This window comes from Plectropomus leopardus, chromosome 5 (genome assembly GCF_026936395.1).
Source record: "Plectropomus leopardus strain MGB_pleo_1.0 chromosome 5, ASM2693639v1, whole genome shotgun sequence".
Lineage (NCBI taxonomy): Eukaryota > Metazoa > Chordata > Actinopteri > Perciformes > Serranidae > Plectropomus > Plectropomus leopardus.
This window is the reverse complement of record NC_142180.1, coordinates 12,703,979-12,836,964: the sequence shown is the minus strand read 5'-3', so window position 1 is coordinate 12,836,964 and position 132,986 is coordinate 12,703,979. Positions and strand designations below refer to the sequence as shown.

At 38.9% G+C, this 132,986-nt stretch overlaps 3 protein-coding genes across 19 annotated transcripts; 1 reads left to right on the top strand and 2 right to left on the bottom strand.

Moving 5' to 3' along the window:
* Nucleotides 1–31,159: 31,159 nt before the first annotated feature.
* Nucleotides 31,160–44,619, bottom strand: atg4c (autophagy related 4C, cysteine peptidase). The gene is made up of 11 exons (XM_042484162.2): nt 44,401–44,619; nt 44,147–44,268; nt 43,291–43,374; nt 41,886–42,116; nt 38,378–38,717; nt 36,745–36,815; nt 35,988–36,190; nt 34,862–34,940; nt 34,006–34,082; nt 33,393–33,512; nt 31,160–32,963 (listed from the first exon to the last, which is right to left on the bottom strand). Exons 2-11 carry the CDS (start codon nt 44,220–44,222, stop codon nt 32,796–32,798), a joined length of 1,449 nt encoding a protein of 482 aa, XP_042340096.1. The 5' UTR covers nt 44,223–44,268; nt 44,401–44,619; the 3' UTR covers nt 31,160–32,795.
* A 972-nt stretch (nt 44,620–45,591) lies between these two features.
* On the top strand, nt 45,592–102,727 carry dock7 (dedicator of cytokinesis 7). 17 transcript variants are annotated; one of them, XM_088077538.1, is made up of 53 exons: nt 45,592–45,747; nt 50,193–50,292; nt 52,137–52,312; nt 53,774–53,842; nt 53,984–54,113; nt 54,261–54,473; nt 54,759–54,844; nt 54,945–55,011; nt 55,517–55,666; nt 56,683–56,763; nt 57,030–57,192; nt 57,786–57,928; nt 58,076–58,169; nt 58,365–58,527; nt 68,645–68,762; nt 69,050–69,120; nt 71,374–71,512; nt 71,625–71,726; nt 71,906–71,992; nt 72,793–73,024; nt 73,767–73,931; nt 74,152–74,172; nt 74,595–74,764; nt 75,805–75,897; nt 78,026–78,115; nt 79,958–80,053; nt 80,172–80,312; nt 80,688–80,801; nt 81,239–81,406; nt 81,681–81,820; nt 82,270–82,439; nt 83,458–83,636; nt 83,771–83,953; nt 84,844–85,003; nt 85,488–85,584; nt 86,276–86,293; nt 87,889–87,985; nt 88,145–88,279; nt 88,397–88,549; nt 89,126–89,284; nt 90,940–91,040; nt 91,153–91,345; nt 91,448–91,591; nt 92,023–92,154; nt 93,154–93,168; nt 95,783–95,908; nt 96,044–96,133; nt 96,289–96,525; nt 96,808–96,951; nt 97,092–97,198; nt 97,637–97,804; nt 101,587–101,606; nt 101,856–102,727. In XM_088077538.1, the coding sequence occupies exons 1-52, from the start codon at nt 45,710–45,712 to the stop codon at nt 101,600–101,602; spliced, it is 6,444 nt and encodes a 2,147-aa protein (XP_087933664.1). In that variant the 5' UTR covers nt 45,592–45,709; the 3' UTR covers nt 101,603–101,606; nt 101,856–102,727. The 17 variants fall into 17 exon arrangements, with proteins under 17 accessions (XP_087933664.1, XP_042370522.1, XP_042370503.1 ...); XM_042514588.2 differs by lacking the exon at nt 101,587–101,606 and having other exon boundaries at nt 84,868–85,003; XM_042514569.2 differs by lacking the exon at nt 101,587–101,606.
* angptl3 (angiopoietin like 3) lies at nt 60,173–64,847 on the bottom strand. The gene is made up of 7 exons (XM_042514687.2): nt 64,185–64,847; nt 63,407–63,517; nt 63,099–63,210; nt 62,864–62,977; nt 62,470–62,565; nt 61,366–61,638; nt 60,173–61,247 (listed from the first exon to the last, which is right to left on the bottom strand). Exons 1-7 carry the CDS (start codon nt 64,704–64,706, stop codon nt 61,063–61,065), a joined length of 1,413 nt encoding a protein of 470 aa, XP_042370621.2. The 5' UTR covers nt 64,707–64,847; the 3' UTR covers nt 60,173–61,062.
* Nucleotides 102,728–132,986: the final 30,259 nt, after the last annotated feature.

The following is a 132,986-nucleotide window of genomic DNA, read 5'->3' as shown; positions in this document are numbered from 1 at the left end:
TTGCCCAAAATACACTCAATAAATAGTAGGCTGCTGCATGACTGACGGCAATATGCAGTGTTTTTCCTTTTACAAGAGATTGGCTGAACAGAGAGACAGAAGCCACGTGTAACCATCGTAAATCATCATATTATCCACAGTATTGCACTGTAAACCTCATATTCTGCTTTGGAATACTGTAATAAATTTAACGGTAATATACTGTTGAAGTAAATTACCGAAGTACTACATAAGAATATTGGTAGGATTCTGGCAATTATAGCTGCCAGTAGTTTCCATAATTTTCGAGAACATTTGTTATAGTGTATATTTGTCCTGTCACTCTCCACTATATCCCCTCATTCTTTTTTTCCAAACTTTATTTTTATGTTTTCTCACTAAATATGGACACAAACAATCAACCTCACCCTCCCCACACACCCAAAAAATAAATGAATTAGAGAACAAATAAATAAAATGTCAATAGATTTAAAAATAAATAAATACATTTTAAAAGATGAGAATACTACGATGTAATTACACATCACACATAAATCATAACAGTTCATGTTATACATATATACATATATATAAAATCAACTATGAGAGAAGCATTCAGCTCCCAATGCAATAATATCTAATGTATCGATATACACACACACACACACACACACACACACACACACACACACACACACACACATATACACACATACATATATATATACACACACATATATGGATAGATAGATAGATACACACACACACACACATATACACACATACATATATATATACACACACATATATAGATAGATAGATAGATTACATATTATTGCACTGGGAGCTGAGTGCTTCTCTTATCTTAGTAAAAAAAAGGCACATTCTTAACTTATAAATGTAGCGCACACTGTAGCAATGATCAAAAGGCCAAAACATTGTATGATTGGAAAGAAACCTAATTGCCTTTCAAACCTCCGTGGCACGTTCTATTTATTAATCTGAAAGTGGTTCCAAATCTTGGGGATAATGAAAATCTCTTTTATAAATATGTATGCAGTGAAGTCACAACATAATAGGGGCCTGGTGAAAAACAGGAGGCAGCAAGGCGTCTGAAGGATGAGGCGCAGGCCCTGCAGAAAAGAATGTTCCCCCAGCAGAAATTGGTTTAATTAATAGGACATTTTACATAATGATTACAGTGTAATTGCACCGACTAGCAGAGTGTCATTAAATATATCCTTGCTCCTTTACAACACCCTCCAGCTAAAAATAATGAGTTACATTGGAAATCACTATGCAACAGGTTCATAAATAACATTTAAGCCCATACAAGGCAAGTACTTATAAATAATAAATATTTGCCTTTTGTAATTGAAGAAAAAATGACTGCCTCTTTTTTTCCCGCTGCTGCACGCTGCTTTGTCCTGTTGTAGCAGAGGAAAGGAGATTTTTCCCATTTTTTCCCCTCTTGTAAGTGCTGAATAATTTATTTGCCGGCTAATAGTCAACACTGTCAACACCCGGTGGTTAAAATATACCTGTGTCCAGATAAATGCAGCAGCAGGCTACAAAGCGATTATTCCCTGCTTCCAGATATTTTGTTGGATGCAGTCCCTGTATACACTGCAGTAAATCACCAACTTCCAATTACCTTCCTCCATAAAACAAGGCTCGTATTCAAATCAGGCCCCAAAAGAGAGAGACAGAGACGGGGACAACTGAACCCGTGCCTGGGGGCGCTGACTGAATGTGTGCATGCATGAGTGTGCGTCTGCATGGAGGGAGGGGAAGGGATGGAGGGGGGTGGAATTTGTTTCTTCGTTTAATGCTTATTTCATTTTACTGCAAAGTGGCACCGCTCCACTATCCCTGCAATAGCGCTTTCATGCTGGCTGGGTTTTCATTGGCTTAAAAAGTTGGCTACTGAAATATTTTCATTAGTCTTTCTTCAACTGAAGAGCCAAAAGTTTCTCTTGAATATGGTCCAAAACCGGATGAAAGAGTTAGATATGCCATGATCAAGTGCCAGGATTGTAGAATTACCAACGCGGTGGTAATTGTTCTCAGGGGATTGTTGTGCTGTAAGTGGATCTATCAATCATTTTTATGTATTGGAGCTCGAAGGCGGATATTGGAGGCCCCCGCTTGAGTCCTTGCTACTGTTGGGTGATTATCTTTCATCTTCAAAAAGTCAACCTTTCAGGAATTAAGAAAAGTGAAAAATTGCTTTGAAATATTTTTGGAATTACATTTATGTTTATAAGAGTTTTGGAGTAACAAAACATTCTCAGTACAAAAAGTTGATAAAAGAAAAACATTTGGGAGGGTTTTTTTGTATTCAGACAGTGTATAGTTTATTATATTAGAGTTCACTGTCGTCCTGAGATTTTGTGGTCATATCTCTGCATCAGTTTATCACTGGATTATAGGGATTTTGTTTGTTGTCTCTGCACCCTCTATGAACTCTCTGAGCACAGTTTAAAGACATCAAGGTACTAGTGATCACGAAGGCAGATTGTTGCGTCAACTCACATCGCCTCATGTCACCTTGTGTCACCTGTGTTGCACTCAAACATGCCACAAAGACTTATGTTTCCATCTCACTCCCTCTTGACTTGAGTTGTTTGTTGGCTTTCCTCACTTAAGAATCTCCTCTTGTGCGCTGAGCTGAACTGCTTATCAGAGTGATTTAATTCATCAATAGGCTCCACTGTCTAGGACCCTGATTCAACATGCTGAATCAACCAAAACAAAGCCGACATAGGCCGACTACTGCCAACTGTGCTGGACAACACCACAAAAAGTGGGGTAACAAACACTTACCGATGTCCCGACATTGACCGACGTTGGCCCGTCAGCTTGGTGTGTCAGGGCTCTTACATATGTGGGCGTGTGTTTGTGTGGGAAACTTTGTCACTGCGTTTTATTAAATGTAGTCGTCCATGTACTGGAACATAAGTGCTACTTGTGCGTGTACTTTGTCACGCCCCAGATCAGCTTTTTGATTCAGACTTTCAGCAGTTTATAGAAAAGACATCACATGCATATTTTTATCATATGATATCATAAACCCTCCGGTACTCTTAGATCCTCTTTTGCAGTCCATTTCTCTTCGCCATCATTTGACTACCACAGGCTTCAGCCGCTCTGCCCCCTGCCTTTGGAAACAAGACATTCGGATATTAACATCCCATCCACCTTCAAATCCTGTTTGAAAACACAGCTTTTCAAGCTCTTATATTCAGTTTAATTTTATGGTTAACACACATCTTGACTTGATGATGATTTTAGTATAATGCTTTTATACCTGTTGTTGTTGTTACCTGTTGTTATGGCAACGATTTTTTAAAAGTTATTATATTAACTTATTAGTGTTTGCCTTCATAATCTATGGATTCATTACTTCTTATTTTTAACTGTGTCTTGTGATGTGTCCTTGAGTGCTTTGAAAGGCGCCTCCAAATCAAATGTATTTTTATTTGTAAATATACAATAACATTTTCAAAAATGAGTGATTCTGATAGCAACAATGAAATGGAGACACAATACATTTATGACCTGAAGTATACAGAAGAAGAACTTTTGCAGAGGAGACTGAACGGCCCAAACAGAGAGATGTGCAGGAATGCTGAAGTTCTACAGTTGAGATAATACAGTGCCAAAGTATGGCTGTCTGACGGAAAGGTAAAGAGATGAAAATACTCCAAATATAGCTTACACTTAAGCTGACATTGATTTTTAGGCTGCTAAAATATGTTTTGCTGCAGCCTGCATTGCTTTGTGTCCCCGGCGGTACTCCTGTCTGCTTCTCCTGCCGTGCCAACCAACATCTACTGTAGTAATACACTGACTATAGATAAGTGCCCCATACAACCCCTCTCCTGCAAAAGTCTGAACTATCCCTTAAAGCTTTCAGGGAATTGATGTTAGTCAGTAGTACAGTGGTACAACTTAGCATCTATATGAGTGTGTGAAATTCATGTTGCTTCCTTACACCGCCCACATTCAACGACCTCCTTCTTGTCCTGACATCACCAATCCCTCTTGTCATTTTGGCTCTTTTCCTCCACATCCTACTATCCTTCTTGTCCCCATTAAACTAGCACAAAGTCTCTGACAAATGTCTGCCCAGGTATCATCATCACACATGCAGATTCCCCCCGAACACGATTCACTTTTGATCAGCACCTCTGTATGCCGGTGGATAAAAAACATTCAGGATGCTCTCCTTGCTGCTCGCCTCCCTGCCTCTGAGTGTATTAAATACCCCGCTTCCACTCCACACACACACACACAGGCACTCACACAACCAGCCGCCTTTCCCTCCATACCTATATTCCGGCGGCAGACACCATCAATGGATTGCATTTATGCAGAATGCATCAATAACCGGAAAAACTAAGAGGCCTTGTCAGGGACGGGGAGTTGTCACAGGCGCGGGCAAACGATTCTATGCGGTGCTCATCTGAGCTGCAATCAGCCCATAATCTGAGTATACATCAGGCCTCTGTGACATGGAAATTTCCTGCTCCTCCGCTCTCATTTTCAGAGGCAGTAATCACAGGGAGAGGCGCTCAACCTCACCGAAATGTATAAATAATTTTCATTCAAACATATTAACAGTCAAAATACCAGAATCCATCATGGAGGTGCGGGGAGCTTCTTAAGAAGCAATCAGGGCCTCTGCATGTGTTCTTTGTCTTTGGCAGCTGAGAGACAGGGTGCAGATTACTTGTGCGAGTCCTGTTTTGCATAATAGCCTACCCCCTTGGTGCTTTTAAACTTTCCTGCCGATCCATTACGTTTACCAAGCCCAGTTCCCTGCCTGTCTTTAATATCATGCTTCCTTGGGAAGAAGATCTGGACGAGGGTTTAAAGACCTTTTTATTAAGGCAGGCATGTGGGCCTCCATCCATCTTCCCCAACCGGCAGACACGTTTATGTTCCATGGACGGGTTATGTACCGCCATCTTAAAAAGCGAAAACTTGCCCTTTTTACCTCATTGGGAAAAAAGGAATTTTGGAGACGAGTTGGTGGTTTTCAAGGTTACCAGGCCAGAAAGACCCGCAGCAGTATGGGAATAAAACATCTCTTGTAGTGTATGTTGTGTGCAATCAAGCTATATTGCATCATTCTATGTTAAATTTAAATGAAAGACAGTATTGGCCCTGAATAGAGACCCCTTGTGCCTACATCGGATGGTGTCATATCCTCAACACATTTATGTATAAAGATGTAAAATGGCATAATCCAGGCATAACACCATCTCATTAAAGCACAGCAAAATATCCCTTTTTTCATGCCAGAGGAGAAAGAGGATGTTAGCGCAATTCACAGGAGGTGAAAATTAAGGCAGTTTGAGCTTGGAAGCCACCCGAGCCTGACAGGACATGGGCTGCAGTTTTATGTCACGTCGTTTATCTGCAGTTTATATTTTCTATGACCGCATTGTCTCTTTCAAGAACCTTTGGAAAATACACAGGCTGTAAAAACAGCCACCTCTTGTCTGCGGTGTACCTCACAAATGCTAATGTTTTTGTAACAGTTGCAGCCTCTTAATGATCCACAAACACTTTTTGTAAGATATTTCTTTCTAATGTCGCTTTATGTCTTTCCTAAGCAGCAGATGTGGGGTCAGTGAAGGTGGAAACCTTAGGAAAAGTAGGCGAGTAATGAAACAGTCTGAAAATGGTGTAAAGCTAGTGAGGGATGCCCTCATCGTCGACGATAAAGCACACTGAGGCAAAGCAAACACCCATGGATCACAACCCTTTTCATTACAACTGTAAGAGATCCATACTTTCCATTTCTCACCATCAGCTTTAAACGGTAAAACCCAAACTTTGATGTAAAGTTCCATAATAAAAAGAATAATAATGGCTCTCTGTGTGCTTACTGATTAATGGGTTGGATCTTAGCTGTGTGCAGACAGAGAGCAGAATATATTCTTTTCTAGCTGGAATTAAAGTGAAAAATAGGCATGTCTTATCTTTGAATCAAAAGATGTGGTTCTTGCCTGACCTCTGACAGATTGTCCTAAAAATGGAAAGATTTCAGTGTGGTATCTTCTTAAAAATGCTGCCACCCATTCTTTCCTTTTTCACCCTTTCCTTTATTATTCTTTTTATAATGAGGTAAAAAATGTTTTATTAACTCAGAGACCCAAGGCTGCTGCATAACAGCAGTTTCACAACAGTGAATACAATGTAGACAACTAGGCCACAATAATTGCCACACACTACAATAGAGCTCAGCGGACTTGAATTTTGAAATCGGAAGTGTTCACCTCACACTATTTATATGTATGTTCCTTCTTTGCATGGAACTAGAGACCCTTTAAACCAGTGGTTCCCAAACCGTCCAATCATGCGGTCCAGATTTCTCCTTAGTTATTAGTTCAAGGTCCACGCATGATAAATTACCACATATACAATTTTATTTCACAAAATGTAAACAACTTGTTGGCTTAGAACCCACAGAATTAAAGCATATTGCAACAATGAACAGCACTTCAAAATAAAAGCTTTGTGTCGGATATTCATTGTACTTCAAAACAGTGTGGTTTGATTTTTTTTCTTTTCAAATTTTACATGTTTGCAAGTCACTTGTGTTCTATTCAGAGTGGAGCCATGACCCACCGGTTGGGAACCACTGCTTTTAAACATCTCATTTTTATTTATTCCTGTGTTACCTAAACGCTGACATTTACACATTAACCATTGTGCGTTCATGAGAGCTCGACAACGCTGAATCACTGTGCAGCACTTAATCCATTACAGCAACGTGTACGCTAACATTTACATGCTATTGAAACATATTGTACAGTTCACTTGATTGTAATTCGCAGTGTACCAACATTTTTGTGAGCCACAATAGGTCGTTCTGTAAAAACACAAGCAAAAGACTCATCAAATCATCCATCTCAGAAACCACCGACAGTGAAAAGGGTGAAGTAAACGCAGTTAGGTGTGCTGCTGACTTAGCAGCTACAGGGAAGTGCAAATGAAAGACTCGATAATATTTAGAGAATTAACTCAGACTTTTATGATGTATGAAGTGGGGGGGGCAGCTTTGGCCTGAAAAAACATTGAAGACTCGTGACCTAAACACTAAGTCTTTGTAAATATATCTTAGTAAGTAATTAGTAAGTATTGTATAGGTCCAATCTCCAATCTCCAAACTTTTAACGCTGAACAACTGATGGCATATACAGACCATTATCCTTTAGAGTACTGTGGATGGTAGTACCACACATGCATGTTGTGGAAGTGTTTATTCAATTGTAAATCAGGACGGCAAAGAGAAAAATGCTGTCTCTTGTTACATCCATTTCTTGCTCCTCCCTCTCCCTTTCCTCTTGGTTGTCCCCTTTCTCTGGCCCTCTCGACTGTAAGGGCAACAAGGAATTATAGCTCACTGAAGTGCAGTGGCAAAGCCCCAGAGATTCATAGACAGTCTCAATGATAAAGTCCAATCCGAGAGAATCGCTACTAGTGCAATAACAGCGAGAGAGGGTCACAATAAAGTTTAGTTTAATGACAAGAACAAATAACTTTAACATTTGGCTGGGGCACTGAACTCCTTCCTCGGGATCGCATCTGATATATCAGCGGGCAACTGCCCGTGACTGCTGGGCGATTGTGCTCGCCACTCTGGCACTACTGATGCATGCAGGGTCCCGTGGCAGGTGTCCATTTTATAGACTTATTCAGTTCGAAATGTTGGACACTGGCTGTGGCTCAAGCTGGGGCGGAGAGGCCTGGCTAGATTATTGTTACTGCACAGCTGACATGTCCCCGGTTTCTCTCTGTGCTGCTATCTGGCCCTGACACTCTACCTAACTGTTAGCCACTGAATAGCTAACAGCCAGCGTCTGAGGTGATATCAAGGCTACTGCTGCAGAGCTTGGACAGAGTCCTGAGGACAGAGCCACTTAGCCTCTAATCGCCACACAAATGACACAGAGCAGAAGAGGAATTATAGGCGACCAGCTGTTGGTCAGTTTACGCTTCTGCGACTGCCAGCCAGTACCAGTAGAATCCCTCATTTGATTTTTCATGGTAAATAGGGTTGCAACTTATGATTATTTTTACCATCACAATTATAACAGTTTGGTCAAAATAACATCCGAAAATAGCTAAAAAAAATACCCATTACAATTTCCTTATATCCAAGGAAACGTCTTCAATTATCTTCCCAGCATGCACTAGATGTCAATTTGACTTCAGCAAGATGTCTGACTCTTACATCAGACAGATGTTAATTTTTTGTTGGTATGAAATTCAGGTTGACGATATTTTAAATGTCTAACGACATTAGAATTTCATGTTGTGTGGATGTTAACATTATGATGTTTTGCAGGTTTGGGTATTGTTTTCCATACCCATACCACTCAAAATGATCAATATCATCTGTCACCAGGATTCTACTTAAAAATTGACATTTGCATTAGATTTTGTCCTGACATTGCGACTTGTCCACCCGATGTTACAACCTCAATTCAACAAAGTATCAATGTCCAACGACATTGGAGGCCAGCTGGGTTACTTTGTCTCACCAACAGCTCAGAACCCCAAAATATTCAGTGTTGGCTCACATATGACAAAAAAAACTACAAATCTTCACATATGAAGAGGTGAAAGAAGGTAATGCGTCGTATTTTTGCCTGAAAAAGGTCTGAAACTATTAACTGATTGTCAAAATAGTTGCTGATTAATTCTTGGGTGACTGACCAATCAATTAATCAACTTATCATTTCAGTAATTATATGAAATGAGTTGAAATTTATTGAATTTAATAGCAAGTGCAGTTTTCGATCACAGCCATAATCTGCAGTGTTAATTTAACACTTTAAGAGTCAGTTTTAACACTGTGTGAGTGAACACATGGTCCTTATCCACAGAGGGTAAACATTACACTGAACTTTGTGATGATTTTTCAGAGTCCATTAAACTCTGGTAAGATTTAATATTTTGCAAAGAAGTGATTCAAGTTTTACACTGTGAGGAAAATAACATGTATAGTGTTATTTACATTTGAGACTTAAGAGTTTAAGTGTCAGTCAAAATTTACTCTTATTAACTCTTCATGAGTGTTAAATCTACTAACCGCTAACTCCCAACACAGTGTAGATTTTTGCTTGACTCCTGCCATTGTTAAACATAATTTACTTATGTATTTACTCCCAACTTCTGTCATTCTTACCCAGCACCATAAGTGTTTGATAAAATGTACTCTTCAATTACTTTAGTATTTTAAAAATGTATACTTTAGCATTTTCAGCTAACACTTAATGTTTGCAGGGGGGCAACAAACACCATTATATCCATCTCCATATCATTTTCTATCAGCTTGCAAGAGATGAAGACAAAAAAGTGTTTACTCACAAGCTGTCCTGTCTTACATCAACATGTGAACAACAAAGGCACGCGGTGCATTCATGAGAAAAAATCATAACAATATTCAATTTGCAGCCATAGCATCCTCTGACAGACTACTTAGTCCCGATGAGCGATGAGAGCCGATGGCCCCTGAGGTGTCGCTGATGGCTGCATGGGGCCACTGGGCAGCTGCTGGTCTGTGGCTGGATCAGGGGGTTCAGGCCGGCAGCCATATTGTAAAAACCAGCAGGGATGGAGGCCACTGGGAGGCAGATAATGGAAGATAGATACGATGCACAGGGCCGTTTTCTCACACCTGAAATGACCTTAAATGCTGGATATTAATTTAGTTTGAAAAAATATGACAAGTATTAGGATGGGAAGACTTTAAGAGAAAAAGGATCTTAAAGTAACTCAAACCTCTTTCAGGAGACTATTTCCTGAACTCATCTTCATGCTGAGTCTCTTCGTCTGCACTCACTCATCCCAGAAACCCTCCTGTTGGTTATTTGTTGCCACATTTCTAGTTTACACGGCCTGAAAAGAGCCATTCAGGACGGCTATTGTTGAACGCAGGCCTCATATGCAGATCCATTTGAAGGGCCATTATCCCAAAAAGAATGTGGGAGACAAAGTGAAGACAGGCTAGTGACAAATGATCAACCTGATAATAGGCTGTAAGACACACTTACCATGCTAACAACACGCCGCACAGAACGTACGCGCCCCCCGTTGAAAACAAACAATGTGCTTCCAATCTATCATCGTTGATCCGTGTCATCATTACCCCTCAATGGCCGCGCGGACATCAACATGACAATGCGACATGCAGGAGCCGCATTGAGCACGATAGATTATTATCATAGAGAATGTGGCACAAATCTCTTATGGAGCATTATAGGTGGTGTGGATGGTAACAAACAAACAGATTTATGACGTGAATCTCTCTGAGGAGGCTGAGCAGAGTGTGTGTGTGTGTGCGTGTGTGTGTGTGTGTGTGTGTGTGTGTGTGTGTGTGTGTGTGTGTGTGTTGGAAAGCTTTGCAGGTGAAATGTTGTGCTAATTCTGTACAGGTTGGGCTAATGTCGAGCCCCCGGGTCCTGTTCTGTTGGCAAGCTGATTGGTGATTAGAGATATAATTAAGAGCAGCTTTGACACAAGCGCTGTCCTCCACCTCCTCAAGCTCCTTTGTCACCCCCCCCTTTCACACACACACACACACACACCAACTGCCCCAGCCACCCAACCCGCAAAGCCCCCCAGGCCACTTCCCATCGCTGTTTATGGTGCTTCCTCCATTATCCGACAACAAAAGGAGTCCTCAACACACAAAACCCCAGCCAGCTGTGTGCCTGACATGGTGGGGAATACACAGCCCCTCTCCAGCGACAATAAAAAGAAACTTGAGTTTAAACAAAAAAAGTTACACCATATTTGCTCAGACTAACTATGATGAAAGGCAATGAAGACAAGGGCTCCTCATGTAGGTATCAATATAAATATTACTGGAAGGTCAATTAATATGTAAATTAACTCCTCCATTTAATTAGCTATTTAACTATTTTCCAAGGCATGGACATATTAAATCATGCTTAAAGACCCCTCTAACTAGCCTCCTGACAATAGTGCCAGGGAGTCGTGGGCTCATAAACTACCGGCTTGACCTATAAAGAGCCCCGAGTCTGCTAATTCCATCTCAGCCTAATTTTATGACTTGCATAAAATAACCATAGTGCAGCTTTGTAGCTGTAAAGAGGATATGGGTAATAAAACGGAGCCGGGGAAAGCATCAGAAATCTCCTCTTCACTAGTGTCCTCATTTATTATTCTATTATTCTTTGCAGGGTACCGGGCTCATGTGAAAGACAAATGACCTTATTATATTAAATAATTTGTGAGGATATTAACCGTTAATCACACATAAACAGCATTTAAAAGGTATTGATTTTCCAGCGCTCTCAACAGCTTGTTAAATTTATGTCCAATAACATGATAATAGATAATCAGGTGAATGATACTCATTTGTAGGGGACAAAGGAAAGGTAATGGGCATCAGTGACCCTAACTCCACCTTATCTCTCTATCCCACTCTTTTATGACCTTCTAACAGGTATTTGACCTTGAGCACATCTTAGCACATGTCTGCAATGATTGACAGCCACATTTCTGATATTATGTCAAGCTGGGGAATTTAGTTTCAGGTCGTAACTTGCGCTTTTCACCCAAGGTTTGTAATGTTTTAACATTGTGCTGAAATCTGAAAAAAACTTAAGACAGACTTCACTTTTATATTGAAAGCATAAGCATAAAGCATTTTTTAGAGACTAGCTTTAGCTCTAGCTGTAATATTTAGCCAAATTACCAGTTAGTCAGTTGAAAGATATTCAGCTACAGTTTAAGAGTAATTTAAGTCATTTTTCAAGCAAAAATATCAAATGTTCCCTGGTTGCACCTTTGTCAATGTTAGGATTTTTTTAAAACAATAATAATAATAATCTATTGTATTTTTCATGTTTTATTTTAGATTTTTTATAGACCAAATAATCAAATAAATCTATAAAATAATTAGCAGATTAATAGGTAATACCAATTAATCAGTTCAGCCTTAACTAGTGCTATTAGTTCTAATTGTGTATTGCAATACTGACCAAATGGCAGCCCAGTGAAGCTAAATTTCTCAGTTTTTATCAGTGTGACTGTCTGAACAATACAAAAAGACAGGAAATAGTGGCTGATAGTGGAAGATTACATATGACACAGGTTGCACTGAAACATGATCTTTTGAATACTGTGTGTAACACGTCTTAGCCTGCTGAGCCACGATGATGACCCCACTGTGCAGCTTTATCAGAGCCAGCAAACTTTGGCTGAAAAGTTGATAACCGTTCCTTTGTCTCTGAAACAGTCCAACACTTCATCAGAGGCATCACTTTTTGTTTGGCACTGTTGACAGCTGTATTCTGATCTCCATGATTACTTTTTGATGCAGCTTTTCCCCCTCCTCTTTGTGTATGTGTGTGTGAGAGAGAGAGGAACAGCGAGTGTGTGTGTGTGTGTGTGTGTGATTTCTATGTGTCTCCTGACCGCCCGCAGATACCATTTAGGTTTGAAAAGTCCTCCAAGTTGCTGTTGGGGAAGCTGACTTGCCACAATAATAAATTTGCGGCAGGTAGCAGAGAATAGCGAGTGGCATGCAAATCCGTCTTGGTGTCCCTCTGGGGCCCCGGTGCTCACTGCGGGAGAAAATGAAGCCATGCTGCTCCAAACACTGTCTCTCTTTCTCTCCTGGGCCTAAAGTTAATTTCAGTGGAGAGAGCCAAATAGGGTGTCGACTGGTCTCTTTTCTCCAGCCATGTAGACACACCGGGGCTTGTTCCAGAGATGGATATGTGAGAGGATAGACTCACACTACCTACCTGACACTGGCCCTCTTGATTCATTATGACAGGCCAATCTTTTATTAGCCTGGGCTTCGTATTCAAACCCTATCAAGAAAAAAAGTGAAGAAGCTGAATTTTCTCTAGATGAATACAGCAGATTTATTATGCGGCACCTCCGCCTCTGCCGACCCCCTGTAAAGAGGCATGTAATTATTAGCCTCATGTTTTTGACAGATCTGGTTAGCAGGCTGTTATTTGATATCCACGTTAACTGAGGCACCTAGATTGACAGATATGACTACACAAACGATTATTTTAAAAAGAGATGTACTCTGTGGGACCTTTTTTTACTGTACTGGCCGGAAAGGATGGGATCAAAAACATCCCGTTTTACTGTTACCCGCAGATTTTAGAACAATAAATGAATACAAGGCTGGACGGTAGAGTAATTCAATTACTGTGTGGCAGTGCAGGCCCAGTTTTATAGCCCGCTCTCTGCTCTGTGAGCACATCCACAGCTAAATGAACATGATAGGCAATGGTCATCTCCCCCTGTTGTTACAAGATAGCTGTTAGGCTGCCTCAGTAATGATATGTACCAGGGCCTGGATTCCCAGAGTATTTATGAGGCATAAAATAATATTTTAATTTGGTTAAAGGATTTTCATTTTGTATGAGCACATATCAGCTTATTAAAAAAACCCATCAATATTAACTGTGTCATTGTGTTTAGGAATTTTTGATACATCCTTAAAATTGGGAACTGTAATACAGATTTATTTATTTGTTTATTCATAAATTTGTTCATTTATTCATTTATTTATTTATTTATTTATTTTAGACTTTGGAACAGTCAGGAATTCAATAAATAGTCTCAAGAAAATATGTCCAAGTAATTCCCACAAGTTCACTCCATCAATCTGTATATTATTTGATACACGTAACAATTAAAGCGGCAACAGTGATTCATTAATTGTGTAGTTGATCAAAATTTAAAAGAATGAAATGTAAGAAATTCAAAGAAATTTAAGAAGCAACTATTTTCATAATCAATTAATAATTTAAGCATTTTTTCAAAATAAAATGTCAAATGTTCCCTATTTCCATCCTCTCAGTTTTGAGGAATTGCTTATTTTCGTTGTATTGTTGAACTGTAAATGGTATAGAATTTTGGCTACACAATAAACGCAATTAAGTCATCACCTTGGGCTTAAAGAAACTGTGGTGGGCAGTTTTCGCTATCTTTTTTATAGACTAAATTATTCATCTTTTTAATGAAAAAATAATTAAATAAATTTAAAAAAATCGACAATGAAAGTCTTTAGCTGCTTGTAACGATACATAGTAGCAAAGTATTGGAATATCTTTGTGTTTTATTTAGAAACGTATCAGCACTGCTGCTTATATACTTTTTTTTGTGTATTACTCAACAAAAGGCTATAAAACATAGTTTTTGAACATGTTTGTTTTCCATAATGAAATCAGTCCCTGCTATACTACCGATATGCATCACTATGAATGCACCTTTGGGAACGGCAGTGTCCAAACTGATTGGACCTCTCCACTGCTGAGGGCTGCCTAGTCACTTCAAACAAAATAAGAATTTCTCAGTCAAAGATATCCATCCACAGAAGCCAGCGCTGTGTGCAGCCAAACTCACAATAAATCTGTGAATCATCTTCGAGTCCCATCCCAGTCTTTCAAAAGTAATGCTTTTGTAAAATAAGTCCAGCCTCTGTATGACAGGGAGCTAGCTAGCCAGAGAGTCAGGTCTTGTTGTGCAGCTGATTCTGAGGCTTGTCTGTGATGGTGTTGGTGGATGGATGTGCTCTGCTGTTGGGCAAGAGGGGTAAACTGTATTGATCCTGATCTAGTCTCATTTTTGTAAGCAGACGGCATTTCACGCTGTGTTTGGGTACCTTTTTGATGGCCCCTGACAGCCTCTGCTGAACGCTGTCGGAGACTATTTGACAGGCTGGACAAGGGTGGGAGGAGGGGGGAGACAGGATGGTGGAGGAATGTAGGGAGGCAAAAGGAGGAGGAGGAAGGTAGCTGTTCAGCTCGGCGCCGGCTGGTGACAATCGCTTCAGCCTTGGAATCAATTCCCTCTGTTTACAGACCATTTCACAGCCCTTTACCTGTAACATCACTTGTGTCAGTCCCATTAATACCCCCAGATATATAATGGTTGAATTAGCATAATGGCTAAAGCAAGGCTCTGGACTGTGAACACATAGCAAATGTCAACATGTTCTCTTCACTAAGCCAATTAGAGGCCATTAACAGGCCTGCTTGGCTGCAAACATCATCAAAGTTAAAGACAATTCCACACAGCATCCCTCCGACCCCTTTTTCACTGCTGTAATAGATGGGCCATAGAAACTGAAATGTTAGTAAACAGTTGGCCAGCTTAGACTTCTGCTGGTTCATCTTCAGTCCGCTAGTGTATTAAGCCTTGGAGGTAAATTGCTGCAGCTGTACTAACTCCATCTACCTGGTGCTATTGTCCTGGTGGTTCCCAACATCTGGCTTACAGCTGCTTAACCCAACACGGATCAACATCAGTTTTCCTTTGCTGCGCTCAGACGCCTTTCACAAGCATTTGACCCCTTTGAAAGCTGAGCTATTTTTTGTTTGTTTGTTTGTTGTTGTTGTTTTGTCCTAAAACATGGGAGAAAAAGGCAATGACCAACATAACAAAAAAGTACAGGTAACAAGAAAGGTAACAAGAAAACAACCTGAAAATAAGTTTAAAAAAAAGATGGGAAGAGGATTATTCAAAAATGATTATAAAAAATAAGGAGAAATTTCTAGAAAACTATATTTAGAATAATAATAATGATGCTATATTTAAAATCATGTTACAGAAGAAATCAAATAAATAAGATAAATACATACAATATTTTCAGCATGTTTTAGGTCATTTTGTTGTTTGTTTTTTACCTCTTATATTTTGTTTATTTATTTATTGCTTATTTTCAGGTAATTTTCTTGTAACTTTTTTTTTTCTTACTGATTTCTTGCTAATTGCCTTCTCCCTATTTTTTTTTTTTTAAAGAAATCAAACTAATTTGCTCAGGATGTAAAGATTTGATACAAAGTAATGCAACCCATGTGATGATTTATAAGTTTTCACTGTATTTTGAAAGAAGCTTAATGAATCAAAATGACTTGTATGAAGGCAAAACATTACTACAGATATTATAGATAAAATAATATTTTTTCATGCCAAAATTATGAGACACAGTGTTGCAAAGACAAAAAGGAAGGCAGGCATTTGTAGATCATTGATTCCAACATGTGCTTGGCATGCTTGGTAAAGTTTTATGAATTTAAATGCATATTTAGCCTTGGCCTATTAACTTTTTTTTCAATTAACAGGTTCGAACGATTTACTCAATTACACAAAGTCTTTAGACAGCTGGTAGTCTTGCATATGCTAGCAAATTAGTGAGATAATGAGCACAGTTTTAAGATAAACACCAGAAAATTATCTTATTACACAAAATCCAATCCAGAATGCAGTTATCTGAAAGTTACAATTAAAAAAAAATTGAGTGATACATCAACAACACACAACAGACTTCGTATAGACACATGAATATGAGCAATGTACTTACATTTTCACTGTATCTTAAGCATTTACCTCCTGGCCATCGTATAAAAACTATAAGACAATAGTGCTCGTGTTAAGTAAAGGCCTTGAAAGTATTGTCACAAAACTGCAGAGGCAAGCAAGGCCAAGAGTCGACTGTTCAGGACCACACATCATCCTTTACGGCCTTCAGGAACAGTTAGCTGTGTACTGGACAGATTAAAGTTCCTCTGCGCACGAAAAACTCTAAAGATGTCAACAGAATGCGTGAGTTTATCAACATTATACAGAAGGCTGGTCACGCACTTAAATTGTGATATGAGTCATACTGTAAGTGTAAGCTGGTTTTGTCTCATATTGTGTCTTGTAGTAGTGCCACATATTTCAATGTATCAATAAACTGGCTATCCTTTAGAGATGGATCCTGATTTTACCATATTGTTTGCATAATCTAGGATTATATAAAAAGTAAAAAATAGGAGAAATTGTGCACGTTTATTTCTGGCATGTTACTTTGTAGAGCTCTTAGTTTGTAGCTGCTGGAGTTTACCAGTCCCTGAAAAATCTACCTTTTTTTCCTCTTTTTTTTTTCTTTAAACAGTATATTGAACTTTTGATTACTGACCTCACTTCCACTTCTGCACATACACTAACTCAGAGTTTTACAATAAAACTCTATTGACTCTTCAAACATAGAAAAGCCAGAGTGCTGTTGCCTGGATGAATCCAAACTATGTCTGTCTCTAACTGAAACGCTACAGCTAGTCTTAGAGCAATAACTATAATATCCTCAGATGAAGCTGGAATTAACTTTCATGTAGTGTTCCATCGTATCCTCCTAATTTTAAACTGATTGAACAATGGTACGTGGATAATTGCCGCATAAAGGAATAAAGACACAGGCTTAAGGTAAATAATGTCTTTGGACTGGATTGGAGCTCTTTATCACCACGGTCCAGTATATTAGACAAATAGCAGACCCAGCGTCTGTTGTAAAGTCAGAAGGTGTCTCTTAAGTGTGGGTTCCACCCTAACACACTAGAGATGGCAGCATCTAATCGAGCAAGTGTGTAATTTATTCCATGAAGGCACATGTCCCGCCTCAGACCATACAGCCACCAAAGGTCTGGAAACAAACAAATGTAGGAGTCATCATCAAACACGACGGACATCTTGAAGTAAAATTCAGATGATTGACATGATTTTCTTCAGTTAAACTCACATTGGCACAGCCAATGTGGCCAGCCCAGAAATCATTAAACATATAATGTAGGCCAATCCTACGGAAGCCCTAAGCGGACGTGTTTTTTGTTTTTTTTTTACAAGCCGTTTTCTCGATATAACGAGATATTATCTCGTTATAACAAGATATTATCTCGTTATCTCGAGAAAACGGAGTTTGTTTTCCTGAGATATTATCTCGTTATCTCGAGAAAACGAACTTTGTTTTCCCGAGATATTAAGTCGTTATCTCGAGAAAACGAACTTTGTTTTTTGGTTTGTTTTTTTAAACTTTATTGAATGAATGTCAGAAGAAGAAGTGGCGGGTGGATGATGTGACAGCAGGTGCCGTGCGGTGTTCAGCGCGGACAAATGCGTGCAGGTTCTCGCCCCTGCACGTACCAAAAAGCACCGGAGCAACAGTATAATAATCTAGTTATGATTACTGATGAACTGATGTGTTCCTGTAATAATCATCTTACCTTGCGCATTTGTCCGCGCTGAACACCGCACGGCACCTGCTGTCACATCATCCACCCGCCACTTCTTCTGACGTTCATTCAATGTAGATAAAAAAAAAAAGTTCGTTTTCTCGAGATAATATCTCGAGAAAACAAACTTCGTTTTCTCGAGATAACGAGATAATATCTTGTTATAACGAGATAATATCTCGTTATATCGAGAAAACGGCTTGTAAAAAAAAACAAAAAACATGTCCACTTAGGGCTTCCGTACAATCCAGTTGGGTTTACCCCACATTTTTGTTTTGTCCTGTGAAAATGTTATTGCTCCCCCAACTGTTCCCAAGTTATTGTTTTTGTTTCCCAGTAAATACTGAATAGTCCTATTTAATAATTCAGTAATGTTCAGTTTAAAGATTAAGCACACCATGATTAATTTAAGTCTCCTATAAACATCAGCAATATTATTCACCATAATTATTAAACAAAATCCCCCTGAATTTTAAAATAATCACACTATTTGTGGACAATGAGAAAAACAACAACTGTATTTTATTGTCTGCCATGATGATGGATAATATATACATTTCTTCAATTTATATAAGTTACAGCTCTTTGCTTTAAACTAGTCAAAGCAAAGATTCCTCTGTAAATCCAGGGTTGGCCGCAGATTTATGGGGGCCGTAATCAGGATTTGGTTTGGATGACCCCCCCTCGTTGTGATGTGTTACTACTTCACATGGCACTGAGCCAACGTGTGAATTGTAAGTATTCGTTTAAGCAAGCAATACTTAGAAATAAGCATGTAAACTCTTAAGTGGGACCTATTAGCTATCTTTAAATAGACTACAAAAGTAAAATTATTTTGAAATCACGGGCTGCAGTGTTGGCAAACTGTTGAAGAATAGCTGGTGAAGGTTGTTGTCCTAGGTTGTGTTGACTTTCATTCCTTTTGTTGATTTGACCACGTCTTAAACAACCTTAGAATGTAATGTTATTGTACATTTATTTAGATCTTTAGTTTTTGAAAACAGTTTTTTAGGATTCTGGAAATGCGTGTTTCATGGGATTCTGGGAATTCTTGTTTCGTGGGGGATAGTAAATTACTAACTTTGCCTATCTAAATTGTCCATTTCACATGTCTCTGACATCATTGTTTGGTCACTATTTGTTGGAAAAAAAGGCGTAAAATGTGAAAAGTTTTTAAGTTTAATTTTTGTCTATTGTTCAATAAAAAAACATAAAATGTGACAGACAGACAGAGACAGACAGACAAGGTCAGCTCTGTGTAAATCCATCTCAAGGTGACGTTTTTGATTCCAGTATTCTGACAAGACTCACTTTTACTCGTAAATGGCATAACATTTACGGTGTTTATACAGTCTCTTGGATTCTGCGCTGAAATGGTATAATACCCAGTGTGTATGTCCTCTCCAAGAGATCTTTCCCCATCTCTTCCCATGTTGACTCATAACAAATTGGTCACTGCCTGGCTGGCAGGTCACCACCAGCCCTCACCTCACGTCTGCATCAGGATGCAGCCCAGTGTCTGCCGCCCCGCTCGGCTCAGCTCAGCTCAGTTGAGCTCTGCGGCCAGCCCGCGATGATAAGTCACCCAGCCAGCCAGTATTGATTGGGGGTCCTCGAGGCTTATACAAAGGCAAGGAGGGAGGTGACTGATTGTGTTTTACAGAGAACATTATCACTCCACTCAACGCAGGAGGGCCGACAGAATTTCCGCGCCCAAGAAATGGAGACGACCACCCGGGCTGGGAGTATATGACTTGACTCACTGAAGCGCTAAGTCCAATTTGAAAGCCAAATTGTGAGGCTTAGAACAAAGGGGGGAAAAAGAGAAATGGTTACAGTTTGTCTGGTGATTTTTCTCCCTTTAGCGCTGCTGACCAGTCCATACAATACTACCCTTTCTATTTTCTGCATTTTCTATAAATTCATAAAAGCAGTGAAACAAATTGCCTTCTGTACGTGCTCTGCATGCTCTCGCCTCACACAGAGAAGCAGCTGTAACGTCACGTTTCGTCTCATTTTTCCACTTTGTATTAGGTTCTTTTATTGAATCAGGTGGATATAGTAGGATAGCCATAGATGACTTTGTCAAAGGTAGGCTACAGAGAACAAGGTACTGCATGTATAAATCTACTCCTTATGGGAATTTAAATAACTTTTTATCTTAGCCCATTTTTTACAAAGAGGATTTATGCCAGAGCACGGGCCTTTTTATCAACTCTGCTTGCAGATTAAATGTGGATCAGGGTGAGAGCTGCTACCTCTGAATGCTATAATGCACAATAGAAGATGATCGCGACTGATAAAAAACTGCTTTGAGATGATGCTGCTGTTGAATCTCAACCTCGATCTCCAGCTTTGTGTCCCTGCCTATCTTTCTTGATCATTTTCTGCCTAAATAAAGCTTGCACTCTCCCCGAGTAATCAGGCAAGAGTATCAGGATCTAATAGACTCACACAAGCTCTCTTATCAGCCAGGTGCAATCTGAGGCTGCTGCCGCTTAACGAGGAATTAAACATTTTTCCATGCTGCTGCCAGCACTTTAATTGATTGATGCTAAAAGTTTGGAAAATAAAAGCCTAGTGCGTCAAGCGCGGCGCTGCTTCACAGCCCCTGCCGGACCCCACAGAGAGCCAGACCCTGGATTAGAAGTGGCAGCTCGCATTTTCAGCATCAGCCGGCCCTGTCATCTCACGCCCGGCCAGGATGCGTGTGTAGGTGTGTGTGTGTGTGTGTGGCGTGTGTGTCTGCCACTTCACATGGAGAGCAGCGGCTGAAAGACACATGTACTCGAAATAAGGGAATCAATAGAACACTTAATGAACAATTAGGAGAACAGCTGTAGGCCTGTCAGACACCCATCTGTACACAGATCTGCTCCGAGAGAGGCAGAGCGAGGCCTCACTGCAGCACCGAGGCTATCGCTTCAGGACATGTGCAACCCCCCCTTTAGCCTATCTACATCCACTTACACCCCGCTCCCTCCCCTCAGCTCCACGCCGTGAGAGCCAAGCCCAATTTAGCCAAGCAGACCTCCATCTCCTTCCATCCCTCACCTCACATTAGCAGGAGAAGCGGCTAAAGATATGGAAATGGCACAGGACATCCTTCAGGCTTGTGTCAGGGGACGGGGGGGATCGATAAATTTGACAATCCATGGCATTTAATTAAAATGGCTGCCGGAAGCTAGGCAGTTTGTTTTTCTGTGTGGAACCCGGCCCGGCATTTATTGCTCAAATGAATACATAAGTGTATTCATAAGCACCCCTGTACATTAAATCCACCTCACTCTTTGAGATGGGTTGGGGGGCCTTTCAACTTTCAACGCTGAGCGAGCACCTGGACACATGAAATTAATATCTCCACCTCTCCCCCCCAGTGATTTTTAACGTATTCTTGAGGCATAAAGAGATATCCTCCTCAACGAGGGCGCTGACAAATGAACGTCGACCACAGTCGGCTCTCCTGATTTGCCTGTCTGTGACAGTGGCGACCTTATGTGCCAGTCGGGGACGAAAAATAGTCAACAGTAAACGTACACTGACAGAGGTGTTGGATAGATCGGTTCAGCCTTCGTCTGGGCGCCTGACGTTTTTACGTGTAGATCAGCAGGCTATGACTGACAGCTATTATGGCTAACTAAGCACAGGGATCTGAGAAGAGCACGAGAGGATGGGCAAAGTCTGATAATTGACCTTGTACAGCCTCTCTGTCGTTCTTTATTAAAACTTCATTTAAAGAAGAACAACCCCGGGTGGCTGCTGCTGGAGTCTCTTTATCTCTCGCTCCCTCAGCAGCCATAATGGATTACATAGGAATCCATTATGCATTCCACACAAGAAAGAAGTAGGGCCCAAGACCTGCTTAAAAATATATTTTTAGTACTGAAAATTAATGTGTTCACACAAGCCACTGAATCATTTTAAATGTTCTTTTTTAGTATATTAGGTATATGTGTTGAAAAGACCTATATTTCAATGAGGCCGTGGGCCCAGCGGTGCGAGAGTAATGGGCGTACTAATTTATTCATGATTTTAGCAGTGTCGTTATCTGTGTTTTGTCTTGTTGTATTGTTTAATAGTGTATACTGGAATGCCTCTTTCACACAACAAGGAGGGGTCAATCTGCATGTCTGCTTCTTTAAAACACAGTTGTCAAGCTACATGCACACCCCCTTTTGCACGCCATTGCAACTCTCATATCCTACAGGCTATTTTTAGGTCAAGGTCCTTATAGGTTGTGCCACACAGAGTCCATTGACCCATTTTAAACCTCTTATCTGCTGATTCACGGCACTCCAATGCATGAACTTTTCCCCATTTTTGAAGAATTATTTGGGGAATTTTTCTTTGTTTGATACTGACAGCGTAAAAAAACATGAAAACAAGGAAAATGGTATAACATGCAGCAGGGGTCCCTGGCCAAAATCAAACGGGGCTTATTGCAGATACATTCAGTATGTATGAATGTTTTGCACAGTGAATAACAGCCAGTTTTAGTGCAAAAACACTGTAATTAACAGGACTAAGCTACCTCAGGGGAATTTAAAAGCTATGGTTGATGTAATGCCATTTCAACATTTGTTATCACGTATACATTATAACCAATAGTATGAGAAAGTTGCCTCAGGATAGAGGAGCTCAACAGACGTTACCTTAGCAGATATTTTAAAAGAGGCTGGTTATATGCACATAGGTGCAAGGCTATCAAAAATCAGCGTACAAGAGGAAAACAGAAACCCCTGCACACTTACTCCACGCCATGTTTATTTCAGACATTGTTTCGATCCTGCCTGGATCTTCACCAGGTCAAATCTGATGAAGATCCAGGCAGGATGGAATAAGTGTGCAGGCATTACCCTTTCCTCATATTTTACCATGTATGGCAAGAAGCTCTGTTCTAAATAATAGCATTATTAGTTGCATTAAAGGGGAACTATGCCCATTTTTAATATTCACACGTTAGTCTTATGCTCTAAATGACTGTTCGCATGCCATGTCATTTTAACCGCTTGGAAAATGCGAGGTTGGGCACTGGGTGCTACTCTTTTGTCAACTCTCTGCCAACTTTCATGAGCACAGAGGCAGGTTGCGTCTAAGGTTGCTATTTGACCATAACCAGCATCATAGCCCTCTTAATAGAAATCCTGAGTGCAGAACTGATCTTCTTCCAGCTGTGTCTTTAGTGTGTGTTGGGTCTAAAATAGTCAGTGGAAGAGATGTAAAGCTCAGGTTACCACCGCATTAACATGATCAACTTCTCCTCCGTATTTATTACAGACTGATATTCATGTAAGAAAGGAAAGATATCAGCCGGCTGTGATTGGTTCTTTCCTTTGTTTGTCATCACATGACATGCGGTGCACACTGCTACGTTCCAAAATTTGAACTCTATTTATCTCAAGGTGCAGCCGTTGCGCCCTGAAAAAAAGACGCTCGGGAGCGTGCTTGCGTCACAATGGCGTTACTGTGTCTGCAGCACATCTCCATTAATACACTAGAAATGAGCATGCAATAGACGCGGCATCTGTATGGTCCCCTAAGACAGTCCAAAAATATTAGTACACATGAACACGTCTCTCTGTTAAGTCCAAAAACTAGAGTTGCACTGTAGTCTGGATCTGCTCCATAGACAATCATTTTAGAAAGATGTTCTAGATGACACTGAGAGCCGCCAGGGAAATGTTATGAGTATATAGGTACATTATCTGCTTCAGAACTGAGAACACTTCAATAGAATAAAGCTGATTTGGGTATATATATATACTATATACTATATATATAAGTGTATATATATAGTATGTATAAGTATAAGAAAACAAACATTCTGTGGGTCAACAAAATCATGCTCTGATTTATTGACCATGGAGCAGCTTTAGACTTTATATTTGAAGACATCACAAGTTTGAGATTTACTTCTCTGGTTTAAGAGAGAGAGGGTCATTTCCCAAAAAACTCTTCTAGGGCGCAGAAAGAACATTTTGGGATTCTTAATTTAGCTGACGTTCGCCCTTTAAAGTCACTGTAGCTGTTCCAGTTCCTGGAACTTGCCATTATGCAGTCTCATTAGTTGTCATTGCTTACTAAAACACTTCAATGGAAAACCATTGTCAGTGTTTTCATTCCACTTTTGCTTTTCTTGCTATTAGAAAAGTCAAAATGTCTGTTGTGAAGATGCTCTGTTAGAGTTGTGTTTTTTAAGTGTCTGGTCAGTCAAAAAATGGGCCCAGTGAAATTTATTCCTGCATCATAGCAAAATAGATTGTGCTAACAGTTTAGTGATGTAGGGACTTCTACAAGGCTTTTATCAAAGTTTATACTTCAACAGAGGAGAGTTACCTCACATCAAATGCTGTGACACAGTTGATATGGCAAGTCCTCGCTTTTGGACTCCAATTCTCTCCATTTTCTTGAAAACTGATCTAAGATGAGGGCCAGTATTTTGGGTTCATGTAGCCAGGAAAATATCCCGGCAAATACTTCCTCTTTATGCTAGTCATTGCTCTTCTCTGTGAACAGATATCTGCATGTGAATGCAGAGAAATATTAAAAAAGCTGATTTAAAGCTCACTCATAGTCAGACATAGCCGTTGGGGTCGGAGGACTTTTTACAGGCTGTTCAAACATGATTCGTCAATGTTACACAGACTACAAATAGTCTACAGTGGGAAACCCCAAACACTTCTGATACCAAAATCTTGTCCTGACGCCTACAGATTCTGCATAAATCTGTTTGTAGAGATTACTTGAGGAGCAGCACCTTCAAGAGGGTTTGCAATTTGTCACCGGTGAAAATCTGCATGTAAAAGTTCAACAAAGGTGAACTCTACATAAGGGCACAGCTTGAACTGACTGATCACAGTCTGTCTGTTCCTCCACAATTTGCTGATTTAAAGGTTGGTGTGACGTGGCCTTCACAGGATCGTGGAATTCATTTGTGCTAAGCATATATACAAGCTGTGTCCAAAAACTGAAGAAAGACCTTTTCATTCACGCTCCCTATATACAACTTTTTGAATGAATGAATGAGTGAATGAATTAATGACTTTATTTTGAACCAAAAAAAGAGTCCACCTTTTTGGCATTGACTATCATCATATGAACTAGGGCTGCGAATGTTTTCATTATACAATTATTTTCTTTCATCTCCTGATCCATAATATAGTAAAAAATGTCATATTTTCGTTTATTATTTAAACTGCTTTTTTCTTTTGAAACACCAAATATATTCACTTTTCTATCATAGATTAGTACAACCAGTAAATCTTTAAAAAAGTACTTAAAAACTACTGCTTTTAGATCACAACTATTTGATTAGGCAACCAATCATTTCAGTTCCAATGTAAACACTTAGTCATGGCATATCAGCATCTTGGCATCTCTCTCTCTCTCTCTCTCTGTCTCTCTCTCTCTCTGTCTCTCGCTCTCTCTCTCTCTCTCTCTCTCTCTCTCTCTCTCTCTCTCTCGCTCTCTCTCTCTCTCTCTCTCTCTCTCTCTCTCTCTCTCTCTCTCTCTCTCTCTCTCTCTCTCTCTCCCTCTCGCTCTCTCTCTGATCTGCACACTCAGCAGACTGCAGCTTTAATATTTGCCTTGGACAATGGTCCACTCATTGTCCACTCAAGAGTTTCAAAATACAGAATGATTATCAGGTGTATAATTTTTTACAATTCTAATTTCTGGGGTATTAAAAGGTTAGATTGCACCATTAGGTTGACTGTGAGCACAGGTGCTGATTAAGTTGATTCACTGAGGCAATTACAGCCAGATCCCCTTTAATTACTGTGGGTTTTATTGCAACTGCGTGATAATGGTGCACAGGGCCTGCAGGAGTTTTAGATGGAGATGAGATTGCAAAGTATCACACATAGGCACAAATCTACAGGATGGAAGATACCTCACACACACACACACACACACACACACACACACACACACACACACACACACAAAGAGAAAAAAAGCCCATAAGAAAAAGACTTACAGGGTTTCTCTCAGTTTTTTCTCTCTTGATTTATCTCTTTCACACACATACACTCATTTACAATCACACACGCAGACTCATTGTCATTAGGCAGTCATTGAACAAAACTTACAGGCCACGGCATCGCAGAGACGGATGCTACTCACAATCCAACAGTCAGGTACAGAGAAGACTTATGGTGTGTGTGTGTGTCTGTGTGTGTGTGGTAGATGATACACCCTCCTAAATTCATAGCATGTCCTGCCACACACATTTACACACACACAGACAGGCTGACACCCTCCTAACCTCCACCCTCCTGTTCACACACACACACACACACACACACACACACACACACACACACACACACACACACACACACACACACACACAGAGACACGCACACAACACACTTGCCACCCTGCTCAACACAGGCATGCAATAAGAAACAAGTCGACAGCTACACAGCAGGCAATATCCCCTGCCTTCAGCCTCGGCGCCCGTTTCGGATGCATCTGGTTAGTAAAAGCTGACAGAGGGCCGGCCATGCCTCAGAGGACAGCAGAATGAGGAATTTCGGCGTTCCTCCACATCACCCCTGAGATGCAGGAAACACAGGAGTGCCCCCGCCCCCAGTACACACACACAAACACACACACACACACACATACACAACCCGTGATGTGCTCCTAAGATTCCCCTGTCACCACGAATGGAAATTGAAAGCGGCACACACATCCGTTATCTAAATGTTAACTCCAGTGCCCTTCTTGTTGTCACAGGCGGGCGAGGTTAGCCAACACAAGGTGAGGAGCTTTGCTTTGGGCCTCTGCCATGGCACACTCCTCTCAGCAGGAAGAGAAGAAGACTCTGATGCAAAACCATTACAGTGAAAAACACATTCAACCTCATCTTAAGTATTTTGCTGCATTATTTAAGTAAAGTAAAACACGGAGGAAACTTTCATACTGATTTATCATGCCACACAGTACATTTATTTTACCTCTCCATATTAAATCTAAATGAAAAAGACTGACATAACAAAATGTCCCCACTGACCGTGTCCTGACAAGTTCATGATTTTAATTCAAGTAGTAACGGTTTACACAAACTTCTCTTTATTTTAGGTGCTGTGACCTCAGAGAATTATGTCAAAATTAATTGTAATTGATTGATTCAACACTTTTTTAAACCTAAAGTGATCTCCTCCCTGGTGACAGCAAGTTTTTAAAGTTTCTTTTTCAAAGTAGCTTGCCTTCTTTTAGTAAAGCTGTTGATTTAGGACCAGGGAGTTGTCATATTCAAATGTTTCATATCTAAACTATAAGAATAGAACCAGTGAAACCCTCTGTTGGCCTTTTTGAGGTTTGTGTAGGTACAAAAGCCCATCCATTTTCTAAACTTATCCAATTCAAGAACGTTGTGAGCTAGTGCCACAAATTTTAAGATAACACACCAGCAAAGTCTGGGTAGTATGTTTGAATTTACTAACGATTCTATTAACAATGATTTTCCATTAATGATATGCAAAGTCACACATAAATCAATCAAATTAAAACACTGTTTCACTGCAAATGTTTCATATGCCTCTGAAGCCAAATTAAGTAATCTTTTTAGCTTTAAAATGCAGTTTGGAATCCTTAAAGTAGTTATTTTTTAAAACAATAAAGCAATCTTTTACCAGCAAAATCAATCCATTGAAAGTCAATAACTTATTGCTAAGTCTTGATGAGTACTTGGTTCATCAAATGAATACATATTATTTGCTGCCATGCAGGGACGTTTCTAGTATTTGAAGGACATTGGGGGCTAAGCCCAGATCTGTGTCGGGGAGTAAGGGGGGGATCCTCCTTTGGGAATTTTTTTTAATGAACGATTAATGATGTTGTCTTTTTTTAGCAGTCTGGTATCTTATTTACCCTGGAAAACTTTTTTTTTTTTACTTTCCACATTTATCATGCAAAATTTTTGTGGTTTTTAGTAATTAATATTAGTAGTAGAAACAGAATACTTTGCAACTGCTGTCATTAAAACTTTATTTACTTTTCAAAAATAGTTAAAATGGCAATCATCAACAATATCATATTATTTTTGAGGGTTTTAAAGTAAGAAATGAGTGAGAGATTATTAGATCCAGTACTCTTTTTTATTAGGCCTGTTCTTAATTTTGAAACATACATATTTAGCCTACATATATTTAGAGACTGGGCCGTGCATAAAACATTCGGGGCTGAAGCCTCGGATGCCCAGGCCGAACGGCGCCACAGTTGCTATGTTTATTTGGAAGAGTGAATGCATCGTATGAGTCTGCGCTGGTGATACCAAAAAGTATACGATACAAGAAGAGCAGTTTAAAAACAGTTGGAGTTCTAAAAACTATGTTTCTGCTGTTTGATTCCAAGGGTGAATAATGCAGGAGAACCTTTGACCTAATGTGTGCTGTGGGTCATGTTCACGTGGTGGAGCACCCTTAAAGCTCCTGTCCTGTGTGGCGCTGATTAATCACAGCATCATGACATCTTTCTGGCTTCAGCCCAGAAGAGATGTGTGAGGCATGCAGTGCCTCAGCACTTCTCCAGGAGCTCCTGTGAACGGGATAGATGGGGGATGAGTTGGTAGAAGGAGACGGGTGGAGACAAGTGGACAGTTGCGTGGACAGACTTGAGACTCTGAATGCAGTCTGATGCAGCACAGGCGGTATTTACGCTCCGACGGCTGCGGGATCCAGGAGCCGGATATATTTAGCCGCCTAGAGATATCACGCCGAGATGAGATTTCAAAGTGAAGTACCTGTTTGAAGATGCATGGCATTCCACAAGGGTAGGCAAGGGCTACTGGGTATAAATCTAGCACCCCTGCACCTGGTGTGAAGACAGGGAGGGAGTGTGACACCTAAGATTTAGAATGACTTACACACAAGACGTACATGTGTAAACTACACACTCATCCATATAAATTTACACACTGCTCATGAATGGAAAAGGCCGGACACATCACTTTTTAGCTCTTTCACATCCACGCAGCGTCACACACACGTACACAGACTGTGCATATTACATTTCCCCCTGTGTCATTCCCTTTTTTGTTAAATCTAATTCTCCTGGATGTTCTCAGTGTCATCCATCATGGTCTGATGTTGGCCGGAGGAGATCCTGAGAACCAACGGGGTTAGAGGGAATGGAAGTTACACTTTGTGGTGTATTGCACCGTCTTTTTCAGCACAGCTAAATGACACAAATTTGTTCATATTTTAATGGAAAAGACCTTTGTTTTATGTGTTGACATTGTGTGCATGAGACCAAGAAGGGTTGAGAAACCCCACTCAGTACTGACAATATGTCAATGGTGTAAGGAAGTTATTAGTGGGCCCCAGTGCACACTATTGTGCATGTATTGTCTTGTCACATAATGAAGTAGAGACTTGACACAGGACAACATCAACATCCATGTTATCCAGCATTCATCATTGCAGAGCTGACCAAAATATCAAATAATGTGAGAAATAAATCATTTATAATGGTTTTCATAGTTTACTTCTAGATTCTAGAGTTCATCTAGAATAGGCAGATCATTTTGTTATACATTGCCTTTGAAAGTTTTATGCGATTTTGTATTGCATGCATTTATATTGAAAGAGCAGCATTGTTCTTGTTTATCCAGTTATAACCAAAAGTTTAACTTTGAAGACGTGTTTTCAGAGATTTATCAAGACTTTGAAGTTGTTAACAGATGAATGACTGAGGGTAATAGAATATATATTCTTCTGTACCCAGTTCCCCTCACATTTTCTGTAATATTTTGACATCTTGCAACCTTTAATAGCTTATCTTGATACCAAGATTCACCCATCTGCTCTTAGATCACAGCTTTAGTTTATGGATTAAGTCCCAAAGATCTCCTTGTCTCAGTGAAGCCTTTGCAACTAAACCTAATCAGGGTTTTATCCCTGACACAGGTATGATCTTAAGATATCACAAGGTCTTACTTGATCTTCTTTCCCTGTTGATCCCTCGAAGGGCTGCATGCCACAAGCCATTTCCCGCTGTGGATGACACCAAAATAAAATCTTTATTGGGCGTCTCAGGGTCTTTACATGCCCCCCCTCACACATGAATCCATCTGTGGAACAGAGGAATGACTCTCATGGACCCCCTCTTTGTGAGGAATTTGCGCGGCTGCAGATTAGATTTTCAGGAATCTGCAATGTCAATGACACTTTAGGCAGCTGTGTTAAACGGGAAGGAGCGGGGTGTATGTGTCTGTGTGTATGTGCGTGTGTGATCGGCTTGCTTTGAAAAGCCACCGCTCGCTTATTGCATTTCCCTTGAGCCTGTGACTCATTAATCAAATATTCATACATCCCCTGTAAATACATGGAGAACACAGTCAACCCTCAGAGCGCTGTTTGCCCCCCAGCACAAATGCTCTTTCATGTTTCTCGCAAAAATCCCCAAGTGCATCCCCCCCACGCCTCCCTCCTGCCCATTCAACCCTTCCATCTTCCAAATTTGGAGAATGCCGCTGGTCCTTTGCTCCTGAATTCTTGATGTTCCCGCTCTGTCCACACAGCCGTATGGACATCCATTAAAAAAAAAAAAAAAAAAAGAAGACGACACGATCAGACGTAGGGATCTAAATGATGCCTTTATGTGTTTTGCCATGGCTTTTCCATGGTGGAGAACAGACGAGGGATTCTTCTTCCTGTCTGTCCATCCATCCTCACCCTTGCCCTGGCTCCCTCACAGAAGGGACAGTTCCCTCCTTTAAAAAGCGAGGCTCATCATAATACAAGAATTTGTATTGAACGGGAAAACAGTCCGGCATAGCTCAAACTAAGGGGGCAACACACAGATTATCCATGGTAACAGAGCTTTGCACACACGGATATTTTCTTTTCCTCCGCAGAGGAACACAATCGCCGCCAGTGTCACTGGGTCACATTTTTTCCGGTCCCTGGTTAATGGGCTGTAGAGATGGTTAGCACGTACGATTAGTTTTAATCTACTACATTTGACCGCGAGAAAAAGGGATTGAATACATTTCAACACATCACTGAGGTTTGTATCTAGCACTGAAAATGAAGCAAACAATTTTTTTTAAGACTACTGGAGTCAAATTCTTCCAAGTGAACCCAAAAACCACAAACTGATTGAGAAATTCTAATATTTTTACTTTATTCCACCTTTTTTCCCCTTGTCATTGTTAAAAAGTCATTTTACATTTTATCACGTTTTGTTAATTTATGCAGACATGCAGGTGTTGTAATGTAGAAAGCACATGAAAAAAAATCAACAGTTTGAATACTAGAGTGTTTATGAAGTGTTAATTTAAAGTGCATGATCAAGTTTTGTAACCTCGCGTGTTCTAGCGTACTTTTCAAGTCCAGTTTGTTAAGGTGTAGCACATGTAAAGGTGTTTTGTAAAAACAGCAAAAGATCACTCACTGCTGGAGACTAGAAAGAAAAAATACAAGGGAGCATAACATGAAATGTTTGAAAATGTTGTGAGATAATTGGCCAAAATTGTTAATTGCACACAATATATACAAATAATAATGTTAATTTTAAGGGCTGATGTAGTCTCAGATTTTTTTATGTGGTTTACAACAAATATATTCAACTATACTAAATGTAGTAATTCTCTGAATCTGACATAGGAGTGTTTTTTATATCTTGGCTTCAGTTTGCGATAGACAAATACAGTGAATACTTCTACATCTTAACAATTCTATCCTAAAGGGTTATTCATAACACATAGTGCTTCGTGAGATATAGCGTCTGGTGTTATCCCTTTGGCAAACTCTCCTATCCCCGCTGGTCACATTGCACTGTGATGCATAACTCAGTCAGAATTAATACCACTCAAAAGCACACAAGGCAAGCAAACAATCGTATAATCATACAACACCATTATATCTATCATTGCTCCAAGAGAGAAATTTGCCTTACGTGAATGCAAAGAAATGTTGGCAGAATTGTGAAGAAAGTGTCCTGCATGCTTCTGTTGTCAAGTTGTTTCAGACGGGTGAAGAATTCATCTTGTTTGATGACATGTTTTTGGCAGAAAAATTTGGAAAAGTTATTTGGCTCAATCTACAGAGAGCCCTTGGCCCATATCAATTAAGGCTTTGTAATACTATTCTAAGCATAAATCTAACACTGACAAACTGTCTAAATGCTGTAGGTGAAAAGATTTTAAAGGCTCCGTACACTGATGCTAGTCATGGTTACTATGACACTCTATGACACTGTTGGCCTTGAAAGCACATTGACGTGAGTGTTGAACTGGACCTTGCGATCACTGTAAGCAAATTCCTTTGAGACTCCTTCAACATAATCTGAGGTGCAAAAAACAACTACACCAAATCTTCAAAAATATGACATATTGATGTAGTCTCTATCGACAGCTTGTCCCAAGTCCATGAAATCACAAATAATGGTGCTAAATGAACAGGGTTACCCTTAATGCTCCTCTTCTTTAGATGACAATATAAAACAATTTAGGTCATTAAATTAAGCAGAGCACCAAAGAAATGTCCTGACAAAATGTTAAGTAAGTCCACATTGCCAGGCAACAAATACAAGTCCAACCAGTTATTGAATGAATATTGGCAAATATTGCTCAGCAACAAAGTTTGCCAGGACGCATAGACTACATTACTGTCATTTAAAAAAAACAACATTCCATCACCTTCAGGCTCATAAGCGAGGCTTTGGATATCAAATTGTTTGATTCATTAACAGAAGAAGTTTCCATGGCTGTCAGTAGTCTTTTAAATGGCGCCGTCAAAGCAGCACAAAGTCCCCGGCAGTGGTGACAGTCCTCCGCGGGTCACGGATGAAGGGCCATTCTCTCTTCTCCGGGGTCAGGCCTGCAGGCAGGTTGTAATCTCTGCCATGACCTTGCACGAAAGTGAACGCGGGGTATTTCTCCCTCGCTGATGGCTGCAGCACCTGGAACGACAACACGCCGGTGTGTTTCTCAGGAGTGATAGTGTTACACCATACTGTGCACTTCGTAATAGTTTGAATGTCATCACTTTAACCTAACGAGAGGGTGTCTTATCACACCTTAATTGAGCTCTCTTAGAAATAACAGTTTATTAATTTTAATATGATTTCTTATAAGCAAGGGTATGATTCGTTTAGGGAGGGAAGACTGGTTTGCAACATCTACCCAACATGTTGACTGGCTGGTGAAGCAAAGTAGGAACAGATTCATGGCTAAATGGTGCCACCTACTGGTCATTTTGTGTCACACAGACCACACTTTTGCAGGGCACAAAATGGAATTAATACAGCATTGTGATGATAATAATAATAATAATAATAATAATTGTAAAATGTTGGCAGAGACCTTGTTAAGGCAGTACTGTTCCCTACCTTAGACAGCTCTTGGTTGATTCTCTCATAGTCTTGTGCACTTCTCGAGTAGAAACCTATGGTGCAGCTTGGGTCCATCTTGCTGAAAGGCATCTTCTTTGGTGAGGGGCAATGATACGACTAGATGAAAAAAGAGACAAAATACATCCGAAAATATTCATCAAGCTGAAGGGCCAGATGATGTGTAACAACTGCGGGGCATACATACACTCCGTGGCAGCGTCAACAGCGAATAAGATGTATTCTGCATCATTTGATGAATGAAATCCTATTTATCTGCTGTCACGGCATCCATAAATTTACAACTCTGGTGTGTTGTCACATTGTATACCACTGCATGCAAAAGCATAAAACAAAGTTGCTACACAGTGCTATGTGCTGATTTTTATGTATGGGTGCTGAAATATTCAGGCTCGTGGTACCTGATCCGGTATTTGCCGTATTTCTCTTAAGTGGCAGCTTCACACTTCTGAGCAGCAAATAAATCAGCAGATAGGGACTCGGTAATTGGGCTGAGGGCTGCTTTAAGATTCATACCCTTAAGTACTAACAGAAACTATTAAATTCACATTACTGGGGCCCCAGTCTGCTCGTCTGTGTAATTTCACATTACCTGGAGAGGGAAATCGCTGGTGCTGACATCCACAAAAGACTGACAGTAATGAGGGTCCATGTAAATCAAGCTGTCATCTGCAAGGACAAAACAAAAGACAAGTTATTCAAAAACATCGGATTATTACAAAAACGCGCTTCTCTCCAATTTCTATGCAGAGTAGCTCAAAGTCACCCGCTTGGCCTACTGTTAGGCTTGTGTGCGTCAAATATGCCTCCCAGAAGGTTGTTGCTTTTTAATATCCACCAGGGTGGATTAAATTCTGCATAATCAGATGCGTTTGTACAAGCGCATTCTTTACACCCACACAAAAAAAGAGGTTGTCATTTAATTTTTGTGTGGGGGAATTACTTTTACAAACACGCAATTATATTCGACCATTTGCATATGATAAATGCTGTGCTGAGCCGCGCCTTGGCAGGGAGAATGTATTGCTTGTCATTTAGACATCATCCACCACTGTATTTCAAATTGGTAAAATGTAAATGCGTAAATATTGACTGCCAAGATGTACAACTGAAGGTTCCTCCTGGCTCCTGAAGGTGATGAAGAGTGGCTCACTTTGGGGCCCGGATGAAATTTAATGCATGCCTCCTATGGAAATCAATTACTGCTCACAACTTGGGAGGTTTACTTGTGATAAATGGGCGAGGCTTTGATGGGTCAGAGAGAATAAAGTAAGCCCTGCTTCACTTGCTTCCATCTCCACTCCTCTCCGTTTTCCTCACGCAAACAGGAATACATTAACTTACTTTGTCTCTTCACATAAGAAGGGTATATTATGCAAAATAATCTGTTATTCACACCAGCCTCTCTCTGTGTGTCTTTCTCTGTTTTGCATTACGCTAACACTAACCTTGAAATCCTACAAAGTAGCAGGCCTGTTTGGGCTTCCCTCCGATGATGCCGATGCAGTAGTCCAGACTCAGGATGCTCTAAATGCAGAGAGGGACAGAGAAATACACAATACATCTGACTGGGAGCCTAAATACTTTCATTCTGTTTCCAAATAATATATTTTTATGACATAAGTGAAACTCAGCAATCCCTACAGTGACTACTTGCAATGTACACTATAATAATTACCCTTAATTTACCCCTTTGAGTGAATGTGTAAAACCTTGTGATTGATATGGCTGGGTATTAGTACTCAATACCTTTAAGGTATCGACCGCAATGATCTAGTTCAATGTAGTAGCAAAACTTCTTCATTCAAACAATACCTGCATTTGATCCTTTTTGTACTCAGATTTCGAAAAAAAAAAGACTGCTACAACCCTTACAGTATGCGGTTTGGTGAAGGGGAACAGCAAAATATTTCAAAGTATGGCCGTACTACACGTCTGTGGCATCAGGTGGCTTTTTGAGCAACATAGTGCTTCTATTCACATGACTGTTATGGAATGAAGTATAAAAAAATGGTATCAAAATAAATACTCTATTGGAATCTGTCTCACTTTAAGGGTACTGGTATCGTAATTAGGGGTTTACAGATTATCGTTTTGGCCAATTATCGGGGCCAATATTTGGCATTTTGCCGATTATCTGTATTAACATTTTATTTAAATGATCACTCATGAAATTCATCAATTAATAGGTGTGAAGAAAGTGTCACAAGGGGAAGAACTTTTACTTTGCAAAACCTCAGGGAGCTATTTTTATTCATTATTAATTTAAATTTTCGCTGGACTTTAGAAAAAAGTTGCTGGGGAACTTGCTGTATGTGATGTTGAAAGTCTCTTTGATTCAACATTTGCTAATGGCTTTTAAAGTTTTGTGTTGGAGTTTGTTGTATAAAATAAAATATCGGTCATCGGTCTCATTGACTACTAATAATAGGTATTGGTATTGACCCTGAAAAACCAATATCGGTTGCCCCCTATTCATATTTACCCAGCCCTAGGCATCAAACACCAAAAGATCTATCTGACCCAAAGAGAGTTCTGCAGACTCTCCCTAACATATCTACATGTGTCTCTCACCTTTGCAAAGTTAAAGTAGTCAGGGTTTGTCTTTTCCCCTCCCAGCCTCACGGGGATGAGAATGATGACGGCTCGGCTGTCTGACAGGGTGGAGGCGGACACTGGTTGGCCGCTCTGTGGAGAAGGCGGGGCGTCTGATCTCTCAGCAGGGGTCTGCCCTCCTCTCGGTGCCCTGTGGCTATCTATGACATCAGCACTGTACACTATGGAGGATCAATAACACAAAGGTCATTTGTCGGTTTCCATGTCTGTCGATTTATCAGCCATTCAATCAGCCAGTCTGTTCAACAATAATAATAATAGGTTCATCAATAATAATAATAGTAATGATTGATTTAAAAATAAATGTTGACAATTAATTTTATTTGATTGACATCTGATTAATTCCATTATGTAAAGACAGTCTTGATGTCAGAAGCGCACAATTCCTTCCCATATTCTCTCTGTGTCTCACTAACTCAAGCTCATAAGACACCGAGACACTTGCTCTCACACCACCTATCTTCCACTCTGGCTATCCAGAAGACAAACATGAATCAAAACCCGAGTTATTGGGGTTAACAAGAGGTTGGAGTGGGCCGTTATAGATTTGGAGTGGATGTATTTGTTGGGGAATAGACACAGTGAGTCTCCTGTCACCCCTCTAAGCGGCTCCATAGTCTCCCAGCAGCAAAGAGCGATGGTGGAAGAAGAAGGGTCAGTTTGGGCGTTGTGCCCAGTATCCTGTTTTTATCAACAGCAGGCTCATCTTTCATACCTGTGCAGTCCTGGGAGACATAAGCAGTTATACCCGCCAAGCCAGGGTCCATCGCCTCCTCGACAGCTTTCCTAAGAGAGAGACAGAGCAGAGGGAGAGACAGGAGACAGAGAGAGTGAGGGGTTTTAAATGTTTACATGCAGTGTTTCTGCTAAGCAAACATCAGGGCTACAGAATGCATATAACCTTAAACTTTAAAACTATGATATGTGGTTCCCACACATATTCATGTGCGAAATTTCAAAACTTTTCCATGACTTGTCAAGGACCCATTGCAACACTTTTTTTTCCTTGTCCCACTTGCCCTGTGTTTTCTGACATTTCAGGTTCAAACATAATTTCATGGTTTGCATCCATAAAGAGAGAGATATAACGCAGGTAAACAACAGAAAACAAATTTAAGAAAATGTTACGTTACACAGTTATCTAGGCAACATTCATGTTACAATTTAATTACACATGCCAAAATTTCATCATGTCTCTTAAATTTCATAACTTCCACTGACTTTTACTAATTCCATGACTTTTCCAGGCCTGAAAAAATGTTTTTTTTTTGTGACAGTGGGAACCCTGGTAGTATTACTGAGTTTATAATGGGTTAACTAGTGTCAGATCAGTGTGTTTGTTCAAAGATATTTTTACCACAGTTTATTTGAACAAGTGAGATGCTGGAAATTTGGTCTGCTATACAGCATATGCTAGTCCATGTGCTTTTTTTTCCATTTATCTGCAAGCTTATTTATACACTTGAGCGTTCCAATATATTGCACAAACACATTCAGTGCCATGTATATACGCACGGATTAAAGCTTAATTTACATACATAAAATAAGTGTGATGATTACACTTCTAGTTCAACAGGGAATTACAAAAACCCTGCTGGTTCTAAGTATTATCAGAAAGTATAAATGTTTTTTTACACTTATAGGCTTAGTGTATAGGATTTAGGGCCATCTATTGGCAGAAATTGTATATAATATCCATAATAAGTTTTCATTAGATTATCATCACCTAAAATAAGAATCATTGTGTTTTCATTATATTAGAATTAGTTGTTTATAATACATCCATGATATAGAGCAGGTCTTCTTCTACAGAGTCTGCCATATTGTTTCTATGTATAGTAGCCCAGAACAGACAAACCAAACACTGGGTCTAGAAAGGGCCATTTGGGTTTACGCATTAGCAAACGTAGTTCTCCATCACGTTTAGCTAACAGGAGAAGTTTTAGATCTGAAACCTCACCACTAAATGCCATTAAATCCTACACATTGGACCTTTATAATCAAAATAAAGGTCAAAAATATGTAAACATTTTGTTTTTATTTATTTAATCCAATATTTTGCTACATTTTTCCTCTTTATAGACTAAAATTCTGGCTAAATTAATGTTACTTTTTTTAATATCAGTATTTTTAATGAGATTTCATATATAGAACTAAGCTCAAATCAATATGAATGCCTAAAAAACCTATTCTGTGTATTAATCAGTTAACACAAATACTTGTTATTAATGTGCCCTATACAGAAGTAAGTCATAATTCGGTTCAAGCTGGAAGTGGGGTGGGACGTGACCTGTGACACACAATGTTTAAAATAATATATACTCTTAAATCTAACTTTTTAGACATACCTGAGAATGTGTGCTACCACAGCAGGCCCATACCAGTCCCCTGCCTGTTTCCCCATCGTCAGGCCCATGCGGACCAGCCTGTGGAGGCCCAACTGAGACGAGGGGCTGTCCCCAAACCAAGACACCAGAGTTCGGTGGTACATCTCTTTTAAATGTGCATCTGCCTCCTCTGCAGATCCCTGGGACTGGGCCGGTTGCATGGGTGGTGTCCCATGATCAGAGGGTCTGGGGGAACCTTGCAGAGAGGCCTCCAGAGAGGCCACAAGACGCTTTGCTGCAGTGGTAGTCCACGTCTCTGTGTCTAAAGGCTGGAGCGCCAGCGCCTGCGACCAGGTCCAGTCTGTGGCAGAATGAATCATATATTAAACACATAGAGCTACAATAAACTTTAGATCATAGAAAAAGTAACACTAAAAGTCATTATAAGGCCTAAGAACCTTTTGAACCACTAAGGGACTGTTCTTTATTTATCAGAGGAGGGTGGTGGCTGTGGCATGCACGCATGCACACACGATTTTAAAAAACTTACCCTTTGATGTTTAAAAGTTAAAAGTTGCAAACATAATCCTGTAGTTGAAAAATAAGCTTTTTTTCCACTATTGTCTTTGTTGCAGGAGTGCAGAATTGTCTTTTACGGGATCTGGCTAGGACAAATGGATTATTTTAAGATTTTAAATGAGACGTAAAATAAGTGATTGAGATGAAAAACGCTATTTTAAGCTTGGACTTGGTTTTTGTTTTTTGACAGAAGCATTGGTCACACACAGTGTGTTGAAGGACTTGGAATTTTGAAAATCCAACAATAATTTCTGTTTTTACAGTTTCCAAATTTAAGAAGAAAAAAAAGGTGCAAATGTGTCAATTTTAAAAATAAACATGCCTTTTAAACCCCGCAGCAGGTTTTAAGGATCGGATGGTATTTAAAAAAAATTTAAAATAGCATTATTTAAAGTTGTATGTCCCCTAAGCTACAGTTGGAAACATAGGTTGCTCCCCAGTACTTAGAAAATTAAACTGACATGCCTCCCACATTTTGCACCGTCCACTCCCCTCTTGAAAAATCACAAGCAGCCCCTAATGGTACATGGGAATATCAATGTCCTTTATTTCTGTGAATACAAATTTCAGTGTGATAATTTAAAAGGTTTACCTTCAAAATTTTGGAATATTTATGTTAGGTGATGGAGGTGTAGAGCCAGAAATCACCAAGACCACAGAGTCTTTTATAAGTTTGAGTTGAATACACACTGTAATACGAATCTCCATTTAACAACTGATCAAATTTGTAAAAGTGACTGCCAATTTAAAAAAAAAACACCAAAACTTAAATTCTTCAAGAGATGAGATTAAAAAAAATACTGAAGGAAATTAAAAGGACAGGATCAGAACAACTGGCACATGACAAAACCCAAACAGATGTTTTTCAAGGTTTTCAAAACCTTGAAATCAATTAAAGGCATCTATTTGACCAGATATCTATAAGGCTTTCTGAACCTCATCATTTGACACATCAACGCTCTATTTAGAGCATCACCACTGAGAACAAAACTCTTTCACAACTTGTGAAATTTAAGATTTTTTGCCTTAAACAGACAGAAGCACATGTGCTTCAGTGACAGAATAGGTGTCACTCCGTCCAATTACAAGTTTGAGTGTCCCAGTATTTCACTTTAACGGTGCCTTAGCCTTACAAACAGGGTGGGAGCTGAGGGCGTAGAGAAAGGGAGTGGCCGCTGCTATAAAATGGGCAAGAGTAGAGTCTAAGGCATTAACCAAATGACCTTGATCCAAAGTGAATCAAAGTGAAATTGATCAATAAATATCCTTAAGTGGCCATTAGTTATTTTATAGAGAAATATTTCATTAGTGACATATTTTAGATTTGACAGAAGAACAAGTTTTAAATATTGTTTTCTAAATGGCTGCATTAAACTGGCAGTCATCTCATTATGTGGACCAGTAAAGTCTAGGACACTTCAGAGACAATAGATCTGACAAAGATATGAGGAATTCACTCATTTTAAATGCCTTGCATCAATTCAATTAAACTTTCACTTTTGAGGTTGAGTATTAGGAAACTCTCAAAACTGTCTACATGTCTGGCCTCCTGCTTAGAAAAAAAGATACTGAACTGAAATGAAATAAAGAAACTTACACATAATATAACACCATTGTGTTCCAAAATTACCAACACTGACCTGTAGGTTAATTTACGGGTACACGTTCTTTATATCTAGGACATATCACATGTTTATGTTGCTCACATCTTTGCCTACTGTCACTTACAAGCTGGATAAATTGTCCCATTTAAATCCCTATCATTAAATTAAGAATTTTGTTGATAACATCAATGCCTATCTCCATATTTATGTACAGTTTCAAAGATGAACACCTGGGAGCTGCAGGTCGAGTCAAAGCAGTCTCTGGATATCTACCATAGTGGCAGCACCCCTCTTTGTCACACACACTTTAACAGTTGCTGTTAAATAAGAAAGTATATTTTCACTTTTCACAACCAAAATTTCCACACTAGTCTGAGGACTCAGATCAGAGACTTTCCAGGCACAAGCCCCCGCTCTCTAACCTTTAAAGCAGGGGTTCCAAACAAGGCAATGTTTGTGTGTGTGACCCCCTCGGCAGTTGTTAAATATGCTGTCAAGTCATGAGCAGTTTAACCAAAGTCATTCCTCTTCTAAAATAAATATTTAAACAATCTGGCGCTTCATGAGAAAATTAGAGATATTAATATACATTTGAAAAAATGATCAGAATTTTGTGAAGAAGAAATAGATTTTGTATTCCAGAGGTGAGGGGTTTGAGTAACTTCACTCAAGTCAGAAACATGAAACATGGTTGGTTGGTTTATAGTGCCACGTGTGCAAACCTGGCAACCTGCTTGGACATGGTGTACCAGCAGAAGTGCACACATGAGGCAGCTATCATGGAGGGGGCTTAACCAAAAGTAAAAAAAAATTAAAGTCAAGCATAATTTTGCTGATAACAGCAGTAAGAGGCCTGCAGCTCAAATCAGTAACACGACCCACCACAACAGCCAACTTCATTTGTCACTACAAAACCCACAAAGAAAGTCATGTGAAAGTGTCTTTTTAGCTAACATTTGACCAGATAATTGAGAATTTCATGACTTTTTTGTGACTTGCTTGACTTATAGCAGAGGCTAAACTTGATTTGCTTGATTCTGACTTCAGTAACTTGGGACATGCTTGAGACTTGTAGGTTAAGCCTTGAGACTTGTTTGAAACATCTGTTGTAGTCTCTCCTCTGTTGTACTCTCTCCTATCTTATTGATCATCATCATCATCATCAACTCTCAAATGTGTCTTTGTGGTTTGGAACCATCTCGTCAGACGACCACATGCTTCAGCTGTGATTTTAGACTGAGAAGAGTCAAACTTTTCTGACTGCATTTTTTCGTCAACACTTTGTTGGATCACTACAAGGGTTTCTTTTACTGTAACTCAGGTGTGGTTTCCATCATTCCACTCACCTCTGCCCAGGAAGTGCAGAATAAGTGCCTGAGCCAGCATCATCTGCCCGGCTCTCAGCATGCAGCCCCAGCCGCAGTCGGAGGTCAGGGTAGAGCCGGGCAGAGGAGGGAACTCCTCCCTGTAGGTGAGCCACAACCGGGATGCAAAATCCTTGCGGAAAGCCTCCACGTTCCCCATGACAAAGTCCTCATCGGAAGCTTCGTAGCACGCTTCTGTAACACTGTCGTCATCTGAGACACAAACATGTAAATCCATGATTTACAGTTTTTCATATTGTGTCCTGTTAAGATGAAACGTCTGCTTTCTTAAGCTAATTATGTATTATTCATTCTAAGATTCCTATTGCTATTTCTGTTTTTGGGTCTGGTGTATATGCTTGTGGCTCATCTCAAGCCAGATAAATTCATAGCGGGCAATTTTATTTTCTGAGAAAGGGCTGTAAGAAGCTCTTAAAAACATAATGACACAAGTAAAATATCTTTGCACTCTTTTACTATCTAAATATTTGTGAAAGGTAGTTACTCCTGACGACTGAGAAAATGAATTCTTAGTTTATGGTCTGCATGACTACAAGTTATTACTGGTGATAGCTACACTGCTTTATTGTCATTATTTGTGGTCCTTAAAATGAAATATAAGCAACAGAGTAGTGTCCTTCGTAGGGGTCAACTGATATTGGTTTTTCAGGGCTGATACTGACACCGATTGTTAGTACTGAATTGAGATGGATTTACAATAACAGTGAAAATATTTGTCAAAATGTTTAATTGAAACTGAACTGTCAACATCAAATACAGCACTTCCATGCATTTTGTTAAAATAATGGCAAATGAAAATGTGAATAAAACATTTAAAAAAAAGGTCCCTAAGATTTTACAAAGTAAAAGTTCCTCCCATGTTGACACTTTCTTTGCACGTTTTAATTAATTTGATCAGTGATCATTAAAATAAAATACAGATACAGATAATCAGCAAAATGCCAAATATTGGCCCAATTAACACATGTCCCCATTGTCAACCCCTAGTCCTTTGTGTGTTTATGTCCTCATCAGACTCCATATGGCTGTCACAGTATACCTGGATATGTTGGTCTGTCAAACCTTTGCACCTGAATGCATGTTTCAGTGTGTATTTTAATTGTAGTCGTATGTTCAGTTGAGTTCAGTTTATTGTCATTCAAAACATGTTAAAACATGAAGGAATGAAATTTGTTTCCCAGGTGCAGCAGCGTACAGAATAAATAATATTAGCTAAAAAAGACCTTATGAATAAATAGTAACAAATAACCTAAAAGCCTATATTAAATGAAACACTATTAAAAACCAAGCAGCATATTAAAGAATAATACATAGCAGCAGTGAAGAAAAGTGCAGTGCAGTATGTGTTTATGCGTGTGCGCCATACCTTCAGCCTTAAAATGGTAACATTTTCCGAGGAGAAGCACTGGGGAGTTTCTGCTGAATGAGGTCTTTGATTTCAGAGCCCAACCTAAGATACACAATAAAAAGAAGTATGCCATAGTTTAGTTGAAAGTTAAAAGCACACCCATCATTCAATTCAATGTCAGCCCCCAGATTCCTGCCTACTACAGTATTCTGTTTTTCTTTACTTCCTGTCACATAAAAGGTGTGAAAAAACATGTTTTTAGGTGAAATGAAACTTAAGTCTTAGTGAGCTGACAGAATACATACAAAGCGGAGTGGACAGAATGACAAAGAACTATTTTAAGGGCTGACTCAACAGCAGTAGGTTCTTGTCTCATTGGATTCTGGTGCTTTGTGAAGTCTCGTGTCCACAGTACATGTTGTTGGTCTCTTCTATATTGTCTTTTACTTGTATGTAGACACTGTATGTTGTTGCTTTTTATGTACATTCATTCACCTTCACCTAGGTCTGCTACTATATACACAATAGCTCTAGCTTTATTTATATGTATCTCAGCTGTTGTCTCAGTTTTTAGCTCTATGTCTATTTCTATCTTTGTAGAAATAGTTCTTGGAACTGTATGTACATTGAGAACAACCAAAAACCCAGATCCCTGTACGTGTACACATACTTGGCCAAAAAAGCAGATTCTGTTACCTACATTTCAATTAAGATAACCTTATTAAAATTAAGAAAATAAGATTGTGGGCTATATAGACAGATCGAAATAGCAGTGATGCATGAAAGCATTAAAAACAAAGTGGACACAGAGGACTAAACTTGGGTGGCAGGGCTGAGTGTTTCTGTGTGTACTGGCCTCAAGCAAATTACTTACTGTACTTCACATTGTGCCACACAGACAAGAACTTTGTCTTCAATGTTTCCACCTCGTCGCTCCCTTTATTGTCCATTTGGACCAGCAAGGAATGTAACCCATTCCCACACAGCTCACAAACCCTGGTGCACGGCGCGCGCACACACACACACACGCGCACACAAAGGGAAGAGAAAGAGAGTTGACTGTATCAGTATCACTTCTCCAAGTCCAAAATTACGTGGAAAAACAGCTTGCAGTGAGCACGTCTTTACCTTGAAGCTTCTTCAGTTCGGGTTTTCTCCACTTCCCACAGCTGTGTAGCTTCGTACGAACTTTACAGTGTTGTATGTTGTTGTAATAGCAATAGTTTAACGCAGTATTTCGCCCATGACTCGCTTTGTAAGTTAAGTTAACACAGCCCTGCGGTCGCTAGTGTTTACACTTTGGGGAAGTAAAAGAGTCGAATCACGTGATATCGCGGTGTTTCCGCCGGGACAAAGAGGAGGCTCGATGTAGGGATCAAGGTAGTCCAAGCGGGCGGTGTTTAAACCGTTTGCGAATGATTCATAATGTCAGAATTAATACTCCGCTTGTTTTGGATTCCCCCTGTAACAAAACACGCGTACTTTAGTGTATAATGGCATGCGAAAGCCAGAGTGCGTCTCTCACCCAAACCATTCATCACGCCACATTAAATTAATGTCTCTCTTTACAGTGATGTTAAAACATTTCTGTGTTGATGGTTTTCCAAATATGTATTTTTCTTAAATAGCTAGTGACTAACCCAACATGCATGGTCTCATCAACACCATAACAAACATTTAGGCTTTTATTAGAATTTCACTAAGGTGACTGGGAGTCACCAATTAACACGATTAGTCGTGCCTATTCAGTTATTGCCACAGTTTGTCTTTTTTAAAATTTTATTTAGTCTTGTGTATGTCAGATCTCCCAAGTAAATCATAAGGGTTAAATAACATTTTAACCAAAGTAGCCTATTTATTGCTGTATTGCAGTGAATGTAAGGCAGGGGTGTACCAACTTTTTTGAACAGGGGCCAGAATAGATAGACAGTAGGAAAAAAAGATAAATTAGAAGATAAACGTTAAAAGACAAACTAAAAAACAAATTAAAAGACGAAATCACATAAAAGCAAGTCTATAAAATTCCTTTTAAGAAGTGATTTAAAAGAAATCACTGATTCTGCGAGTATTATCTCCTTAGGTCTTTTCAAAGCCGAGGGGCAAAATTATGAGACAGAACGAAAAAGCATGTTTTTCCATTTGTTTTCCAGTACCAGTGATTTATGATAAATGACATTTCTAAGTGTGAATATTATGTAAAATCTTTCAAATAAAGCTGTGCAGTTATTGGGAGTGTAGCTTTAGTCGTTACAGTAAAGTGCGCAGGGACTTTTCATTGGGTGTGTTCTGTTGCACACCATTACGGTGATTACGGTAATGATCCCATTCTCCCGTTTTCCCGTTTTCCCTGTGGCCGTAGTGTGTGAGTGGAAAGCGGAGTCTGTCTGCTGCCTGCCTGCCTGCCTGGGAATTTTAAAGCACATCAGCGGCCACTGCCATGGCTGAACGCCGCGCCTTCGCCCAAAAAATCAGCAGGTAAAAGACTCGCGACCCCGAAAAGAGCTCGGCGAAGGCACAGCGAGCACTTAGTCGCTTTTATGTAGGTCGCCCTCAGACCACCGCTGTGGGAACCCAGCAAAGGAGGCCCAGCCATCAGCGCAGCCTGGCTGCTCCGAGCTAGCCGCTTGTTAGCCATGTCGGCAAAGATGCTCAGACCCACCCAGACAGACAGCGACACTGCTAGTCCATTTTTTAGCTATGAACGCTAACAAAGGAGCGAGGCGTAATATAGTTGTATTAAATGCATCTCCGCAAAACAGCAATTAGGTTTTCAGGAATTATCCGCACCGAAATGGACTTACTGTAAATTGAAAACCGTTAATTTTAGACAGCTAGCTATCTTGCCTACAGTGGCTAACGATGGGAAGCTAGGTGGTAGAGATGAGACTGAACTTTGTTATGTTTAAAGTAAGAACCTATTTACAAAGCAGAGCTGATAATTGTAATACGGCAAGACTGAAAACAAAACCCTCCATCAACAGCTATCAAATAGCGATGTATTAATCTCTTCTCCGCCCCTCAGACAGATCAAAGTAATCTCTTTAACAAAGGGCTTTGTGCTAGCTGTCAAATACCATCATCCCAGGCGATAGATAGATACTGCAGATCTGGTAGAGATGAACTCTTGTGTCTCTCAGCTATCAACATAACGTTAATCATTTTAAAATCACTGACATTGTGGATCATTTAATTCACAGACGAGCCATTCTAGTAAGATTGAGCTAAAAATAAGTTTTGTTTGCCTCTTGGTTCAGTTTTCCTCTGATCAAATGTCAGACGTCCTTACTGGATGAAATAAGATTTCACACCTTTCCTGAGACATTGTCATGATGATCTGAGTTGGGTTTTTTGTTTAACATGGGGAAATGTCTGCAGTCACTGTTGTTTTTATTTCCTATATGAAAAAAAAGATTTTTACAAAAAGGCCATGCACATGATCTTTATGTTTTCCTCTTTAATTGTAGAAATGCATTATGAGCTCAGTTTGTTTAACTATAGGACAAAATTTAAGTTGTGGATTCTATGATCATGATCATTTCTTTGTTGGTGTCTTGACTGCAGGAATATGCATTGGGTGAATTTAGTTCTCATTAATTAAAACCACATCCAGTTATTGAGAGTTTCATATTGATTTATGTTGACTGAACATGCCCCACATCATAGCAAGTTATTCATGCAGAATGAGGTAGCAATGTCTGATAGGATTGTCAGCTAATAAACTTACAGATGAACATAAACAATGATACAGCTTAAAGATCCCCAATTGTAAAAGTCAGTTTTATTTCATGTAAAGCAAGCATAGGAGCTATATACTGCGAACATATCAAATTGCCCAATCCAGAGAGAAATGCACGCAGTCTGCGTTCAGCTCCTGTGGCTATAAACAAGCCGCCGGGGTTTCTGTGAATTTGTGATGTCACAACTGTAGGCTACATATACATAAAATTTCTAAATGGGCCCCTTTGTATTTCCTGTTGGTGTTTTATAGCGTATATAAAAAATGAGTGTTTCAGATAGAGGGTGAACACAGGTATGGCAGAAAGTATGATGAAAATGTTGTTTTTTGAACATGTTCTAGTAGAAACCCAAAGCACAACTATGAACTTCAAAATGAGCATGTGAGACCTTTAAAATGTAATGTCATTATGTAGTGTCATAATAGCACAAACGATGGCCTAAAAACGTACCATAGAGATTAAGCAAAGACTTTCTGACACTGTTTCAACAGAAAATGAGCGTTATAACCTTCACAAAGGTGTTGGCTGTTGTATCAGATTGCATTGTATCATTTCAGCCTATGTGATATTTATCCACTGTATGAATTCTTGCAGTTGACGTAATAGTAAAACTTTCCTGATTCAACAGAGGTTAAAATCCTGTTTGCTGTTTTCATACTCTCAGATTAGTGGATTGTGTGTACTTAGCACAGTGTTAATTATTCAGCAGTGAAAATGTGGCAATATTGTACCTGTTCAAGCATGCTAACTTTTGGTAATGGAAATGAGTTAGCATATGTCACATGTTGACTAAAATTGCTAGTGGCTTTGCCCAGAAGTTTCAATCACATGTCTCAGTTGAATGGCTTGCTTATATTATGATCTTCAGTTGCCACCAGTTTATTTTTTGTTCCTGGGAGAGATTGTTTTGACCATCTTGAAGAGATAGCCACAAAGGCTGTTTGTTTAATCAAGTTATCCCCCTGTGCAGTGACCAGTCAGTGCTAAGTAAAGGTCTGGTGAGAGGCATTGGGGAGGACTGTGGAATGTGTTTGTCGGTTCAGTGCTTTTGCTTTTCTCCAGTGGTGACAGCACTGCACTGCAGAGGCCACTGGATCTCTACTACTGTACATTATCATGTTCATCTTAAGCTGGCAAGTTGGACTGAGCAGCTGTCACTGTACCTTCCTGCTGAAGTTGATAAGCTTAATCCTCTATTTTGCAACCTTGTATTTTTTCTGATGAAACAGTGATGAACGCAGCACTATAGTGGCTTTAGGGAAACCAGACACTGTTTGAACTTTTTTTGGTTTTGCAACCTTGCAGACTGGATCACACCTAATCCTTGCGCACCAATACTGTAATCATGGCTTGGAGTTTAAAGAAACCTTCATACTAGTTATTGTGATATTGCATTCAGGATGGAGAGTGATATAAAGAAAAAATGGGTCAGATAGTTGATTATGAAGAAAACTGTAAAAAAAAAAAAAAAATTGTTAATTACAATTGTTGGATCCTAATAGCCTCTGTGGTACCTGTGTATCATCACCTTGAGTCTTCAGTGTCTGGCCTTTATCCTTGGTTCTAATTTGTTATTTGTTTGTGTCACTTTGGGCTACTTGCTGCGTTGTTGTTTTGTTCAAGGCAAAGGTCTCTGAGTGCTTTTGGTGGTTGCAGTGATTTAAAGGACCTGTGTATGTGTGTAGCAACAGCAGCAGTTGAACACCAAGAGCTTTATGCTGACCATCGGGGTCCATAGCTTTTTATCTGTTTCTTTCCTCTTTGTCTGGGTGTTATTTACGACCCTGTCTGAGGGGAGACTGGGAGATGCAAAGAGAAAATCCTAAAAGGGTGAAGTGCTCAATAATGTCGTCTTTGAAATGTGCAAAATCCAGCAATATAAAGGAGCTTATCTAATATTTGAATGTATTTTAAGTTGAATAGCAGTGTGTCTATGACATGCTAATGGAATGTCTCACCATATAGTATTATTGAAAAATATTAGCCACTTTGTGATAACATTACCATTTCTTATGCTCTCTCGAAAAATCAGTTTGATACCGAAATTAATATTGCTAGAAAATTAAATATAGCTTATTCTTGGGGCGTAAAGTATTTCATTAAACTATGAGGTTAAATTTGCTTTGACCAGTTTTAGATAGTTTTAGTTTTATGTTTAATCTCAGCCAAGGGTGTGCTTTTTGTGTTAACATTGTGGTGAAAAAGCTGGTTGGGGTCCACCCCAACGAAAAAGTCAAACACTTCATTTCCTGCATCATGTTGATTTTTTTCCTGCAGCAATTTGTGCCTTTTTTGCAACAATATATATGGGGCAAATCTCTCTAATTTCATCAAAATAAAAGTCCTCCACTACTTTCAAGTTTTAATTGCTGGGGGACAAAAGCATGTTCTAAGTATTGAGGTGGGCGTGTCCCCTGCGTCCTCCCGGAATCGACTGTGTTCTCAGCCATAGGGTTGGGAAGAATATTGTAAATGACTTTGTATTCTTCATTAATTGTAAATCCCCTGAATGCAAATTTGTGATTTATGATATTGGGCTGCACAAATAAGATGATTTGACTCGAACAACTGTAGTAATGTATCTAGTGGTACTGGTAAAATGTGGCACCAGAGTTGCTTTTCTTTTTTTGATAGTTCCACAGGTGTGCCTCTGTCTTTTAGTGCACACATTTGCCATCTGAACCTTTTTAGAATTTTTTTGTTGGCGTTTCACCTTAATTTGATAATCAACAGTGTAGAGAGTTAGACAGGAATTATTGTAATAGAGGGGTACCACATGCTCAGCTGGATGTTGAGGTTATGTGGGATGTGCTTTAACTATCAGGCTATGCAGACCGCCCCCCTCCCTTTATAATTGCATATTGCTTAATTTAGCCAGTTTTATTTTCCTCCTCAGTTACTGGTATCGGGATGTTGCGTACAAGATTGCATGCAGGATTGATCGCAATGTATTGCTACGCATTGCTAAATGTCTTTCAGCATGTGTATTACAGAATCACCTGTGTTCTAATCCCATTATCATTATGGCCAAATATTGTTTTACTATGTATTGTTGTTAATATCAGCCCTAAATATAATCCCAAATCAAGCCAACAGTATCTAGTTTGTAGATTATCACAAAGATTTCTAAGATGGATTCATTCACTCTTTTCCTCCCTCCACCTATGTCTTATGGGTTTGCAGGACTGTGGCAGCAGAGGTCAGGAAGCAGATCGCTGGCCAGTATGGGGGCTCTCCACAACTTTTCAAAAACCTCAATGTTGGGACTGCAACAAGCAACACAGTAAGTAATTTCGAATACCAATGAAAGGCCAGAGCTTCATATTGACATCCTGTACTCAGTCATCAAATGAGTGTGACAGCTGCTGCTACTGCACTTTCTGAAAAATCGTCAGCCTAAATTACAATAACAGTGTCTGTTCTGTCAATAGTTGAGATGCTGTTGATTTTTCACATTTGCATGAGTGCAATTCTGGTGTCTGCTTTGTTGGGAAAACAAACACACAAGCTGGTGAACTCTCTGCCCGAATGTGTTTTGGTATAAAGAAATCACTTACTGGGCTGGTAGGAAAACAATGTGCTCAGCTAAATGATATATATGGCGTCTGCATTTTATCATTATTAACATTTTATCAACTCTCACTGCTGTTGCTCCAAGTGCAACTATATAGTGCAGTTTTTAATTAAACTTTAACAAGAAGCCATTGTCACACTGCACAAAATATCCCCCTTAACACTCCCTAACATTTGGCTTTTTTATTTAATGGGAAAGGTTACAATCAGTATTTACTCCAAGGTCCAGTAATTCTGCAGTAGTCACAGTCATTTGTCAGCTCCTGCACTGATTGACTTCCATTGGCATTTCTGGAAATACAACACCCGGGTGGAGTCGCTAATTTTAGCCCCTTTGCTGGCGCGATACAATGATGAGCCAGCAGAAAATACCGTCCGTCTCTGCCCAAGCCGCACTTGAACATCATTCAAAATGTAGTCTGCACCAGGTTTTCACTGGCCTGTGTGCTGCTTTCTGCACCGTCCATGATGTTGAATGCAACCCTACGTATACATTTGAGATGTAGGTTCAATGTTAGACGTGTATCATCAAACATTGATTTATCTAGTTAGCTGCTTGGTTCCTTTTGTTGTATCAGCTTGGGCCATGAAGCAAGTGCTGTATTTTACCAGTAGGAATATCTGCTGACATTGGTCTAAATGTACCACAATATTACAACCTAAGAAAAGGATGACATTTACTGGATATTTGAATGACTGCAATACTGTTGTTTATGTCATGCTAAATACCATGAAAGATAACCATTGTTGTGTTCACCACATCTAGACTCTGCTGCAGTGTTTGTAATGTTAACAATATATGAGGTCACACAGTATGCTTGTTAAAGGGTTTGTGCCAATTGCCCCTCAGTTGCTTTGAGCCACAACACCAGCAAATAGTCCCTCTCTCCTCCTTAATTAGGCTACAGTTGGCTTTTAATTAAACTGTGAGAAGTATTTGTGTTCAAATTCCTCAGCAGGCAGAGAGAGAGACAAACACACACACACACACACACACACACACACACACACACACACACACACACACAGTCACACTTCAGCTGAACCTGCTGAAACAAAGATTCCCTCTGGGTTCATCCTTTTAGAAGCAGAGTAAGACCCCTGAAACCATAAGTCTAAGCTTGAAGTAGCACACTTACTAATCTGGTTACTTGTATCAGCTTCAAGGCATTTTAAAGCATTTGCCCAAAATCATACATGCATCTTTCTTAGAAGTGATTTTCCTATCTGGAATTAAAGATGATCCATAAAGCAAAACTGCTCCCTCAACAGAAATAACAGGAATTACCTCATATTTTTGGACCTGTTGGTGCTGTACGTGGTGCAGATCCATAGAATGACTAATAACCCGTAACTCTGCTACTTTCCTCAGAGGTTATTTCGGGAATCAATCCCCTAAAGCCTTAAACTGGAGACTTTAAGACTTTACCAAGACATTTATGTACAATAAAAAACAAGAAGAAGTGCAGACAGGAGAACTGAATAGCTGACTATGTTTTCACAGCTAATTAACTTTTCCCATCCCTCTGATCTCTCTCTCCCATCACCCACCAGGTTCCACTCACAGAGGCGGTGGAGCCAGTGGACTTTGAGGAGTACCTCATCACTCACCCTCCCATCGTTGAGTCAGGTCCACTGAGAGATCTGATTGAGTTTCCCCCAGATGATATTGAGGTCATCCACACACCCAGGGAGTGTCGCACAGTGGCACAAGCTGTCCCCGAGGAAGGGTAAGGGTGCTGGGTGGTTTAAACACTGAAGGTTGTAGTAGCAGCTGTAGGAACGCCACCTTAATAAAGAATTTCAGTGTGTTATTTCCATTGCCAAGGAAGGTTTAATCAATATTTGTGAACATGGGTTTTTGTTTCTCAACACCAGAAACCAGAGAAGTTAGTCTTAAACTTGTGATGCCATCAAGTATAAAGTATGGTGCTGCTCCATAGACAATGAAGAGTCACAGAATGTCTGTTTTCTTTTTTATACCCAATTTAGCTTTATTTTGTTTGTAGTGTTTTCAAGTCTGGAGCAGAAAATATACCCACATACTCACCATGAGCTTCACCTTCATCGAGAACATCTTTGCCAAATCAATGTCTATGGAGCAGCTCAGTTTTTTTCATTTTAATTTTAGCCCTCTAGTTTTTGGATTTTGGAGATTGTTGTTTATGTTAGCGTATTTTGAACTGTCTTAGACCATAGAAATTAAATGTAACAATTTTGAAAGTAAATTAATTTTCTCTTAGATTACATTTTTTCTCATATAAAAGCATTTTGAGTTTTGTACCAAGAGAAAAGACATTTTCAAAAGGAAATTGTTTAAATTAACTAGACAATAGAGGAATGCATTTTTTGTAAATTGTTGTTCATATATTCAGTCATACAGTTCAATTGTTAAAGCACAAAATGTAAATATTTTTAATTAGATCCATTTAATAACTTACGAACTAAATAAACATTTAGTAAGTAGATGCATTATAAGATCTGGTAATAAATACCTTTATCAAAAGTGGAAGTTAAAAAATAAATCAGTGGTGCTTTTCTCAGTTGGAAATTTAGATTTAAAAAAACATTTTTTATATGCATTTTGATTTACCACTGGGTTCCAACATTTTCAGTTTCCCTCTTACTGTTATTTATTCAATGGTAAAATATTATAACTTGCCATGTCATCCTCTGTAAATTCTTTGCCACATGACAATGAGGCTGTGCTAACTCTTTAGCTTTCCTTGCTGCTTTGCATTAGATACTAATACAGTAAGTTTAATATATTAATGTAACCTCATCATACCAATCAACATCCTATCTAAAGAAAATGAAGACAGTGTTTTTGCGTATGTTTCTATAATTCAACTTATTTTTCATTTTGTGCTGTTAGTTCATTTGAATGTTACAGTGACTTCAGAGAAAGGCAGGTGTTTTTAAAGGTAGTGCTGCATAGTATACACACTGCGCCACATGTTTAAAGATGAAAGATCTGTGGGTTGATGTCATTACTTAGCTCTGGCTCTTGGTATGTCAGAAGAGGTGGCACAAACTCTGCAAGTGTACTTCACTGTCTGATGTACCAGAAAGATTAAATGACATCAGTCTGGTAGCCTGTCATCTTTATTCACTTTAGACTAATGCATTTAAAGTCTGACTCTTGCTATTAAGTAAAGCTTGTTTGATTGATTGAGTCTGTCTGGCGGCAGGGACACTGATGCTCATGTCAGAGACTGTGTCAGATCCTACACAGAAGACTGGGCCATCGTCAACAGAAAGTAAGGCTCCACTGTGTGGAATTTTCATGATTTTTTATCACTCAATTTCAAAATTTCACTCTCTAAAACTAGGATTATATCCATAAAGTATTCTCACTATGTAGAGCATTAATGTAAGGTAAATGAATGCTTTTCCCTCAGATACCATAAGCTTGGTACAGGCTTTAACCCCAACACTCTGGACAAGCAGAAGGAGCGTCAGAAAGGCCTGCCCAAACAAGTGTTTGAGGCTGATGAGATGCCAGACAGCAGCAGCTACCAGGACGACCAGGTATTAAATCCTCTTCAAAATTTCAAATTGGTCACATAAAGATATTTAGATGACCACATATATAGTTTGATGCAAAAATTTTCCAAAGTGCTAAACATGTGAGCTTTTGCTCCAGTGACACTCTTGTTTGTGTTTTTTGTCCGGCAGGATGACCTGAAGCGGCGGTCAATGTCTATAGACGACACTCCACGCGGCAGCTGGGCCTGCAGCATCTTTGACTTGAAGAACTCCCTTCCTGACGCCCTCCTCCCTCACCTCCTTGACCGTGCCCCCAATGAGGAGATTGACAGGCACAATGAAGAGCATCGCAAGGCCAACCGCCACCGTGAACTCTTTGCTCTGCACCCCGCACTTGATGAGGTAATGTTTATCCCTTTATCTAAACTGGAACCCTTTTCTGCTTGTCACCATTACATTTTTATCTAAATTCTGTAAGTTTTAGTAACATTTATGCAGGTTACTCCGTCCAACTGAATCAATTAACTCAATCTTTTGGTTTTAAAACTAGTCCCAGGATGTCGGTAATTTTCTTTGTAACGAATACATTTGTGTGAATTAAGTGTTTTCATCAAAGCATAGGCATTCAGTTGTTTTTTTTAAATTTTAGACTGATTTTTGTATGTGGTATTCTCCGTGAATGTTTAGGAGGAGCCCATTGAGCGCCACTGTGTGCCTGAAGTACCCAAAGAACACTTTGGCCAGAGGCTACTCGTCAAATGCTTGTCCTTGAAGTAAGTGGTGGACAGCCTTTTTCAAGGAAAAAAACCCTTTTAGTGCTTTTATTTAACTGCTTCTTTCTGCTGACCCACTCCTTTTTCTCTCCACTTGAAGGTTCGAGATCGAAATTGAACCGATATTTGCTAGTTTGGCCTTATACGATGTCAAGGAAAAGAAAAAGGTAAGCTGTTATGCTTTCCTCAGTGCCTCCTCAGCCCTGAGTTGTTGGGTCACTTCTGCAAGCCATTAAAATTGTTCAGAGGCCAAAACGAATTTGATGAGTGGACAATAAAATTTTATGTTGTGGCCCTGTTATGCTTGTGGGAATGCAGTTAAATCATACAGTGGAACCATGTATCTATTGGAAGAAGACTATCCAGCGCTGCTCTTTTCCACGTCCCTTTAGCTGACAAACACTAGAGGGTAGCAGTTGCCTTGATAAGTAGATCTCTTATATATATTGCTCTGCACAAGAGCTCCATTGCTTTTACAAGTGGGCCGTTTGTCACTGAAATGTTCTCATGTTTGTCAGCTTCCACGAGCAGGAAATCAGGTTGCAGTAGCACAACCATTTACTCAAAAATTCTAATTGAAAGCTTGTTGGTGTCAGGGCGTATTCATCGTATTACATTTAACATGTATGTTACGGTTATGTCACCTGTGTTTCTTTTGGATGTGTCCCATAGATATCCGAGAACTTTTTCTTTGACCTGAACTCTGAGCAGACGAAGGGGATGCTTCGTCCACACATTCAGACTGCAGCCATCTCCACACTGGCACGCTCAGCCATATTCTCCATCACCTACCCATCCCAGGATGTCTTCCTCGTCATCAAGGTCAGACAGTTATAATACAATTTACTATGTCTTGTCTGTTTTTAGGAAAAGGGTTTTTGGAGATACAAAATACTGGCTACTAGTGTTATCAGAAGTATGAATTCATCAATATGTAGCGATACTGAGTATTTGAAAAGTTTCGATACACTGGTACCAGCTGCGCCTCCTCCCTCTCTCTTATTGTCAGTGTTTACTACAATCATTCTGCTGTTCCCTGCTACTAACCAAGAAAAGCAGAGAAAGACTCTTGAAATGTTATAGCCTCGTTATATTTATCTTTTATTACATTTTTTAAGAGGCGCCTGGTGGCTCAGTGGATAGAATGGCGCCCCATGTGCAGGGGTTGGTTCCTTGCCACAGCGGCTACGGGTTCAACTCTGGCCGCGGCCCTTTGCTGCAAGTCACGAACCCCCCTCCCCATTTCACTCTCAAACTGTCCTGTCCATTAAAGGCAATAAAAAGCCCAAAAATTTATCTTTTTTTTAAAAATAAAATCAAAAAATGTAACTTTAATGGCCTTAATGTCAATTTTCCCTGTATTAATCAAAATGATAGTGAATATCAACATTTTTCATGGTGTTATATCAATTGTTAAATGTATTGAAACAACACTACTGGCTAGAAGGATACTATCTGTCCAAGAAGAAGAGAGTCCTTATCCTCGAGGCCTTTCCTCTTTTAAAAGTGACAGTAACACACTTGACACATTACATGCAACAGCAGATACTCCTGTAGACTTAACCCTTATAGAGACACTGTAATTGAAATTGAAGGAACTCACTAGCCTAATAACATTAAAGCAACAAACAGCTCATAATGCAATACTCTCTGTAGGAGTCAGTATTATACCAGTTCTCTTACCTAGCAAAAAAACTGACGACACTGTTGTCTTACATGTGGCTGGTACAGTGATTTAAATACAATCAGCTCATATTTGATGGTCAGTCTTTGTTCTGAATGATCACTTTGTTGCTTTGAGTGAGAATGGTAACTGAATGTACACGCTTTATCTGCAGCTGGAAAAGGTACTGCAGCAAGGTGATATTGGCGAATGTGCTGAGCCCTACATGGTCTTCAAAGAGTCAGATGCTGCCAAGGTATGATCTGTGTGATTTGAGCAATGGCACCAGGGAGGCTTTTCCCAGGTGTATTATATAATAATTAATACTAATACAGATCATAAATGTGTTCTTTTTAGCTACATCCTTGTTGCTGGCAATACTGCCCATTTTATAACCTAAATATTGCACCTAAATATTTATGAGTTAGTGAATGAATAAGTAAACTTTGTATTTTGCAAGCTGTTTTTCTGTCATAAATCACAGATATAACTAACTTAAGTAAACATGTATTTTTGTTGTAGAATAAAGAGAAGCTGGAGAAGCTTCGCAGCCAGTCTGAGCAGTTCTGCCAGCGTCTTGGCCGCTACCGCATGCCCTTTGCCTGGACCGCCATCCACCTGATGAACATTGTTAACAGTGCCGGCAGTCTTGAAAGAGATACCGAGCTGGAGATGAGCCTCTCAGGTCTGAAATTCTCTTTTAACACAACCTTTTGGATTTAACTGTAAACATACAGTATCCTAGTATCAAGTCAGAGTCACAGTATAGAGACAAAAGTAACCTTGGTTAATGTTTTTATACTTCTGCCCACCCACAACCTCAATGTCACATGTAGTTATCAGGGGCCAGAGGCTTTAACAGAGACCTGGCAGTCACACATGAAGCGCATGGGCTTGTCAATACATTACCACAGTCTATAATCTTTATCTAAAAACAACTTTCCAACTACAAATAGTAAGAAAGGCAAATTCAAACAGAGAGCAAAACACCCAAACAAAACATCGAGCCATATTGATCCTTGGTGTGTTATTTTTGAGGCTGACCTTTGGTATTTGTCTAACCTTTAACCTCACAAGGTATCTTTGATACTGACTATGGAGGCTGCCTTTTTGTTGCTAGGCAGATCAAAGAAATGAATGTTCTCTGTCAGATGGGGCAGAAATATGGGATTAAGCTTGAGGCTGTTATAGCATCCCCAAGAAGAGAAAGAAGAGAAAGCGCTCAATATACAAAACTGAAGATTTTAAAATGCTATTTATTTTGCTCTCTGCATGCAGAGAGGAAAGGCTCATGGTCAGAGCGGAGGAACTCAAGCATCATGGGAAGGCGTTCCCTGGAGAGGACCACAAGTGGAGATGAGTCATGCAGTCTGACAGGCTTCAGACCAGCAACACTAACCATCACCAACTTCTTCAAACAGGTCTCCACAACCACATACACTATACACACACATATGAGTCCGATATATACGAATTTTATGCATTTTTGAAATGTATGCAAACAGAGGGATATGTCCTCAAGCTTATCATTGCATTGGATTTTTATAGTCTGCACCTGTGTATTTTAGGAGGGTGACAGACTAAGTGATGAGGACCTGTATAAGTTCCTAGCTGACATGAGAAGGCCTTCTTCAGTGCTGAGGAGACTCAGACCCATCACAGGTATAAACAGTCGTTTTTGATTCCTTAATCCCATTGGTAATTGTAAACCTGACGCTCATTGTAATTGGCATTATGATTCCCTTGAATTGCTTGGAATTTCCAAATCTGAACAATGAATCCATCTCTTTTTCTCTTTTTCTACCTTCCTGTATACCCACTCTCTTCCCATTCTGTCCTGCGTGATTGTCACCACAGCCCAGTTGAAGTTGGACATTTCTCCTGCTCCAGAGAACCCTCACTATTGCTTGACCCCTGACCTTCTGCAGGTCAAACCTTACCCAGACAGCAGGGTACGCCCCACCAGGGAAATCCTGGAGTTCCCTGCCAGAGACGTCTATGTGCCAAACACTACATACAGGTAAAGAAAAACTGAGCTTCTGTTTCTTAGTTTTCAGTTTTGCCAGTTTTGTCTGGAGAGTATATTCATTTGTTAAGATAAAGCTTTCTTGTATGGCTTCATTGGCTTACATGTGAATTGACATCTGTGCAAATATTACATTTCGATAGCAGGAAAGTATTTAGTTTGATTACGGAGAGATATTACTACTAGCAGCTTTTTTTTTTTTAAGAAAGAGTTACATTGATTACTGGTCAGAAATTACAGATGAATATTGGCAAATTTTAGTCAGAAAGGATAACAACCTCGATCAAAGCCTAAAAACATCTTTAGCCTTCAGTTCTGAGAACACCTAAATTCAGGCTTTGCTCAATGATGACCGACACTGTGTTTTATTAATGTTCACCTTATGGTACATGCTGCTGTACTGTGGACATATTCCATTTGAACAAGTGCTATTTCTGTCAAGGTTACTGTGAGAGATGGTCTTAGCAAACATTGCTGCTGACATGACCTCGGTATTGCAGGCCTTTGTTTGTCTGCAGATAACCATGGGCCTTCCTATTGTAGATTAACTAATGTCAGACCTAATTATGAGCCAGCATAATTGGGGAAAAGGAAATCATAAAGTTTCTGATTTTATTGCAAATGCTATTTTATTTCTCAATCATTTTATTGCAAGTTGTTTTTGATCACACATTTTCCATAAACCTTGTTTTTTAATATTCTCCTCAATTACTACTTTTTCTTTTAAGTATAAATATATGTCAGCTTCATGTCCATGAGATCGTTGAACCTAAACAGTGCTACCAGGTGATCAAACCCCTTTTAAAAAATGTAAGCAGAAGGGTACAGGCCCTGAACTGGAAACTTGATGCATTGTTTTATTTTTCTTACTTTGAACTACCACATAAAGTATATTATGGTATATTTGCAGATTATGGACATTGAGACATTAATAGGGAACATTCTTTCAGTTGTGAATTACTATATTGTTTTAGTAATTACTTTTAAGTTGTGAATGAATACTGTCTTACTGACTGTGATGATTGTACTTCATCTTACTTGTAATACTTAGGTTTTTAAAAAAAATCTAGAGCTGAATATAAGTTTTTGGATATCAACACTTCTTGGAGAAATATCTACAGTGAGAGAGGTAGTGAGAGATGAGGACATAAGTCAGCCTTTTTTAGTATGCATTTTGCAGTAACATTAGTTATAATAGGTAGGAGAAATAATACTTTGCAAAATGAGAAAGCTGTTTTTACAGTTTTTCAGTGATTTGCAAAGCTGGTTGGAGATTTGTGCCATGCCCATTTCCTTTAGCATTTCTGGCGCTTAATTTTTTGGAGGTTATCTTTGCAAATTTTTGAAACAGTTTCAGTCCATTGTTATATGTCTGTCTTTTGTGGTCAAACTATCCAAGTTTTAGTGGTACTGTACTGCTGGTGACTGACATTAGGTACGAGTAAGGTCAGAGTTACAAAACTATCACTAAGTTTGAATGCTACAGAAACAGCATTGAAATACTGACTTGGACGTTGATTACTGCGGAAGTATTTGAAGCTTCAATCAAATTGATTTATTAGCATTTGTTTTTGTTCTTCTAAATTTAATTTGGTTCAATATAAAGTTATAGGTCGACACACTGTGGAAATGCTAGTCATTTGGTCAAGATTTTTATTTGGCATCATAAATATGATTTGTCAGAGCACATAGCTACTGTCAGGGTGATGTGTTAGTATGTTGCATATTTACACTGAGGTTAGTTATATTGTAACAAAGGAAAAGAGTCAATATGACTCAATAACATAGGAAATATACAGAAATTCCATTTTTCTAACAATACCAGCATAAATCAGATAGCATGAACATGGTTTAAATACTTTACAGAGTAAAAAAATAGAACAAACAAAATGGAAAAACTTCATCAGTGTGCTGCCAGAGCTTTGTATCAGTTTTTTTTGTACTGTGTTTGACTGCTGATATTGCCCCCACTTTAAAGATAGTATTCCATGAAACTAAGAATAGAGAAGAGTGACATACCAGGAAAAACATGACAAGAGTCCCAGTATTGACACTTTTTGAGATGTCAGAGATGCAGTGTTTCTCTTGAACTCTGACTTACATAATTTGCATGCTTTATGTAATAACATGTTGGTATTTGTGCCTGTAGCTCCTGGGAACATGCAACAGTTTCACATAATCGGGTTGATGATGTGGATCAATATGTCCATTTTGTAAGTGATTGCTGATGTTGCATAATGACGATTCTACTGTCCCTGCTGGACCCATTGACCCAGTGGGTTAATGACCTGTGTGGCATTGTTGCATCATTGCGACAGTTCAGCATTAGTGACATTTTTGGTCTGTTATCTGTCGGTCAGCACTAGCCTCTGACAAAATGCTGTAAGGAAGCAATCAGCTTTCATGTGCATATAAAGTACGAAACTTTCTGTGTTACTTCATCCTCTCCTTTTCAGCTATACATTTAGATATTATGAGTGTTTGTGAGAAATGACCTAGTGTTATAAGAAAAGTAATGACTTGTCGTGTTCAGTTGAAGCTTTCAGAAGTCAGGGCTGGTCGCAGGGTGATCTTGGTCATCTTGAGGGAATATGAGGGCCCTGTGCCAGGCTTCCAGTGAATGCCCTTTCTTCTCATAGAGCGTCCCTTTGCTCTTAACCACAAATACTTTCCATTGAGATTGGTCTCTCCACAAGCATTGAACCACCAACCACCTGCCAATGTGTCAGGACAAGAGACACAAGTTATATTAACATAATTTGGTCTCTACAAGGTGGTCTTAACAAAATTTTGTACACAATTATTGCTGAATCATCTTGAGAAACGGTTTACCTGTGCAACTGCGAGCACAGTTGGAGTTTTGATGGTTCCCATAATTTCTGTCTTTTGTGGAGAATCTTATGCCGGTGCTGTTGGCCAGGGTATCAGGCAGGTCACCAGATAAGTGGCTGACATGAAGGGTGTAGGCCTCGGAGGGACCCTCTAGTGAGAAGCAGTACTCGACCCAGTGCTTTCCATCCTTCCAGTCCTCCAAATCAATACGCAGGATGTAAGCTCCCTGCTGAGTAAAGCTGTGGATCTTCTTTAAGCCTAGCCAGAAGCCCTCTGCATAATACATCACATCGTCACATATTTTTACATTGTTAGGATATCTCTTGTGCAACAAAAAACAAACTTTCTTGTCTGTTAGCGGGGAATCTCCAAAGGTATGAAAAACTGTTTGTGTTACAGGGAAGAATTGACAACCTTCTGGTGTCTAAAACAAATTGTATAAAAAACAAAAGTTTATAATTCATTTCAAAAAGGTATTAATAATAGGATAGTATTGATAATTTTCCTCACACAACAAGACATGCATGTCTATATGCTTGTTTCCTTTGGCCTGCCGTGGATTGCTGCACCAAACTGTAAGGTATAATCATTAGGTAGGTGGTGGTGGCAGCTATAATTCATGGCTGCAGGCGCCATTACTTTGGAAGCTGTCATGACTGCACCTATGAGCGGCTGTCTGAGCCTGTAAGTGCTGCAAGGAAAACTGCCAAACCTTTCTGTGTACTCAGGCAATACAGGATGTCACTTTGTCAGTTCAGGGCTAATTCCTAACAAATACTTTTTCTTAAGAGAGCTAGTACTTGCTGTGCTTTTCCCAACCCTCCAAAAAAGGGTTAGGGTGGCATTCGCTGTAAAAGGTCCAGTGCTCTAGTGTTATCTTCCGATGCTTTTTATTTTTCTGTTAATAAATTACATTTTTAGAAAGTACATTACCAACCATATATATTTTTAAACACCACTTTAAACGGTTATTAACTAATGTGTATTTTTTTTACAGATAAGAAAAAAGCCTTTAAAAATGCTTTTAGTTTTGGCAAACCTTAAAAGTGGCATATTTTTAACATATTTTGAATTAGATAATAAAGATAACAAAAAAGTACTCACTTTCCAGATTTCCAAAGCCTTCCTCATACTTGTCCCAGGTCTGGTCAAAATCCACTGCATCATCAACCCTACGCTGGATGACAGTTGAACCCCCATCTAAAGAACAGATAAGAAATACATTTCAAGTCATGTTACTGTTGAACAAGCCACACAAAAGTTTACACAAGGGTCAGGAAGCCTTTTTATCATAGATAACGTGAAGGGGATTTTCCCCCCGACGTCTGCCCTTTGGATAACCTGCTCCTGAGGCTATCTAGCTTGATAACCTTTTGTTTTTTGTTCCTTTATTGGAAATGTGCATAAATGCATATACCTCATCTTATAAATGTCATTGCAACTGAAACAGTATTTTCCTGCCCTCACTTAGCACTCTGATTGTTGTAGTCTCACCCACCTGAATTCATTTCACAGTAAACATTGAATGGCTCAGACTGGTTTGGCTTGATGACATAGATTCCACTGTTTGCCTCTCCTTTATTAAATAACTCACTGCAGTCCCTGGGAAGGTCTGAAACACAATTAAGAAAATCATTGCATTGAAAGCCTTTGAATTCTTCTTTTGTTTTGAGTTATTACATATGTATGCCAATGTTTTATAATAGCTAATAGTCTATTTGAAATAACTTTACCATTTGCATCCAGGTCAGTTAAGTTTCCTGTCAGATATTCAAACATAATAGCAGCTGCAGGGTCTGAATCCACTGGCTTATCGAGTGTATCTTGAAAGCTGTCATAGCTTAGCTGCAAGAGAATGAAAATCAATCTGAGATAGTAAATTATGTTGTCAACCCTGGAAAAGAAGCGGTTTCCCTCCCCATATTTCTGTTTCTTTTCCACATAAAGCAGAATTTGCATGGGTGGATCTGTGGACCAAACTAGGTTCATACAGATAGATGTTAGACAAGATGTAGTGAAACCCTGCTGAACAGGTGCCTACCTTTTCCTCCAGGTTTTTGATCTTGGTTTTCTGGTTGTCAAGCTGATCGTGCTGCTCCTTCACGGCTTTCAGCAGATTGGTGATTGTTTTCTCTTGAGATTCAATCACTTCCTGAAAATGCCATAAATAATACATTGTAAAATATAACACACATAGTAGTATAATGAACAAATAGCAGTTTTTAGAGAAGCTTTTGAGTCACCTGAATCAAATTAACTACGGGTTAAATATCAGTTTCTTGTGTATACTTTCTTGTGTATTTTACCTCTTTAGTATATGTAGAATTGTTAATTTTATCAGTAACAAAGTGGAAAACTGAGATACCATTAGTCATGTCAAACAACATACAAAAAAATTTTGATGGTTCAAGTTACTTCCTCGAGTAATTATTTCCCCAATTATATAGCTCATATGTTACACATTCTGTATTCTTACAACATCTAAATGGAGAAACAATAATGCAAAAGATATTAACTACAAATTGATAATAAGCATTACCTTGATACAGAGGTAGATCATCAGCATATGAAGATATATGATACCATATAGGCTCACCTAGGGTCTGCTGCATGCTCTGAGTAATGTGCAGAGATGATTTTAAATGGCAGTTTGTTCAACAACTGCAGCTCCATTGTTGACTCGATTTGAGGTAAACCTTTGGGGCAGTTTTAATTTGCTCACTCTTCACTTCTATTGATGTGCACATTTCATTCACTAACTGATGCAAACGTGTGTATGGAATTAAGAGAAATTGCTTAAACTGTTTTTAGCTGCCTACCTTGAGCGTTGTGATTTCACTGAGCTGATCAGCAGGGATAATGCTCTCTGACAGTCCCTTCAGCCGCTCCTCAAGGCTCCCCACCTTAGTCTGGAGCTGCATGCGCTCCTGAAGGATGCCATTGATCTTAGAGTTGATTTCCAGTGACAGGTTCCTGATCTCCTCATTGTTGGCCTTCAAGAAATTTGTGGTCTTCTTCAGCTCTTCCTCTTCCTCCTTGATCTCAGACGTGACCACTGAGAGCTGGTAGAATGAGCGGTCGAAAATGTTCAACTTCTGGAAGATGTCATTGATTTGGCCCTTGGTCTTCTGGACAAACTCCCTTAAACTCTGGCCTAGCTGAAGGAGGCCGTTGGCGAGGAGACGAACATCATCCAGCATGGCAAAGCGCGACTTTGCCTCGGTTGGGTTTGGTGCTAAGGCAAGGCCCTGGGAGGGCAGGGTGGTGTACTCTGAGGACTCCACAGGGACCGAAGCAGCAAAACTAGCCAGCAGCAGCAACAGGCAAAATGACTTCATCATGACTTTTTTGTCCAATCCTGGATTGTGAAGTATTTTCTAACACAGTGTTTCACTGCGCCTGCTTTCCTCTACTCAACCCTCTTTTCTCTCCCTCCGCCTATAACCCAGGCTTCCTTGCTGTTTAAATGATGTGAGAGCAGCAGGCTGCCCCGTGCTATATACTACCCTCTCAGTAGAGGAGGGGGGGGATTAGCTGATCATTAAACCCTACTATGTTTTAGCTCTGTACCCCACCTCCTCCCTCATCCCCCGCGAGCCCTCCCTCTCCTGAACAAACAAATCACAGCAGTGAGCAAATGACACATACACCCCCCCCCTCTTCTCTACTACCCATTTAACCCCAATCCCCTCTCCATACCACACCCTACCCTGTTCTCCATCTGTGGTGCAGAGCTTTAGCTGATCAGCAGAAAGCCAACAATGGCCATCACAGCTTTTTGATGGATCGTCAGTCTGATCAATCTCAAACCTTATAACCCTGCACACACTTTGCACTGATTGATAATGCTGTGTGTAATTAATGCTCTTGGGTTTGATTTAGTGTCGTGCTGAATCAGCCCAGCACCAGGCGCGCCCTCTCTCTCTCTCTCTCTCTCTCTCTCTCTCTCTCTCTCTCTCTCTCTCTCTCTCTCTCTCTCTCTCTCTCTCTCACTTGCTCTCTCTCTTTCTATCCCTCCTTCTTAGGCAGGGGAGCGCGTCTGTCATCAGTGCCAGGGTTGAGCTTCTGGGCATGAATGATGTTGGAGAGTTTGGACAGTGTGTACTCATCATCTTGGTTTTATTGCTCTGCCTTGTCATTTTTATTTATTTTTTTTTTAGTCATGCCTTATATGATATTTTTTAATGTCACCCGACATGAGATGGGGGATATATTGTTTTCTGATTAGCTTGCAGCTTTTAAGGGATCTTTCCGTTGCTCTGTCGTAAAAAACAGTCTTTATGGGAAATTCTTAGTAAGTTGTTTCAGGCAGCAACGTTGTTGAAATATGTCTACCTTCAGCCAGAGAGGGAGGAGGAACTAATCAGGGAAATGACTTGATGTTGTATTTAATTGGAATATAAATATTTATACTTTTGGCAGTCCATGCAGAAAATAAGTTTTTCCTGTAATGTAGTGTGAAAAAGGTCCTCTGGACAGAATAATTGCCATGTCAAGCAGTGATTGCATGTTTTGGCAAATCCAAGCCCAAACTGGATCTCGTTCTTATAGGAATAATTACATTGAAAATGTCCTCTTTGCAACTTTTATGGATTTGTTTTACTATTTATTATTGCTGTTAAATTATAGTTTCATTACTCAGTCACTTTGTATGGCAACGGAAAAGATTATAACATAATAACAAATAGCAAAACATACTGGAATATTTGGCTGTGGTTTAAAATGGAAACATTTTTGGAACTCTGGTTGGTACAGTGTACCTTAAAATACCACACAGTCATCCTAATGAGCTTTCTCAAGTTATTTGTGGTTATAAGGATGGATTACCTCAGCTCTCATTAATGAGGGACTGCTACTTTTTCATATGGACACAGCAGAAAGAAAGGGACCTATGGAAAGAAAAAATTGGCCATGGACTGAGTGAATGTGCCAGGAATTTGCTCTATCAGCATAAAGCTGGTAAGGATATTCACTGTCTGTCATGCCAGCACAGTGGTTAGCGTTGTGGCTTAGCAGCAAGGGGGTAGAGGGTTTGAACCTAACATGGCCTGCTGGGGCCTTTCTTTGCAGAGCTGGCGTGTTCAGCCCAAGCTCAAATTTGCAGTGGAATTTCACTTGATAAATCTGCATTTAACCAGCTCAGCAGTCAGTTTAAATAACATAACGCCCTCTGTCCACTGCTGTTTGATTTGTGGAAGTGTTGTCAGCTGATTTTTTAATAGTCCATACTGCTGTGTCTGTAGCTATACTGATTCTAATTCTGCATGCTATCAGTTATCATTGACATACGCTTGTAATTCCATGCATTGATCACCTCGTTTGTTGACCTCTGGGTGAGAGGACTGCTCTGATAACACACACTGTGAGTCAGTCCTTTGTTCCATGGTTGGACAGTGTGGAACCCTTCCACCACCGCCCCATCCTTTGTTAACCACAAGGTGAAAATAAAAGTCATGTTCGGACACTATTATAGCACCTGATTGGCTGAGTTAGTCTTTCATCTGTCTGTTTATAGTTAGTTGCACTTAATAGGGATGTTATTAACAACTAATTTCCCTGACCTTTTAAACTAAAGTTTAAATTGTAACTAGTTGTCTGGTCTAAGAATTAAAAAAAAAAGTCAAAATTGAGCAAAATTGTATCTGTAAGGTTAAGCATTGTATTGAAAAAATACTACATATAAGATCTGTTTGAAATCTTTAAGCACATTTTTTGAAAACCAAATCAAATTTTAAATACTGCTGAAATGTGTCTCACTTTGCACCGGGTCTTATGACCATGACAAATTATGCAACAAAACATGACAACAACTCACATATTAAAAGTTAAGAAATAAAATTTACTGGACACAATATTATTGAGGGAAAAAAAATCTCTACGGTTGTGCCTTATTGCATTGACCGAGAAAGTTTATCCTTACGGATCTGTTTTAAACACTTGAACATAAATTCAGCTTTTCTAAAGTTCTCACTTTATTCCTTGATTCTTTTTAACCATAATGATCCAGAGGAATATGTGTGAAATCATAAACAGTGTTGCCTATAATAAATATTGTCACTTATGACAATATAAATACAAGCTAAACCTCTAAAAGTTTGGATCTATTATGCACATACCATACATTCACTTGTTTAGGATGAAATATAAAAAATTAACTGTCAAATTTGGGCTGGCAATATTAGTGAAAAATAAGCCATAGCAAGTTTTTATACAAATTTTGATACAAGTTGTTTTGTTGTCCTTTTAATATCATAGACTTGCTATATATTAATCATTTCTTGCCTGCATACTTCTTAGTGGAGAGAGTCTGCTCATGAGAAACTTATTATTGCTCTATTTTGAGATTTAGCAAACAATTACTTTGTACCCTTACAGTAGCCTCTAGACTCAAAAAAATAGATGACTTTCATTGTACAGATGTTAGTTCACTGGGAGACCAGTAGAGTTTATAATACAGTTTGCTTTTTTCGTATTTGTGTGTACTGATTAATCAGAGTTGAATCCGATGAGATGCACATACCAATCAGTGATACTTTGTCATTGTGCTTATATGGCGATTTCAGATTTTCCACGGTACAGTCATCTTGGGGTCTATTTAAGTTCATATTCAACTACCCACTTTAAAAGTGTCACCGTTATTGTTAGGATATGCTACATGGAGGGCAACAGAGGGGGAAGTATGGGGAAATTATTCTAATAATCACCAAAAAGATTCCCACGCTTCCTTGTCAGTTGTGGTTCCAGCTGTGGTCTCTGTGGGGCTGTCCCCCACAGACTCGACTACGTCATTGCGGTTTGTCAGCTGATCCCGGGCTCCTTTGCACTTCCTATTGTAGGACATCCTGCCCCTTCCCAACAGTGTAGCAACCAGTGTCTGTGATACAACAGTACCATTACTTTTGCTGACATTGATCACAATGATAATCTGAATTTTAAAATTCCCTAAACCCTTTCAATTTTAATTTAAAAAAATGCATTTAAAACAATTACATACACCAAGTTAATATATCTAAGCTGTGAAGTTATGTCGGAGAATCAACCAAGTATGGGATGAAATATAATTATTGACATGATGGTTACCCTCTTGATGACTATCGCTTTAACTCTGTTGCCATCAAGCTGCTGCTTCTCTCCATCATATATTTTACACACTGTAATACTAATGTTATCATTTGAATAAAGGGTGTATTACTGAAGACTAAGTATAACTAAACAGCATAATCTACAATGTGTCTTGTTTTTTTCTGTGTTTGTGTCTTTCTAAATGTCTGTCTTTTAGGAATCTGCTGTATGTGAACCCTCAGAGTCTTAACTTTGCTAACCGCCAAGGCTCCGCCCGCAACATCACAGTTAAAGTGCAATTTATGAATGGAGAGGATCCAAACAATGCAATGCCGGTACGCCATGATGGGATGTTACAAGATACAAGAAAACAATTAATATTTTTTTATTTATCTAAGTCTAATCAGCCATCTTAGATATATATGTTATTGTGTTGGCAAGTACGCATTTACAGTTTGATGGCAAAGCGAAAAATCTGGTCCAGAGCAGTGGCATTTGGTAAGACTGTGGTTGTATAGCGATGCAGTGGGACAGCACTGCATAATTCTACAGCTGTGTGCTACCACATATGCTCTGGGCAAACACGTTTTCAGAATGGTCATAATTTTTTTTTATCCCCTAGGTGATATTTGGGAAGTCCAGCTGTGCAGATTTTGCTAAAGAAGCCTATACTGCTGTGGTGTACCATAACAGGTAAGTTCTTTGTCTTTACATTAGTGTCTACTGTGTGCTGTAGAGAACCTGTGATTGGGAATTGATGAAACACTGAAAAGAAACTACACTAATCCAAGCATTTTGACCTGAAGCTCAATAGCAAGAACATATTTTCATGTATTCCAGTAGTTATCATCATTACAGTATGATTATGTTATGACCTCTCTCTGCAATGCCATGTTAACTCTGACATGCTTGTGCATGCATGTACTCGTATGGTCTCAATGATTGTCATGACATTGGTTGTATATAAATGAAATTGTACAAATATTCTCCATTAATTTGACATCAGGGTAACATCTACTATTACACCTCCATTACACACTGTTGATGGCGTTCATTAAAGAATGACTTGAGTCAACCTTCTGGATATTATCAAGTGATGTCCTTGGCACACGTGTCTTCCATCTCTACATAAGAGCTGAGGGGTCTCTAATATTTTATCACCACTATCAGGTGTTTTTACGACATCCAGTGGTTTGTCATCTGTCACCTAGGGGGTCACACTTTCAAGGCTGAAATTAATCAGCCTCTGAATAATGTACCATTGTGACCAGGACAGTTCTGCATCAGGGCTTAATCAAGCCTTTAGAAGTGCCTACAGGTAACGGTCAGTTGCAGTCTGCAGTATTTCTCGAGTCAAAACTCTTAAAAGAACATATGAAGAAAATCAGCTGACAAAGAAATAAAATGGCTTTCTATTATAAGAATGTTTTGTAATCTGAAAAGCTTCCACTTTTGTGCTTGCCTTTGATCTAATGTGCTCAGCCTATCACTTTTTTTCCACTGTGATAAAAGTTGCTCCTAGTAGTGTTCCTCCTTGAAGATTTTTTGTCTGGTCTATAAACAAAATGTTTCTTCCCATAAGAAATGAGGGCCCTTCTGTGACCTCTTAAAGCACTTTTGGTAATTTCCAGGCTTACTGCAATCCGAGTGTGTTTGTTGATGGGCCTGCTGTAGAGAATGTTGGGGGTTGTTTGTTTTGTGGCACTGACCTGCAGGCAAAGTTTCCCAGTTGTGGGTTTAAAAGGAACACAGCTGAAGTGAGTTATGATGTGTTATGTGATTTCTTTCTTTTTAGTCCACTTGACATCCACTATAAACACCTGCTCTATCTTGAGAAAAGATTCCTAAGTTATATAAATATGTAATGATAAAAAGGCTCAGCTTGGAAATAGACCCCAATTGATTTGCATATCTGTACATGCATGAATGAAAATATACTAATGCAAGTCTATAGCTAGTATGTAAACCTGTCTAGCCAGAATCTTAAAGCATGGGGAAAATTATTTTTAGTAGTTTCCAGAAAGAGTTGTATAAAAGTTCTCTGGGAAATCAATGGTAGGACACTTAACATATTTATGGTTGCGTTGTTCCTCATTCAAAAACATTTTTAGAGTGCACACCAGTATTGAAGAGGCACTGACAACAGAGCACCCTCGTAGGCTTGATGCAGAGAAGAGACTTAATACAGAGAGCTATTGAACTGTTACTTATAAGTACAGTCTAAAGTGAGCCATTGCTTTCATTATATAGTGCATTCAGGCAATATGATATTCATAGTCCAGTGTTTCCCACATAATTAGAATATATAGGTGTGGTGGCAGCTCTGCGGGACTGTGAACGCAGCGCTGCTCAAACTCTTCATGAGTTTTTTTCCCCAGTAGCACTTTGTGGATTTGGAGTCACGGGGTGGATAGTTGACCTGTCAATCCAGTCAGGGCTAGTCAGATCAGATTGATGGATGAGAGGAGTTGCTGCTATAGAGGCAGTAAATACAGACTTTTAAACCCAGTGCAACTAATGATTAAGTTTCATTTTAACTGTGCCTGACATTTTGCTGCTCTGTCTGTGCCCCGCGTACGCTCTGTGCTCTGGGAGAGTGGTGCATGCATAGCCGGACAGTTAATATATTGCAATAGCGCTCCTAATGAATTGCCCGGCTCCATAAATATAAAATCAATTTGTGGTGGCAGATGTCTTCGTGGCCGCAGGCCGCCACAAATAAATGAATGTGAGGGAAACCCCGTAGTCAGTGTGAATATAATTAAAACAATAGGGATAAAGTGGAATGCCATTGAGAAGGTAGCCTGAGCCATACGACTCTACCCATCTACGTAGCATGGAAACAAAACTGTTTTGGGGTGGTCTTCTTTCCTGATTTATGAATTTATTGATAATGAAGCAGCCTGCAATACAGTTTTGTCTATTGTTGCTAATTGCTGTCAACAGATCCCCAGACTTTCATGATGAGATCAAGATCAAGTTGCCTGCCTCCCTGTCGGACCACCACCACATCCTCTTCACCTTTTACCACGTCAGCTGTCAGCAGAAGCAGAACACACCACTGGAGACCCCGGTGGGATACACGGTAGGTAACAGTCACGAGAACAGCTACAGTAACCACATATGCTGTGACTGTATTGGTAGGGAACAGCTAATTGCACTGTACTTTGATCTATTTCTTCTCCTTCTCTCTGCAGTGGATCCCCATGCTGCAGAATGGACGTCTGCGGACGGGACACTTCTGTCTGCCGGTGTCTCTGGAAAAACCCCCACAATCCTACTCTGTTCTCTCACCAGATGTAAGACAGTTTTTTTCTTAAGAATGCGAGAGTTTTTGCAGTATGAAGACATTTATTCACGTTTGAAGAAGTATTTGAGACAGGAAGTCTTCTGCGCACAGTGACCAATCATTCATTTTCATCAAAAAGTTCATTTTGCCAATGCAGCACAGATTTACTCAGGTATTATCACATTTTAGGTTCCTCTCCCAGGGATGAAGTGGGTGGACAACCATCGAGGAGTATTTAATGTGGAAGTGGTGTCTGTTTCAACAATCCACACACAGGTAACAGTTTTACTGACAGTGTTTTGGGTAATTCAGGGATTAACCTTCATCACCTCTCATCCTCCTCCCCTGTTGTTAGCATACATTCGAGCAGAGGGGAAATGCTGTTGGGATATTAAAACCTTGTTTCACAAAAATAACCTGCAGGGATAATAACCTTTCTGGAATAAAAGATAGCAGTTTTATTATAAGATCAGTTGCTGCAGCATCAAAGGCATTACACACAAGTTATCATTTGAAATTTTAATTTCATATAAAGAGAGACAAAAACACAGTATTTCCACATTTAGACGGTAATTCCTCCACAGCACCAGTTCATTAGTGGCTGAAGCTCACCTCAGCAGTAATTTACTGGGGTCTACTCCATCTCTGTGTCGGCCGGGGTGTGGAGGACTTGACTCTGGTCCCTAGGAGCCTAACTGGGACTAATGTTCCCATAAATCACTGCTACTGGCTCAGATTAGACTTGCTGGATTCTACCGTGTTCTTGTAGTAATGTTCGTTTTGTGGTTTCGACTCGGTGAGCCAACTTACAGGCCAGTAGAGCCAAGCTTACTTTTGTTTGTCGACTTCCTTCCCCCCTTTTCTTTACCTTTAACACTGAGGGGGTTTTTTTTCCATTTAAGCATTTTCTCCTTTTGCCCCTTTTCTCACCATTCATCTTTATCATCTCTCTCCTCTGTTCTGTTCTTTTGCTATCTATACCTTTCTGTATCCCTTTTGCTGCATTTTTTTTACCAACAAATTTCATACTCTTTTCTCTCCTTTGCACCCCAACCCCTACCACTCTCCCTCTCTAGGACCAGTATCTTGATAAGTTCTTTGCCTTGGTACACGCCCTGGATGAGCACATGTTCCCAGTCAGGATCGGAGACATGCGTATCATGGAGAACAATCTGGAGGCCGAGCTCAAGTCCAGTATTGCAGCGCTCAATTCTTCCCAACTGGAGCCAGTGGTCCGATTCCTTCACCTTCTACTCGACAAGCTGGTGTTGCTTGTAGTGCGGCCGCCCGTCATTGCTGGGCAGATAGGTATTATATTGCATTACACTGAACTAAAAAGTAGAATGAGGTACAAGTTGTGCCATTTCAAGCTGTAGATTTAAATGTTGTATTGAGAGATGATGAATATAAGTTACAGTTAAAGGTTTTTCTAAATTTGCTCATGACAACAGGGCTGCCACATTAAATATGTTTTAGGAAGCTTTTATTTTGGGAATTGGTGATAGTGATAAGATTTATTTTAATTCTTTAAAATGATGTGTGTTGCATATGACGTGTAGTCTGTGTGATATACAGTACACAAGATGACAGTTTTTTGATTTAATTATTATAAGGAAATAGTCTGAAATAAAAAAGATAAAGAAAAAAAAAGAATGAATAAAAATGTAATACCCACAACTAAGATTAAGCTGGAGAAATGCTGATTTTTAGGCAGCTGACTCCTGCATAGAAGAACTAAAAACACATGCAAAGGTCATGGTTATAAAAAACATTTCTGATGTTAACTTTTATAGTTTAAAGGACCATTCACATAGTCTTTGAGACAGCCATCTAAACAATTCCAAAAGTATTTGTAAAAACAATATTTGGGGGACATAAGAGGGGTCCAAATATTTATCTTATTTATGTTTATCTTTTCATCTTTTTTGGATGTCCTATTTTGTGTGGGTTTTTCTGTGCACACATAAACTGTAACTTTGTGTGTATTTGTCCATATCAGCATTTTTGCAAATGTGTCACTTTGCTTCTGTGTGTATCTGTGTGTGTTTAGTGAATCTGGGCCAGGCATCCTTCGAGGTCATGGCATCCATAGTGAACCGGCTTCATAAGTACTTGGACACTAGCCAGGACATGCATGGTCGCAACGGCCTCTTGTCCTCTTACATCCACTACGTCTTCCGCTTGCCGAGCACTGACCCCAACTCACCCTCACCAGGTATTTTATGGTCAACACAGTGCACTCGCTCAGAGTTTTCTTTATTCTATACCTGTTTTTCTGTTTTCTCCTTTTAAGTTAACTTCATCCAACCTCCAACTCACCTTCGCTGGGTGTCTTATGATCAGACCTACCTGCCATAATTTTTCTTCTTCTATTTCTTTTTATCTTTTGCTTTATACCTCCCACATCCATTTTGTCTTCTGCCTGCCCAACACAGACCCCAACTCATCCGTAACAGGTAGATATGGCCCGCCACTATTCATCCTAATCTGTGTGCAGTTATTATTCCCTCTAAAATTAAGATTGCATTTAGTTCTTCAAATAATATTCCATTGAGCATTTGACGTGTGGTACATGATTTCCTGCAATCAGTCCCATATGAGCTTACTAACCATCCACTGCCAAGACACACTGGTTGCTCCATGGACCTATAATCAATAAATAAACATGTGTATGAGCTTCCTAGCCGTGTGTTTATCACATGCAAGATTTAGGGTTGTGTTTGGCTTTCTGATTAGAGGCGGGGCTGGCACAGATTTAAATGTAGGCATTGTGAGTGAGTGAATGTGCAACCAAATATGACCCACAATGGCTTGGTAGAAGAAGTAATTCCCATCACATCCCAACTGTTCAATTTCTTTCCTCTGTGTGTTGTCCCAGGCCCGGGAGGGTTGGGAGGTTCAGTTCACTATGCCACCATGGCTCGCTCAGCTGTGCGGCCAGCCAGCCTCAACCTTAACCGTTCCCGTAGCCTTAGCAACAGTAACCCGGACATCTCTGGTACACCGACCTCTCCTGACGACGAGGTTCGCTCTATCATTGGCAGCAAGGTAAGGTCGTCAAACAGTGTCTTTGGCAGTGCATGCAACCTGTTTTATCTGAGTACTTCTAGAGTTCAGTTGATTTTCTGTGGCGGCATGAAAGAGGAACAGACAGAACCAGCAGGGATCGATATTCATTTTTTTTGGCACTTAGCCCCATTGCAATATTTGGCTTGTCCACACAGCACGTGCATGACAGATATCCGAGTTAAATATTTAGCACTGCTGTAGTCCAGCAGCCCTCATTGATTTAAGATATGTTTTAGACACACTCATGTAAGGTGATTGTACTCAGCTGCGCTCTATAGTTCATTACTCACATAAAGGAAGAGACCTTCCATGTGCACAGTGACCCAGGTGCCTATTTTATCACATGTAAACTGTATAGCCATGCGTAAACATAAGATTGGACATCTTATCACTCTAACCGCTGTAACAGCAACCTGACACACACACACACACACACACACACACACACACACACACACAGTGTGCTGGTTGTTAAAGGCATAAGAGAGGTTACAGACACATAAAAAGCAGATGCATTTAAAAAAGATACAATAGAACATTGTTTCTTGTGGTCATGAAGAATAGCCTACTCTTGTCAGTCTCTACTGGTTTTGTTTAATTGTTGCTGTTGTCATTTATCTTTTCTTGTTTTAATTTGTGATTTCCCTCTTCAAACATGTTTTTCAACCCAAATGTATCTAAGCAATGAGTGAATGCAGCCCCTTGTTTGATGAATGTTCCCTTTGCTGCTGATTCTTAACTAAACCTTTCTTCTCTTGTCTCTGAGGGAGGGGAAGATATTTCTTAAACAGAAAGGGAGAGAGAGAACCCATGTGCTTTTGCTCCTCTGTGGTGATGAATTTTGGATTTTTAATTTACTGACAGCTAACCTGTTTTGGGGCCTTGGCATTTTCCAGCAGTCCTAAACCTCTGAACCTCTTTAACCTGTCATTATTCCTTCCCTCCTCCTTCCCCCGTGCTGCTCGCTCACTCCCTTGCTTCCTGTCTGCCTTGTGTCCTTTGACCTCGGCACGCCCTAGGGCTTAGACCGCTCCAACTCGTGGGTGCACACCATGGGCTGTAAGAGTGCCCCCTGGGGATCCAGCCCTGGGTCCGCTCCAGAAACCATGCAGGTGGTTTTATGAATGCCCCGTCCTCCACTTTGCCTCACTACAAAAACAACTCACCTTATTCACCTTGAAGGGATGCTGGGATATTTGGGAGTTTTGGTTTATTTGTGTGCTTTGTCAAAGTAGCCTGAAAAAAGGTGAGAGTTGGGGCAATCCATATGCATAATAAATGTTTTAGGGTTTACATTTTAAGTCCTCTTTTATGTGTTGTCATGATCACATGGTTAATTTATAAACAAAACCAAATTTGAAGTTAGTTCCAAACATTTAAGTCACATTACTATGGTTGCCAATTATTTTTATTTATTTATTTTTTTGCAAAACAAGAGATTTTAAAACCATTCACATGATTAGTGTACCACAAAGACATAAGAGACCAAAACTTCAGAATATTACAGTATTCTGCTTTAAAAAATCACAACCCTCCCATGAACCCATACATGGGAGTCACAGCCGCCTCCATGACCCTCTATCTCTCATGCTAGGGTCTTAGATGTCATCCCTCTTTACTCGTCACATCTAACACCCCCCTTTTTCTCAGTACTTGCATGAGAATACATAAATCCAAATACATGTGTGCCAATTTTCTAGTTATTCTTAGTAGCAATTTCTTGGACATTGTTGGCCTCCCTTTCTATCTATGTTTAGTTTCCCTGTCATTTTGGGTTTACAGTGGTCACTTTTTGCTAAACCCAAAACCAGTGATCTTTTTATGTGTGTCTATTTCTAAGAGTATTGCCGGAGTAGTAGAGCAAAAGAGTAGTGTTAGAAATCATCTTCATCTGCAGAGTAATGTCTTTTTGAGTTCTGTTTATTTCATTTATTATTTCCTTTTCTTTTTTTCTGCTTTTAACATTCACCCTCTCTGCTTTAACCTCAAAATTTCCACTATCAGCTAGTATCCCTGCATGACTAAACTTCTAATCATACATGGCATTCACTTTGTCACAGGAGCATGGTATATCTGTGAGTGTGAGTGTGTGTCTGTACATGTGTGCGGTCATTTGTCAGCTCTCCATGTCCATGAAAAGTTATGTCCTCTGTCATTTTAAGTTGCCATGACATAAGCCTTTGTTAGTCACAAATTTGCACATCCAGTATTATAAAAATCAAGAAACCAGGATGAAATGAATTCTGCATATTGGAATCATGAAATCACAGCTAGAATACGATATGAAATCAATTATGCCAACATTGACAGAGCATGTGCATTATCAGCAATTTAACCCTTCAACACCTCGATCCAAATCAGTTTTCCTGTGATGTGTTCAGGTGCTTTTAACAAGCTTTTTAAACCCTTTAAACCAGAGCCAATTGGTTCTTCTGAAAATATGTGAAAAAAGGCAATGTGCAGCTTGGCAAGAAATGTCCAACAAACTGCAAAAAGGGGACTAGAAAACAACCTGAAACTAGGTTTTTGGGGAAGGATTATTAGAAAAATAAATAAATAAATAACTAGGGAAAATTGTCCACTATATGTATAATTATTCTAATTATATATTTAAAATTATATAACATTCTGTGCAGTTAGCTGTTTTTCTTTTTTTTATTATTTTCATATAATTTTCTTGTAACTTTTTACTTTTTTTGTGCAAATTTTGGGCCATTTCTTGTTAAGTTGCTCATAGCTTCAGACCAATTTGCTCCAGTTTCAAAGGGTTAACCATATGTCAGTCTACTCACCAATAATAAAACCTCTAATGCTGTAGGATGTTTACCCTTGTGCCATTTTACATCTTTGTATGTTTGTATTCTACAGGAGGGATGCAGAATGGCACATCAATAGCAATGGCTGTAACATCAAGAAAAATCTAACTAATACGTCTTTACTTGATTTCACAGCCCTTTACGTAGCCATTTTGCATCCCTTCTTTTAGGCACTCAAACTGTATCTGACTGTTTTAGATTATGGGTACAATCCTTTTAAATGTTGTGGCCCTGTCCTGTGTCTAATTGTTTTATGTCTTCATGTGTGACAAGTGCGTGTAAAAGATCACGAAAGTGTGTAGTGTGCGTGTGTGTGACTCAGCAGACACATTTTTCCTGTGTGCTGAGGAAAAAGGTGCAACCCCACACTCCCGTTGCTCCTCCACTAACCTTGTTGTCACCGTTCCATTCATCCCACCCATAGGCCATGGAGCGCTGTGGCAATCGCATGTCTTCGCACACAGAGAGCGCCAGTTTCTTGCAAACTTTAACAGGACGGTTGCCCACAAAAAAGGTAGAGCCACTTGCACTGGGGGAGGAGCCAACCCCGCCCACCTCTTTAATCGCCTCCTCACCTGTCTTGTCTGTGGATGTGTGCCTCTGGATTGGTTGATGTCGTATTTGGTGGTTGTGGAGTCTTGTTGAATGCTGGATGTCGCTGATCTGCCTCTTGTTCAGAATGTGGCGAGACATTTTTTAATGTGACATTAATGACGGCTGTAGTCTGGCTAACGTAGTCTGGGAAGTTTCCTTTCAATCTGCATTATTCTTTTAAGTATTAAGTACATATATGTTTTAAGTACAACTTCCAGTCAGTTTACCCTACAAGAGATATACCAGAAATACAAATACATAATTTGGTTGCTATGAGGATACAATTTGTCATGAAGTTTACTAATATTAAACAAGTAGTTTCTATGACGATTATTAACACTGGGTCTTTTTACTAGTTTTTTTTTCCCAAGAGCTTTCTTCACAATTCAGTCAGACTCATTAGATTGGGTTTGCTTAGTTGCTTATACTGAGCAGTACTCAGTTGTCAATACAGACTATTATAAAGAAGTAGAAATTAGGTTTCCAGTAAATACACTCTCGAAGTCTGTACGAGATTAACAAAGTGTCAATTTGGTATACAACTCTTAAAGGATCAGTGTGTAGGATTAAGGAAATCTTTTGGCAGAAATGGAATTTAATATCATAATTATGTTTTCATTTGTTTGTAATCATCTGAAACTGAAAAAAAAACATTTTGTTTTTTTTGCTTCACATCCACATAGGGAGGGGGTTCTCTTTCACAGAGCCCTCCATGTTGCACTTGCATGTTTCTACGGTAGTTCAGAATCAGCAAAAATCAAGCACTCACTTTTACAGGCCTTTTACGTTTTCACCTTATCTCAAGGCCACCGTAGGTTCTCATACACGCTAGGACAGGAAGTGGGGAAGGAAGGAGCATTCAGTTGGTTGCAGTCTGCAGCATCACCACTAGATCCCACTCAGTCCTACACACTGGACCTTTAAGTAATATAATTATCACCAGATTCAAAAATTCAATCAGGCCCTGCCTCCTCCTAATCTTTCTGATATGTCAACATGATATCATGTCAACATGGAAGACTTGCCAGACTCACTGGACACGAGTTAGTGTGTTAGCCAGACTGTGTTAGATGTTGATTTTGCATAAAAATGTGCACTTAAATAGATGCAAGTGCATAATACTGAGTAGAAATGAAGAAGAATAAGTTGTTCTCTCCGTGCACACAGGAAAATATTTCCAACTCTTCAGCCATTTATAGGATTATCAGAATGTTACATGATGAAATTCTGTAATTTGCATGTTGATAATAGTGCATTTTCAATCATTTTTAAGAAGCGAAAGTTGTTGCACACAACAATGACTTATATTAGATGTTTTGGGGAGGGGTTAATGAATTTGCGTTTTTGTTTAAAGTTAGTAATCTGTAATTTAAGGTGTACATATAAAGCACTTCAGATATACCTACTCTGTCTTTAATCACGTTAATTTTCAGTGCTGGGGGCGCAGAAGCTTTTCTGGACTGGATTATTCTTTCATATAGAGAACGTTAGAATTGCTTATCCTTGTTAATTGAACATGCTTTATTTCTCTTTTTATGTTATATCCCCCGTTAAGAAAATACATTTTGGAGTCCAGTTAACAGTTTATTTCCTGAATAATCTGTTCACAACATATAGATTTAAGTATATCTGAATGTAAGATGGACAGTGATACTTCTCCTGGTGCCTCACAGTCTCTCTCCCTGGCTTTGCTGCCTCTCCCTCTCATTCCCTCCCTCTCCACCTCTTTGTCTCTGTTTTCTACTTTACTTTTTCTCCTCAGCTCTTCCATGAGGAGTTGGCCTTGCAGTGGGTGGTGAGCAGTGGGAGCGTCAGGGAGGGTGCTCTACAGCAGGCCTGGTTTTTCTTTGAACTCATGGTAGGAAACAACATCTTAACACTTAAAGATAGCTTTTTGGATATGTGTCCTGTTGTTCTTATCTGTAATCAAAGTGCAATACTTTTCCCGTGACAAAACATCTTGACTTTTACCACAGGTGAAGAGCATTATCCACCACCTGTACTTCACTGATCGCTTAGAGTCACCCAGGAAGAACCGTTTCCCAGAACGCTTCATGGATGACATTACAGCTCTGGTCAGCACCATCGCTGGCGACATTGTGTCTCGCTTCCAGAAGGTAAGTAACATCTTGGTGAGGTGTTACATGGTATTGCAGCTTCCCAATGGGCATGCAGTTTGTAGAATATCACGATGGTTCAGAGACATGCAGGGGAGGTTGGGGAACATTATGCATTCTACAAATGAATCCTTTCAAAGTTACATTAAAACAGATTGAACTGTATTTGACAATTTTGTTGACACATTTTGTATGCTTTTGACTTTTTATAATGAGGCACATTATGTTTGACACCACAAGGGACATCCCATGTCATCCTCTTTTTTTGTTAGTTGTTAATTGATAATTGATTTCATACAGAATAGCAAAGCATACAAACAATGTTGAAACTGCTGACTCTGGAAACGTTTTAACTCGTGTATCTCATTCAAACAGGACCTCGAGTTAGTAGAGAGACTAAACATGAGTCTGGCCTTCTTCCTCAACGACTTGCTGTCAGTCATGGACCGAGGCTTTGTCTTCACCCTAATCAGGGCGTACTGGAAACAGGTAAATGTCTTCAGTAGATAAAAATATGTTGTATATGTCTTTTATTAGTGTATTTTTTTCATAATGAAGAACAACACAATTTAACAGGATCTGTATGAGTGTAGAGAAGTATGCAAATTAATTTGTATGACTCTCCAAAAAAAATGTAAGATCTCCTTTTAGTATGGGTGATTTATTGAAAGCTTCTGCCAGCTACTGTCCTCTTTGTCTATATTTTGGTGCTTTGAAGTGTACTTTTCATGCAGCTCAATTTAAGATGTATAAATAAAGCAACCCTAACCCTTTTTCACAGGGCTAATAATATATTACTTATTTGTAATATTCTAAGATTTCAGTTGTGTTGAGAGCACATACTCCCAGTTTTATTCTTTGTGTGTTTTGGGTTTTTTTTGTTTGTAAAAAAATATTAATTAATGTGTACTCTTTTCTCCCTGCAGGTGTCCACAAAGCTTTACGCTCTGCAAAACCCAACCCTGGAGTCTTTGAGGCTTGATTTCTTGAGAATTGTTAGCAGCCACGAACACTACGTCACCCTCAACCTGCCCTGCAGCCTGCTCACCCCACCTGCCTCGCCTTCCCCCTCTGTGTCTTCAGCAACTTCACAGGTCAGAAAAGAAAAAAATGGTGTATGGAAATTGTACAGTGACTAATCATGGATGCCACCATACCAGTTATCATTTCTAACATTTCTGCCAAACTTGGCAACTGAAAGATGTAATTCAAGTCCAATCAAAGCACTTGTGTCTTGTCATAGTTGAAGTTTTAACACAAAGATATTAAAAATTCCAGAAGACATGTTTGCGTTATTTAATAAGAAAATTAAAATTAATAGTTCTACTTTTTTGGATGTTCAGTGTTGTTCTTCTGTATCTCCTGCAGAGCTCGGGGTTTTCCACACATGTCCAGGATCAAAAGATCGCCAACATGTTTGAGCTGTCTGTTCCCTTCAGGGAGCAACACTACCTGGCCGGACTGGTATTGTCTGAATTGTCAGTAATACTGGACCCAGACAATGAAGGGTTAGTATACTTTAGATGCACACTTTTAAACTTATAAGAAATAATCTATGTCTGAATAAGGGTGACCTAAAGGGTTAGAATCATGTTTGAGTTTCAGGGTCCTCAAATGCCACATTTACGGATGGGTGTGGGTGTGGGTGTGGGTGTGGGGGTGTGTGTGTGTGTGTGTGTGTGTCTCTACCCAATAAACTGCCAACTAATGTAGAGAACAGAAGGTAGTATTGTCAGACTAGAACCTCTGTATCTGTTAGTGAGAGATAAGCCTGTATGCACGCTTATGTGCATTCATCTGAGTGAGTTATGGTTACGGCGGTATTATCTTAATGTGAGTAGGCTCTCTTGTCCTCTCACCCATTGTGCTTTTCACACTTGAAATGAAATACTGTCTTTGTTCCTTTGTCCTTGTTTTCTTTTTAAATTTTGTATTCATTTCTAATATTTCCCTGTAGGATGTTTGGCTTACATAAGAAAGTGGTGAGTGTTGTTCACAACCTCCTGTCAAGCCATGACTCTGACCCACGCTACGCCGATCCGGAGGTCAAGGCCCGAGTCGCTATGCTGTACCTGCCTCTCATTGGCATTGTCATGGAAACACTACCACAGCTTCATGACTTTACAGGTAAAGATTCAGAGCTACTTTGAACATACAGTGGTTTAACATGGAGTATTTTGCTTGGCATCTTTGTCTTTGTTGTTTTACTCATAACTATCAAATACCGTTTGTGATATATATCTGTTCGATTCCCACCATCCAGTCAGCAGCACTCTTCAGATTTCCCTTAAAGGAATACTTCAACCTCAAAACTACCATTTATGTATCAATTACTCATCCCATGTTACATTGAATTCAGGAAGAAAACTTTGTTTTTCTCGCATACTTCCATAGTGAGTGAAGAATCCAAAACCTGAGTAAATTCATGATGAACTGAAGTCATAGGGGTCTGGGTTTATGCAGCATTGTGTCTACCAAAAGTGTGCAATCTGCTAGACTGAGGTGCTCTCTTTTGAGACATAATGTGGCAAAATGCCAAATAACCTGAGCTAATGACCTGCAGTAGCATATGCTTTTGAACGCAGAAGGTTATCATTTGACCTACAAAGTTTTTTGCACAATATCACAATGTACCAGCTGATCTCAAAACCTAGCTCATTCCTAATATATTTCTTTTTCACACATTTAACCCCCCACTATATCGAAAGTGTCTTCTCTAGATCTGCATCTTGTATTTAAATAACTCATTTTTAAATGTTGGAATATGAGAAGTCAGTCCAGAGTCATTAAATAGTAATTATTACAAGAATTGAATTAAGTTTCATTTACAATTATTACGTCCCCATTAGGTTTACATTTACATCACATATAAATGCTTCGCATTAGCAGCGTTCATTGAGACTACAGAGTAGGTTCATAAAGGGCAGCTACTGCCATCTTTCTATATGTGATGGGATCAGGCCATGGTGGTTTTCCCTACTAGTAATTTTGATCCCTAATCGTTTTGATTACATCCACATAACATTTTCACTTTCTATTGTCAAACATCACACTAACTTAAGCCTACATCTTCTTCCCCTTGTATTTTCTCTAATGCCAGGTAATTGTGTGATTTTTTTTTTCCTCTTCTTTTTTGTGACATTAGAGTCCCATAACCAGTGGGGTCGGCCAGGTGGTCCCCAGGGGGCAGCGATAGGCAGCAGTGGAGAAGAGGCAGAGGGAGAGGGTAACAGCATGATCAGCCAGACTGTTGCCATGGCGATAGCAGGCACCTCCACCCCTACCCCAATGTCTCGACCAAGCAGCTTCTTGCTCAACTCGCAGGTAACTCCTGTTTGTGATTGTATATAGTTACAAAATATTCAGAAAAAATTAGGCCATTGCTTCTAGTCATACCTGTTTTCATTTTCTTGGTCCCTTTTTTGTTCTTTTAACCATCTCTTTGATCATCACTTCAGGCGAGTCGTCAGCATGGGAGCTTCTCGGCCGAGTCAAGTCGTAGTCTGCTCATCTGTCTGCTGTGGGTGTTGAAGAACGCTGACGAGCTGGTGTTACAGAAGTGGTTCACAGACCTGTCGGTGTCCCAGCTCAACCGCCTGCTGGATCTCCTCTACCTCTGCGTTTCCTGTTTCGAGTACAAGGTAACAACAACAGTGAATATACTCACTAAGTGTCAAGAGCGAGGCGGTATCCACACTAATACATTTTTGTTTTAAAATGCAAAACTATTTGCTGACATGTACAGATCTTGAAGTAATTCACACACCACGTGCATGAAGCTCACATACACACTTTTGTGAGTCTGAGATCTTATCAGCTGAAACAAACATGAGTGACCGTGTCACTTATGTTTGCTTTGCTAAAACATTCTAGCTGAGCTAGCTTACATACCTGATGTGATTATATCGCTCTTGTGTGGGTATGTCTTTTCCATTTCCACTCTGAAATGTTGTATTACAACAACTTTCAGTCTGTTTTCTGCCACATTGACCACTTTATACTTCAAGTAACAATTCCACTTTGTCATTGGTCCAAGGAAAGACATATCTGGTCTCACTTTTCACCATCTCATGTTTTATGTAACTAAGCTAGGAAAATTGTCAAATGCTCATCTCTCAACTCAATGAGTTATGTTTTGCTGTGGACTTTTACATTTGCTCTACTACATAAATCATTCTAACATGCAACGCTTTGTTGTAACTGTACTTAATCTTACGTGGATGTGACGTGTGATTAGTTGTGCTCTACCCTCTTCCATACCGAACAAGCTTCTCTGTTGTAAATATGCTTTTTGTCTACTGAATGTGGTGATATACTAGTAAGCAGATAACTTGCTGCTTTCTATGCTATAATCCTGTCTTCTGTGTATTTCACTTGCTGCTGTGCTATCTGGTTGCTGTTTGCTTTTATGTGCTTGCAAATATGCTTTTATGCCTCTAACCTGCTTTGCTTCCTGAGTGCTGTGCTGCAAATAATTTCCTCGCTGTGTGTTCTCTGTCCATCCACTCGTCCTCTGCCTCATGGATACAAGGCCCATGTTGTGTTCACAATGCAGGGGAAGAAGGCGTTTGAACGGATGAACAGCCTGACCTTTAAGAAGTCCAAAGACATGAAGGCCAAGCTGGAGGAGGCCATACTGGGCAGCATCGGAGCCAGACAGGAGATGGTGCGACGCAGCCGCGGACAGCTAGGTAGGGTAACACATTTCAACACATCCACTCACATACCCATATATTTTGGGAGCATACGCGGATGCTTACAGAATCACAAAGTACAGATAAAACATGAGGTGCTACACAAAGATGGGCATTGTGTAACTTAGTTATTGCTCCTACCTGCGTATTTGCACTAATGCATAATGCATGTGCAAGTATGAGGTTTTAATGGTATATTGTTATGTGTTCGTATGTACCTTTGCTGTGTTTGAGCGAAGCCAAAGAAAACTTTCCATGGAGGTGGACTGTTAAGTCTGTCCAATTCTACTTTTAAATCAGACACACAATTTATAATTATATTCTGCTTCTTTACCCAGCACACACGTATGGAGCTGTGAACTTTAATAGTACTGTAGATCCAGCTGTGGCCACTCCGCTAACGTCGGTCACGCTTTATTGTGTACACTTACCTTATTTCGCCACCAATAAAAAAGTAAACAATCCTTTCTCCACCATTTAGAGCGGAGTCCATCTGGCAGTGCTTTTGGCAGTCAGGAGAACCTTCGATGGAGAAAGGACATGACCCACTGGAGACAAAACAGCGAAAAGATGGACAAGTACGCTCACTCAATCCACTCTCCTAATTGTTACTTCATGTCACAGAAAAACCTAAATGATGCTACCAAGACTCCTTAAATTGATCATTCAATCAACTGTGTGCGCTCTAAAGAAGCACATGCACACAGACTATTTAAAGTGCACAAAAAATGTTGAAAACATAATCCATTAAGGAAAAAAAATACATCCATCATCACTTTCTTTAGCTCCAATCGATTATTTAAAAACATAAAGCAATCTTATGTAGCGATTTAAGTGTGAGTCATAAGTGTCAGGATCTTCTTATAAGGATGTAACTGTGGAGAACATCAAGTAATAAATACAAACCTTCACCAAATCGGTCAAAGCCCATTTAATGTTCATTATCATTTTCCATTTGTTTCCATTGTTTTATGTTTTTCATATGTATTTACATAGGAACAGAATCAGATTCATTTAAAGTAATGTTTAAGTTTGAGTTAAGTTTTGCCCAACAGCTGCAATATCTGTGTTGCATGCACTGTTTAAAAAAGCTACAGTTTTGTATCTTATGTCAGTTACTTTGTCAAATTGTGGCAAAAGATACAATGCTATGGGGTTTTTGTTGGTTTTGAATTTTATATTTTTTTCTGTTCTTTTGTAAATTCTGCTCTAGCCTTTGTTTTCTGTTAATTTCCATGTGTTCTCTCACGTTGCTGTGTGTTTATGTAGGAGTCACAGATCAGTCAGGTATTGTATGGTACACCTTCATTGTGTGATCCCTTGAACCCCCCCCCCTCCTCACTTATGGTGTATTCACATGCTTGCATGCAGTTAGACTGTTAAAATGGACACACATGAATATTTTACTTTGCATTAGATTCCATCATGATCAGTATGGCTTTAATCAATTCATGATTCCATTACTAGTTTTTGTTTTGGGTGAGCCATGTTAATTATTCTAGCGCCTGATGCACCCATGTAATAATTCATTTCTTCTCCATTTTAACTTCCTAAGTTGACACATGCACATGAATGCACCATCAGAGACCTCCCCTGATTCTGGTTCTGACCCCTGAACCTCCATCCCATCATTCCCTCTATCCTGGTAACAGTGTCTGTCTCAGGGTTGGTAGTGGTTGCAGTGGGTCTGTTTGGCTTTTTAACCAGTCTGCTTCTTGTTTTGGGTCATGTGTTTTCCTGGTTGGTGCTGCAGCAAAAAGCAAGATACGTGTAGCTGTAGCTTTTTTGTCATATAGTATTTGTTTGGTCTTTCAAAAAATGCAAGAAATGTAAGATGTAAGTCATCACGACTGAAGGCCATTCCTTATAGTCTGACATACTCAAATATGTAGGACAATTAGATATTTATCCCTAGTGTTCCACCTGTAGACCAGGAATGGATTTTTTTAGCTGTTCACTTACTAAATAATGAAGAACAGCCTAAGTTATCCTTTCAATCTCTTAACCCTTTGGTAAGGGAAGTTATAGGTTTTGACGAAAGACTGTATATAAAGATGAAGGACAACTCTCCACTTCTTAACACCATGCAAAACGTTCAGCCAAATAATCCCGGATCCCAGATACAGCCACTGCCATCTTGCGCTGGTGATGTCATTTAGAGCAAGAGTCTATACAGTAGCAATGTCAGTGTGGTGGTTTTCCCGCCCATCCACTTGTCCGACCTATCACAATCAGCGACATTTAACACAACCACACCGATTAGCACACGCAGCCTGCAGTCATGATGTCAAACGTCATTTTTGTAGCTTCAAATAACTAATTAAAACCATACCTATCAGAAAAACAAACACTTGAACATACATCAGCATGAAAAGAACTACCTTTTGGAAAAAAAATTATCTGATGTGTACTTTAAAATTTTAGTTTGGCTCAAGTCCCATCCGCTAACATGGAGAGGATGGAGTTTATCCCCTATACTGCAGCCAGCAGGGGGTGAGGGAGGTGTTTTTGCTTCACTTTTGGGGAGCTGTCATGTCCATCTTTATTAAACAGTCTTTGGTTTGGACTTGTTGTCTACATGTGGATCAGCATGCATTGTTTATCTTGGTCATTTGAATAGACTGGGGTCTGGGCTTTGCAGTTCAAGAGACAGCATCTTTCAGCATAAAATGAATTGAATAAAACTTCATCAAAGTCTTTAAAAAGAAGGAGTTTGGCTGTGGTACTACTCAAGATTCCTACATTGGTCATTATTAGTATGGACTGTGGCTTGAATATGGTGACTGGAAGCTTATGCAACATTCAGGGGTGTACATCATCACAATCTTAGTTTGAGAGTTGATAATCAATTACTGACGGTCTTTTCTGTCTCTTGATCGTAGGACCAGAGCAGAGCTGGAGCATGAAGCACTCATTGATGGAAACCTCGCAACGGAGGCCAACTTAATTATTCTTGATACTTTGGAGATCATTGTACAGGTATGCAAGTAAACAGGGCTTTCTACATTCACTCACACAGAATGCAGACATGCATGGGTGAACTCAGTAATACTGAAATAATTATGTAGTTAACATGTAAGCATATATAAACCCAGACATACTCCTATAACAACTGCATATGTGTCACTCTCCCTACAGACAGTATCAGTGACGGAGTCCAAGGAGAGTATCCTGGGTGGGGTGCTAAAGGTGTTGCTCCACAGCATGGCCTGTAACCAGAGCGCCCTCTACCTCCAGCATTGTTTTGCCACACAGAGGGCGCTGGTGTCTAAGGTTAGAATACTGGACTGTTATTAAAGTGCTTAGATTTAGGTTATCCTTGCATTTTGTTGCAGGACTACATACTCACATTTGGTTTTAATATGGGTGTAATTCTCTCTGCCTGTGCAGTTTCCTGAACTGCTGTTTGAGGAGGAAACGGAGCAGTGTGCTGACCTGTGTTTACGACTGTTGAGGAGCTGCAGCAGCAGCATAAGTACCATCAGGGCCCATGCCAGCGCCTCTCTCTACCTCCTCATGAGGCAAAACTTTGAGATTGGCAATGTGAGTGCAACTGAAAAATGAAAGATTTACCTCCTAAAATGTTTTGCTTTTAGTTCAATAGCAATATTTGTTCATAAACCTGTGATGACAGGTTGTAAATGTTAAAGACCCCCTGGAGTGTAGCTTTCATAGAGCTACTACAATTTATCAGTGGTGTAGGTTAAATGTACCATTGCCTGCACAACACATGCCTCAAGAAATGACCTCCTTTTTAATCTCATATGGTAGCAAGCCTTGTGATGGCATGTGCTTTGCAAGCCCTTCTTATTGGAAGGCCACTTCTCAACTATATACTCAATTTTGTTTATTTCTATTTTTCTTTTCTTTATATCACCCAATTTACCCTAAAACAATGCAGTCAACCATGGCCCAAATTTTTGGTGAATGCTTAATCTATACTGTTGTTGTTCACGCATACTTTTTACTCACAGACCATTGAAAATAACTGCTAAACTAGGGAGGGCAAATTCCTCTCGAGAGTGCTTCCTTCGCAGTCCATATCTGTCACACAAAAATATTATTGTCTGTTGTTATTATATTTGTTCAGACTTTTCTTCTCTCTGGTTGCACCTCTAGAACTTTGCAAGAGTGAAGATGCAAGTGACCATGTCTCTTTCGTCGCTGGTGGGAACATCTCAAAATTTTAATGAGGAGTTCTTGCGTCGCTCTCTAAAGACCATCCTCACCTACGCAGAGGAGGACCTGGAGCTGAGGGAGACCACGTTCCCAGACCAGGTACTGATTTATCTGTCAAATTGTTAAGGTATTATTAGGACTGTCAAATGATTAATTTCTTTAGTCGGGAATAATCACTGAATTTCAGTAGTTATTCACAATTAATTGCATTTTTAAATCATGTTTCTAATTAGATTATTTGCCTTACAAATTAGTCATGAAGTCTATAGTGATAAAGTAAAACAAGTCTTACCAGATTGTCATGATTAGGAACATAGACTGCATATAAAGATGGATGACACGCCCCCGCTATGCTTAACTCATTGAGTGCCATTGACTTATATAAATGTCAAAGTGTGTTTTCGGGGGCTGGCACAAGGGGGCGCTCTCGTGCGCCCTGTGTGTAAATTTGGGGCCACTGGGATTCATAGTTGTAGTACAAAAGATGGTAGATCAAAACATGAAGTGGAGTAGCCAGCATCAGAGAGCAGAGCGATCTGTACGGAGGTGATTCGAACTACAGCAACGAAGCTACATCAATTCAATATCAGCATAAAATGCCCCCCAAAAAACGGAGAGGGTCAAGTGGTCAGCTTTGCCAGCGGACACTGGAAGAAACTCTCATGGATCAGCTTTCTAGAAAAAAAATGGTATTTTTGATGAAACTAGCCTCTATTCAACTTCAGATAAATCAAGAATAGAACAAGACGAAAAGGAGAGTTTCTTCTTTAATTTGAGCTTTTCGGTGTTTTCAAGGTCTTTGTACAAAATATTCTTGGGGTCTTGAAAGATGACTCAAAATGGCCAGAAAAGCTCGCACAAGCCACTTTCCATTATATAATAGGCCTAGCAGTCAATAAGTTAGTGAGGCTAAAATATTCGAGATATTCGCAGATTCTGCACAGTAGCGATATCCGTGTTCAGGGAGTTCCTGCCAAAACACCTGTCAGAACAACCGTGAGCAGCTACATTGAATGCGATCACATGGATTGGCTGTCACAGCTGTCAGTCATGGCGGAAAATAAACTTTTTGTATTATTTAATAACTAATTAAAACCAAACTAATCATAAAAATAAACACTTGACCAAACATCAGGGTAGAACTACCTTAAGTGTCAGGAGACCATCTTTGGGAAAAATTAATTTGGTGTGTACTTAGAGCTTTTAGTTTGGCCTGTGTCCCATTCACTTACATGGAGGGGTGAGCCTTATGACCTATACTGCAGTCAGACACCAGGGGGCGATCGAGATTGAAAAGTTACACTTTGGGGAGCTGTCATGTTGTCTATCTTTATATACAGTCTGCGATTAGGAGTCAAGTGACTGCAACAAACTACATGAGAGTAGCATGAAGTGTATGTTTGAGACTCACGGGTATCTTCGGGTCAGATGTCTAGGCACCCCTGTTTTTCCATCACCAAAATTTAGCCTAACAGCTGTTTCAGCCCCCTTACTGAGAAGCTAGCATGACCTGGTTGGTCCCACTGGATTCCTCAAGTCTTATAGTTTCATATGATATCCAACTTTAAAACTCAGTCCGGTACAGCTCCTTAAAGACAGAAATGTCAGCCGGCGATTAACATGATTAAAAAAAATGGAAAAAATTAAGCGTAGAGAGAATACTGAGGTGAGAGGTAAGAATACTGTTTTTCTACTGAATTGACTAATTCAAGATTTAGTAAGCAGTAGCTTAAGTTCTGCATTTTTTTTACCAGGTCCAGGACCTTGTGTTTAATCTGCACATGATCCTGTCTGACACAGTCAAGATGAAGGAACACCAGGAAGATCCTGAGATGCTGATAGATCTTATGTACAGGTACAGAATACATACACTCTCAAGCAACTTCACTTATAATTGTATTTCTGCAGTGTCATCATCATCTTGTTTGTGCACTTTTGTGTATGTGTATCTACTTTTGTGTGTCCAGGATTGCAAAGGGTTACCAGACGTCACCAGACCTGCGGTTGACGTGGCTTCAGAACATGGCTGGTAAACACTCAGAGAGGAACAACCACGCTGAGGCTGCTCAGTGTCTGGTGCACAGTGCCGCTCTGGTCGCAGAATACCTTAGCATGCTGGAGGACCGCAAATATCTGCCTGTAGGCTGCGTCACCTTCCAGGTCAGGAGAGTGCTGGATACATGTAATGTTTGTGCACATGTCTGGCAATTGAAATGTCTGCTGATGTGTTTGTTTATGCATATGCACAAATGCTTTTTCCAGAATATTTCCTCAAACGTGCTTGAGGAATCTGCAGTCTCAGATGATGTGGTGTCACCAGATGAAGAGGGTATTTGTTCAGGGAAATACTTTACTGAGATTGGCCTTGTGGGACTCCTGGAGCAGGCTGCTGCCTCGTTCTCCATGGTAAGAGGAGAAGGGGGATAGATGGGTGATTAGATGAATGTATGCTGACAGGCATGCCAAGGATGTTGCCAGGGATTTTAAGATTATTTTGGGGGGCTTTTATTGCCTTTACTTGATGGGGTGGGGGTGAAGACATTACCTCTATATATGGGGTGCCGCTCTATCCACTGATAAAGCAACTGGCTTTCTCTTTCTCTCACCAAACAAATGCTTTTTACACTGAGTCATTCAATTCAACAATGCGTTCTTGGCTAAATCTGTAAACAAAGACTGATGTGCAATACAAACATTGTAGCCAGATGTTCATGCAACTCTTCCTGTGATTCCTAATTCAGACCTTACACCAAAAATCTCAAAATTTAAGCTGAGGCGTTGGTATTTTTTGATGAATGATTATGCCATTCTATCGTCCGTTTCCATCTCCCTTCCAGGCGGGCATGTATGAGGCGGTAAATGAAGTGTACAAGGTACTGATCCCTGTCCATGAAGCCAACAGGGATGCAAAGAAGCTAGCCACCATTCATGGTAAACTGCAGGAAGCCTTTGGCAAAATTGTGCACCAGGTAAATCAACACACACACTGTAGATCCCCTTTTCTCCACAAGAACCAAAGGAATATTTCTTATCTCATCTGTAACCCAGATTTGATTTTTTTTAATTACTCTAATCTTTTGCTATGAAAATATCACATTTGGGTTACATAAAGATATAGATTATGTTTTTTTATTTGTCTCTGTGTAATTACAGTAATAAGGATTAAGTTTTAAAACAAGAGCATGTTCCAAGATCACCACTTAGTATGAACACCCCAAAACCTCACTGACACAGTCACATGAATGTTTTGCACAGGCACACTTGCGTGGTATTACATCTCCCACATTTGTGCAGCAGTGTGAAGAGCTTAAGTTTCTTCTAGCAGGATTTTTGTAATAGAAATGCGACAAAGCCAAGGTCGGGCCATAAGGAGCAAAGTGTTTCATCTGCAGTGCCTCAGAATACTCTGCATTCTTGACAATCTTCACACACACAACTGGAAGTATCCTGAAAATATTGCCATGTTGGCTAGCTACACACAGACACAGCGTTGCATGGTTTTATTATTTGGCATTTTATTTCCAGTTCATTTATTTATATATACTTTGTCAGATACCTTGCATGCTTTATTATATTTGTGAAGTATGAGGTGAAGAAGATGCATGAGGTGTGGGAAGAGACTCCTGTTGTGGTTTTTCTTTAGGGCCAGTTGTGTGACTCATAATGATGATGTTAAGTTACAGTGTGGGCAAGGTTACAGTTGTCTGGTTTGCAGAGCAACTACTCTCACAAAGCCAACACTTTGATGCATTTTGTAAGGTTATGATTCCCTGTCTGCATGAAAACAAAAGTTTTTATTTTTTCTGTGATCAGTTGCTCTGTTCTGCAGCTTGACTGCTAGTAACCTGGATTAGTTTCAAAGAGTCCATTCTCCTTACTGTAACATCACTGTGTGTGCGAATGCCACACTGTGTGGGGGGTGTTTGTGTGTTGTCGTTCACTTGTCCTGTATTCTCTTTGTCACACAGAGTACTGGCTGGGAGGTAGGTGGCTAAACGGTTCCTGCTTGGCCCTGCTCGTGTTGTTTATCTTTACGTATTTTTTTTTTTTTTTTTACTCTCATCTTTTGTTCGCTAGCCGTGGGCATTCTGTTGCTCTCTTTGCTTTGTTACATACAGCCAAATCCATTAACACCTGCAGACAATGTCAACTGTCTGCCCCCTGCTGGGGACATTCGCTGTTCAAGCAGCAACAACACCCTCACCGTCTTCCTCTCTCCTCCCTCCTCTTCCTGTGCAAGAGGAGCTTTGTTTTTATAACGTGACAGTGTTGGCAGGCTGTGCATGGGAGCCACAGTGTGTGACACACTAATGAAAAAAAGTCTCAGTGAATGCATCACCTGCACAATCCGCACTCTCCCTGTCCTCATCTTCTGTCTGTCTGCTGGTTGCATCAGTCAGAACACACTCATGGACTGACACCGTCTACTGTCACATTTCATCTCATCTTCATCTTCAACCACAGGGCTCGATTTCAGTGCACTGTTTTTACGCGAAGGGTATCTGTTCCTGTTCTCGCCATTGGTCATTCTTTCCACACACCATTGAATGAGCCTTTTAAAACACAAGGTGTTGCAGACTTACATTGGGTCAAAGCTGGAACCAAATTCCTGAGGCAGTCAGGTTTTCTTTTCCAAGAGGGTTCAACTCACAGTAATCTCAGGATTACTTGATTTATCCCTTTTGATTTTGATTAGTTCTCATTCTTGCCCTTTCTTTTAATAGTTCAAACTAAATCGACCCCTGATTTATTTTTTTTTTCATCCATTCTGTTCTTTTGTTAACAGTATTAACCTATGAGTTCTCATGGTTTGTTGCATGACATGGACAGAGCACTCTGTTCCTTTTGGAAATGCACTAAGAGGTTGTGGATTTTTATTTTTCTCACTTTGTTTTTCTTTTTTTTTCTTCATAACTGTCTGCCTTTGCATGGTCTGGAACCTCCACAATGTTCTTTTCAAAGTAAATGTAGATATTTTTACTGTTGTATGTTAGTGTTGTTTTTGGAATTCTCTGGAGGAAGCCAATCCTCATTAAAATTTGTTCTGTTTTCTCCTTTTTGATTTCCCTGGTTGCCGACCCCTCCTTCCCACTTTACTTAATTGTGTCTTGTGGTAAGTTCCTTAGTTTTCAGGGCTTTGAATTATTTTTGATTGAGCAGTTGCACTAGAAATACAAGATGAATTTTAAGATTTGCCTCAAGCTTGCAGTTACCAAGAGGGATTAAAAATGATCTTTCACTAGAAGTCAAATGCCAACCTGGTCAACTTTTTCACAGCTTTTCCCTTTCTCATGATACTCATACACTCTTGTTCTCTCTCTCACCCACACACACACACACACACACACACACACACACACACACACACACACGTGCACACTTTTATCAAACCTGCCTGTGCTTTCTGACATTAAGTATGTTCTTAAATGTGAAGTTGTACTCTGGATGTTCTTTCCACGTAGAGGTCTGTACAGAACAAAATTCTCTGGATTTGGTGGCCATTTCCCCACAACTGGACATTAATTATTCCTAAAATAACACTGAGTGGTGGAGTTTAGGCTTCAGTTTAAAATAGTGGTGGCCGTTTCTGTTCTGCAGAGAGTCAAAGTCCTCAAAGTTTCTTTTGTTCTCTATCTCTGATCATGACTCTTGTGGGTGGTTTATGCCATCTCAGGCTGCTTTCTGTGCTTTGATCTTTGAGCTTGGCCTATTTCTCTCAAAGAAGGCAAAACACAGACATAGAAAATATGTACAGGCTAGGTAAAGCGGAGGAAGTTAAACTTGATTTTAGCACAGAATAATACGCTCATTTAGGAATATCTGTTATATCTACAGCATGTGGATATTCTGCTGGCTGGTAAATTAATATTTTAAAGGAGGTGGTTATTCTTGTTGATCTTTGGTCCTTTGACTGTTACCCTGAGACTGGCTGTCCTCTGTAGTTCAGAACTATAGAGGTGAAGAAAAAATGGGAAAATTAGAACTTCAGTGGATGCAACATGTCATGCCTGTCTGTTACTGTTGGACTGTGGTTGCTGTTGACCTAATGTGTGGATGGTAATCTGGAGGTTGCTGTCTTCCTCTTGGCTGCTTTCTATCAGACATTGGTGTTTATTAACTGCAGTACACTGGACAGAATAAGCAATCATTTTGATTTATTATTAAGCATATCCACTAGTGATATGTTTGCAGATTGCCATGCTGATGGTGAAACTTGCTGTAGCACTTTTAGCTGTCTTTTTTCTGAATTGTCCAATTTCCAACTGTGAACTATACACTCACAACTGGAACAGAAGTTCTCCTTTATCACCTGATAAAAAAAGCAATGAAAGAGCTATTGGAGCTATGGATGCAATGCTTACTGGTTTACAATAATTATGATGTAATGTGCTAAAAGTGATGAGCATAAAAAACTGTGAGGCTTTAGGGCATGCACTGTATCTCAGTCTGTCGTCTGATTTGGACAGTGCCTATTTTAATATCTACATTTTTTTTCTTTGACAGTCTGGAGCAAAAAAAACACATTCTTACATGAATTTAGTTCCTATTTCTTGCTTAGCACTAACATAAATGTCCCTCTACTCGTAGGATGGAAAGAGGATGTTTGGTACGTACTTCAGAGTCGGATTTTACGGTTCAAAATTTGGTGACTTGGACGAGCAGGAATTTGTGTACAAAGAGCCTGCCATCACGAAGCTTGCGGAAATCTCTCACAGGCTAGAGGTAAATAAAGAACACCATGAAGCATCAGTCCTCTTGTAATACCATGATTCTTGAAATTATTTTCTCTTTGCTGTGTGTGCTTTTTGTATTTTTCTGCCAAGATTTAATGCGGCTCTGTGCTGCATTTCTTCTCAGGGTTTCTATGGAGAACGATTTGGAGAGGACCAAGTAGAAGTCATTAAGGACTCCAACCCAGTGGACAAGTGCAAGCTGGATCCAAATAAGGTCAGTGTGGCCAACTGTGCACATTCCCACATCGCTGGATATGTGAATAGAATTTGTGAATACAGTTAAGAGTATTTTTATTCAAGCTTTTATTTGATGTATCCATTTTTAACCGGAAGGACCACAGTCTAAATTCTGATTCTTTATTTCTGCAGGCATTCATCCAGATCACATATGTGGAACCGTACTTCGACACGTACGAGATGAAGGACCGCATCACTTACTTTGACAAGAACTACAACTTGCGACGTTTTGTCTACTGCACCCCCTTCACTCTGGATGGCCGGGCCCACGGGGACCTGCACGAACAGTTTAAACGCAAGACCATTCTCACCACCTCACACGCTTTCCCTTACATTAAGACACGCATCAACATCATCCACAAAGAGGAGGTGGGTGAAAATTTAACAATCAGTTCACAGGAAACAGCTGACCTGCACAGACTTTTCAGTTTTAGTTGTTTGTGTACCTGGTTTAATTTTTCTCCATTTCTTCCCAGATAACCTAACAAAATGTTATAAAGATTCACATTTTGTTCTTTTAGTAGTGCAAAACAATATGCTGAATCTTTACTGTACCCATGCAAGGATTAGGTTATAATAAAAGGGATCTGTTTTAGCCTTCTTTTGCTGTGTGCCCTGATCACATGAACCACTTCTCTCTGTGCCTTTAAGATTATATCCACACCGATTGAGGTGGCAATAGAGGACATGCAGAAGAAGACTCAGGAGCTGGCCTTTGCCACCCACCAGGACCCTGCTGATGCAAAGATGCTGCAGATGGTCCTACAGGGATCAGTGGGCACAACCGTCAACCAGGTATAGTTTTAAGATGTCATTGGGGTAAGATTCTTCCTTTTTGATTTTTGACATTAAAGATGCTATAAGTATTTTTTTACAGGAGTTTATTTGGATAGGTAGAGTAGTAGATGGATATACCTGTGATCTGTTTTCCTCAGGGTCCTCTGGAGGTGGCCCAGGTGTTTCTGTCCGAGATTCCCAGTGATCCAAAGCTGTACAGACACCACAATAAGCTACGGCTCTGCTTCAAAGACTTCACGAAGAGGTATGGACTGTGGATGATGATTCCACAAATAGGAACTTGTGAAAAGGTGCAGCATGTTAAAAATTTGTGTGAGGGACAAAGGATGTGATATAGAAGCACACAATTCTGCGAAAGCAATCAAGCGCTTGATCATCAGTTATGTAATCAGTCAAAATGCTGTTGATGATGTTTGAATGTTGCATGGGTTAATGTTTATTTATGTGCAAAAGGAAGCATTTGTCTATTCTAATGGCTACTATGAGAACTTTTTAAAAACTACATGTTGAACTCTGACGATGTATGACCACCTTAACATGCCAAATGCTTTAATAAGCCTTGCAACAAAACAATGAGCGACACAAAGATCCTCTGTATACAATGGCAAGTGTTTTTGGCATCAAACCGTTACCCCTATCAATTTTAGTACAGAATTTCATGCTACTATTTTCTCTGCCAAAGGTGTGAAGATGCCTTGCGTAAGAATAAGAGCCTGATTGGTCCTGACCAGAAGGAGTACCAGAGGGAACTGGAGAGGAACTATCACCGGCTGAAGGAGGCGCTGCAGCCCCTCATCAACAGAAAGATCCCTCAGCTTTATAAACCTGTACTGCAGGTCAACTCACACAGGTAGGATTGATCAGGGGCACCCTTTCTGTGTGCCAGCGTAAGTATTAAAGATCCTTAAAAAGTATCAGAAAGTCTTAAACACCATCAGCTTTCTCCAGTCCCACATGCTGAAGGCCACAAAGCGGCAACAAGACACTGACAGCAGAGCGCAGTAGCATGAAACTCTGTATATTCATGACTGAAACTGTGCATAAGCACGAAGACAGTTATATGCATAAGCATTATTTCTGTCTGATTTATTAAGACACATGCACGTCTTGCTCTTCTGTACATGTCTAAATCATTGTGGATCAGGGTGCACATGTGTGACACCCGGAAAACCCTGTTCGTATATTGATAGTTGTGCCATCTCCATCACTCATTAGACCTCTTAATGAGAAGAACAGAAGAGAAGAAGTGCAATTTCACCCACCGAGCTGTCATTACATGCATCAGCTACTGCAGCTGTGGCTCTTTAAAGTGTCATTGCCACTAATAATTACATGTACCTGAAAAGTTTGCTAAAACTTACCTTTATGACATAGTATACTGTGACTTTTTAATGGCATATTGAATAATTAATTTTGGTGGCATTTTTTAAGTCAGACTATGCTATGGATTTTATGGCGTTCTGTACTATGAAGTCTTTGATGACACATTTGTGGCAAACTATAATATGACTTTTTAAATGTTTGGGGTTTTTTTGCATGTAGAACTATGACTTTGCAGACGGCACCCTTTTAATGATGTTTTTATAGGTTTTTTTTTTTTTGTTTGTTTTGTTTTTTGGCCATACTATACTATGACATTTTTGATAATGTTTTTACAGCATACTATACTAAGGTTTTTTTGTATGATTTTAAATGCCATACCAATCTTTAACTTTTTTTTAATTACATTTTTGGATCACTATACGGTATTTAAATGATTCTGGACTTCCATGTAGTAAACAAACACCTTCAAAAATACACGCTCAGAACATTGACACACAAGGTTCTGTGTCGTTTCAATGTGCTAAGGCTATTGGTTTGTTCCATTTGATCTGTTGGGTGCATATTTTCACATCACCATTTATTCCGCACACAAAAAGTTTCTCAGGTTTGTTTATCAGGGCAGAGCCAACGAATATCGTAACGTGGGACGCTGTTGGAGAGGAGATTAACGTCTCTCACTTGGTGTCTCTCCCTCTTCAGACAGGGAAAAGCAGTAACGTCCAATGCCTACGCATGCTGGGCCTCATGGCTTCAGTAACATCTGTCGTACATTTTGGTCTCCTAATAATGAGGGATTTTCAGCGTTGGGTAGCAGCGTTTACATCAGTGACCACACCGTCACCTGAGTCGCAAAGTGAAAGTAACGCCTGCTTGCGTTGTGGCTCTCCGCCCGTGGAGGGACACATCTGCTTTTGCGTCGGGCATCCCACTGGGGGCGGTGTCATCCAGGATAACCATGACAACGGTTACTCTGTTGTCATTGTTGCTCTGGATGGGGAGCAACAATGATGGGCAGGGCAGTGAATGGCACGTGGGACCCGAGGCTGGCTCGAGCTCACATAAATTTCCTGGATCTGTGTTGTTGGCACTAAAGCATTTTCTGCAGTTTCTCAAAGGTCGCCACATCTTGGTGAAAACAGACATCTTCACGGTGGTGGTGTGCATCAACCGCTCACTGCAGTTACATAGGTTAGCTCAGAGTATAATCATGTGGCTAGACGGGTGAGAGGTGAAGGCTCATTCCAGGATATCTGTGCTGCAGCAAGCTGGGCTACACCTCGCACTCTTGTGAGCTTTTATAGGCTGGATGTCTCGGGGTCATCCTTGGCACAGGCAGTGCTGGAGGTGAACGATCCAGGGTCGGTGGATTTACCACTGCCCACGCTTAACACTGGCTTCAGTACACTTATGCAATCCGGGAGTTACAAATGACATACTTTGCTTTAATTTTTTTTTTTTTTAAGATTATTTTTTGGCATTTTTGCCTTTATTAGATAGAACAGATCAGCAGTGCGAAAGGGGGAGAGAGAGGGGACGACATGCAGCAAAGGGCCGCGAGCCGGACTCGAACCCGCGACCGCTGCGGCACAGCAGTGCCATTATACATGGGGCGCCTGCTCAATCCACGAAGCCACTGGACGCCCCTTGCTTTAATTTTTTAAATTATTTTTTAACAACATACAGTACTGAGACTTTTCATGATTTTTTTGAACGGCATACTATACTATGAATTTTTTATTAAATTTTGGAAGACATACTGTACAATATAATTTTTTTCACTGTGACTCAGACTTTTTTATTTTATTGCATACTATACTATAACTTTTTCATTGATTTTTTTAGTGACATACTTTAGAAAGGCATTTTTGTGATTTTTTGGAATTACATATTCTACTATGACCTTTTTTTTTTTTTAGCGACATGCTGTACTATGACTTGTAGGATTTTTGACAGACACATTATACTAAGGCAATTTTTATGATACTATATTGTGACGTTTGCATGATTTTTTAAATGGTGCTTTGACGTTTTTATGACCGACATGAATGACATGATCGACATACAACATGCAATACTTTGATGTGTTATGATTTTTTATATGATACGCTTTTCTATGAGTTTTCAAATGATGTATACTGGACTATGACTTTTTATATTTTTTAAGTAACACTATACTGTGACTTTTTGATAATATTTTAAATAACATCGTAAAACATTATGATTTCAGGATGACATACTACACTATGACTTTTATATTATATTTTGATATACTGATATACTGACTGTACTATAATATTTTTATGATTTTTTGAATGACATACTCTACAATTAGTTTTTTATTATATTTTGGATGACATACTATACTCTGATGTTTTATGATTTTTTGAAGAACATACTTTCCTAAAGTTTGTTTTTTTTTTTTAATTTTTTGAACGACATACTGTAGTATGAGGTTTTTTTTTTATGGGGTTTTCAACAGTGGTAAACTTTGATGTGTTTATGATTTTCTTTAATTACATACTACGCTACGCCTTCTATGATGTTTTGAATGACACTGTTTTTATGATTTATTCTAATGGCATATAATGCCTTAATGCCCGAATGACTTTTTTGAATGCCATAATTAACCATGATTATTTTGTGATTTTTGACAAACTATACATTTTAACTGTTTTTATGAATTTTTGTGATGGCATACTATATTATGAGATTTAGTCAAAAAAAAAATAATGATTTTATTCAATTTATGCCTTTTTTGGCGACATTCCATACTATGGCTTTCTCTTGTATTTTTGACGACATGCTATCCTCCCCCCTTATCATGCTATTTTGGATGACATGGTATACTATGACTCTTTTATGCAGTTATGGATGACTTGTTATACTGTGACATTTTTTTTTAAACAAAATACTTACTATATAATACTATTACATTTTTATGACTTTGTTAACAACATGCTATACTATGACTTTTATATGATTTTGTTTTCAATCATAAAATACACAGACATTTTTATGATCTTTTTAAAACAACATAACGTACTGTGATGTTTGATTTTTTGATGACTTACTATTCTATGATATTTTTATTGAGTTTTTGAACGACATAGTATTCGATTACTTTTTTGTCATCTTTTTATGACATAACTGTATTACTCAAAGTGGTGATGAGGTCTTAAAATATAGGGAAAGAGTCTTAAAGAGGTTTTTAAGGTTATTAAAACTTGTTTTCAGGATTATATACTGTGTATTATGTTTTGGATGTAAAATTAAATGAGTCTTTGTTTTTTGCTTTTGTAAAATATGCAGCAAACGGACAGCTTGACAAGGTAGTTTGGGACCTTAAGACTACATAATGTGATGCTTTTTAAAGTTTATGTGTTTTAATTATTATGCAGACGTTTTAGTGAGCCTTAAAGTCTTGCTACAGCCAGATTTCTTTCTGAAACACACACACACACACATATATGTGTATATATCACACAAAAAAGCACCCATCACAGTGACTTTCCTGCTCAATGAAAAACATGAGATATTTCTGACTAAATCAAAACATGTTTTTCTTTTCTTATTTACAGAGATTCCTTCAGCAGAATGAGTCTTCGCAAGCTTGACATTTGAAGATGAAGAAGAATACAGGCACTCACTCACACACACACACACACACACACACACACACACACACACACACACACACACACACACAACAGAAATTGCAATATTAATTTATTCTCGAGTGTAAATAGGAGTGTCTTGAAGGTTGGCCAGTGTTTCAGAGAGTGTGCTGAAAGAAAGGTTCGAAGTGTTGCAGCTTGGTACTTCATTCCAGTGTCTTAATTTGTTTACAGACAAACTGTTACACAATCAGAGGGACAAACAAGTGGATCTTAAAGATTAAAGAGATACCTTGGCATTTAGAATTTTTCTTTGCTGGCCATTTGTCTCACAAGGGGACAGGTCTTTATTTTTGTCCCTATGCAACCACAACATTAGCCTCCACTTTTGAAACCAACAGAACCTGCTGGATGTAAACTTATGAGCCACTGGATACAAAGAATACTCTGAGGTCCCTTTATTGGTTAAAGTGCCAAAAAAACATGTTTCCTTCTGCCAAATTCTGACAAATGTCCGCAGAAAAGGTACTATTTTAAAAGTCAAGGTGTCTATTTAATTATGTACTGTGTCAAAAATCTGTATTCAAATTTATGTGTGCACTTTTTTATTACGGTGTAGCAATGCATTTTACAACTTGAAAGTTTATGTAATTCAGTATGGGAGAAAAAATTGAAAACATGCAAAAAATGTTACCATTATTTATCATGATGCTTTATTATCATTTTTAGTTGGAAGAATGTTATAAAGTTCGGTACTTTAAACATCCTTGTATAATTTTATGTAGTTTTGTTTTGTTTATTTTAAATATTTTACTAAATAAATATTTTAATGTTCAGTTGGGTGTATTTTTTTCTGTTAGTAGGATTATTGTTATGCTGGTGTTTGGACCATGGCAGCACATATACGCAGATCTAGCAGCCAGTAGCTCCTCAAATCTTTGCGTCTTTTTTGAAACATTTTTCTGTTTTTTTTTACTACATGGCCCCTTCTGCTGACGCACGACTTTTCTACCACAGGCATCATGGAAAAGTTCTGTGGGTTCCGAACCACGATATACTGTAGTATTGTGTTTTTATGCCATATTGGACTATATACAAAATGGCTCAAAAATGTAACAATACACTATGTCGTCCAAAATGACATAAAAACATAACAGTATGGTATGTCGTCATATGGCATTAAAATGCATAAAGAGGTCATTACTTAGTATGTTGTCCAAAATGACAAAAAAATATCATACTTTAACATTTTTTGAATGGCGTTTTTGATCATTTTTTGACATGCTATAATATGGTGTTTTGGGGTGTTTTTTCAACATACTATGACCTGCCTTAACATGCTATACGATATGGTTTTCAGCTGTTTTTGGACATGTCATATTCTGGTGTTTTTGGTTGTTTTTGCAACGTTCTATGCTATGGCATGTCTTGACATATTTTATGGGGTTTTTTTTAGGTGTTTTCAGCTGTTTTTGGGACATGTAATATTTTCACATTTTTTGGCATACTATAGTATGGCATTTTTTGTTGCCATATTCGGAGGTTTTTTGGCCATTCGTGCAGTGTTCTATACTATGGCATGTCTCAACATGCTATTTTATGTGATTTTCAGCTTATTTTGGGACATAACAAAATTTGACATTTTTGTCTTACTATAGCCTTACCTTGTTGGTCATTTTTTTGACATGCATTATTTTGGTGTTTTTGGCCGTTTTTGCAACAAACTATGCAATAGCGTGTCTTGGCACACTATTTTATGCTGTTTTCAAGTGATTTTAGCTGTTTTTGGGACATGTCATATTTTGACATATTTGCCTTACTATAGCCTTGCCTCTTTGGTCATTTTTTGACATGCATTATTTTAGTGTTTTGGGCCGTTTTTGCAAAAAACTATGCAATGGCGTGTCTTGGCACGCTATTTTATGCTGTTTTGAGGTGTTTTTAGGTGTTTTTGGGACATGTCATATTTTGCCTTTTTGGTCATGATTTTGACATGCATTATTTTGGGTGTTTTTGGTGGTTTTTGCAACAAACCATGCTGTGGCGTGTCTCGGCACGCAATTTCATGCTGTTTTCAAGTGTTTTCAGCTGTTTTTGTGACATGTCATATTTTGACATTTTTGCCTTACCTTGCCTTTTTGGTCATTTTTTGACATGCATTATTTTGGTGTTTTGGGCTGTTTTTGGAATAAACTATGCTGTGGCGTGGGTCAGCACGCAATTTCATGCTGTTTTCAAGTGTTTTCAGCTGTTTTTGGGACATGTCATATTTTGACATTTTTGCCTTACTATAGCCTTGCTTTTTTGGTCGTGATTTTGACATGCATTATTTTGGCGTTTTTGGCCGGTTTTGCAACAAAATATGCTGTGGCGTGTCTCGGCACACTATTTTATGCTGTTTTGAGGTGTTTTTGGGACATGTCATATTTTGACATTTTTGCCTTACTATAGCCTTGCCTTTTTGGTCATGATTTTGACATGCATTATTATGGTGTTTTGGGCCGTTTTTGCAAAAAACTATGCAATGGCGTGTCTCAGCACGCTATTTTATGCTGTTTTGAGGTGTTTTCAGCTGTTTTTGTGACATGTCATATTTTGACATTTTTGCCTGACTATAGCCTTGCCTTTTTGGTCATTTTTTTGACATGCATTATTTTGGTGTTTTGAGCCATTTTCGGAATAAACTATGCTGGAGCGTGTCTCCACACGCTATTTTATGCTGTTTTCAAGTGTTTTCAGCTGTTTTTGTGACATGTCATATTTTGACATTTTTGCCTTACTATAGCCTTGCCTTTTTGGTCATTTTTTGACATGCATTATTTTGATGTTTTGGGCCGTTTTTGCAAAAAACTATGCTGTGGCGTGTCTCGGCACACTATTTTATGCTGTTTTGAGGTGTTTTTAGGTGTTTTGGGGACATGTCATATTTTGACATTTTTGCCTTACTATAGCCTTGCCTTTTTGGTCGTGATTTTGACATGCATTATTTTGGTGTTTTGGGCTGTTTTTGGAATAAACTATGCTGTGGCGTGGGTCAGCACGCAATTTCATGCTGTTTTCAAGTGTTTTTAGGTGTTTTTGGGACATGTCATATTTTGACATTTTTGCCTTACTATAGCCTTGCCTTTTTGGTCATTTTTTGACATGCATTATTTTGGTGTTTTGGGCCGTTTTTGGAATAAACTATGCTGGAGCGTGTCTCGGCACGCTATTTTATGCTGTTTTCAAGTGTTTTTAGGTGTTTTTGTGACATGTCATATTTTGACATTTTTGCCTTACTATAGCCTTGCCTTTTTGGTCATTTTTTTGACATGCATTATTTTGGTGTTTTGGCCGTTTTGCAAAAACTATGAAATGTTGTGTCTTGGCATGTTATTTTATGCTGTTTTCAAGTGTTTTCAGCTATTTTTGGGACATGTCATATTTTGACATTTTTGCCTTACTATAGCCTTGCTTTTTTGGTCATTTTTTTGACATGCATTATTTTGGTGTTTTTGGCTGTTTTTGCAAAAAACTATGAAATGTTGTGTCTTGGCATGTTATTTTATGCTGTTTTGAGGTGTTTTTAGGTGTTTTTGGGACATGTCATATTTTGACATTTTTGCCTTACTATAGCCTTGCCTTTTTGGTCATGTTTTTGACATGCATTATTTTGGTGTTTTGGGCTGTTTTTGGAATAAACTATGCTGTGGTGTGTGTCAGTACTATTTTATGCTGTTTTGAGGTGTTTTCAGCTGTTTTTGGGACATGTCATATTTTGACATTTTTGCCTTACTATAGCCTTGCTTTTTTGGTCATTTTTTGACATGCATTATTTTGGTGTTTTTGGCCGTTTTTGCAAAAAACTATGAAATGTTGTGTCTTGGCATGTTATTTTATGCTGTTTTGAGGTGTTTTCAGCTGTTTTTGGGACATGTCATATTTTGACATTTTTGCCTTACTTATAGCCTTGCTTTTTTGGTCATTTTTTGACATGCATTATTTTGGTGTTTTTGGTCGGTTTTGCAACAAACTATGCTGTGGCGTGTCTCGGCACACTATTTTATGCTGTTTTGAGGTGTTTTTACGTGTTTTTGGGACATGTCATATTTTGACATTTTTGCTTTACTATAGCCTTGCCTTTTTGGTCATTTTTTGACATGCATTATTTTGGTGTTTTGGGCTGTTTTTGGAATAAACTATGCTGTGGTGTGTGTCAGTACGCAATTTCATGCTGTTTTCAAGTGTTTTCAGCTGTTTTTGGGACATGTCATATTTTGACATTTTTGCCTTACTATAGCCTTGCTTTTTTGGTCATTTTTTGACATGCATTATTTTGGTGTTTTTGGCGGTTTTGCAACAAACTATGCTGTGAGTGTCTCGGCACACTATTTTATGCTGTTTTGAGGTGTTTTTAGGTGTTTTTGGGACATATCATATTTTGACATTCTTGCCTTACTATAGCCTTGCCTTTTTGGTAATTTTTTTGACATGCATTATTTTGGTGTTTTGGGCTGTTTTTGGAGTAAACTATGCTGTGGCGTGTGTCAGCACGCAATTTCATGCTGTTTTCAAGTGTTTTCAGCTGTTTTTGGGACATGTCATATTTTGACATTTTTGCCTTACTATAGCCTTGCCTTTTTGGTCATTTTTTTGACATGCATTATTTTGGTGTTTTGGGCCGTTTTTGGAATAAACTATGCTGTGGCGTGGGTCAGCACGCAATTTCATGCTGTTTTCAAGTGTTTTCAGCTGTTTTTGGGACATGTCATATTTTGACATTTTTGCCTTACTATAGCCTTGCCTTTTTGGTCATTTTTTGACATGCATTATTTTGATGTTTTGGGCCGTTTTTGCAAAAAACTATGCAATGGAGTGTCATGGCACGCTATTTTATGCTGTTTTGAGGTGTTTTTAGGTGTTTTGGGGACATGTCATATTTTGCCATTTTGCCTTACTATAGCCTTGCCTTTTTGGTCATGATTTTGACATGCATTATTTTGGTGTTTTTGGTGGTTTTGCAATAAACCATGCTGTGGCGTGTCTCGCACGCAATTTCATGCTGTTTTCAAGTGTTTTCAGCTGTTTTTGTGACATGTCATATTTTGACATTTTTGCCTTACCTTGCCTTTTTGGTCATTTTTTGACATGCATTATTTTGGTGTTTTGGGCTGTTTTTGGAATAAACTATGCTGTGGCGTGGGTCAGCACGCAATTTCATGCTGTTTTCAAGTGTTTTCAGCTGTTTCTGGGACATGTCATATTTTGACATTTTTGCCTTACTATAGCCTTGCCTTTTTGGTCGTGATTTTGACATGCATTATTTTGGTGTTTTGGGCTGTTTTTGGAATAAACTATGATGTTGTGTCTTGGTCATGTTATTTTCATGCTGTTTTCAAGTGTTTTTAGGTGTTTTTGGGACATGTCATATTTTGACATTTTTGCCTTACTATAGCCTTGCCTTTTTGGTCATTTTTTTGACATGCATTATTTTGGTGTTTTGGGCTGTTTTGGAATAAACTATGCTGTGGTGTCTTGGCATGTTATTTTATGCTGTTTTCAAGTGTTTTCAGGTGTTTTTGGGACATGTCATATTTTGACATTTTTGCCTTACTATAGCCTTGCCTTGTTTGGTCATTTTTTGACATGCATTATTTTGGTGTTTTTGGGCCGTTTTTGCAAAAAACTATGAAATGTTGTGTCTTGGCATGTTATTTTATGCTGTTTTGAGGTGTTTTCAGCTGTTTTTGGGACATGTCATATTTTGACATTTTTGCCTTACTATAGCCTTGCCTTTTTGGTCATTTTTTTGACATGCATTATTTTGGTGTTTTGGCTGTTTTTGCAACAAACTATGCAATAGTTGTGTGTCTTGGCACACTATTTTATGCTGTTTTCAAGTGTTTTCAGCTGTTTTTGGGACATGTCATATTTTGACATTTTTGCCTTACTATAGCCTTGCCTTTTTGGTCATTTTTTTGACATGCATTACTTTGGTGTTTTGGGCCGTTTTTGCAAAAAACTATGCAATGGCGTGTCTTGGCATGTAATTTTATGCTGTTTTCAAGTGTTTTAGGTGTTTTTGGGACATGTCATATTTTGACATTTTGCCTTTACTATAGCCTTGCCTTTTGGTCATTTTTTGACATGCATTATTTTGGTGTTTTGGTGGTTTTGCAACAAACTATGCTGTGGCGTGTCTTGGCACACTATTTTATGCTGTTCTGAGGTGTTTTCAACCGTTTTTGGGACATGTCATATTTTGACATTTTTGCCTTACTATAGCCTTGCCTTTTTGGAAATTTTTTTGACATACATTATTTTGGTGTTTTGGGCTGTTTTTGGAGTAAACTATGCTGTGGCGTGTGTCAGCACGCAATTTCATGCTGTTTTCAAGTGTTTTCAGCTGTTTTTGGGACATGTCATATTTTGACATTTTTGCCTTACTATAGCCTTGCTTGTTTGGTCATTTTTTGACATGCATTATTTTGGTGTTTTTGGCCGGTTTTGCAAAAAACTATGCTGTGGCGTGTCTCGGCATACTATTTTATGCTGTTTTGAGGTGTTTTTACATGTTTTTGGGACATGTCATATTTTGACATTTTGCCTTACTATAGCCTTGCTTTTTGGTCATGATTTTGACATGCATTATTTTGGTGTTTTTGGCGGTTTTGCAACAAACTATGCTATGGAGTGTCTCAGCACACTACTTCATGCTGTTTTGAGGTGTTTTAGGTGTTTTTGGGACATGTTAAATTTTGACATTTTTGCCATACTATAGCCTTGGTTTTGTGGTCATTTTTTGACATGCATTATTTTGGTGTTTTTGGCCATTTTGAAAAAAACTATGCTGGGCGTGTCTCGCATACTATTTTATGCTGTTTTGAGGTGTTTTACAGCTGTTTTTGGGACATGTCATATTTTGACATTTTTGCCTTACTATAGCCTTGCCTTTTGGTCATTTTTTGACATGCATTATTTTGATGTTTTGGGCCGTTTTGCAATAAACTATGCTGTGGCGTGTCTCAGCACACTATTTCATGCTGTTTTCAAGTGTTTTCAGCTATTTTTGGGACATGTCATATTTTGACATTTTGCCTTACTATAGCCTTGCCTTTTTGGTCATTTTTGACATGCATTATTTTGGTGTTTTGGCTGTTTTGGAATAAACTATGCTGTGGCGTGGGTCATACGCAATTTCATGCTGTTTTCAAGTGTTTTTAGGTGTTTTTGGGACATGTCATATTTTGACATTTTGCCTTACTATAGCCTTGCCTTTTGGTCATTTTTGACATGCATTATTTTGGTGTTTTGGGCTGTTTTTGGAATAAACTATGCTGTGGCGTGTCTCGCACACTATTTCATGCTGTTTTGAGGTGTTTTTAGGTGTTTTGTGACATGTCATATTTTGACATTTTTGCCTTACTATAGCCTTGCGTTTTTGGTCATTTTTTGACATGCATTATTTTGATGTTTTGGGCCGTTTTGTAATAATCTATGCTGTGGCGTGGGTCAGCACGCAATTTCATGCTGTTTTCAAGTGTTTTTAGGTGTTTTGGGACATGTCATATTTTGACATTTTTGCCTTACTATAGCCTTGCCTTTTTGGTCATTTTTTGACATGCATTATTTTGGTTTTTTTGGCTGTTTTGCAATAATCTATGCTGTATGTGGGTCAGCACGCAATTTTATGCTGTTTTCAAGTGTTTTCAGGTGTTTTTGGGACATGTCATATTTTGACATTTTTGCCTTACTATAGCCTTGCTTTTTGGTCATTTTTGACATGCATTATTTTGGTGTTTTTGGCGGTTTTGCAATAATCTATGCTGTGGCGTGGGTCAGCACGCTATTTTATGCTGTTTTCAAGTGTTTTTAGGTGTTTTTGGGACATGTCATATTTTGACATTTTTGCCTTACTATAGCCTTGCCTTTTTGGTCATTTTTTTGACATGCATTATTTTGGTGTTTTGGGCTGTTTTTGGAATAAACTATGCTGTGGCGTGTCTCGGCACACAATTTTATGCTGTTTTGAGGTGTTTTTAGGTGTTTTTGGGACATGTCATATTTTGACATTTTTGCCTTACTATAGCCTTGCCTTTTTGGTCATTTTTGACATGCATTATTTTGATGTTTTTGGGCCGTTTTGCAACAAACTATGCAATGGCGTGTCTCGCACACTATTTTATGCTGTTTTGAGGTGTTTTTAGGTGTTTTTGGGACATGTCATATTTTGACATTTTTGCCTTACTATAGCCTTGCCTTTTTGGTCATTTTTTTGACATGCATTATTTTGGTGTTTTGGGCTGTTTTTGGAATAAACTATGCTGTGGCGTGGGTCAGCACGTAATTTCATGCTGTTTTCAAGTGTTTTCAGCTGTTTTTGGGACATGTCATATTTTGACATTTTTGCCTTACTATAGCCTTGCTTTTTTGGTCATTTTTTGACATGCATTATTTTGGTGTTTTTGGCCGGTTTTGCAACAAACTATGCTGTGGCGTGTCTCGGCACACTATTTTATGCTGTTTTGAGGTGTTTTTACGTGTTTTTGGGACATGTCATATTTTGACATTTTTGCCTTACTATAGCCTTGCTTTTTTGGTCATTTTTTGACATGCATTATTTTGGTGTTTTGGGCTGTTTTTGGAATAAACTATTCTGTGGCGTGTCTCGGCACACTATTTCATGCTGTTTTGAGGTGTTTTTAGGTGTTTTGGGACATGTCATATTTTGACATTTTGCCTTACTATAGCCTTGCCTTTTTGGTCATTTTTTTGACATGCATTATTTTGATGTTTTGGGCCGTTTTGCAATAAACTATGCTATGGCGTGTCTCGGCACGCTATTTTATGCTATTTTGAGGTGTTTTTAGGTGTTTTTGGGACATGTCATATTTTGACATTTTTACCTTACTATAGCCTTGCCTTTTTGGTCATTTTTTTGACATGCATTATTTTGGTGTTTTTGGGCCGTTTTTGCAAGAATCTATGCAATGGCGTGTCAGCACGCAATTTCATGCTGTTTTCAAGTGTTTTCAGCTGTTTTTGGGACATGTCATATTTTGACATTTTTGCCTTACTATAGCCTTGCTTTTTTGGTCATTTTTTGACATGCATTATTTTGGTGTTTTTGGCGTTTTTGGAATAAACTATGCTGTGGCGTGGGTCAGCACGCAATTTCATGCTGTTTTCAAGTGTTTTCAGCTGTTTTTGGGACATGTCATATTTTGACATTTTTGCCTTACTATAGCCTTGCCTTTTTGGTCATTTTTTGACATGCATTATTTTGGTGTTTTGGGCCTGTTTTTCAATAAACTATGCTGTTGAGTGTCTCGGCACACTATTTCATGCTGTTTTGAGGTGTTTTTAGGTGTTTTTGGGGACATGTCATATTTTGACATTTTTGCCTCACTATAGCCTTGCCTTTTTGGTCGTGTTTTTGACATGCATTATTTTGATGTTTTGGGCCGTTTTTGCAAAAAACTATGCGATGGCGTGTCTCGCACGCAATTTCATGCTGTTTTGAAGTGTTTTAGGTGTTTCTGGGACATGTCATATTTTGACATTTTTGCCTTACTATAGCCTTGCCTTTTTGGTCGTGTTTTTGACATGCATTATTTTGGTGTTTTGGGCTGTTTTTGGAATAAACTATGCTGTGGCGTGGGTCAGCACGTAATTTCATGCTGTTTTCAAGTGTTTTCAGCTGTTTTTGGGACATGTCATATTTTGACATTTTGCCTTACTATAGCCTTGCCTTTTTGGTCATTTTTTGACATGCATTATTTTGGTGTTTTGGGCTGTTTTGGAATAAACTATGCTGTGGCGTGTCTCGCACACTATTTTATGCTGTTTTCAAGTGTTTTAGGTGTTTTTGGGACATGTCATATTTTGACATTTTTGCCTTACTATAGCCTTGCCTTTTTGGTCATTTTTTTGACATGCATTATTTTGGTGTTTTGGGCTGTTTTTGGAATAAACTATGCTGGGGCGTGTCTCGGCACGCTATTTTATGCTGTTTTGAGGTGTTTTTAGGTGTTTTGGGGACATGTCATATTTTGACATTTTTGCCTTACTATAGCCTTGCCTTTTTGGTCATTTTTTGACATGCATTATTTTGGTGTTTTTGGCCGTTTTGCAAAAACTATGTAATGGCGTGTCTTGGCATGTTATTTTATGCTGTTTTGAGGTGTTTTTAGGTGTTTTTGGGACATGTCATATTTTGACATTTTTGCCTTACTATAGCCTTGCCTTTTTGGTCATTTTTTTGACATGCATTATTTTGATGTTTTGGGCCATTTTGCAAAAACTATGCAATGGCGTGTCCTGGCATGTTATTTTATGCTGTTTTGAGGTGTTTTAGGTGTTTTTGGGACATGTCATATTTTGACATTTTTTCACCTAACTATAGCCTTGCCTTTTGGTCATTTTTTGACATGCATTATTTTGGTGTTTTGGTGGTTTTGCAAAAAACTATGCTGTGGCGTGTCTCGCACGCTATTTTATGCTGTTGTGAGGTGTTTTTGGGTGTTTTTGGGACATGTCATCTGTTGACATTTTTGCCTTACTATAGCCTTGCCTTTTTGGTCATTTTTGACATGCATTATTTTGGTGTTTTGGGCTGTTTTTGAATAAACTATGCTGTGGCGTGTGTCAGCACGCAATTTCATGCTGTTTTCAAGTGTTTTCAGCTGTTTTTTGGGACATGTCATATTTTGACATTTTTGCCTTACTATAGTCTTGCCTTTTCTGTCAATTTTTGACATGCATTATTTTGATGTTTTGGGCTGTATTTGCAACATTCTATGCTATGGCTTGTTTTGGCACACTATTTTATGCTGTTTTGAGGTGTTTTCAGCTGTTTTTGGGACGTGTCATATTTTGAGATTTTTGCCATACTATAGCCTTGCCTTTTTGGTCATTTTTTGACATGCATTATTTTGGTGTTTTTGGCTGTTTTGTAAAAACTATGTAATGGCGTGTCTCGCACGCTATTTTATGCTGTTTTGATGTGTTTTAGGTGTTTTTGGGACATATCATATTTTGACATTCTTGCCTTACTATAGCCTTGCCTTTTGGTCATGTTTTTGACATGCATTATTTTGGTGTTTTGGGCTGTTTTTGGAATAAACTATGCTGTGGCGTGTGTCAGCACGCAATTTCATGCTGTTTTCAGGTGTTTTCAGCTGTTTTTGTGACATGTCATATTTTGACATTTTGCCTTACTATAGCCTTGCTTTTTGGTCATTTTTGACATGCATTATTTTGGTGTTTTGGCCGTTTTGCAATAAACTATGCTGTGGCGTGTCTCAGCACGCTATTTTATGCTGTTTTGAGGTGTTTTCAGGTGTTTTTGGGACATGTCATATTTTGACATTTTTGCCTTACTATAGCCTTGCCTTTTTGGTCGTGATTTTGACATGCATTATTTTGATGTTTTGGGCTGTTTTTGCAATAAACTATGCTGTGGCGTGTCTCGCACGCAATTTTATGCTGTTTTGAGGTGTTTTTAGGTGTTTTTGGGACATGTCATATTTTGACATTTTTGCCTTACTATAGCCTTGCCTTTTTGGTCATTTTTTGACATGCATTATTTTTGGTGTTTTGGGCCGTTTTTGGAATAAACTATGCTGTGGCATGTGTCAGCACGCAATTTCATGCTGTTTTCAAGTGTTTTCAGCTGTTTTTGGGACATGTCATATTTTGACATTTTTGCCTTACTATAGCCTTGCTTGTTTGGTCATTTTTTGACATGCATTATTTTGGTGTTTTTGGCCGGTTTTGCAATAAACTATGCTGTGGCGTGTCTTGGCATACTATTTTATGCTGTTTTGAGGTGTTTTCAGCTGTTTTTGGGACATGTCATATTTTGACATTTTTGCCTTACTATAGCCTTACCTTGTTGGTCATTTTTTTGACATGCATTATTTTGGTGTTTTTGGCCGTTTTTGGAATAAACTATGCTGGGGCGTGTGTCAGCACGCAATTTCATGCTGTTTTGAAGTGTTTTCAGGTGTTTTTGGGACATGTCATATTTTGACATTTTTGCCTTACTATAGCCTTGCCTTTTGGTCATTTTTTGACATGCATTATTTTGGTGTTTTGGGCTGTTTTTGGAATAAACTATGCTGTGGCGTGTGTCAGCATGTAATTTCATGCTGTTTTCAAGTGTTTTCAGCTGTTTTTGGGACATGTCATATTTTGACATTTTGCCTTACTATAGCCTTGCTTTTTTGTTCATTTTTTGACATGCATTATTTTGGTGTTTTTGGCCGGTGTTGCAACAAACTATGCTGTGGCGTGTCTTGGCACACTATTTTATGCTGTTTTGAGGTGTTTTTAGGTGTTTTTGGGACATGTCATATTTTGACATTTTTGCCTTACTATAGCCTTGCCTTTTTGGTCATGTTTTTTACATGGATTATTTTGGTGCTTTGGGCTGTTTTTGGAATAAACTATGCTGTGGCGTGTGTCAGCACGCAATTTCATGCTGTTTTCAAGTGTTTTCAGCTGTTTTTGGGACATGTCATATTTTGACATTTTTGCCTTACTATAGCCTTGCTTTTTTGGTCATTTTTTGACATGCATTATTTTGATGTTTTGGGCCGTTTTTGCAAAAAACTATGTAATGGCGTGTCTCGGCATACTATTTTATGCTGTTTTGAAGTGTTTTCAGCTGTTTTTGGGACATGTCATATTTTGACATTTTGCCTTACTATAGCCTTGCCTTTTGGTCATTTTTGACATGCATTATTTTGGTGTTTTGGGCTGTTTTGCAATAAACTATGCTGTGGCGTGTCTCGGCACACTATTTTATGCTGTTTTGAGGTGTTTTTAGGTGTTTTTGGGACATGTCATATTTTGACATTTTTGCCTTACTATAGCCTTGCCTTTTTGGTCATTTTTTGACATGCATTATTTTGGTGTTTTTGGCCAGTTTTGAAAAAAAACTATGCTGTGGCGTGTCTCGGCATACTATTTTATGCTTTTTTGAGGTTTTTTTAGTTTTTTTGGGGACATTTCATATTTTGACATTTTGCCTTACTATAGCCTTGCCTTTTTGGTCATTTTTTTGACATGCATTATTTTGGTGTTTTGGGCCGTTTTTGGAATAATCTATGCTGTGGCGTGGGTCAGCACGCAATTTCATGCTGTTTTCAAGTGTTTTCAGCTATTTTTGGGACATGTCATATTTTGACATTTTTGCCTTACTATAGCCTTGCTCTTTTGGTCATTTTTTGACATGCATTATTTTGGTGTTTTTGGCCGGTTTTGGAATAATCTATGCTGTGGCGTGGGTCAGCACGCAATTTCATGCTGTTTTCAAGTGTTTTTAGGTGTTTTTGGGACATGTCATATTTTGACATTTTTGCCTTACTATAGCCTTGCTTTTTGGTCATTTTTGACATGCATTATTTTGGTGTTTTGGGCTGTTTTTGGAATAAACTATTCTGTGGCGTGTCTCGGCACACTATTTCATGCTGTTTTGAGGTGTTTTTAGGTGTTTTGGGGACATGTCGTATTTTGACATTTTTGCCTTACTATAGCCTTGCCTTTTTGGTCGTGATTTTGACATGCATTATTTTGATGTTTTGGGCCGTTTTTGCAAAAAACTATGCAATGGCGTGTCTCGGCACGCTATTTTATGCTGTTTTGAGGTGTTTTTAGGTGTTTTTGGGACATGTCATATTTTGACATTTTTGCCTTACTATAGCCTTGCCTTTTTGGTCATTTTTTTGACATGCATTATTTTGGTGTTTTGGGCTGTTTTTGGAATAAACTATGCTGTGGCGTGGGTCAGCACGTAATTTCATGCTGTTTTCAAGTGTTTTTAGGTGTTTTTGTGACATGTCATATTTTGACATTTTTGCCTTTCTATATCCTTGCCTTTTTGGTCATTTTTTTGACATGCATTATTTTGGTGTTTTGGGCTGTTTTTGGAATAAACTATGCTGTGGTGTGTGTCAGCACGCAATTTCATGCTGTTTTCAAGTGTTTTCAGCTGTTTTTGGGACATGTCATATTTTGACATTTTTGCCTTACTATAGCCTTGCTTTTTTGGTCATTTTTTGACATGCATTATTTTGGTGTTTTGGCGGTTTTGCAACAAACTATGCTGTGGCGTGTCTCGCACACTATTTTATGCTGTTTTGAGGTGTTTTTAGCTGTTTTTGGGACATGTCATATTTTGACATTTTGCCTTACTATAGCCTTGCCTTTTTGGTCATTTTTTGACATGCATTATTTTGGTGTTTTGGGCTGTTTTTGCAATAAACTATGCTGGGGCGTGTCTTGGCACACTATTTTATGCTGTTTTGAGGTGTTTTTAGGTGTTTTTGGGACATGTCATATTTTGACATTTTGCCTTACTATAGCCTTGCCTTTTTGGTCATTTTTGACATGCATTATTTTGGTGTTTTTGGGCTGTTTTGCAAAAACTATGTAATGGCGTGTCTCGGCACGCTATTTTATACTGTTTTGAGGTGTTTTTAGGTGTTTTTGGGACATGTCATATTTTGACATTTTTTCACCTAACTATAGCCTTGCCTTTTTGGTCATTTTTTTGACATGCATTATTTTGGTGTTTTTGGTGGTTTTTGCAACAAACCATGCTGTGGCGTGTCTCGGCACGCTATTTTATGCTGTTTTGAGGTGTTTTTAGGTGTTTTTGGGACATGTCATATTTTGACATTTTGCCTTACTATAGCCTTGCCTTTTGGTCATTTTTGACATGCATTATTTTGGTGTTTTGGGCTGTTTTTGGAGTAAACTATGCTGTGGCGTGTGTCAGCACGCAATTTCATGCTGTTTTCAAGTGTTTTCAGCTGTTTTTGGGACATGTCATATTTTGACATTTTGCCTTACTATAGCCTTGCCTTTTGGTCGTGATTTTGACATGCATTATTTTGATGTTTTTGGGCCGTTTTGCAAAAACTATGCAATGGCTTGTCTTGGCACACTATTTTATGCTGTTTTGAGGTGTTTTTAGGTGTTTTTGGGACATGTCATATTTTGACATTTTGCCTTACTATAGCCTTGCCTTTTTGGTCATTTTTTGACATGCATTATTTTGGTGTTTTGGGCTGTTTTTGGAATAAACTATGCTGTGGCGTGTCTCGGCACACTATTTTATGCTGTTTTGAGGTGTTTTTAGGTGTTTTTGGGACATGTCATATTTTGACATTCTTGCCTTACTATAGCCTTGCCTTTTTGGTAATTTTTGACATGCATTATTTTGGTGTTTTGGGCTTTTTGCAAAAACTATGTAATGGCGTGTCTCGCACGCTATTTTATGCTGTTTTGAGGTGTTTTTAGGTGTTTTTGGGACATGTCATATTTTGACATTTTGCCTTACTATAGCCTTGCCTTTTTGGTCATTTTTTGACATGCATTATTTTGGTGTTTTGGGCTGTTTTTGGAATAAACTATGCTGTGGCGTGGGTCAGCACGCAATTTCATGCTGTTTTCAAGTGTTTTCAGCTGTTTTTGGGACATGTCATATTTTGACATTTTGCCTTACTATAGCCTTGCCTTTTTGGTCATTTTTTGACATGCATTATTTTGATGTTTTGGGCCGTTTTTGCAAAAAACTATGCAATGGAGTGTCATGGCACGCTATTTTATGCTGTTTTGAGGTGTTTTAGGTGTTTTTGGGACATGTCATATTTTGACATTTTTGCCTTGCCTTTTGGTCATGATTTTGACATGCATTATTTTGGTGTTTTGGGCTGGTTTTGCAATAAACCATGCTGTGGCGTGTGTCAGCACGCCATTTCATGCTGTTTTCAAGTGTTCTTAGCTGTTTTTGTGACATGTCATATTTTGACATTTTTGCCTTACTATAGCCTTGCTTTGTTGGTCATTTTTGACATGCATTATTTTGGTGTTTTGGGCTGTTTTGCAATAAACTATGCTGTGGCGTGTCTCGCACACTATTTCATGCTGTTTTCAAGTGTTTTTAGGTGTTTTTGGGACATGTCATATTTTGACATTTTGCCTTACTATAGCCTTGCCTTTTTGGTCGTGATTTTGACATGCATTATTTTGATGTTTTAATTTTTGCAATAAACTATGCAATGGCGGTCTCGCACGCTATTTTATGCTGTTTTCAAGGTGTTTTAGGTGTTTTTGGGACATGTCATATTTTGACATTTTTGCCTTACTATAGCCTTGCCTTTTTGGTCATTTTTTTGACATGCATTATTTTGGTGTTTTGGGCCGTTTTTGGAATAAACTATGCTGTGGCGTGGGTCAGCACGCAATTTCATGCTGTTTTCAAGTGTTTTTAGGTGTTTTTGGGACATGTCATATTTTGACATTTTTGCCTTACTATAGCCTTGCCTTTTTGGTCATTTTTTTGACATGCATTATTTTGGTGTTTTGGGCCATTTTCGGAATAAACTATGCTGGAGCGTGTCTCGGCACGCTATTTTATGCTGTTTTCAAGTGTTTTTAGGTGTTTTTGGGACATGTCATATTTTGACATTTTTGCCTTACTATAGCCTTGCCTTTTTGGTCATTTTTTTGACATGCATTATTTTGGTGTTTTGGGCCGTTTTTGGAATAATCTATGCTGTGGCGTGGGTCAGCACACAATTTCATGCTGTTTTCAAGTGTTTTCAGCTATTTTTGGGACATGTCATATTTTGACATTTTTGCCTTACTATAGCCTTGCTTTTTTGGTCATTTTTTTGACATGCATTATTTTGGTGTTTTGGCTGTTTTGCAAAAACTATGTTGTTGTGTCTCGGCACGCTATTTTATGCTGTTTTGAGGTGTTTTTGGGACATGTCATATTTTGACATTTTTGCCTTACTATAGCCTTGCCTTTTTGGTCATTTTTTTGACATGCATTATTTTGGTGTTTTTGGCCGTTTTTGCAAAAAACTATGAAATGTTGTGTCTTGGCATGTTATTTTATGCTGTTTTGAGGTGTTTTCAGCTGTTTTTGGGACATGTCATATTTTGACATTTTTGCCTTACTATAGCCTTGCTTTTTTGGTCATTTTTTGACATGCATTATTTTGGTGTTTTGGGCTGTTTTTGCAACAAACTATGCTGTGGCGTGTCTCGGCACACTATTTTATGCTGTTTTGAGGTGTTTTTACGTGTTTTTGGGACATGTCATATTTTGACATTTTTGCTTTACTATAGCCTTGCCTTTTTGGTCATTTTTTGACATGCATTATTTTGGTGTTTTGGGCTGTTTTTGGAATAAACTATGCTGTGGTGTGTGTCAGTACGCAATTTCATGCTGTTTTCAAGTGTTTTCAGCTGTTTTTGGGACATGTCATATTTTGACATTTTTGCCTTACTATAGCCTTGCTTTTTTGGTCATTTTTTGACATGCATTATTTTGGTGTTTTTGGCCGGTTTTGCAACAAACTATGCTGTGGCGTGTCTCGGCACACTATTTTATGCTGTTTTGAGGTGTTTTTACGTGTTTTTGGGACATATCATATTTTGACATTCTTGCCTTACTATAGCCTTGCCTTTTTGGTAATTTTTTTGACATGCATTATTTTGGTGTTTTGGGCTGTTTTTGGAGTAAACTATGCTGTGGCGTGTGTCAGCACGCAATTTCATGCTGTTTTGAGGTGTTTTCAGCTGTTTTTGGGACATGTCATATTTTGACATTTTTGCCTTACTATAGCCTTGCCTTTTTGGTCATTTTTTTGACATGCATTATTTTGGTGTTTTGGGCCGTTTTTGGAATAAACTATGCTGTGGCGTGGGTCAGCACGCAATTTCATGCTGTTTTCAAGTGTTTTCAGCTGTTTTTGGGACATGTCATATTTTGACATTTTTGCCTTACTATAGCCTTGCCTTTTTGGTCGTGATTTTGACATGCATTATTTTGGTGTTTTGGGCTGTTTTTGGAATAAACTATGCTGTGGCGTGGGTCAGCACGCAATTTCATGCTGTTTTCAAGTGTTTTTAGGTGTTTTTGGGACATGTCATATTTTGACATTTTTGCCTTACTATAGCCTTGCCTTTTTGGTCGTGATTTTGACATGCATTATTTTGGTGTTTTGGGCCGTTTTTGGAATAAACTATGCTGTGGCATGTGTCAGCACGCAATTTCATGCTGTTTTCAAGTGTTTTCAGCTGTTTTTGGGACATGTCATATTTTGACATTTTTGCCTTACTATAGCCTTGCTTGTTTGGTCATTTTTTGACATGCATTATTTTGGTGTTTTTGGCCGGTTTTGCAAAAAACTATGCTGTGGCGTGTCTCGGCATACTATTTTATGCTGTTTTGAGGTGTTTTTACGTGTTTTTGGGACATGTCATATTTTGACATTCTTGCCTTACTATAGCCTTGCCTTTTTGGTAATTTTTTTGACATGCATTATTTTGGTGTTTTGGGCTGTTTTTGGAGTAAACTATGCTGTGGCGTGTGTCAGCACGCAATTTCATGCTGTTTTCAAGTGTTTTCAGCTGTTTTTGGGACATGTCATATTTTGACATTTTTGCCTTACTATAGCCTTGCCTTTTTGGTCATTTTTTTGACATGCATTACTTTGGTGTTTTGGGCCGTTTTTGGAATAAACTATGCTGTGGCGTGTGTCAGCATGTAATTACATGCTGTTTTCAAGTGATTTCAGCTGTTTTTGGGACATGTCATATTTTGACATTTTTGCCTTACTATAGCCTTGCCTTTTTGGTCATTTTTTGACATGCATTATTTTGGTGTTTTTGGCCGGTGTTGCAACAAACTATGCTGTGGCGTGTCTTGGCACACTATTTTATGCTGTTTTGAGGTGTTTTTAGGTGTTTTTGGGACATGTCATATTTTGACATTTTTGCCTTACTATAGCCTTGCCTTTTTGGTCATGTTTTTTACATGGATTATTTTGGTGCTTTGGGCTGTTTTTGGAATAAACTATGCTGTGGCGTGTGTCAGCACGCAATTTCATGCTGTTTTCAAGTGTTTTCAGCTGTTTTTGGGACATGTCATATTTTGACATTTTTGCCTTACTATAGCCTTGCTTGTTTGGTCATTTTTTGACATGCATTATTTTGGTGTTTTTGGCCGGTTTTGCAAAAAACTATGCTGTGGCGTGTCTCGGCATACTATTTTATGCTGTTTTGAGGTGTTTTTACATGTTTTTGGGACATGTCATATTTTGACATTTTTGCCTTACTATAGCCTTGCTTTTTTGGTCATTTTTTGACATGCATTATTTTGGTGTTTTTGGCCGGTTTTGCAACAAACTATGCTGTGGCGTGTCTCGGCACACTATTTTATGCTGTTTTGAGGTGTTTTTAGGTGTTTTTGGGACATGTCATATTTTGACATTTTTGCCTTACTATAGCCTTGCCTTTTTGGTCATTTTTTGACATGCATTATTTTGGTGTTTTTGGCCAGTTTTGAAAAAAAACTATGCTGTGGCGTGTCTCGGCATACTATTTTATGCTGTTTTGAGGTGTTTTTACATGTTTTTGGGACATGTCATATTTTGACATTTTTGCCTTACTATAGCCTTGCCTTTTTGGTCATTTTTTTGACATGCATTATTTTGGTGTTTTGGGCCGTTTTTGGAATAATCTATGCTGTGGCGTGGGTCAGCACGCAATTTCATGCTGTTTTCAAGTGTTTTCAGCTATTTTTGGGACATGTCATATTTTGACATTTTTGCCTTACTATAGCCTTGCTTTTTTGGTCATTTTTTGACATGCATTATTTTGGTGTTTTTGGCCGGTTTTGGAATAATCTATGCTGTGGCGTGGGTCAGCACGCAATTTCATGCTGTTTTCAAGTGTTTTTAGGTGTTTTTGGGACATGTCATATTTTGACATTTTTGCCTTACTATAGCCTTGCTTTTTTGGTCATTTTTTGACATGCATTATTTTGGTGTTTTGGGCTGTTTTTGGAATAAACTATTCTGTGGCGTGTCTCGGCACACTATTTCATGCTGTTTTGAGGTGTTTTTAGGTGTTTTGGGGACATGTCATATTTTGACATTTTTGCCTTCCTATAGCCTTGCCTTTTTGGTCGTGATTTTGACATGCATTATTTTGATGTTTTGGGCCGTTTTTGCAAAAAACTATGCAATGGCGTGTCTCGGCACGCTATTTTATGCTATTTTGAGGTGTTTTTAGGTGTTTTTGGGACATGTCATATTTTGACATTTTTACCTTACTATAGCCTTGCTTTTTTGGTCATTTTTTGACATGCATTATTTTGGTGTTTTGGGCCGTTTTTGGAAGAATCTATGCTGTGGCGTGGGTCAGCACGCAATTTCATGCTGTTTTCAAGTGTTTTCAGCTGTTTTTGGGACATGTCATATTTTGACATTTTTGCCTTACTATAGCCTTGCTTTTTTGGTCATTTTTTGACATGCATTATTTTGGTGTTTTTGGCCGGTTTTGGAATAATCTATGCTGTGGCGTGGGTCAGCACGCAATTTCATGCTGTTTTCAAGTGTTTGTAGGTGTTTTTGGGACATGTCATATTTTGACATTTTTGCCTTACTATAGCCTTGCTTTTTTGGTCATTTTTTGACATGCATTATTTTGGTGTTTTGGGCTGTTTTTGGAATAAACTATTCTGTGGCGTGTCTCGGCACACTATTTCATGCTGTTTTGAGGTGTTTTTAGGTGTTTTGGGGACATGTCGTATTTTGACATTTTTGCCTTACTATAGCCTTGCCTTTTTGGTCGTGATTTTGACATGCATTATTTTGATGTTTTGGGCCGTTTTTGCAAAAAACTATGCAATGGCGTGTCTCGGCACGCTATTTTATGCTGTTTTGAGGTGTTTTTAGGTGTTTTTGGGACATGTCATATTTTGACATTTTTGCCTTACTATAGCCTTGCCTTTTTGGTCATTTTTTTGACATGCATTATTTTGGTGTTTTGGGCTGTTTTTGGAATAAACTATGCTGTGGCGTGGGTCAGCACGTAATTTCATGCTGTTTTCAAGTGTTTTCAGCTGTTTTTGGGACATGTCATATTTTGACATTTTTGCCTTACTATAGCCTTGCTTTTTTGGTCATTTTTTTGACATGCATTATTTTGGTGTTTTTGGCCGGTTTTGGAATAATCTATGCTGTGGCGTGGGTCAGCACGCAATTTCATGCTGTTTTCAAGTGTTTTTAGGTGTTTTTGGGACATGTCATATTTTGACATTTTTGCCTTACTATAGCCTTGCTTTTTTGGTCATTTTTTGACATGCATTATTTTGGTGTTTTGGGCCGTTTTTGGAAGAATCTATGCTGTGGCGTGGGTCAGCACGCAATTTCATGCTGTTTTCAAGTGTTTTCAGCTGTTTTTGGGACATGTCATATTTTGACATTTTTGCCTTACTATAGCCTTGCTTTTTTGGTCATTTTTTGACATGCATTATTTTGGTGTTTTTGGCCGGTTTTGGAATAATCTATGCTGTGGCGTGGGTCAGCACGCAATTTCATGCTGTTTTCAAGTGTTTGTAGGTGTTTTTGGGACATGTCATATTTTGACATTTTTGCCTTACTATAGCCTTGCTTTTTTGGTCATTTTTTGACATGCATTATTTTGGTGTTTTGGGCTGTTTTTGGAATAAACTATTCTGTGGCGTGTCTCGGCACACTATTTCATGCTGTTTTGAGGTGTTTTTAGGTGTTTTGGGGACATGTCGTATTTTGACATTTTTGCCTTACTATAGCCTTGCCTTTTTGGTCGTGATTTTGACATGCATTATTTTGATGTTTTGGGCCGTTTTTGCAAAAAACTATGCAATGGCGTGTCTCGGCACGCTATTTTATGCTGTTTTGAGGTGTTTTTAGGTGTTTTTGGGACATGTCATATTTTGACATTTTTGCCTTACTATAGCCTTGCCTTTTTGGTCATTTTTTTGACATGCATTATTTTGGTGTTTTGGGCTGTTTTTGGAATAAACTATGCTGTGGCGTGGGTCAGCACGTAATTTCATGCTGTTTTCAAGTGTTTTCAGCTGTTTTTGGGACATGTCATATTTTGACATTTTTGCCTTACTATAGCCTTGCTTTTTTGGTCATTTTTTGACATGCATTATTTTGGTGTTTTTGGCCGGTTTTGCAACAAACTATGCTGTGGCGTGTCTCGGCACACTATTTTATGCTGTTTTGAGGTGTTTTTACGTGTTTTTGGGACATGTCATATTTTGACATTTTTGCCGTAGTATAGCCTTGCCTTTTTGGTCATTTTTTTGACATGCATTATTTTGGTGTTTTGGGCTGTTTTTGGAATAAACTATGCTGGGGCGTGTCTTGGCACACTATTTTATGCTGTTTTGAGGTGTTTTTAGGTGTTTTGGGGACATGTCATATTTTGACATTTTTGCCTTCCTATAGCCTTGCCTTTTTGGTCATTTTTTTGACATGCATTATTTTGGTGTTTTGGGCCGTTTTTGCAAAAAACTATGTAATGGCGTGTCTCGGCACGCTATTTTATACTGTTTTGAGGTGTTTTTAGGTGTTTTTGGGACATGTCATATTTTGACATTTTTGCCTTACTATAGCCTTGCCTTTTTGGTCGTGTTTTTGACATGCATTATTTTGATGTTTTGGGCCATTTTTGCAAAAAACTATGCAATGGCGTGTCTCGGCACGCTATTTTATGCTGTTTTGAGGTGTTTTTAGGTGTTTTTGGGACATGTCATATTTTGACATTTTTTCACCTAACTATAGCCTTGCCTTTTTGGTCATTTTTTTGACATGCATTATTTTGGTGTTTTTGGTGGTTTTTGCAAAAAACCATGCTGTGGCGTGTCTCGGCACGCTATTTTATGCTGTTTTGAGGTGTTTTTGGGTGTTTTTGGGACATGTCATATTTTGACATTTTTGCCTTACTATAGCCTTGCCTTTTTGGTCATGTTTTTGACATGCATTATTTTGGTGTTTTGGGCTGTTTTTGGAATAAACTATGCTGTGGCGTGTGTCAGCACGCAATTTCATGCTGTTTTCAAGTGTTTTCAGCTGTTTTTGGGACATGTCATATTTTGATATTTTTGCCTTACTATAGCCTTGCCTTTTTGGTCGTGATTTTGACATGCATTATTTTTGATGTTTTGGGCCGTTTTTGCAAAAAACTATGCAATGGCGTGTCTTGGCACACTATTTTATGCTGTTTTGAGGTGTTTTTAGGTGTTTTTGGTACATGTCATATTTTGACATTTTTGCCTTACTATAGCCTTGCTTTTTTGGTCATTTTTTGACATGCATTATTTTGGTGTTTTTGGCCGTTTTTGTAAAAAACGATGTAATGGCGTGTCTCGGCACGCTATTTTATGCTGTTTTGATGTGTTTTTAGGTGTTTTTGGGACATGTCATATTTTGACATTTTTGCCTTGCCTTTTTGGTCATGTTTTTGACATGCATTATTTTGGTGTTTTGGGCTGTTTTTGGAATAAACTATGCTGTGGTGTGTGTCAGCACGCAATTTCATGCTGTTTTCAAGTGTTTTCAGCTGTTTTTGTGACATGTCATATTTTGACATTTTTGCCTTACTATAGCCTTGCTTTTTTGGTCATTTTTTGACATGCATTATTTTGGTGTTTTTGGCCGGTTTTGCAACAAACTATGCTGTGGCGTGTCTCGGCACACTATTTTATGCTGTTTTGAGGTGTTTTTAGGTGTTTTTGGGACATGTCATATTTTGACATTTTTGCCTTACTATAGCCTTGCCTTTTTGGTCGTGATTTTGACATGCATTATTTTGATGTTTTGGGCCATTTTTGCAAAAAACTATGCAATGGCGTGTCTCGGCACGCTATTTTATGCTGTTTTGAGGTGTTTTTAGGTGTTTTTGGGACATGTCATATTTTGACATTTTTGCTTTACTATAGCCTTGCCTTTTTGGTCATTTTTTTGACATGCATTATTTTGGTGTTTTGGGCTGTTTTTGGAATAAACTATGCTGTGGCGTGTGTCAGCACGCTATTTCATGCTGTTTTCAAGTGTTTTCAGCTGTTTTTGGGACATGTCATATTTTGACATTTTTGCCTTACTATAGCCTTGCCTTTTTGGTCGTGATTTTGACATGCATTATTTTGATGTTTTGGGCCGTTTTTGCAAAAAACTATGCAATGGCGTGTCTTGGCACACTATTTTATGCTGTTTTGAGGTGTTTTTAGGTGTTTTTGGTACATGTCATATTTTGACATTTTTGCCTTACTATAGCCTTGCCTTTTTGGTCATTTTTTTTGACATGCATTATTTTGGTGTTTTGGGCTGTTTTTGGAATAAACTATGCTGTGGCGTGTCTCTGCACACTATTTTATGCTGTTTTGAGGTGTTTTTAGGTGTTTTGGGGACATGTCATATTTTGACATTTTTGCCTTACTATAGCCTTGCCTTTTTGGTCATTTTTTTGACATGCATTATTTTGGTGTTTTGGGCTGTTTTTGGAATAAACTATGCTGTGGCGTGTGTCAGCACGCAATTTCATGCTGTTTTCAAGTGTTTTCAGCTGTTTTTGTGACATGTCATATTTTGACATTTTTGCCTTACTATAGCCTTGCTTTTTTGGTCGTGATTTTGACATGCATTATTTTGGTGTTTTTGGCCGGTTTTGCAACAAACTATGCTGTGGCATGTCTCGGCACACTATTTTATGCTGTTTTGAGGTGTTTTTAGGTGTTTTTGGGACATGTCATATTTTGACATTTTTGCCTTACTATAGCCTTGCCTTTTTGGTCATGTTTTTGACATGCATTATTTTGGTGTTTTGGGCTGTTTTTGGAATAAACTATGCTGTGGCGTGGGTCAGCACGCAATTTCATGCTGTTTTCAAGTATTTTCAGCTGTTTTTGGGACATGTCATATTTTGACATTTTTGCCTTACTATAGCCTTGCCTTTTTGGTCGTGATTTTGATATGCATTATTTTGATGTTTTGGGCCGTTTTTGCAAAAAACTATGTAATGGCGTGTCTCGGCACGCTATTTTATGCTGTTTTCAAGTGTTTTCAGCTGTTTTTGTGACATGTCATATTTTGACATTTTTGCCTTACTATAGCCTTGCCTTTTTGGTCATTTTTTTGACATGCATTATTTTGGTGTTTTGGGCTGTTTTTGGAATAAACTATGCTGTGGCGTGTCTCGGCACACTATTTTATGCTGTTTTGAGGTGTTTTTAGGTGTTTTGGGGACATGTCATATTTTGACATTTTTGCCTTACTATAGCCTTGCCTTTTTGGTCATGATTTTGACATGCATTATTTTGATGTTTTGGGCCATTTTTGCAAAAAACTATGCAATAGCGTGTCTCGGCACGCTATTTTATGCTGTTTTGAGGTGTTTTTAGGTGTTTTGGGGACATGTCATATTTTGACATTTTTGCCTTACTATAGCCTTGCCTTTTTGGTCATTTTTTTGACATGCATTATTTTGGTGTTTTGGGCCGTTTTTGGAATAATCTATGCTGTGGCGTGGGTCAGCACGCAATTTCATGCTGTTTTCAAGTGTTTTCAGCTATTTTTGGGACATGTCATATTTTGACATTTTTGCCTTACTATAGCCTTGCTTTTTTGGTCATTTTTTGACATGCATTATTTTGGTGTTTTTGGCCGGTTTTGGAATAATCTATGCTGTGGCGTGGGTCAGCACGCAATTTCATGCTGTTTTCAAGTGTTTTTAGGTGTTTTTGGGACATGTCATATTTTGACATTTTGCCTTACTATAGCCTTGCTTTTTTGGTCATTTTGACATGCATTATTTTGGTGTTTTGGGCTGTTTTTGGAATAAACTATTCTGTGGCGTGTCTCGGCACACTATTTCATGCTGTTTTGAGGTGTTTTTAGGTGTTTTGGGGACATGTCGTATTTTGACATTTTTGCCTTACTATAGCCTTGCCTTTTTGGTCGTGATTTTGACATGCATTATTTTGATGTTTTGGGCCGTTTTTGCAAAAAACTATGCAATGGCGTGTCTCGGCACGCTATTTTATGCTGTTTTGAGGTGTTTTTAGGTGTTTTTGGGACATGTCATATTTTGACATTTTTGCCTTACTATAGCCTTGCCTTTTTGGTCATTTTTTTGACATGCATTATTTTGGTGTTTTGGGCCATTTTCAGAATAAACTATGCTGGAGCGTGTCTCGGCACGCTATGTCATGCTGTTTTCAAGTGTTTTTAGGTGTTTTTGTGACATGTCATATTTTGACATTTTTGCCTTTCTATATCCTTGCCTTTTTGGTCATTTTTTTGACATGCATTATTTTGGTGTTTTGGGCTGTTTTTGGAATAAACTATGCTGTGGTGTGTGTCAGCACGCAATTTCATGCTGTTTTCAAGTGTTTTCAGCTGTTTTTGGGACATGTCATATTTTGACATTTTTGCCTTACTATAGCCTTGCTTTTTGGTCATTTTTTGACATGCATTATTTTGGTGTTTTGGCGGTTTTGCAACAAACTATGCTGTGGCGTGTCTCGGCACACTATTTTATGCTGTTTTGAGGTGTTTTTAGGTGTTTTTGGGACATGTCATATTTTGACATTTTTGCCTTACTATAGCCTTGCCTTTTTGGTCATTTTTTTGACATGCATTATTTTGGTGTTTTGGGCCGTTTTTGCAAAAAACTATGTAATGGCGTGTCTCGGCACGCTATTTTATACTGTTTTGAGGTGTTTTTAGGTGTTTTTGGGACATGTCATATTTTGACATTTTTGCCTTACTATAGCCTTGCCTTTTTGGTCATTTTTTTGACATGCATTATTTTGGTGTTTTGGGCTGTTTTTGGAATAAACTATGCTGTGGCGTGGGTCAGCAAGTAATTTCATGCTGTTTTCAAGTGTTTTCAGCTGTTTTTGGGACATGTCATATTTTGACATTTTTGCCTTACTATAGCCTTGCTTTTTTGGTCATTTTTTTGACATGCATTATTTTGGTGTTTTTGGCCGGTTTTGCAACAAACTATGCTGTGGCGTGTCTCGGCACACTATTTTATGCTGTTTTGAGGTGTTTTTAGGTGTTTTGGGACATGTCATATTTTGACATTTTTGCCTTACTATAGCCTTGCCTTTTGGTCATTTTTTGACATGCATTATTTTGGTGTTTTGGGCTGTTTTTGGAATAAACTATGCTGGGGCGTGTCTTGGCACACTATTTTATGCTGTTTTGAGGTGTTTTTAGGTGTTTTTGGGACATGTCATATTTTGACATTTTTGCCTTACTATAGCCTTGCCTTTTTGGTCATTTTTTTGACATGCATTATTTTGGTGTTTTGGGCCGTTTTGCAAAAACTATGTAATGGCGTGTCTCGCACGCTATTTTATACTGTTTTGAGGTGTTTTTAGGTGTTTTTGTGACATGTCATATTTTGACATTTTTTCACCTTACTATAGCCTTGCCTTTTTGGTCATTTTTTTGACATGCATTATTTTGGTGTTTTTGGTGGGTTTTGCAACAAACTATGCTGTGGCGTGTCTCGGCACGCTATTTTATGCTGTTTTGAGGTGTTTTTAGGTGTTTTTGGGACATGTCATATTTTGACATTTTTGCCTTACTATAGCCTTGCCTTTTTGGTCATTTTTGACATGCATTATTTTGGTGTTTTGGGCTGTTTTGGAATAAACTATGCTGTGGCGTGTGTCAACACGCAATTTCATGCTGTTTTCAAGTGTTTTCAGCTGTTTTTGGGACATGTCATATTTTGACATTTTTGCCTTACTATAGCCTTGCCTTTTTGGTCATTTTTTGACATGCATTATTTTGATGTTTTGGGCCGTTTTTGCAAAAAACTATGCAATGGCGTGTCTTGGCACACTATTTTATGCTGTTTTGAGGTCTTTTTAGGTGTTTTTGGGACATGTCATATTTTGACATTTTTGCCTTACTATAGCCTTGCCTTTTTGGTCATTTTTTTTGACATGCATTATTTTGGTGTTTTGGGCTGTTTTTGGAATAAACTATGCTGTGGCGTGTCTCGGCACACTATTTTATGCTGTTTTGAGGTGTTTTAGGTGTTTTTGGGACATGTCATATTTTGACATTCTTGCCTTACTATAGCCTTGCCTTTTTGGTAATTTTTTTGACATGCATTATTTTGGTGTTTTGGGCCGTTTTTGCAAAAAACTATGTAATGGCGTGTCTCGGCACGCTATTTTATGCTGTTTTGAGGTGTTTTTAGGTGTTTTTGGGACATGTCATATTTTGACATTTTGCCTTACTATAGCCTTGCCTTTTTGGTCATTTTTTGACATGCATTATTTTGGTGTTTTGGGCTGTTTTTGGAATAAACTATGCTGTGGCGTGTGTCAGCACGCAATTTCATGCTGTTTTCAAGTGTTTTTAGGTGTTTTTGGGACATGTCATATTTTGACATTTTTGCCTTACTATAGCCTTGCTTTTTTGGTCATTTTTTGACATGCATTATTTTGGTGTTTTTGGCCGTTTTTGTAAAAAACGATGTAATGGCGTGTCTCGGCACGCTATTTTATGCTGTTTTGATGTGTTTTTAGGTGTTTTTGGGACATGTCATATTTTGACATTTTTGCCTTACTATAGCCTTGCCTTTTTGGTCATGTTTTTGACATGCATTATTTTGGTGTTTTGGGCTGTTTTTGGAATAAACTATGCCGTGGCGTGTGTCAGCACGCAATTTCATGCTGTTTTCAAGTGTTTTTCAGCTGTTTTTGGGACATGTCATATTTTGACATTTTGCCTTACTATAGCCTTGCCTTTTTGGTCTTTTTTTGACATGCATTATTTTGGTGTTTTGGGCCGGTTTTGCAACAAACTATGCTGTGGCGTGTCTCGGCACACTACTTCATGCTGTTTTGAGGTGTTTTAGGTGTTTTTGGGACATGTTAAATTTTGACATTTTTGCCTTACTATAGCCTTGCCTTTTTGGTCATTTTTTTGACATGCATTATTTTGGTGTTTTGGGCTGTTTTTGGAATAAACTATGCTGTGGCGTGTGTCAGCACGCTATTTCATGCTGTTTTCAAGTGTTTTCAGCTGTTTTTGGGACATGTCATATTTTGACATTTTTGCCTTACTATATCCTTGCCTTTTTGATCATTTTTTTGACATGCAATATTTTGATGTTTTTGGGCCGTTTTGCAAAAAACTATGCAATGGCGTGTCTTGTCACGCTATTTTATGCTGTTTTGAGGTGTTTTTAGGTGTTTTTGGGACATGTCATATTTTGACATTTTTGCCTTACTATAGCCTTGCCTTTTTGGTCATTTTTTTGACATGCATTATTTTGGTGTTTTGGGCTGTTTTTGGAATAAACTATGCTGTGGCGTGTCTCAGCACGCTATTTTATGCTGTTTTCAAGTGTTTTTAGGTGTTTTGGGACATGTCATATTTTGACATTTTGCCTTACTATAGCCTTGCCTTTTTGGTCATTTTTGACATGCATTATTTTGGTGTTTTTGGCCGGTTTTGCAACAAACTATGCTGTGGCGTGTCTCGGCACACTATTTTATGCTGTTTTGAGGTGTTTTTAGGTGTTTTTGGGACATGTCATATTTTGACATTTTTGCCTTACTATAGCCTTGCCTTTTTGGTCATTTTTTTGACATGCATTATTTTGGTGTTTTGGGCCGTTTTTGCAAAAAACTATGTAATGGCGTGTCTCGGCACGCTATTTTATGCTGTTTTGAGGTGTTTTTAGGTGTTTTTGGGACATGTCATATTTTGACATTTTTGCCTTACTATAGCCTTGCCTTTTTGGTCATTTTTTTGACATGCATTATTTTTGGTGTTTTGGGCTGTTTTGGAATAAACTATGCTGTGGCGTGTGTCAGCACGCTATTTTATGCTGTTTTGAGGTGTTTTTAGGTGTTTTTGGGACATGTCATATTTTGACATTTTGCCTTACTATAGCCTTGCCTTTTGGTCATTTTTGACATGCATTATTTTGGTGTTTTGGGCTGTTTTTGGAATAAACTATGCTGTGGCGTGTCTCTCAACACTATTTTATGCTGTTTTGAGGTGTTTTCACGCTGTTTTGGGACATGTCATATTTTGACATTTTGCCTTACTATAGCCTTGCCTTTTTGGTCATTTTTTTGACATGCATTATTTTGGTGTTTTGGGCTGTTTTTGGAATAAACTATGCTGTGACGTGTCTCGGCACGCTATTTTATGCTGTTTTCAAGTGTTTTTAGGTGTTTTTGGGACATGTCATATTTTGACATTTTTGCCTTACTATAGCCTTGCCTTTTTGGTCATTTTTTTGACATGCATTATTTTGGTGTTTTGGGCTGTTTTTGGAATAAACTATGCTGTGGCGTGTCTCGGCACACTATTTTATGCTGTTTTGAGGTGTTTTTAGGTGTTTTGGGGACATGTCATATTTTGACATTTTGCCTTACTATAGCCTTGCCTTTTGGTCATTTTTTGACATGCATTATTTTGATGTTTTGGGCCGTTTTTGCAAAAAACTATGCAATGGCGTGTCTCGGCACGCTATTTTATGCTGTTTTGAGGTGTTTTTAGGTGTTTTTGGGACATGTCATATTTTGACATTTTTGCCTTACTATAGCCTTGCCTTTTTGGTCATTTTTGACATGCATTATTTTTGGTGTTTTGGGCTGTTTTTGCAAAAACTATGCTGTGGCGTGTCTCGGCACGCTATTTTATGCTGTTTTGAGGTGTTTTTAGGTGTTTTGGGACATGTCATATTTTGACATTTTGCCTTACTATAGCCTTGCCTTTTGGTCATTTTTTTGACATGCATTATTTTGGTGTTTTGGGCTGTTTTTGGAATAAACTATGCTGTGGCGTGTGTCAAGCATAATTTCATGCTGTTTTCAAGTGTTTTCAGCTGTTTTTGGGACATGTCATATTTTGACATTTTGCCTTACTATAGCCTTGCCTTTTGGTCATTTTGACATGCATTATTTTGGTGTTTTTGGCTGTTTTTGCAACAAACTATGCAATGGCGTGTCTCGGCACGCTATTTTATGCTGTTTTGAGGTGTTTTTAGGTGTTTTTGGGACATGTCATATTTTGACATTTTTGCCTTACTATAGCCTTGCCTTTTTGGTCATTTTGACATGCATTATTTTGATGTTTTGGGCGTTTTGCAAAAAACTATGCTGTGGCGTGTCTCGGCATACTATTTTATGCTGTTTTGAGGTGTTTTTAGGTGTTTTGGGACATGTCATATTTTGACATTTTTGCCTTACTATAGCCTTGCCTTTTGGTC

Coding starts and splice junctions, on each gene's coding strand:
- atg4c (XM_042484162.2), bottom strand. CDS start 44,222: ATGGACAATAAAGGGAGCGACGAGGTGGAAACATTGAAGACAAAGTTC. Junction 42,117..43,290: donor TTACCATTTTAAGGCTGAAG/GTATGGCGCACA, acceptor TTTGTGTCTCAG/ATGACGACAGTGTTACAGAA. Junction 36,816..38,377: donor GTGGTAGCACACATTCTCAG/GTATGTCTAAAA, acceptor TCTCTCTCTTAG/GAAAGCTGTCGAGGAGGCGA.
- dock7 (XM_042514569.2), top strand. CDS start 45,710: ATGGCTGAACGCCGCGCCTTCGCCCAAAAAATCAGCAG. Junction 89,285..90,939: donor AGACCACGTTCCCAGACCAG/GTACTGATTTAT, acceptor TTTTTTTACCAG/GTCCAGGACCTTGTGTTTAA. Junction 91,346..91,447: donor TAGGCTGCGTCACCTTCCAG/GTCAGGAGAGTG, acceptor TGCTTTTTCCAG/AATATTTCCTCAAACGTGCT.
- angptl3 (XM_042514687.2), bottom strand. CDS start 64,706: ATGATGAAGTCATTTTGCCTGTTGCTGCTGCTGGCTAGTTTTGCTGCT. Junction 61,639..62,469: donor AGGCTTTGGAAATCTGGAAA/GTGAGTACTTTT, acceptor TGTATTATGCAG/AGGGCTTCTGGCTAGGCTTA. Junction 61,248..61,365: donor CTGTGCTCGCAGTTGCACAG/GTAAACCGTTTC, acceptor ACACATTGGCAG/GTGGTTGGTGGTTCAATGCT.